The sequence below is a fragment of the Acomys russatus genome, chromosome 3, assembly GCF_903995435.1.
Source record: "Acomys russatus chromosome 3, mAcoRus1.1, whole genome shotgun sequence".
Taxonomy (NCBI): Eukaryota; Metazoa; Chordata; class Mammalia; order Rodentia; family Muridae; genus Acomys; species Acomys russatus.
This window is the reverse complement of record NC_067139.1, coordinates 72,005,755-72,127,650: the sequence shown is the minus strand read 5'-3', so window position 1 is coordinate 72,127,650 and position 121,896 is coordinate 72,005,755. Positions and strand designations below refer to the sequence as shown.

The 121,896-nt window shown below is 41.9% G+C and overlaps 1 protein-coding gene and 2 pseudogenes across 2 annotated transcripts; all 3 read right to left on the bottom strand.

Moving 5' to 3' along the window:
* Positions 1-1,392: 1,392 nt before the first annotated feature.
* Vcl (vinculin) lies at positions 1,393-92,489 on the bottom strand. 2 transcript variants are annotated; one of them, XM_051142824.1, is made up of 22 exons: positions 92,218-92,489; positions 62,791-62,861; positions 45,687-45,837; positions 44,933-45,041; positions 42,967-43,089; positions 40,254-40,414; positions 31,747-31,837; positions 30,871-31,018; positions 26,392-26,545; positions 25,403-25,578; positions 21,220-21,410; positions 19,391-19,590; positions 18,261-18,389; positions 15,649-15,798; positions 13,897-14,005; positions 12,505-12,807; positions 11,212-11,336; positions 9,105-9,290; positions 5,773-5,976; positions 3,665-3,868; positions 3,151-3,255; positions 1,393-1,644 (listed from the first exon to the last, which is right to left on the bottom strand). In XM_051142824.1, the coding sequence occupies exons 1-22, from the start codon at positions 92,383-92,385 to the stop codon at positions 1,498-1,500; spliced, it is 3,405 nt and encodes a 1,134-aa protein (XP_050998781.1). In that variant the 5' UTR covers positions 92,386-92,489; the 3' UTR covers positions 1,393-1,497. The 2 variants fall into 2 exon arrangements, with proteins under 2 accessions (XP_050998781.1, XP_050998776.1); XM_051142819.1 differs by lacking the exon at positions 5,773-5,976 and having other exon boundaries at positions 92,218-92,488.
* On the bottom strand, positions 23,167-23,618 carry LOC127186489 (60S ribosomal protein L36a-like; annotated as a pseudogene).
* Positions 55,604-56,912, bottom strand: LOC127186478 (26S proteasome regulatory subunit 10B-like; annotated as a pseudogene).
* Positions 92,490-121,896: the final 29,407 nt, after the last annotated feature.

The following is a 121,896-nucleotide window of genomic DNA, read 5'->3' as shown; positions in this document are numbered from 1 at the left end:
TTCATCTGGGCCTTGACCTCTGAAGGAAGGCATTCATGTGCTGCAAAATGCTTACACAGCAGGGATAAATGAAAAAACGAGGGACTTCACTTCTTTTGACTTTCCCTGATAGGAAGCGTGCCTTTCTGATAACTAGATACCATACTCACTCATTAGTCTTTAACTTGTGTTTAGGGAAGGATGAGAAGGGCTTGGTTGTAGTTGGTTAAAAGCCATTGAAAGCTTAATAGTTCCTACCGGGTTATCCTGAGCAGCACCAGAATTATAATCTGCAATGCTGTTCCCCCTACACAAGGAGGATCTTTCAGCCAGGACCTTTCCATTCAAGTGCCTTAGGAGCAAGCCCTAATTCTTAGGACCTAATTTTGAATGGACCTTTCAAAGTTACAAGCAAAGCCAAGTGTGGTGGTAGGACCTAAAGGACCTCATAGGTGACAAAGGTGGATCACTTGAACCCTGACGTTCAAGACTAGCCTGGACAGTATAAAGAGACCCGAAGTGGGGGGTGGAGGGATTACAGACAAGTATGTATCTATGTATCTTTAAAGTCTTGTTTAAGAAGCATATAGAGGAAGGCTGCCAAAGTCTAGGATGATTTGGTTAAAAAATGAATGCAGCATTTCAGCTCAGAAATTAAAAAAGAAAACAAGAGCTAACGAATGCATGCTAAAGCCTCAGCATAGACCTCTACTGGCAGTGACAAAGCATAGAAAACCTGGGAGTGGCCCCACTGGGAGGATGGGCAGGATCACACCCCAGCTACTCTGCGCCTCTAGTGGCAGAGAGCACCAGTGTGTTTGCAGGATGGTTACCTTGGCAACCAAGCAAGGCAGGATGTGAGGCAGGAAGTTTCCTTAACACATACTACTTGGGCATGGGTAAAGACAAAATAGTGATTTCCTCCCAACAGTGAAAGTTGGTTTTACATTGTGAGGAACTAGGATTACATGGGGGAGGGAGCAGAAAATGAATCCAGGCCACACAAGCAGGACCTCCCCCAAAGACCACCTTTTCCTGCAGCAAAAGATGCACAGCCCGGGGAAAGTAGACAGGGTCAGCAGCAACATGGAAAACCCAAAATAACTTTTAAAAGCACAGTTATTAACTGACTTGCCTCAGCTCTAAGGTCCTGAGGGCCTAAAGCGGGGAAAAGGACTTGGTGAGCCGTAAACAGGGAGATGTCCCCAGGACAGAGCATGGCTTCCGGCTAGTGTTCACTCTTATTCTGAGCTTACGTAAAATCCATGGGCTAGAGACCCAGTCCTCGTACTGGGAGACTGCACAAGAGTAACTGTGAGAGTACAGGGTTTACACGAGACATTTCCAAGTGTCCATGACAAGAGTGTAAATGTTTTCTACGTAACGAGGTCCCACTCCTTTCTGGTAGAGACCAGGGATTGGTTTTGTTCACTCCTGCAACTCTGAATGGCTTCTGGGATTCAGATGGTTCTCTGCTCTTGAGCAGAGGTTATGTACCAGCCAGGCTTGGCGAGGTGCCTACTGGTACCAGGGAGTCTTTCTGACCCAGCGCAGAGTAAATCCAGCATCTGTTCGAATTTTGATTGAAGCGGCTTCTGCTTCTCGCACAGTCTCCTTCACGGACTGCATGAGGTTCTGAGCGTTATGCACCAGCATCTCTGTGGCCTGCAAGAAAAGAGCCTTGTTACTGTAGTGCCTGGTGCAGTGCTGCCTTCCAGCAACCACGAAGCCAGATGTGCACTGCAGTCAACCCCACCTTCACTGGATACCACCCTTGCCTGCGTCACAGGTGGTTTAACTATACAAGCAGTGGCTGCACTGTGTCCTCTTATGGCTGACAGCGTGTACTCGTTCTTGGTTTTCAAAAGCGGTGTTCTTTTAGGGCCCCTGCTATTTCCTCTAATTGCGACACTTCTCTTCCAAGTAACTCAGGCTCCCCCTCCAGTGTCCTTCAGATCTTTGCCTTAGGGAACCTTCCTTACATTAAATCATACACCATAAACTCCTAGCATTCTTCACATGAAGTTATTATTTTCTTCTTAAAATCCATCATCACTAATCAACATGCTATATATTTTACCTAGAGTGTTTGGAGGGTGGGTTGTTTCGTTTTCTTAGTTAACAAACCAAGCCTCCACAACCTTATAAATGTAAGTACATTAATTTTCAAAACAAACCTGGAGGACATGGTTCTAGTTGGATGTCTACTCACATCCAGGCAACTGAATCATCCTTTAGGGCACTAATTCTAACTATCTGTAAATCACAGGTCTTTCGAGGCTTTAATGAAGGCTATAGGATTTCCCCAGAAAACAAATTGGTGAACCAATTGGGTCAAGACTGACCCTAGAAAGAAAATCAAGTATATTAGTGCTGCCCTTTTTTTGTTTCTGGTGTCACATAAACTTCAGAGGGCTCTAGGAGAAGAACCTACAGTCTAAATTCCTAACCTTGGTCTTCTTGTTATGTAAGGCCTCAGGCCTGAAAAGCTTGGAGCCTTGCCAACCAAACTCACACAATAAGAGTTGGGGTCCAATAAGACTTCTCATTTGTACCCTATGTTTTTTCTAGTCTACCACACTATTTCTCCCTTTTTTAATTTAATGAAACACACATAGTCCCAACATGCATTTTGATAAGATAATTAACTTCATGTGACTTAGGATGATTTCCAGTCTTATCCTTCCTTTCCCAACATTTCCCATCTTTAGGCAGGAGATATCCCACCAAGGAAAACAACTCAATACCAAGCTCCACTTGCACTATATAGAAGTTAGGGGTTTTGATGAAGTTCCCAAGGGAGGGAGATGAAAGCTGCTGGATTAAAATAATGTCAGTGTAAGCAGCAGTGGCGGGAACAAGAAGACTGTCCTCCATGTTTCCTCTACGGCGCCCCTAGTCTCTGTAGAGGTCAGAAGCAGTTGGTGAACTCCCTAATGGGGAGAGACTACCTCTCTCGTTTTAACTTTTAAACTAATGATGGGTCCTCTGTCGGTGATGCAACCAAGATGTGTCTCTACCCTAAGAAAATCAGGAGTGTGACTCAGAGTAGGGTCCACCAGAGGGGAAGTAAGAAAAGGGAGGGCTCCTGAATTCTCAATTCAGAGCTAAGTTTGGCCTAACAATGAAATTAAACAGCAAAGAAGCTTGGGCAGAGAACCCAACACATACCTGCTCAGATTCCTCATCACTGATGTTGGTCCGGCCCAGCATGGTAGCCTTCACTGTGGACAGGATTTTGAGCTGGGTGCTTATAGTTGGGATTCGCTCACACACCTAAAGAGAAAGTTTCATTTGATGTTTGTTGGCTGTCTTGTACACAAGTTCCTCAGAGGAAGACATACCTAACTCTATTCCCAATCAATGGCATGCAGATACTTAATAAAAGAGCAGCACACATATACTTGTTTTTATCTCTAGGGTCAGTCCTGACCCAATTGGTCCATAAACGAAAGCATTCAAATTCTACTAAACTAGAAAATAAAACTTTCAGTCTGTTTTTTCCAAATATCCACACACTGCCCTTGCTGCTTTCCCTTCTTGAGTGCCATCCCACCCCCTCTTTTTCCTCAGTCATGCTGCCTACTCAGGTGTGCCCTCTTCCCTTTCCTCTCCTGTTCCCACCCTCCCCCTCCCCGTTCTCCCTTACCTCCCCACACACAGAAAGCCTGTTTTCCCCAAGTACCTGTAAAAGATTGGTTCTAATCCGCTTATCTGTACACTGCTTGGCAACTTCCTTGGCCAGCCGAGTCACCTCATCAGAGGCCTTAGCAATATCCTTGGCACACTGAATGAGTGCCCGCTTGGTACCACTGCCCCCTCTTACCAGCCGAGACATCTCCGCCATCAGCAGAGCCATGCGCTTGGCTGCTGCAATGATATCATTGCCCTAGAGAGAAGCAAAGATACAGCATGAGCTCTGCCCACACACTGGCTGAGTTAAGGAAGCCTGCTGCTCTAGCAGCCCTCTGGAAGGCTAAGGAAATGAGGAAGAGTATTGTTTGGGGTGATAGAACGCACTGGAGAAACAGAAGAATGAGACAGGGCACTTGCCCCAGCACTCAGTGAGAATATCCTGAATGAAAACAAAGACGACCCAGATATTAGTCTGAAAGGGCAACGTGCGTGCCCCAGGCGCAGCACTGGACAAGCACTTGAGCATCTCCAGGTTAATTGTGTCAATAATATGGGGCCAAAGCCAAGGAGTCTGTCGCAGGCATTTTGATTTCTATAATAGGGGAAAAGCAGTGGAGGTGGCCATGGCCAGAGAGGGTGAGCACAGAAGAGGCTTTCCAGATGCTGGAAGCATCCTCTTCATCTTTGCTTTTGTAAACAGCAGCCAAGTACTTGTGCTACTTCACTAGACTAGCTAATGTTTTCAGCCCAAGTGAGAAAAACAGGAGAAATGGGTATTTTCTCATCTAAACTACTTTGCCCTCCCTCTACTGCCTCTTGAACTGTCAGCCTGAAAGAGCATACTGTTTTAATCATTCTACATTTTTTAAAGTTACAAATCAATTCTTCAGTCTCATCAGCTAAGTGAAGCTTCCAGTGAAGGCATGTTCACCTAGGAGGATGCTGAGGGAGGAACCAAATGAATAAGTAAACAGAAATAAAGTTGAATCAGGCTGTAAATAGAAGCCCCTTCTCTCATTAATGGCAGTTTATCTGATATTTGGCATTTGGTTAACTTAAAACCCACATGGATTATAATGAAATATTTAAGCAGTTTATTTTATGTCCTTAACAACCTAGAACTACAGCAGCTGCAGTGTTTAAAACTGCTTGAATGGCCAAGCCCCACTCTGTGCCCCTCATGCTTTTCAGTTTCTGTACGATGCAGTGAGGCGCACGCAAACCATGCCACGCAGGGTACTCTTGCAAGAGCTCCACACGCACCACGGAGTGGCTCATCACTGAGGCTAGAGAGAACACAGGTTTGGGAAAAGTCATGAGGAGAGACATATGTTAGATGACACACTCTGGACAGTCTTCCAGTGTAGACCTGAAGTAATTGAGGACTACATGACATGGGTTAGAAGACAGCACCATGCCAGGGTTAGTTACTACCCACCATCTTCAGACTCTTGCAACATGCCATCTTTAAATAGGCCAAAAAAAAAAATGTGATCACTTCTACACCTAGACTCTCCAAATGAATGTTAGTTCAGTAACCAAGGCACTGTCACCTAACTGATGGCCTTGAGCTTTCCCTGTGGCCACTTCCAACCCCTGAGTCACCTGAAAAGCAGTCAGTGAAGCCCCTTCCCTGTGGGCTCCCACGAAGGCCAGCATCTGCTATACAGCCAGGTGCAGGGCAGCAAGCAGTCCTCCCAGAGACTCTGCCGTATAAAGCTGCTGCTTCTCCTGATCAACTCTGCTGAGCCACCAGTGAGAGGCCAGCAAAGGTTGAGCCAAGCAAAGCTCAGTGCTCAAGCTAGGGGAACTTTTAGTGGTCCCCAATGGCTCCTGACCTAGAAGTCACTGAGAGAGCATCTACAGCTTCCCAAGGAATTTATAGTTCCGATAATGGCCACAAAATGGAAAGAAAATGAATCCTTGAAAAGTGACCCCATTCCTCTTTAGTCCCCAAACATAAATGCAGCTCAGTCAGGCATCAGCAAACCTATCAAACTTGTGAAGCCAGTACTAACAACAAGGTGCAGACAGACAGTTGCCCACCCTGCTCAGACTCACAGGACCCGCACAGATAAATGAGTGATGCAAGGTGTCAAGGCTGCACATGGCCGGATGCATTTGGAGCAGCCCCCAGCTGGGGGTACCGATCAGTACCTTACTAGACCACTTGGTAGCTTCCCGGTGCAAGGACTGAGCCGCGGCCAGAATGGGCTGGTTGACCGGCTGATTAGATGGTATTAACAGCAGCTCAGGTTCGTAATCGTCTTCCATGTCAGAGGGGAAAGGGAACCCAACAGCATCAGCCGCATCTGCCTCAGCTACAACTCCTATACCCACCTGAGCGGCTGGGGTACCAGGCTTTGTCGATGGTGAGGAGGGTGAGAAATAGGGATAGTGTTAGTAAGAACAACAGAACGTGGGAAATGGAGCTTCATTGCCTGGAATGGGAAAGAAAATGACGTGTTCTCCAGGAGCCATGTGAACCACGGTTCAAAGATAGGAATTCAGCCTCCAGCCTAAGTATCCTTGAGACAAATGAAATTTGCTCTAGAAAAAGGTTTCCAGAGAAGGCAGATGCTATATACATGCTGCTGAAGTTAAACATGACCAGAATCACATGTTTGGGGAGCCAAAAACCCATTACCTTTAAAAGGAGCAAAAGTGAGCACAGCCATATAAGATGTTCGAACAGGAAAACCGAACATCCTCCTAAATCATATACTGACCCTGGAACACACAGCTCTGCAGCTACCAGACACTTATTGGTTCCTCCAGGAATTCAAAGTTCCACATTAGAAATGGCATGCCAGAGGTAACAGACAGCTATGCAAGAATCAAACAAGAACACCAACATAATGGTGCATGAAGAGGACCACTCAGCTGGCTCATTGAATTCCTACAGCAGTGAAAACCCCACATCTCAGTCTGTCTTTGACCTTAAAAAGATCTTCCAGGACAAAGCTTCCACAATATCTTACTGTAGCAACTGAAAGTACCACCTTCTGAGCACAGCCAGACTCTCTCTTGTTGAAAACAGCTCTCACTCACCCCAAACTCAACTTACTAGTTCACAGATCAGGTAACACGTGGACTTGGCAACTAAATGAGGCTAAGCTCAGAGGAGTCCTCATATGAACCCAAAATGGTTGCTTATGAAAGAGGAGACTCCAAGAAGAGAAGAACGTGAATTTTATACCAAAGGTGGGAATTACAGGGAGTTGGGAAGATACAGAGGACAGATGCCAAAAACAAGCTGGAAAGGAAACAAAGGGAATTGCTTTAATGAAGCCAAGCCATTTATAAAAAGGCTGGTGAAGAAAGGTTGTTTATACCAAGAATCTGTAACCAGGCGAAATACATGTTTGTATGAAGTTTTATTTAAGGTTCCTAAAATTCTAACCGTACCAGTACATTTCTATAGCCTCAGTACTCCAGAGGCAGAGGCAAGAGGACCACATTGAAGACCAGTGAGTCATGAGACTGTCTCAAGAAATAGAAAAACTTCAAAACTAACAGTAGAAATTCTTGAAGCTAGAAAGATAGCTCAGTGGCTAAGAGCATCAACTACTCTTCTCCAGGACCTGGGTTCAATTCCCAGGTACCCCATGATGGTTCACAACCATCTGTAACTCCAGTTTGAAGGAGTCTGATACCTTCTTCTGGATTCCATGGGCATTGCACATATATGGTGCACAGACATACATGCTGGCAATAAAGTCTTAAAACAGAAAATAAAAATAAATCTGAAACAACAAATAAAAACTTTTATCCTAAACACAAAACCTACCTTAAAAAGGTAGCAATGAAGTTGGACAAGGGCCAGCAAGGGCTTAGATACCACCACCTAAACTGTCTCAACCAAGACTCCTCCCCGTGCCTCACAGAGAAGACCAGTTTTCTGCTGCCAAGGTTCACAGTGATAAGCTGCACAAAGACAGACTGACAGATACAAACATACTCCTTCTACACCCATGCATAGTTCGTATGTATGTATGTGTGCTTTGTACAACTCAAAAGCCAGCAAACTCATGACTTCAGACCTTTCTGGCCAGGACTTATGAACACAGTGAGAAGAACAGGGTAAAAATATAGGCCAATGCTGTCTGACCCTCTGAAGTTTCACCTTTATAGTCCACATATATTTTTCCAACATGTGCAGGTTTATTATAATTAATTTACATTTTCTATGAGGAAAATCAACCCTACTGTCACAGTAGGATTATGCTACATGACCCGGGGGGTGTTGGAAAGATACCATTATAAATAATTCTACAGGTCAGGTCTCTAGTCCTGGGAACCTAGGTTGCCAGCTAACAGTTCTGAACACTGGATTAAGAACCAAGACCATGGGCTGGAGAGATGGCTTGAAGGTTAAGAGCACTGGCTCTTCTTCTGAAAGTCCTGGGTTCAATTCCCAGCAACCACATGGTGGCTCATAACCAATTATAATAAGATCTGGTGCCCTGTTCTGGCCTGGCTCATACACAGGCAGAACACAGTATAAATAATAAATAAAATCTTTAAAAAAAAAAAAAAAAAGGCCAACAATCTGGATGTAATATAAATAAATTATAATAAAATTTTCGTAAGTTTGAGGCCAGCCTGGTGTACATATTGAGTTCCAGGATGGCCAGAGCTAAGAACAAGCCAAGGTCAATTTCTCAGTGCTCCCCCTACCACCAAGGGGAGGGGCAGACACAAGAGTAACTGCAGGCAGTGCCCCTGGAGAGCATACTCAGGTGAGGATGTAAAAGTAAGGGAACACAGTGGGAAGGAAGAGCTAGAGTTTGGCTTCATTAGAGACAGTTTAAAGCAAAGAGCCACACCTCGTGGCCAAATAAGCAACACAATTTTGCTCTAAGCAAGAAAAGCAAGCACTCATTTCAAGCATGAGACAGGATTATTCCATCCAAATTTTCACCCACATCATTAATATTTAGTCTTTTAGATTAGCTGAATTGAAGATAACCTGGAGCTTCCTTAAGTAAAGATGGAGCACGAGATGATTCTGAGAAAGGACAAAAGCACACTGCTTCTGAGCCACCAACCCACCTGCTGCTTAATACAAGAGTTGAAGGAAATGTCATGCATTTCATCTACCAAAACCCACAAAAGATACTGTCACAATTGAAGCTTTGCTCAGTTAGTAATGGAGCCCTGAAAAACATTCAATAACCCAATAGAGATAAGCAGTTTCTGAAAGGGCCACACAAGTCAGGAGTCAGAGCAGCTGACACTCTACGGACAAGGAGGGAAGAACTCTTTTCTTTAGGCACAGACATCCCAGCCTTTACTTTTGCCAGGGAGAAGCAAGCCATCAAATACTACAGACTTCTAAATCACTTGCAAAAAGAGCACACTGCCCGAAACATAGCACTAAGCAAGAAGGAAGGTGTGCACTTAGACGTCTTCCTGGGCTGTGGGCACGGCCCTCCATCCTTTCTGGAGAGACACACATTCCCAACAAGGGAGGGCTCAGTGCTTACCTTGCTAGACCATTTCCGAGCTTCATCATGGAGCTGCCTGGCAGCCATCATCATTGGCTGGTTGATCACCTCCCCAGCTTTCTGCTCAGGGAATTCTTCATCCTTCTCTTCTGGTGGTGGGGGCCTGGGTGGAGGGACTTCACCCTCAGGCAGAGGTGGTTTAGGAGGAGCCAGCTCATCAGTTAGCTACAAATGTGAATAAAGCAAGCTGTAAGTAAAGGCCTAGACAAAAACCCATCTAGAAAATCTCCCCACATAGACTCCATGTAAGAAGACCCACAACGAGCCATGAGAATCATCTGTGCAATCTCAATAAAAAAACTTTTTTTCCCTCTACTAGAAGCTAGCAGCTGTGTGTTGATCATGTCCCACAGGAGTCATCCAGAGCACTACCAGATCAACAGTTTCTTAAGCCAATCCCCAGAGAAGATGGAAGACCTGGTTCTGGTTCTAGTTGTCAAAGGGCAAATGAGAGGCGATAACTGGAACCTCAAGTTCTGTATCAGCCACGTGATTTCTATGACCCTAATTCTAAATGCCATGACTCAAAAAAGCCACTACCAGGAACATCACTCTCCTCTGGCTCTAACTATCAAGAGCCTCATTGGAAAGTGTGAAGAAATGTTGAAAACTGGGCAACCACCAACCCTACCTATGTGTAGTGACCCAATTTCGTCATTAGCCAACCTGACATCTTTTGACACTAAATAAGAAAACAAACCAAAGGAATATAATTATTGTCTTGATACGCTATTCTTCAGATCTATTTTATTTTATTTTTTCTGAGACACGGTTTCTCTGTGTAGCCTGCCTCTGCTTCCCTAAATGCTGGGATTACAGGTGTTTGCCACCACGCCTGACTAAATCAACATCTTTCTAGGCTGTTACTTGAAGTAAATATCTGCATAAGATCATTACTGTTTCTGTTTCTAAGATTTGTAACTACAAGATATTACCCAACTAGCTAATTCTTAAATCATAGGAAAATATATTTATGCCACTTGATAGGAAAGAATTATGAAAAGATTTGAGGGTCTAGAGAGATGGCTCAGCAGTTAAAAGCATTTGTTGCTCCTCCAGAAAACAGGGGTTCAAATCCCCAGCACCCACATGGCTATTCACAACCATCTATAACTCTGGTTCCAGGGGATCTAACACCATCTTCTGGGTGCATGCAAGTATTACAAAGCACTTGTATAAATAAAATAAAATAAAAAATCGTTTTAAAGATTTCAAATTACAGTTTAATTTAAAAGGAAAAAACACGCTTTTCTTGGTCTGAGGAGTCAGAGTACTTGCCATGCAAGCATGAAAGCATTCAAGTCAAGCACAGGCTAGCATGGTGGCACACACCTTTACTCCCAGCACTCAGGAGGTAGAGGCAGATAGATCTCGGTGAGTTCAAGGCCAGCCTGGTTGACAAAGTAAGTTTCAGAACAACCAGGGATATATCTCAAAAAACCAAAAACACCATCAACTCAGCATGGTAGTATGTGCTTGTAATCCCAGCACTGGGGAGACAGAGCAAGCAAATCTCTTGGGCTCACTGGCCAGCTAGCCTAGCCAAAATGGCAAGCCCTACATCCCAGTGGGAGATCCTGGCTCCAAAACTAAGCTGGATTGCTCCTGAGAGACAACACCTAAAGTTGACCTTGTTTCTCCACAAGCACATGCGCGCACGCGCGCGCACACACACACACACACACACACACACTACTTAAATAATTTTCAAAAGCAAGCACTACTTTTGTTACTAAGAAGAAAGGGGGAAAAGACAAGAACCTAAAAATTCTAACACTACAATCTCCCCCTTAGCAATTCTTACCACACATGTACAAATGATTTTACTACACACTATACCTCATCAGTTCATCCCAACTGCACTTACCTCCCTTCCATTCTCACAGACTGTCACAAGGGCTAAATCTCACATAAGTCCACACACAACTGCTGGGTTATGATGTCATTCATTAGGAATGGAAGTCAAGATCTGTCTCTAAATAATCACAAGCCACACAAGCCACCTGATAATGGAAGCTGTAAAAGCAGCTCTGCCCCTCACACAGGCTCAACCCCTTGCTGCTCAGCTCTTCCTGAGTTTACTTACTCGGAGCTGTTCAAGGTCTGGTGGAGGAGGCGGGAAGTCAGGTTCCTGGGGTTGGAAGGCTTCTCTGACCTTGGCCACAGCTCCCAGGATCCGATATCCTGAGTCCAGGAAGCTCTTTTGCAGACCTAAACACAAGACACCCTCACTTTCAGCTGGAAGGTCAGTGCCCGAAGCCCTGCCTGTCCAGCAGAAGAACTGGTTCCCATTAACAAGGCTGGATGTGAAACTGCCAGTAAGGACCATGGGCAGTGATGAGGGAAAGGGAAGTAGGACACGCCCTGAAGAAGTGTCACAGGCGGGAGAGGATGCCTTCTGACTGTACAAGCATTTGGAAGAATGCTGGGTGTGAATTCTAGGCTCAGGTGGTACTTATCGCTTCCCTTAGGATGAAGCAGTCATGAGATAGGTCTGCTGATTCTGAGCATGGGAGATGCCAGTTTCAGATTCGGTTTGTAACTCCCTGGGGTATATCTCTCCTTTCTCTGTACATCTGTGTCTGTGCTCTAGTTGGCGTTCAGTGTGTTAACCCTTATCTTGACCCTCTAAAATGAGAAACTCCCTTTAGAAGACCAAATATATCCATAGTGATATGGACTGGGAATTTGAGGAAGAGTCTGCCTAGATTCCCATTGATGAGATGGGAAATGTTGGTTTCCACAGAGGAAAGAATATACATCATTTGCAATCAATCAAGTGGCTGCAATTATTGTCTCCTTTAGTGGTGCTGAAACTATGATCAAAATGGAGCTGAAGAAAACTCAAATTCTTTCATGTACGCCCCAAGAGACCAAAGTTAGTTTAAAGCGCTCTAGATTTGACAAAAGCAACACTTGCTACAGAGAAAGGTCATTATAATATGCAAGACAAGTAGAAAAGAAGTCATACCAACTCACGAACTAAATGGTTGACAGATAGTTAATTAATTAGCTGGCATTTATTTTAAAGTTTCCAAAATTGTGACTATAAGCAAGGATAGGCTACCAGATAACATCAAGAAAGACACTGCTCCAGAGACTGCCAAGCCTGACAGGACTGAAGAAATGTCCACAGGAGACTAATACAACATCCTCAAACCAATGTCCAGTTTTCCTTTGGGTTTTTTGAGACGTAGCCTCATTCTATAACTTTGCCTGGCCTCGAACTAACAGTTATCCTCCTGCCTCGGCCTCTTAGGTGCTGAGACTACAGGAGAGAACACCAAACCAGGCCTTGGCCATCCCTTTCCTCCCCGATTTTGTATGTGCCAAGTTAGTCTTGCGGTTAGGATGAAAGACACAGTGCACTGCTGCTTACCAGGGTCAGAGATGTTTCCAGCCACAGCCTTGGCATCCATCACCATTGGGGAGATTGTTTTGCTCAATTCATCAGAGGCAGCTTTCACAGCCTCTCGGAACTTCGGATCCTCAGAGTTCTCTACCTCCCTCTTAGCAACCAGCAGGATCCGGTTGGCCCGACGAGCAATGCTGGTTGCTCCAGCGACCAGCATCTGAGGCTGAATATTGGCCATGGCTACCTTACACTTGTCCAGGTCTTTTTTAATTGCTTCTTCAGAAGCATCCAACAGAGATTTGGTATCAATAGCCTCGTCCACCAGCCCTGTCAGGAGAACAGAAATGGAAATGAATTTGCTTTAGAAGAACAAAGACTCTCAAACACTGTTGTCTGTTTGCATCTCATGAGAAAATATAACACTAAGAATTCTTCTCTCAGTTCAAAGCTCTTCCTACAAAATTGAAAGCTTTCAAGAGAACAAAATAGCTTCAAAAACAAAAACAAAAGCAGAAGTGTAAGCACAGTCCAGAAGGTCATCTGGACTCAGGATTTATACTGACCGTGGTCACTGGCTCTCTTGCATCCACCACAGACAACCAGACAGGCAAAGACATCAGGAGGAAACGGATTGAGTCTGAAACCGTCACCGCATCACCACCACAGTGTCTGCTAATAACATGCTCTCCCTTCCCGGCTCCCTCTCCGACATCTGTTGATTGTTGGCAGCTTGAAGTGTCTAAGCTGAGCCACAGAGAGGATTCCAGTAACCCTAACAGCCTGTTTCTTACTTCTGTTACCTCTCTTTAGACACCTCAGGAGCTCCGCTTTCATCTCTGGCTGCTACAGACCCCTGACGGAAGGTTCTACAGGGACAGCACAGAGCCTACACTCATTTCTCCCCTTCTGTCCCATCCCTCCACAGAGAACAGGGAAGATTCAGAGGCGCTTCTGCAGCCGTAGACACACAGGTGTCTCCTTTTTTTTTTTTTTTTTCTTCCCTAAGAACTATGTAGTTGATAAGTTGGAGGAAACTCTTGAGACAAGCTGGGTTAAATAGTAGCTATTGTGGCTCCTTGAAATGTGACCCCTCTGAAAATGACAGGGACACTTACTGTCCCCACAAACACCGCCTCCCAGCTTCTGAAACCAAACTCTAGCTGGGACTGGGCAAAGACAGTATTCAAAGAGAAGATAGGAGCTGTAACAATGAACATCACACCGGAGGGCGGTTCTAAAATAAAAGAGACTCAAACAGTCTCTTGTCCGACAAAGAAGCAAAGCTTGAATGAGAAGCCGCCACTGCTCAGCAGCCTAATCAGGACCCAACACACGGTCGAGCCCCTGACTGAACGGCCCTGCTTAAGGTCCTCACAATTCATGCATCAGACCAAAGGAATTTTGCAAAACTCGTACCTGTCATTTTTTCAACATTGTCAATCCACTGGTTTTTCATGGTCTCAAAATGTTCATAAGCAGCTTGATTACCAGGGTTCCTCAGCAAGATTCGAGCAGCTGAGATAACCTGTCAACGACAAAGCAATCTTCAAATACCAGGGCACCAGCACATTTCAAATACAAACCTACTGTAAAGCTTTTCTCCATTTTACCTATAGATGGCACCAGAAAACCAAAATTGGCAAGCCTCTTCAGGCTAAACAATACTAAGTTTGGTGCCATAACATACCCCCAACCCCCACCCCGCAAGTGGGCCCTTCACACAAAGGTTTAGATAGAATCACAGCCTGGTTTTAAGAAAAAAAGTAGGTGTCCGAGTAAATGAGCATTCGTTTACTATTTCAGAAAAAACGCAACAAATTGGCATATATTTAAGAGCTGATATCTCGATATCAATGCTTTCATCTTTAAAAAAAACAGAAGAAACTAAAAACTTAGTCAAGCAAGGTAGTTCAATCCTGTAATCCCAGCACCTGGGAACCTGAGGCAGGAGGTTAACAAGTTCAAAAACAGCCTGGGCAAAATAGTTTGTTTAACAACCGAACATGGCAGTGTAGTCCCTAACTGTCAGCACTCGGGAAGTGAAAACACACAGGATTTCAAATTTAATGCTAGCCTGGACTGTCAACATAGCAAGGCCTGTATCTCAGAGAGAGAGAATGAGAGGGGGAGAAGGAGAGAGCGAGGAGGGGAAGGAGGAGAGGGAGGAGGGGGGAGAAGGAGAAGGAGAAGGAGAGAGGGAGGAGAGGGGAAGGAGGAGATATATATATATAGAGAGAGAGAGAGAGGAGAGGGGGAAGGAGGAGAGGGAGAGAGGAAGGAGAGGAAGAGAAAGAAAGACACAAAAGGCTGCAGGTGGTAGGCACGCCTTTAATCCTAGCACTGGGGAGACAAGCAGGCAGATCTCTGTGTTCAAGACCAATTTGAACCAAAGTGAGTTCCAGGTCATCAGGGCTTCATAGCAAAAAAAAAAAAAAAAAAGAGTGAAACAAAACATTATTCAAATTTGATTTATGAATAATACTGATTAAAATACATGTTCACAATTAACCAAAGAATTACTCAATTTATTCTTTCAGAAAAAGATTACCTAAAATACTTGTTCAGTTGACAAACTGCTTTCACATTCATTACATACTGAATCTTTATAACAACCCCATGAAGGCGGGGTAGGTAACATCTGGTGACAATGTTTAGGAAGGAAGTGCTACTTACCGGGTAATGTATGTTTTTATTCCTCAAAACAATGCATTATGGGGGAATTCACTTCGTGGAATGAGAAAGCTAGGAGCCATTTGAGTCCAGATCTGTCTCTAAAGTCTTCATTCTTTCTAAGATGAGCTTTAAGTCCAGTTTTCTAAGATTTTGTTTTGTTTATTGTTTTGCTTCCAAAATAATACTGACCATTATTTAATAAGTCAAACAATGCAAAAATGTATAATGTTCAAAGTCCTCTACAATCCTATAGGTCACCAATTTTGAACCAATGAATATATAAATATGTATGTGGGTTCTATGTGTGTGACATATGCATATATGCTATTCATGTACATGCAAGCATTTGTATGTATGAGTGGGTACATATGTGAAGGTCCAAAGACCAACCTTGGTGTTGGTCCTTGTCTTCCAATTTGTCGGAGATCCTAACAAAGCATCTACAACTAATTTCATATATGATGATACTGAAATGAAGAGTGAGCAAAAGTTCACCTGGGGTGTGAGTTCTCGGGCTGTCTTCACTGATGCCTGAATGCCTTCTACTGTTGACTTATTGGCAGTACCAACAGCAGCTGCCTTCTCCGCTGTGGCTCCAAGCCTTCCTGAATGGTTTTCAAAGTTGGCTGCCCTCTCATCAAATACCTTGAGAAAAAAATAAAGACATCAAGAAAATTTACTTCAATACAATGAATCTAGAAGCCTGAGAAAAGCTCCTTTTCCAAAAAAAAAAAAAAAACAACAACAACAAAAAAAACCCACCAGGGTTTCTCTGTAACTTTGGCTGTCCTAGACTAGACCAGGGTGGCCTTGCAACTCACAGATCTGCCTGCCCCTGCCTCCCTGAATACTGGGATTAAAGGTGTGCGCCACCTCACCCATCTGAGAAAAGCTCCTTTTAATCTCATCCTGCACCTGCTCAAAGATGTTTAGAGATGACATCAAATCTTACTAATAAAACAGAAGTCAAATGGCAAATCTTGACCTTTATGTATCGCCTCAGAGGTTCAGCCTTAAGCATCATGTACACACATGAAGAGACATAGCCTTGAATCTTCCTTCAGACCTACTTTCCAAGAGCAAGCAGGACACACACAGGACTATATACTTTGCAACAAGTTCACTGAATGTGAAGACTAAATAATCCCTTTCCCCAAAGGCTTGTTCTCTTAGCTTGATAAAGAGACAAGCCCCTCCAGGCTCTACTGTGGGCAGCTGGGTGCATTACAAGCCCTGAGTATCCAAAGAACCCCTACCTAGCTCCAGCCTCCTCTCATGTATCCCATTACCATTAATGTTGTAGAAACTCTGCCTTTGACCGCAATGGGAAAAATGATAGCTGGTGCTCACACTAGACCTAACACAGGCAAGGATGGGTGATTTGATTAGTTCCAAATGCAAAAACATCTACTTGGCTGTTTAGTTGGCTCTCTGAATCCTAATATGTTAACGTTTCCTTCCCTCATGAATATCATGAGAGGCTGTGCATCACCAAAGAAACTATATAACTTAAAATGACAAAAGGCTTTCTATTTGTTTAAGTGACATTAGAATCGATAGCTGGCATTATATCTCTTTTTCACATCCTTCTGAGGGTATCACTTCCATATGTAATACCCAATTCTGATTCAAGTCAGACAATCTCCAAAGGTTTCCTAGTTCCACAGCAAGCTCCATTCTCAGTCCAATGTTCTACATCCACCATTTGACGTCTATGTGACCTTGACCTATCCTGACCTTTTGCTTTGATTCAGCTTCCTAGTTGGGCAGTGGTGGTTCACACCTTTAATCCACCTCTGGTATTTGTGAGTTCAAGGCCAGCCTGGTCTACAAAGCCAGTCCAGGAAAGCCAGGAGTACACAGAGAAACCGTGTCTGAAAAGGAAGAAAGAGACAGAGACAGAGAGGGAGGAGGAGGCGAAGAAGAGAAAGGAGGAGGAGAAGAGAAAGAGGAGGAGGAAGAGAAGACAAAAATCTGCATCTAAAGGGGTTCATGACCTAGTGGGAAACCCAGAAACAGGTACATACCCACTGAATGGTTTAACCAGAAGATCAGGCTTAGAACTTTCCCTCTTCCCCAATTCGTGGCTTAAGGAATAATTCAAACTTAACAGTGCTAAACAATCATTTAGGGAATGGAGAACAAGAATCAGAATTAAAACTTGGCAACATGATAGGATTCAAAATTATTTGTGATATAAAATTAATAAGCCTGGCTTATCTGCTGGTGTGAGGGAGAGGAAAAGACAGCAAAATCACAATTTCAAAGAGAAACTCAGCATATGCTGAGGAACCTATGAGGCATCTAGGATCTAGAAGGACAAGACAGGCAGATAGCTGAGGTTTAGGGGTCTGAATTTTAGATAAGAAAGTAGCAAATTGCCCTAGTGTAAGGAGACGTGAACTGAGCTACCTCCTAACCTAGGCCAAAAAGAGAAAGGTGAATCACTAGGAAGCAAGGACACATTTACCCAAAATGGCACATCTTGAGTGGCCCTCCAAACTTTTCTCCTCCACTATTAATTAATGGCTAGGAAAAGCACACACTTCCATCCTAAGTTCTTTCACATTCCTTCCAAGAGTTCCAGAAAAATCCTAACATTGTCCATACGGAACCAATTATGTGACTGACATTGCTTTGGGATACATTTATTATGTAATAAAAGCCACGCAATGTTTATTTACAAACCAGGCCTCTTCTCCCCTGAAGAGTGAGCTTGGCCGCACATCATCGGCCTGCTAGTCATTGTAATGACTCTGGCTTCACTCTGGGACACGGAGGAGTCCCCAGAAGGGTTTGCACAGAATTATTACATCAAATGAGTTTAAAGAAGACTGGTTCTGAGTCTAAAATGCCCTGCTCAGAAAGCTGGGCTGGAGTCATCCTCACCCCTCATCTCTTCCTGCCTGGAGTGATGCCAGTTTTTACCTTCTTTGCTTCTTGCTATGTAATGAAAAGCAATTCCACTTGCTTTAGTCTCCTGGGCAAGATAGGCTACAGCTTTCACTTAAAGACAGACATACTAGTACACTTGGTGGACTACAAAATTGCCCCTTTTACCCTTCCATCCTTCATCCACCAGCATCCTCTGTACTTCAAATACCTACCTCTTCCCTATTTGGTGCATCAGGAGGAGCAGTGGCTGCCACTGCCAAGAGCTTGATGGGAGTTGTAGTATCGCTGAAAACATCGGACACTTCTTGAGTCATAGCTTCCTGCATCTGGGCTTTAAGATCCTTAAAAATATAGTTACAGGTGAAAATGTATAGCAGCATCCACAAGGCTATAACGCCCTTACCTCACTGACACATTCGCTCTTTCTTTCATCCGTTTACTTTCAAACGATTTCTTGAGTATCAGTGTGCACGCAAGGACCCAGCTGTGAGCTATTCTCTAAGACATCAAAGGGGGCAGATATGATTCCTTTCTTGGTGGACACTATGAAATGATAGAACCACAGGGCTGAGCCCAAAGCAGGCTCTAAGGTGAGACGAGTTCCTCACCACTCCCAGTTCTAGCCAGGCTGGTGATGACTGTACTATTTGGAAGATTCAGTACCAAATTTCTAAATAGTTCATTATCTTAAAATAAATAAAAAAGTAGGAATAAGGTTTATAGAAAAATAACGCTAACCTCCAGGTGTATGTTTATAATCACTGCACTCAGAAGGCGATACCATGAAGACTGTCAATCAAGAGTTCAAGGCCAGCCTGGGCTACAGAGCAAAACACCCTATCTAAGTAAGTAAACACTGACTAACAGAAAATTCATATATGTGTAGAGCAAAATCATGAAAGCTCTCTTAATTAGATGGGAGTTAGAAAACCAGTGTCATTTGCTGCCACTTAGGCTTCTTCCTTATAAGCTCTGATTTCCTTATATACTTGTTTTATTTTTTCCTAAACCCAAGAATCTCAAGCCTCAGGCCAATGTGAAGCAGCTCAGTGACTAAAGTCCTTGCCATATGAGAGCCTGCATGTGAGCTCCAAAACCCACATTAAAAATGCTGGCACTGGAGAAGTGCTGACAGACAGATCCCTGGGGCTCACTGGCTGCCCAGCCCACCCTACACGGCAAGTTCCAGAACAATGAGATGCCCTGTCTCAAAACCTAAGGGTAGATGGTGCCTGACACCCGAGTTATCCTCTACCCACCACATGCATGCGCACACAACATGCAAGTCTCCTCTGTTCGTTATTTCTCAATACTTAGACATCAAAAATATGCCGAGGTCTACCTTTAAGGAGTCCTGAAGCTGGGACGCCAGCGCTCTCGCCTGAGGACTCTCGCCTTCCCCTCGGGCAGCCAGATCAGCCAGCTGAGCTGTTAGCTGGTCTACACGGTCACACTTGGCAAGAAGATCCTGGCGATAAGGCCCCATCATCACATTGGCCAGCCGATGCCCTTCAGCCACAAGTCCACGGATGGCAGCCTGGCCTAAGCCAAGAGAAAAGCACTCAAGTTTACACAGACCCAGGGCAGGCAACTGTGGTGCCACTCTAGTTTTTTTCATTGTTGTTGTTTGGTTTGGTGTTTTCATTTTGTTTTGTTTTTTGAATAGCATTTAATAGGGGTACAAGGTTTTCTGGCAAAATACAACTCCTTGGAAATACAGAAAAGTACAAAAAGCACACACTATACATTAACTCTTTTGGTGGGGAGGAATGCTGGGGTTGGACCCAGAGCCTCACGGTATCTAACAGACCTACCCAGGCCTACCTTCTACTTTTTGACTCCTGTTCTTCACAGTGAGCAGCTTCTATTTACTAAGTATCTTTTTAAAGCATGGTCTTGGGATGCAGTGTGTAACATGTGAAAAAATGGCAGACTACCTGCCCAACACACACATGTATCTTTCCGTTTGGTCCCTAGCACTATAAAAGCACTTAAAAAAAAAAAAAAAAAAAAACTAAAAAATGTAGGTTGCTTTTTAAAAATGATTTATTTATTTTTAGTTTATGTGCATTGTGTTTTGCCTGCATGTCTGTCTGTGTGAGAGTGTCAGATCTCCTGGATCTGGAGTTACAGGCAGTTGTGAGCTGTCATATGGGTGGGAATTGAACCTGGAACCTCTGGAAGAGCAGCCAGTGCTCTTAACCACTGAGCCATCTCTCCAGCCACGAGGTTATAGTTTATTATATTAGCCATAACTACCTTATTGCTTGCTGAGTATTACTGAATATTCACATTGCTTACGTACATTCTGATAGTAACTCCTTAGAAATGAATTAATATAAAGGAAAAAAAGATCTCCTAAAAATCACATTGCAGACCCAATGAGTATGAATCCTTTAACAGCACTGTGCATAAAACAACAAATTCAGAATGTTTGCATTATTTCATGCCAATACCCAGTTATGCGTCTGCCCAGTTCTCAAGCCCTTGCTTGCTCTGGCCATCACTAGTTTGTAAGCAGTCATCTTACCCATGAATGTAGGCAAGGAGAGCACATCTTTCTCTCTGCCTCAGCAGATGTGCTAAGCAATCATGAAACAAAATCACAAAAACCTACTCCTGAGTCTTCTTAAAATCAAACTCTCAGGATATAAAATTTTCAACTTTCAGCTAGGCTTTATAGTGTGCACCTTTAGTCTAGCACTTGGGCCAGAGGCAGATGGACCTCAGTTCAAAGCCAACCTGGTCTAGACAATAAGTTCTAGGATTGCTAGAGCTACATAGACACCATGTCTCAAACAAACAAAAACAATAACAAAGTTTAAACTTTTACAGGATGCTATGAGGATATTAAATGCCTTATATTTTCACTTTCAAAAAAAAAGCATATGTAGTTGGATACTCGATAAGGACTATAAAAATAGAAATACTACAGAATGAAAATATACATAGGATTGACAGCAATTAGTTTAAAGTTAAAATTAAGAAGCTCTTTCTGTCTGTACACAGCAAAATCATCTACTCTCATACTTCTCCAATAAATCACAGAGATTTTATTGGCCACATTTTAAATGGAACCATCTTGTAAAGTGTCTTCGCAGTGGCTGAAGAACCTTGTCAGCACCGTATTACTGATCACTAAGGACACATGGCACTGAGACCAGCCCTTACCAACTCCACGGTCATCTACTGTAGGATTATCAATCCACCGCTGCGCTTGCTCAATCTTGCCCTCGAGGTGGACAGCTGCCTTGGCAGGTCTGCTGTTGGCCACAGCCCTGTTGGTTTTGGTCTGCAGGTTCTGCAGGGCCGTCGCCACCTGTTTAGCCAAAGCTCGAGCCTCTGGGGAGTCTCCTTTCCCTCTAAAGAAGTAAAAACAACCATCCAGCTTTAATTTACATTGTATATACAATTTATGTTGAGATAATTCAACTGTTAATAACATGCTAATGAGAATGAAAATTTCTAATGATTATTAAATTGCTTAGAAATGAACGGTTTATTTAGCCTATAAATATGAAAATAATTTAAATTCACATTATTTCCTCCTAGTGTGAGTCAGTCTATACAATTATACCAGGCTATGTTAGCTGGGCTCGCTCACTCACCACTAGATTGTTTACACTCTCACGTGTAAAATCACAAGCTCCCCATGGAAGTAAGTGTGCCTAGTCAACCGCTTTAGTGGTAGACGCAGTATTAGTAATAACACAACTAGTAATGATGCTGTATTTGAGTCCTGAGTTTCCCAGGCATGCTATAAGCTCTAGCTCTCCCCTTTCAGCGTTTGCTCCTCACATCAACCCTATGAGGTAAAGAACAGTATTAACCAAACCCAGAACTGATGCACAATGCTGAATAAGGTCCCCTTATTTAATTCGATGGAATTGGGGTTCACATCTGGCCCTCTGAATCTTGAGGGCTCACTTCGTTTGCTTTTCTTGTTTTCAATGCAGTGTTTCTCTGTGTAGCCTTGGCTGACCTGGAACTCGCTCTCTAAACCGGGCTGGTCTCCAACTCACAGAAACCCGCCTGCCTCTGCCTCCCAAGTGCCAGGATTAAAGGTGTGCGCCACCACCCCACTTAGAATGCTCCCTTTAAACAGCACCTGTCCTACCGTAGGTCACTATCATATAACCCCTGTTCTCTGCCATAACGGACTGAACTGGGTGGTTTGCTACTCAGGACAACACACCTGCAGGCACAAATTACACTTAATTAGATTCTAGTGTTTCTCTAAGTACAGTGTGAATAAAAGTCACCTGGGGCTTTATTTTTAGATACAGTTAAATCCACCATCAAAAGAGACCCTGATAAACTGTGTCTAGGATGAGGTAAGGGTCCACATTTTAAACAAAATTTGCAGGTAATCCTTGGTCCATACTTCAAAGACATTTTCAAAGTCAACCAGTCTCAGAGGCTCCAGAGCTGGAAAACTATGTTAGGCCTGGGGCGTGGCAGGGCAAGCCAAAGGAAGAATCCCCAAGTAAAGTGAACAAAAAGAGGAGCAGACAGACAGGATCGATCCGGCTACTAAGGCGCTACAGGGGGACACGGGCCTTCTAGCCACTACTCGCCCTGGCCACAGGTCAAGCCTGGGTTCCATCAGATGCCTCGATATATTTTCAATAACCCTTCACTTTTTACTTGATCCTGTCTCTTGAAGCCAATGAACCTGAACAAGTGTATTGACACAGAAATTTAAAAACAACCACATTATGTCTCAAGAATAGAATCTGTCCCGAAACAACTAATTGCAAAGCCACAATTCTAATCAGTAAGAAACTGAGACCATGAGGCTGAGGGGATGGTGCAGCAGTTACGAGCACTTGCTGCCCTTTCAGGACTTGGCTTCCATTCCTAGCACCCACGTGGTGCTCACAGCCATCCGTGACTCCAGTTCCAGAGGTTCAACACCTTCTGATCTCTGCAAGCACCAAGTATGCATGTGGTACACAGACATACATGCAGACAAAGCTCCCGTGCAACATAAAGTAAATAACAATTTAAGTAAGAAAAAGAAAATAAAAAAGAATCTGGTCATTTTGTATCTTGAGATTACTCAGTCACAGAAAAGTACTTTTTTTTTTTTTTTTTAAATCAAAACTCATGATTTATTGTCTTCATAACAACATCAGCTTAGAACTGGATCACTTGGCCCTTTCTCGTCTTATCAAAATGCATGCATCTCTTAACAGCCAGCATTCTCTTGGATCTGCCGTTGGGCTCCACACACTCCAGTCTCAGCCCAATCCTTTGTAGTTTTAGCCTTTTTGCGCAAAATAGGCTTAGTCTGCCCACCATAACCACTCTGTTTCCTGTCATAATGCCACATTTCCTGGGCATATAAAGAATCCTTGCCCTTCCATGTACTATGTCACTTGTGGTGTTGGTGCTTGCCACATTTCTTGCAGAATGTCCAACGGGTCTTATGAACGCACCATGTTCTCGGGAGCATTACTGGCTCAGAAAGAAAGAGGGAAGGACAGCAATGGAAGTTTATAGGAGGTGTCTGGGTGCTTCCTCCCAGAAAAGTACTTTTATCTGCCTCATCTACAAAGATGAGACTATCTCACTGGGTGGTGGTGGCTCATGCTTTTAATCCTACCACGTGGGCGGCAGAAGAAAGCAGATCTCTGATTTCGAAGCCAACCTGGTCTACAGAATGTTCCAGGATAGACAAGGTTACCCAGAGAAACCGTGTGGTGGTGGTGAGGGTGGGGACGGAGGGCGTGGTTAAAGGAAATACCAACCCATCTGGCAGAATGGCTGATTTTACAAACATCTTCTTTTAAACTTTCTCTAACCTCCCTTCTTTATCTTGCCCTTACAAGGCAAGACAAAGGTGTTTACTATAGTGTTAACATGACTAGTCCTGCTGCCAGGCTCTGTACATATCTGTTTCTGTTACAGCCATAAGTATTATGGCGGCATTAGCAGCCACACATGAAGTTCCACTGTTATCACTGTTACTAGTAGTTATCTCTGTCCCCTGGGTAATGGATTGTGTTACATCCCAGGAATTCATAGTCTCTGTCTGCCTTTTTGCTTTCATAGCCAGCAATGCCCTCTTTGTCAGAGGATTTTAATGATTCTCTTATTTTGGGAGGATAAAAATAGGCATTTTCTCACAGAAGAACAGAAATAGAACATATAAGTTAAGTGGAAGAAGTGGAATTTCCCAGATATTTGACTTTGGTTATCCTTAGAAAACAGTGCTGCAGGACTGCAGTGGAAAAAGGAGACATTTCTTCTGTGTCATCATTCCCCACTGTAGCACTCCCGAGAGCACGCCGAGAGGCTCTGGCAGGGAGTGCAGCCACTCTAGCACACACTTGACCAAGATATGTCCCCCTCTAGCTATCAGAGAAGACCATCCTCCTGGACAGAGCAACTGCTCTAGAGAGAAACATACAGAGCTCTCCTCCCATCCCACTGTAGAATATTTTAGGAAATGGTGCTGATCTTGTTTGGCTTGGCTTGGTTTCTTCAAATAGGGTCTCACATATCCCAGGCTGGCCTCGAATTCATGATGGAAGTACGGGACAACTTGAATTTCTGATCTTCCTGTCCCTACCCCCTAATTTCTGGGATTATACACATCTTCCACCGGGCCTTGTTTTATGCAATGCTGGCTCTGCACAAGAACTCTACCAATTAAGCTATATTCCCAGCCCATGGTGCTCTCGTTACTGTCGTTTTAGAGAGAGCAATACATTTGTCAGAACAAAGGAATAACTCTTTTCCACATAATCAAAGTACGTACAATGAAAGCCTTTAGGAAAGAAAGCTATGGCAAAGATGTTATTATAGGAACCATCATCCAGGAAATGTAATTTAAGAATTCTTTATATAATTGCTACTCAAGAAATAACACTGCTAGGAAGGCAGAAAACACCTTCTTATGCTTCCTGTCTCACATAGACACACAGGAGTCTTTTCATAGCTAACGACAAAATTTTTTTCCTTGTCTCTAGGACAGACATGTAACAAACATAATATAGCAAGGAAAGCCTTAGTTTAGAAATGAGCTCTCACCAGGCTAAAGGTATTCATTTAAAACCATATGATCAGCAACAAATTACAATGGTCCAGTTACATCACTGATACACAGAGGTAACATCTGAAATAGCTATGTCACAAACCTATTTAGCCTACGGGGATCCAACATGCATTTAACATTCATTATGTCTAAGATAGGGCCCAAGGACCTGCATTTTGGGGATTAGCTATGCATTTAACCTGTGGGAATTCAACCCGACATACTCCCAGAGGAAAAGAAGAGAGGGAAAGCGAGTGAGCGGGAGGTGAAGTGAAGTGATACTAATGTGAGACTAAGAAATTAAGTACATACTGTCTTCGTAAATCTCCTAATTTAGAGGTCAGAGCAGCTATCTCTCCGAGGGAGCGAAGGATGTCATCTCTCTCCTTAGGATCATCACATAATTCTGCAATCTTCCGAGCTTCAGCCAAAGCCCCTCGAATCTGTTCTTCTCCTTCAGGTCCACCATTTGGATCCGCAAGCCAATTCTACACACCAAAGCAGACAAAGTAATCTCCCCACAAGCCACATTTAAACTCAACAGGGCTACCAGCGATGCCTCCAAAGTGCTCACCCAGCACACCGGCAATCGTTTTAGAGTAGTCATTCCAATTGTTCTACACAGGTTCTTAGGTCAGATCAAATCGCTCCATCGTTTCCTGTCTGGGTACTACCATGTCATATTCCCCCACTACCCCAAACACCGAGGCTCATACCTAGCCACACACTCTTACCCCTGAGCTATGTTACTCTATGCTCTTCTACACCATGTTGGTGTCCACTAGGAAACCACTGGGGTTTAAGCTCACTAACAGTGTTTGACTAACGCGTCAAGGCCCTGCATTTGATACCCAAACTGAAAGAAAAAAGATCAACAAAAACAACAAGGAATACAATATCTTCATAAGTTTTATCCCATCTTTGAATTAATCAGACTTTCCAAGTTTTTCAAGCATATACATATGTTAAATGCCCAAAGGATGTTTTGTACATTACAGAATCTGAAACTTCAATATCTAATATAGTAGTGAATTCTGAGAGGGAACAGCTTCAAAATCTAGGATTCTGTCCTACTCAGATCTTCTAACGTGTTGAAGTACTGAAAATTAAGACCTTTAGTTCAAAATATAGACAAACATGAATCTACACCTATAAAGGTGTGGGAGTCAGCCACCACTGAAGACCATCTGTCATCCACCCCCAGAGGACAAGAGCAAAGAACGGTGCAGGAAGAGGCGTGGGATATCAAGCACCCTTCTCTTACTCTTCTCCTTCCTGCCCCTCCTGGGAGCCATCCTTACCTGGGCAGCGTCAATCTTCTTTGCAATGCTCTGCTTTGAGTTTGTCATGGCTTCCAGCTTCCGAGCTGCATTTTCCACTTTTGCAGTGAGCACGTCGAGCCCCTGAGACACCTGCTGAGCCTTCTGCATGGCCACTGGCGAGGCTCCTTGTCCTCTACTCAGAATAACAGGTACGGTCATTACATCCTGTCAAATACTCAATAACAAACATTCCTTTACCCAGAAAGTGCAATTTTTATCAATATGTGCATCTTTCTCTGTTTCCCCAGTGCGCTCAGACAGCACAAGAGAACAGAACAAAGGAAACATCCAAACCAGCCACTTTCTCTTCTGCTGTCCAAAACACATGGTTTGGTTTGGTTTGGTTTGGTTTGGTTTTCTGAGACCAGATCTTATCCAACTGTAGCTGGCTCTGGATACCTCATCTCCCAGCTTCCTCTTCCCAAGTGCTAAAATTATAAGTGTGTACTGCCATCCCCAACGCATGGTAGCTTCAGGGAACTATTTAGCCACTTGGATGCCAGGCCAGCAAAATATGATAATTATTCTTGATTATATATAACCAAACATGAACTTTTGCTTTTGGGAAATTTTTCTGGAGATCTTACTGTGATAGAGGGCTTTGTTACTACAGTACTGTGTGCTTTAGAAATGAGTAATCCATTAGCCTGCCTTATTTATGGGGAACCATACATTGAAAGTATTTCAGAACATAGTGTACATAGTATGGGAGAGAATACCATATTGAAACCAATGAGATCTATGTTTCTAATTCTGGCCCCTTTGGAATTTTTTTCTAATGTTTAACTTTCTTGGGCTTCAGAGTTTGTTTGGTTTGGGGTTTTAGGTCTTTGTTGTTGTTGTTTTCTTTTGTTTGTTTGTTTAGACAAGGTCTGCCTATGTACCACGTGCTGGCCTGGAACTCACTATTTGGACGAGGCTGACCTCAAACTCTCTAATACCCACGTGTCTATGCCTCCCAAGAACTGCGATTAAAGGAGTGTGCCCCCACACCTCACAGCTTCTCTTTCTCACTTATAAACTTAACGTAACATAAATAAAAGATAAATAGCCCTGCTTAGTTGACAGAGTGACTGCGAGTATCAAGATAATACACTTGGGGGCTGGAGAGATGGCTCGAAGGTTAAGAGCACTGACTACTCTTCCAAAGGTCCTGAGTTCAATTCCCAGCAACCACATGGTAGCTCACAACCATCTATAATGAGATCTGGTGCCTTCTTCTGGTGTGCAGGTGTACATGAGGGCAGAACACTGTATACGTAATAAATATATACAACTTTTTTTAAAAAGATAATATACTTAGGAATACACTATTAGTTCACTATTAGACTGCTTGTCTATTAGACTACATAAAGGCTTTATCCCCAGCACTGGGAATGGGAAAATGGGATTGTAAAGATAATATATGTTGGGATGAAGTATAGCTCTCAGTTGCAGACAGCGTGCCTAAATTTGTGAGGTCAGGAGTTCAATCCCCAGGCCAGGAGTGGACAGGAAGGAAAGGAAAAAATGGGAAAGAAAGCAAACAGAGAATATACTTGAAAGCACTTTGAGAACACACGCTCATCAAGTCCTGATGCAACTAAGCTATCAGAGTATCTGAACCTAGTGATAATCTTAACATATGCCTCCCGATACCGTGCAACCTACCCAAGACAACACAGTTGGTGTTGAGGAACAAAATGAGCAGCACAGCACGTCCCAGTAAAGAGCAGTTTTTGCCTCGCTCAGAAACGGCATTCCACTACTGCAAAAAATGATGGCACTGAGTAGGGACTCCCTCCCTGGACAGACGTTCCAGGCCAGAAAGTAAGCCTTGCCACCCACCTTTTTACAAACTCGGGTTATTTTAAGCCACCTATAGTACTAATTGAATCACAGGTGTGGCAATGTCATCATTTTAAAGAATGGCATGATTGAATCTGAGCTTTCAACTTTAGGATAAACCTCAACTTGCTTAACAGTAAAATGGACCTATCATTACCTGTCTTTAAAACAAAATATTGTTGAGCTGGCATTCATTCTTATTTGATGTGTGAGTATTTTGTATATGTGTGCACTGTGTGCATGCAGTGCCTACAGAGGGCATCGAATCCTCTGAAACTAGAACCGCCTACAACTGTAAAGCGCTACGTGGGTGCGGGAAATGAACCCAGGTCCTCTGGAAGAGCAGCCAGTGCTCTTACCCACTGCCGTCTCTCCAGCCCCACATCTGTCTTTCCTGTGTGTATGTGTACATGTGCATGTTTGTACGCATGTGTATATGCCAGCGTATGGGTGTTGCTTGTCCGCTGTCATTCACCTTGTTTTATGAAACAGGTCTCTCACTAGTCTGGAACTTACTGATTAGGCTACGCTAGCTGGACAGTGAACTCCAGCATTGTGCCTGTCTCTACCTCAGTGGCACTGGAATTATAGACCCCAGAGTGCCATGTGATCTGATTTATTTTTACACAGATTCTAAGGATCTTCCCACTTGTTTGGCAAGTACTTTACCAACTGAACAATCTGCCCAAACCCTCTGCCCTCTTTCTAAAATCCATCTATACCAGCGCCGTAGGTAGTGAACTCCAGAAGCGTATGCCTGTCTATGAAAGGCATACATAAGCCTTCGTCTCATACTTGAGGCCTTCCTACAACCTGCAGGAGAATGGAAGACTGGGAAGCACTGCCCCTGGTTCCTTCAACTACAGTTATTAAACATGAGGAATATTTCTGATATACGCATCTAACTGTGAAAAGCTTAGAATGTATATGGGCCAAATTCAAACTAAGAAGTTTACTGAGTCTTCTGGGGATAAAAACATATTCTTAAAACCTAGAAGCCTGAATATCAACTTAAAGCAAAAGTGTTACTGTGTTTCAGCCACCAAATGTTAAGACTGCTGGGTACACTTATGAAGAGACAATGGGAAGATGGGTTTCTAATCTCTTGTCATGAAAGGCTAACGCAGCTCCAGTGTGAAGCAGGGCCAGTTACTACTGATCTTTGTTCTAGACTCTTCTCTCTTAACAAATTCATGGTCTCTCCCATACAACTGCCTCATTATTTTGTTTATATTCACAACTGTGCTTTTCAGAATCCCAAGTGAAAACTGCCTGCCACGCTGTGAAAGAGCTGCAGACCAAAGAGGCAGCAATGAAAAATTAGAAGAGCCAAGAATCTTGTCAAACTGTATTGGCATTTTCCCGAAAGGGAACAAAACTTCTTTTTGTCCCTTCTGCGAAATTCTTGCCAGGCTTGTAAAGGAAGGTTGCTCCTCAACAGGAAGCAGGCTCAGCGAGAGCCATGAGACTGCATCTAAGCTGCTCCCCTTCAGATACACACTCTGAAGGCCCTGGGGCGTCATGGCTACAACACACCTACAACTCCATAAAAAGGATGCCGAATATAGTACGGGGGTCTGTATTGTTTTAAGTAATCATGAATGGTTTCATAAGAATAAAAACTCGTTTTGATCCAAAACAAGGACTTTTGCAATCTACAGTTAGAAGTGAGCACTCTGAACCAAATGGAATGGTGCAGGATGCTGAGGTTTGCTTCTGTGCTCTGATGTATGCAGTATGCTCGCCACCCCAATGATCGGGGAGTGTCAGGACACTCTCAAAGCAAAATTAAACTTCATCTACACTAGGTATTTCAGCACACTTCAATCCTCTCAATGTCTGTAAGATATTCATTAACTCCATAGATGAATTTTTTTTTTTTAATCTACATTCTACTGAGTTTTTCCAATAGCAAACTAAGTGTGCTTATTTAGGGGTAGGAGGATCTAAAAACCAAGACCTGAGAAGAGTAAAAGGGGGCTGGAGAGATGGCTCAGCCATTAAAGGCTAGGCTCACGACCAAGTATGTAAGAGAAGAGTAAAAGGAATGTTAAATTCTAAGAGCCTGGAAGATAGCTTAGAGTATAGGTGTGCACACAAAAATAATAATAATAATAGAACATTACCAATTTTAAAGATAAATTTTAACACAAAATGAAAAAAACAGTATCTCAGGTAACTCAGGTTGGCCTTTAATTCAATGGGTAGCAGAGGATGATACTGGACTCCGACCCTCCTACCTCCACCTCCTGAGCTCTAGGATTCAGGGCATACATTCCTTGCCTGGTTAATGGGTGCTGGGTGCTACTAAGCAAGCAAGCTATCAGTTGGGTTACATCTCCAGCCCTGTTACTCTCTGATGTTTCAATCTACCCATCCATCTTTTATAAAAGATAATTAATTTGGTCAGACTTCAACTCTGCCTCGTATTCTTCATAAAACTCTAGCTAGAAAAGCTTTTTTTAAAAAATCAATTACATAATATGTTCTAACTTTATTAGGCTTTGAATGTCTTAAAGCTCTATTATTAGCAAAAGACAATTCAGTAAAATTGGCATGGACTTGCATTAGGAATCATCTTATTAGGAGTGAGCTGTTCACTACTGGATTGAGAAAGCAGAGGAACCTTACCTGGCTCGGAGGTCAGCTACTTGGTCAGTCATCTGTCCCAGCATCTTGCAGGTTCCTAGGATCTCCCTACGTTCTTTGCCTGCACAAAGTTCACCAACTTTCCCAGCTTCATCTAAGATCTGCCTGATGGCTTGCTCACCAGCGTCCCCTAAAACAGAGAGATATTCAATATCTACATTGTGGGCACATCAATTATTCAGAGAGGTTACTTTACAAGTCAGTTCATTCATGAACGAATAGATGACTTTAAAAGACAGGTGAACAGAAGGCAGTCCATCTGCTGGCTAACAGCCACACAGTGCCTCACAGCCATGAAGTGAGGTTTAACCATAGGCCCTGATGAAGAAGACTACTTGGCACCATACTTTCTCAGAGATATGAAGTGGCTCTGCCATAAGAATGTGGATGATGAGAAGAGAGTCTAATAACTCAGCTTCCATTGGGCTCAGCCTAAAATGGAATAAATATTAAATTAGAAAAATCATAATGCCAAGCTCAATAGCCTAGTAGGTCTCATCTCTATATAGTTAACTTCACTTTCCAATTCTTTCTGACATCAGTATGCAATCTGCCTAGCTAAGCACACTGCTGACATAAATGGTCGTCTGCCCAAATGCAACTAGCAAAAAAGAGCTTTTATTCAGAATAATAACCTTTCCGATTCAGGAAATGGGTAAAGCAGTAACTTTTCAAAGACTGCAGCTTTGCTTGGTTTATTTATTCATGATGAGAGATGCTAAGGTCTGTGGATGTTTCAGTTACTGGGAAATGTGATGGGATGCTACAGTTATCTCAGGATGATGGAAGGATTTCTTCCTTCCCTTCACCTGCTTGTATTTTAGCTATGTATTGTGCAGAAAAGAACAGCAAAGTTACCTGGGGAGGCACTGGGGTCACGGAGCCAACCTTTGGCCTGGTTCAGTTTGGAATCTATGGATGCCAGTGCTCTCTTCATGGCTTCAGTGTCCTTTGGAAGAGAAATGCCACAGTTACTGTCTGTTTTGTGTTACTGTCTCTCAGTTTTACAGAGAGGTAGTTACGGCACTAACACACAACAGCTCAGGTAGTTCTACAACAGCCTTAAGTAATCTCATCACACCACAATTGCTGTATCTGTCAAAATGCAACATCTTGCATGCAAATCTTCAGTTAATTCTATCCTGCCTCCTGGTGTCTCCATTGGGAAAATTTAAAAAAAAAAAAAAACTTTAAAAACTGCTCAAGCCAAACAATATGTAACGTTTTCAGCAGGAAGAAGCCCAGCTGCCCCATGCTTCATTACCAGCCTTTCCACTAGTCAGCATCCATCGGCAACGCCTTGCCAGAGCCCTCCCTGCTTTGGGCCAGCCTCATTAGTATGTGGTGCCACAAAGCACAGTTCTTTTATCTCTTGTTTTGGAATGCTCCACATACACTGGTTGATATTTCATTATATTTAATTAATCAAAAAAACTGGAGCTACTTGTTGGAAAAAGCAAATAGAAGGTGCTAATGTAACTGTTTTGTTTCAGTTTTCAAAGTTAACCACTAAAAGTTTTACAAGAAGAAAGCATACTGCTGGCCTTCCTGCTCTTCCTTACTTCCTTCTCATCCTTACAGTCCTCACCATCCCTAATAAAATAGATCCCAATGTACTGCTTATAATCAGGATTCATGATGAGAACATAAAACTAACATAGAATATTCTATATTAGAACCAGGATATGGCTAGAAAACAACCAATAAAGAAAAAAATTTTTTTATTATTATGTAGCTCTGGCTGGACAAAACTTGTTATGTTGACCAGGCTGGCTTTCCTGACATAAAAAAATTTCCTGACTAAAGGTCTGTGCCATGGCTCCCAGCTTAATTTTTAATATGTAAAAATGCCAAGAATAATAAAACAAATATCCATGTGCTAATCTTTAGAATAGGAAGATTGCGCTCGTTCTCTCTTTATCTATCTATCTATCTATCTATCTATCTATCTCTGTCTCCTCTCTTCTCTGTCTCTCAGTCCTGTCCTCCCTCCTCTCCCCAAGGGGTATAACTGTGTAGCCCTAGTTCCCTGGAACCAGGCTGACTTCACAGTGATCCGCCTGCCTCTGTATCTGCCTCACAAATTCTCAGATTAAAGGTATGTGCTGCTACAACTGACCCTAGACTGACTATCTCTTAAGTTTCTACAGGTGTTGTACCATGGAGCTTCCACAAGGGAGCGCCAAGCGCATCCCTACTTCCAATTCAAAGAGCCACCACTGTAACATAAGGAACAGGCAACATTCACAAGGCTTAAAATCAGAAGCAGCTGGACCCTGGTATTTTCAAAATACCTACTCAAATGATACACTCTCTGCTTTAGGATTAACTTCTCTCCCAACTAAGGAGATAAGAGAGTCCTCTCATCCTAACTATTCTCAGTGAACTAAGCTACTGGAGGGCAAGAGAGGGAGATAGCTACCAAGATCTAGGCCAAAGTCCACTTATAACCAGTAAAACAGGAGAGTAAATCTTTTGTTGATTTGATAATATAGTTTAAATCTGCTTCTCTGCCCCACCCACCATTCCCCTCACCCGGGAAGTAACACAGAGCTGAATTCCAAAGGAGAAGGGCCCAATTGGATATCTTCTTAAGGCTCTCGGTAACCGTAAGGAATCGGATAGCTTTCAGTGTTAACATAAGTTACAAGGTTTAGCAAGTTGTCTAGGTGTAGATTTCTTGGGGAAAATGTGCATACCTTAGAAAACAGGAATTGTGTTAATGTAAAATCTGAAACTCTGTTAATAAACATTTCAATAATACTCTTATTTTTGGTTGAGAAAACTAATAAGACACCTACATTTCCAAATCTAAATTCCAAAGAAAAGGACTTTTCAGAAAGTTAGGTGTGTTTCGGCAGTGTGTGTGTGTGTGTGTGTGTGTGTGTGTGTGTGTGTGTGTAAAAGCAGTAAAGGCTACTAGTTAGGAAGCTAGTTTTAATTGAATTTCCTGCATGGTAGATTCTGTTTTAGCCACTTTTCCCTTCAATTATTTCATTGAATCTCAAGATGAAATGTAATCATTTGATCTTAAGCTTGCTAACTCCAACCTCTTATTTTATAATCACATGAAACTTGACTTTTCTTTTTCTTTTCTCTTTTTTTCCAAAGAGAGTTACCAAATATGCCACAAGCCTACTGTAATAGTCAGCAGAGCTCCCTCCACCGTGTCAGTATGCACTTCTCAAAAGAGACGCTCCAGAAGGCAAACGACTGCATTTATTCTCCACGTCCCAAAATGGGCGGAAGCACAGTGGGAAAACAAGCTCTGCTCTATTCAGCATCCTCGAAAATCATTTCTTTTTCTCTAATAAGCTCAATGGCCCCTTCACTATGAAGAAAGATTATGATTCTCAGAAAGAGAGTAATTTTTTTTTTTAGTAGCCCTGACACCATCAGGAAATTAAAAGTAGCAGATGTTCATTTCCCCTACACTTAACCAATGGCAAATGTGGAATGAAGCTGCAAACTTCTAAGATGTATGTTTGTGCACTGTGTTCGTGTCTGGTGCCTGCAGAGGCCAGAAGAGGGCATCAGAGGTACAGACAGCTGTGAGCCATCATACGGGTGCTGGGAACTGAAGCCTGGGTCTTCTGGAAGAGCAGCCAGTGCTCTTAACCATTGAGGCTTCTCTCCAGCCCTGAAGCTGTGTTTTAAAAGCTGGAAATTTCAGTTTCTAATGTGGTTTGCTGTTATTATATTTTTATTTATTTACTATTTTTGTTTTTTCGAGACAGGGTTTCTCTTGTAGTCCTAGCTGTCCCAGACTCACTTTGTAGACCAGGCTGGCCTCAAATGCACAGAGATCTGTCTGCCTCCCAGGTGCTGGGATTAAAGGCATACGCCACCACGTCCAGCTGATTATTTATTATTTTGGGGAGGGAGTGAGAATGTGCCATGGCAAACATGTGATGGTCACAAGACAGTTTACTGGAGTCAACTCTGATAATGTGGGTCTCAGGGATCAAACTTGTATCATCAGGCTAGGTGACAGGGGCCTTTACCTGTCATTCCTCTGTGCCTCTTGTTTCAAAGCATGTAATTTAGACCGTTATAAAATTTATAACAATCATTTAAAAGACAGCCTTAAATTCTTTTTGGAGCAGAAGAGCTAACAATCATTTGAACACATTACAGTTTAGTCGTGGCTATTAAAAACAAAACTGTTTCTAGGGCCATATATTTTTGTCTCCAAAAAATCTTAAATGTATTTTTTAAAGGGCAGTATTTACTATGGAATCAGGAGAAATCCTGTCATGAGCAACAAAAGTACATTAACAGTAGACATGCTATAAACAGATTTCATAAGCACTAAGACCAGAAATCAGTTTGGAGATATAAATGTATATATGTGATAAAAATAATTACAATCTGTGGTAAGCCATACCATGTGTCACAAAGCTTGTCTTAAGTATTCAGAATAGGAAAGGGAATATTGCACCTTTATTCTTCTCCATAAAAATTCAAATTTTGGAAAAGAAAAAAGTCAACACAAATTCCTCTTGTGGTTTTTATTGCTGTAATTTGGGGTCTTTATTTATTTTGTTTTTGTTTTATTGAAACAATGGCTAACAAGTAGCCTAGGCTGGACTGGAATGCACTGTGTAGCCCAGGCTGGCCTCAAACCTAAGATCCTCCTACCCTTTGCCTCCAGAATGCTTGGAATTACAACTATTTGCTGCCATGCGAGGGCCATATTGTGCATGCGTGCGTGCGTGCGTGCGTGTGTGTGTGTGTGTGTGTGTGTGTGTGTGTGTGTGTGTGAGAGAGAGAGAGAGAGAGAGAGAGAGAGAGAGAATGCGTGCATGTGTGTGTGTTGCTGCTCAGGATCAAATCTTCAGTTCTAGCGGTCTCCCCCATATACTAAAGGTGGAGGGACATCCAAAACAAAAGCAAACAATGTATGTTTGTACCTTGCCAAGAGCTGAGAGACTCTTAAAATTTAATACATGTTCAGGCCTCACGACTTTGAGATTCTCTGTGTAGGTAATCAAGAGTAACTACAGTAGAAAAGTAGAGTCTAGCAGTCTAGAGGCAGAGGCCAGCCAGGACTACATAGAGATACCATCTCAAGTTGTTGTTGTTGTTGTTGTTGTTGTTGTTGTTGTTAATTTAAAAGAAAAGCAGAGTCCTACTATGCCGGTATTTTTAAGTTAATTTTTTAAAATTTATTTATTATATTTATAGTGCTCTGCCTGCATATATATCTGCACACCAGAAGAGAGCACCAGATCTCATTACAGATGGCTGTGATCCACCATGTGGTTGCTGGGAATTGAACTCAGGACCTTTGGAAGAGCAACCAGTGCTCTTAACCTCTGAGCCATCTCTCCAAGCCCTTTAGTTAAAATTTTAAATATGGGAACTACTGCCCAACCATCTTTTCTCTCTTCTACTAACACTTATCTCTCCATTCCACTTTATTTCTGATCACATTTCTATACGCACCATTGCAATATTTTCAACAAAGATGTTTCAGGAAAAGATAGGTGGACCAATGAGAAAGGTGCCTGGTCCTAAGACTTTAGACCTTCTCTAACCTCCTTTCTCCTCTCTGAACGAAGGCTTCACTACCCGAGCTCCTGTGAGCACACTCCCAGACGGACCTGCTGAAGACGACCTAGAGCAGATGGGAAACATCAACTCTTCTAGCATTCGACAATTTCCTCCTTGAGAGGTAAACCAAACCACAAATGCCTGAGTTTACTAGTTAGCCAACTTTCTATAAATTTCTTACTCTTTCGATGATTAAAACAAAACCTGAGAACACTCAAAAAATGTTTTAAGCTTATAGAAAACCTGATCTTTTTAAAATAATCAAAACTTAATTTGACCGAGTGGTCTGCAGTGAGGGTGGTTACAGAACAGCACAATCTAGCCAGTATTTCTTTCTGTGTTGAAGAGTACAGTAATCCCATGGGGAAGAAACCCTAGTCAGTCACGACTGCCCATCACCAGCCTCGGCCCCAGCCGGAGCACACTCACCTCAGTAACCAATTGTGAATCACAACACCTAATGACTCCACATCAAAAGCTCCCTCTGTAATGCCCAAGAAATTTGAGCAATGAAATGCTTTTATTTTTCCCAACTCCCAACATGTATCAAGATACAAGTAATTGGAATAAAAAATTTAAGAGACTAAGTATAGAGTTCTACATTTGCAGAGTAGAGTAAGAGTTGCATTTAACTCAGGTTGTTGTTTTTTTTTTTAAGATTTATTAATTATGATACAGTATGCATCAGATCTCATTATAGATGGTTGTGAGCCACCTTGTGGGTGCTGGGAATTGAACTCAGGACCTCTGGAAGAGCAGCCAGTGCTCCTAACCGCTGAGCCATCAGCCCCCAACTCAGGTTCTTTTGATTCACAATGTTGTCCCAGGGAAAATGCTTTACCAATCACAGTAGTGACTGTTGCCCGAAGGGATGGTTCTTACTTTGTTTGTTTGTTTGTTTCAAGACAGAGTGTCTCTGTGTAGCCTTGGCTGTACCAGACTCACTTTGTAGACCAGGCTGGCCTCGAACTCATAGTGATACTCCTGCCTCTGCCTCCCAAGTGCTGGGATTAAAGGCATGCACCACCGCGTCCAGCCAAGTGTTTAAAGTCACTGTTAAAGGTGTGAACCTGAAAATAGAACGCGGGTATAACAGGTATACTGCTCAGCTAGGCATTGCCTTGTCAAAACCTGAACTTATTCAGAAGACACATTTACCAAGAATTCGTTCCACTTACTTTCTCCCCCACTTTCCTAGAGGAACCTTCACTTTCCAGGAGAATACTGCACCAGTGGGGAAGCATGAAACAAGCACGGGAGACAACGTTAATCACTCACTGGCAGGGTGAGAGGTGGTGACAGACACTGCACTGAACAGAATGGAAACCGGGAGGACAAGAGAGGAGCAGGATCTGGGTAATTTACTGCTCACAGGTCAGGAGAGAGAGGTTTGGAATCCTACTTCTTAAAAAATATTTAAATATATATATAAAAATAATTTTTTAAAGCCAATACCGTAGTTACTAGTGCCCACTCCTTTTTCTAAATATTCCTTAACTACTGAAGAGTTTACACATCGGGTTAGGAGAAGGTAAAGCAGGAAGGCAGCAGGGCGGGGAGTGACTCTCATGTGCATTTCTTTACATTATTTTAAATTTTGAACCTCGTTAAGTGTATAACAAAATATGGGACAGCTACAAGATAGCTGGTGAGGAGCAGGTCTACCTCCCTTGTCCAGACTCTGGGGCTGAAAACCAAGCTCACAAGGTTTTGTTTGCTGTTTTGTTTTGGTGGGCTTTTTTTGTTTGTTTATTTTTTTTCTAGGCAGAGTTTCTCTGTGTAACAGCCCTGGCTGTGCTGGACTCCCTTTGTAGACCAGGCTGGCCTCGAACTCACAGAGATCCGCCTGCTTCTGCCTCCCTGAGTGCTGGGATTACAGGCGTGTGCTTGTTTTTTAAGAAGCATTTCTTGAAGGCAGTTGTCCAAAATAAATTCAATAACATGTATTCACTAAATGAGAGATTACTTTTCCCTCCAAAATAGAGAAGTGTTTATGATTAAATGCCTGCTCTTCCTTTCCAATTTTTCATCTGCTAGAAGCAAAGGAAAGAGCTTTGGTTAGGGAAACATGAAACCACTGAATTATGGCTGATTCACAGCCTAGGCAATGGAACATGCAGAAAGAAAGCCACCAACTCAAGCTAAGAAAAAAGGAAAACCACTCTTCTTTACTTCTTGAACTCTTAGACTTTGCTAGTGTAAGCAGGACAACTCTCTAGCTTACCCCACTGCGGGGAAACCCTCAACAATACATCTCCAAAAGCAAAATGTCAAGGCCCACAGAGATGACTTAGGAGAGCAGAAACGGCATCACCTCAAATCGTCTTTCCCAAGAGCTGGGTCCACAGGTAACTGACCTAGCCACTTCAGGAAATGTGTCCTTCTAGTAAGGTCAGTGGGGACGAGTGAGCAAAACATATTCTTAAGGGCCTTGCTCGAGGAGATAAAAGCACCTACCAAATACAAAGAGCCTGATATGCCACAGCAATCTTTTCTCTTTTGTCCCACCCACCCAAAATACCAATCAGTAAGAGCCAAAGTCAATCTGCTCAACACAGCCCAGAATTCCACATTAAGTCATATCCTGACACGTATCCGAGCACAGTGTTACACACCGGCACACGAAGAAAGACACGGCACACGGCACGAGAAAACCTCACAGACATGCTTTTTCTCTTGTTAAGCGAAAAAGGAACTGAAGGGCAAGAGAAAGCTTACCTTCTAAGCTCGGGAAAAAGGGTAAAACGAACAAGAGAACAACAACAAAAAGAAGATGCACAAAGACGTCATTGGGAAGTAAAGTTATCAAGCAAAAGCAAAATTAAATCAAACATCAAAGATTCAAGATGATTTTATCATAAAAACTTAAAATACAATTTTAGAGCCCGTTAGAGAACATACTTTCAATGAGGAAACACCTCTGTAAATAGATCTATAGCTAAAAGTAAACTAATAATGCATAATTAAATTAGCTTTCTGAGCACAGGAGGCCTGGACATATCAGGCCCCAGATCTGACCTTACCTTCTATGTGGTCCTACAGGAAAAGCAGCTCTAATGAGTACTCAACAGAAGCCAAATGTAAAATCATTGTCTGTCAACAGCCAGTTGGATGACCATGGGATGACATTTGGGTCATACATGGGAAAGCTAGACCCTGGGGACGGATGCTCTCCCCACTGCCTGCATCCTGGCCCTCTTAAACCAAAATGTCTTGGCTTCCCCAGACCTCAAAGTGCTGCCATTGCATAGAAAAAAGTAGACCAGAGTGGCAACAACCCCAAACCACTACCAATGGGCTCTAAAAGAAGTCAATATTAATGGATTCTCTTTGGAGTCTAAGGAGTTTCTAGAGAAAGCAAAGGAACCGGTAAACTAACCGGCAAATTCAAAGAGCAATATTTTAATCACACTTTCCTCAGGAGAAAACAGGGTGATCAGGTAACACATCTAAAAACCCTGTGAGTCTCCTCTGTGCACTGATCTTAACAAAAGGCTGGCTAAGGACAAGGCTTCCATAAAGCACATAACTATAGACATATTCCCTGTTTTTCTTAAGTCACTAGGCTCCCACCCAGGGAAGTATAATACCCCAAGTCCTTACCAGCCCAGCCAATGAGAACTGAGTCTGAGGGAAAGCTACATATCTCAGCCTTCAACTAAAATGTATCCTATATCTCTACTCAGTCCACCTTGGAACAAGGGAAATGTACCATGGTGACAGGCAGCCCCTAAGACAGGTAACAATCTAAGCCTCCCAGGAGCACAGAACCTGCACCTGCCCGTTATTCCTCCGCTACTGAGACTTACCTTGCTGGCCCAGGCATCTTCATCCCAAGAAGTGAGTTGTAACACACGAATGATCTCATTAATCTCAGCACTCATCTTCTCTACAGTAAAATTCCGATTTTTCAGAGCTTCTTCTATTCCTTGGTTTTTTGAGTTTTTGGTTGTAACAAAAATCTTCATAGCTATAAAAATAAACAAAAGATTAGAATTTTATCTTTTAAAAAATGATGTGGACCCACCGTCTAGGTGGGTCTCAGGCAGTCAGAGCCATTTGATCGTGTTGCTTAATAATATTCACAGGTGATGTCCCATACTTTGGACATGTATTTTGATCCTCTAGTGTCTTAAAAATAATATATAAAATAAATACTGCAGATCTGATAATAAAGTTCTGGTATTGGCCACTTTCATTGTAAATCAAATTCAAAGTACAAAGAAAGTACCACACATCATTAAGGAACTAATTTATCACATAACACAGATAATCTACAATCACAAAGAACTTAATATCCTTCTCAGCCATTATCACCCTGAGCACAGCATGGCCTCTCGCCACTGCAAGCCTAATGGACAGAATAGAGAACACCACTAAAACTGTGAGGAGCCTGCTGCCTCCACTGCCACAGTAGGCCCAAAGAAGTCAGGATGTTTTCCAGGAGTTCTCTCAGTGTACACCAGTGACTTTTCTTTCTTTCTTTCTTAAAGCAAAGTATCTTTTTTTTTTACACCTTTTTTTATTAATTAATTCTACATCTCAATAGTTACCCCACCCCTGTATTCTCCCTCCCTCCCTCCCTTCCGCTTTCCCCCTACTCCTCTCCCCTATGGCTGTGACTGAGGGGGACCTCCTCCCCTGTATATGCTCATAGGGTATCAAGTCTCTTCTTGGTAAAGCAAGGTATCTTTAATCTCAGCAGTCAGGAGGCAGGGACAAGCAGATCTCTGTGAGTTCAAGGCCAGCCTGGTCTACATAATAAGTTTCAGGACAGCTAGAGCTACATAAAGAGAGGCCATGTAGAAAGAAAGAAAAGAAAGAAAGAAAGAAAGAAAGAAAGAAAGAAAGAAAGAAAGAAAGAAAGAAAGAAAGAAAGAAAGAAAGAAAGAAAGAAGTAAATAAATTATTTATGTATATGAATATGTAATTGTATGCCAAGAGTGTGCAAGTACCCACAGAGACCAGAAGAAGGCATTGGAGCCCCTGTACCTGAAGGTTCTGGAGCGTGACAATGACATACTTTATAGAAATTTAAATACAGCTTTCTTCTGAGAATTAAACTGAATATCCCACAACTTGACTAAGGTACAGGCATAAGCAATGAGGTACTAGAAGATACTGACACTTACTAAACGCAAATTCCTTTGGCAGTTAAGAAAGCAGAGAGAAAGAAAATGCACAATGATGACTATGAGTTAGGGTTAGGGTTAGGGGTTAGGGTTAGGGTTAGGGGTTAGGGTTAGGGTTAGGGTTAGGGGTTAGGGTTAGGGTTAGGGTTAGCGGTTAGTGTTAGGGGTTAGGGGTTAGAGGTTAGGGTTAGGGTTAGGGTTGGGGTTGGGGTTAGGGCTGGGTTGGGGTTGGGGTTAGGGTTGGGGTTGGGGTTGGGGTTAGGGTTAGCGGTTAGGGTTGGGGTTAGGGTTGGGGTTAGGGTTAGGGGTTAGGAGTTAAGGTTAGGGTTAGGGGTTAGGGGTTAGGGTTGGGGTTGGGGTTAGGGGTTAAGGTTAGGGTTAGGGGTTAGGGTTAGGGTTAGGGTTGAGGTTAGGGTTAGGGGTTAAGGTTAGGGTTAGGGTTAGGGTTGGGGTTAGGGTTAGGGTTAGGGGTTAGGGGTTAAGGTTAGGGTTAGGGGTTAGGGTTAGGGTTAGGGTTGGGGTTAGGGGTAAGGTTAGGGTTAGGGTTAGGGGTTAGGGTTGAGGTTGGGGTTAGGGTTGGGGTTGGGGTTAGGGTTAGGGGTTAGCGGTTAGGGGTTAGGGGTTAGGGTTAGGTTGGGTTAGGGTTAGGTGTTAGGGTTAGGGGTTAGCGGTTAGGGGTTAGGGTTGGGGTTGGGGTTAGGGTTGGGTTAGGGGTTAGCGGTTAGGGTTAGGGTTGGGGTTAGGGTTAGGGTTGGGTTAGGGTTGGGGTTAGGGTTGAGGTTAGGGGTTAGGGTTAAGGTTAGGGTTAGGGTTGGTGTTGGGGTTAGGGTTAGGGTTAGGGGTTAGGGGTTAAGGTTAGGGTTAGGGGTTAGGGTTAGGGTTAGGGTTGGGTTGGGGTTAGGTTAGAGGTTAGGGTTGGGTTGGGGTTAGGGTTAGGGGTTAGGGGTTAGGGTTAGAGTTAGGGGTTAGGGTTAGGGTTGGGGTTAGGGTTGGGGTTAGGGTTAAGGTTAGGGGTTAGGGGTTAGGGTTGGGGTTGGGGTTAGGGTTAGGGGTTAAGGTTAGGGGTTGGGGTTAGGGTTGGGGTTAGGGTTAGGAGTAGGTTAGGGGTTAGGGTTAGGGTTAGGGCTAGGTTAGGGGTAGAGGTAGGGTTAGGTTAGGTTAGGGTTAGGGTTAGGTTAGGGGTTAGGGGTTAGGTTAGGGTTGGGGTTAGGGGTTAGGGTTAGGGTTAATGGGGTCTTAGCCTTCACTGCCACCCACATGTGAACATGTAACTGTCACGTCTCATCCTCACCCAGTCTAAAGGATTTATACCAAAACAGCAAAGGAGAATGGCTGTCTGCGTTAGAACAGCTAATTCGCCTCACCATATAAAAAAAAAACTGGGAAGTACCTGAAATGAGAACAGGAAGCAGCTCTTTGACGGTGTTCATTGAGTTCACCAGCATCACCCGGTGTTCCTGGTGAGTCAGCTCCTGCTGCCTCTCATCAATCATTTTGGCCATCTTAGTCATTCCTGGGGCACAAGAAGAAAATATGCAGGATGAGTCGTAAGACAAACCAGAATCTGGCCTTTTCAGCCTGCGTCCATTGTGAGTCACTACAAGACTCCAACCTGTTTAAAGACAGACATTGTAACAATACTAGCATTTATGTAATGTTATGGTTTTCAGTGAAGGTCATTTATTAAAGGAAAATCCTAAATGCAATTATTTTCATATTGTATGCAGACAGGTTTCATATAGTGTGCCTGGGTATTGTGCTGTGCTATGCAAGAGTCTCAGGGAAGTAATTCTAAGAACAACAGTGGGTTGGGTGTTTTTTGGGTTTTGTTTTTGTTTTTTTAAACATTCATTTATTCTGTATACCGGGGATACATGTGTGCCGTGGTGCAGCTGTGCAGAGGTCAGAAGATAACTTGCCAGAGTTGCTTCTCTCCTTCTGCCATGTTGGTTCTAGGGATGGGGCTCGGGCCACCATGCTTGACAGCAGGCACCTTTACCTGCTGAGCCTTCTGTTTTTATCCTTAACTTGGTAATATTTTTTGAATTTTTCAAATTAATCCAAAAAAGCATAAACTACTCTTAGAGTTAGAATCAAAATAGAAATATTATAAAAGGCACAGCCTTTTAAGCATCTGATGTTTTGGAATAAATCAGTTGGTACGTTGTTTACTTTGGTTATTATTCAAAAGTGGTATATTCATTCATTCATTCATACATGTGTGTGAGGATGCACATGTGTGCCACAGTACGTTTGTAGGGGGTCAATGGATAAAGTTCAGGGGGGCATTCTCTCCTTCTCTCATGTGGCTCCTGGGATGGAACTCAGGGCGACAGGCTTGCTCCAAGTGTCTTTATCATCTCACTGGCTAGCTTGATGACTTTTGTTTCGGCTTTGATTTTCAACTTACCCTTAGGATTTCACAAGGAATTTATAGATCATCAAGACCAAGGAGAGGCAGCACAGTGGCTACTTCTGCTTCTGCACATGAGGTAAACATACACCTTTTCCCAGTATTACAAGAATAAGAATGCAGGTCTTGGGGAGCTGGGGTGTACCCCAGTGGAAGAGCACTTGTCTGACAGGCACTGAGGCTGGGTTAATCTCTACCAGGCCATCCTCCAGCACACCTCCACAGCCATGAAATGGCTTTTCATTTCCAGGTGATCCTCAACTCGGAAAATGTGGTAAGTTCAAAGAACAACTACACTGGACCCTCAGAGAGACAATGTTAAAGAAGCATCAACATTTCAATTAAAAAATAACACAGGACAATAAATATCAAGTTAAACACCACTTACGCCTCTTCATTAATCGTATTTATACTTTATGGACTCCCGATGTCACATTAAATGCTGGCATCTATATATTTTGAACATTCAATACTCAGATGCCTACATAATCACTTCAAAATGAGATTTAACCACAATAGCTCTTCTCTCCTTTGAGGTCTGACTATATTGCTGCAGCCTTGGGCTACAGCCTAAGTCCATAATAGTAGGCAGCTAATTAGCAAGTTAAGAAGTCATGGAGAGCTACGGGCCAGCTGGCAGACAGTAAGGCACGCTGTGTAATGGGGAATGGGAGGTCAGGTTTGGGGGCGGCCTCAGCATTACAGCAGTAGAAAAGCATTTCCTACATTCCACAATCACTGGCTTAATGTTCTTGACAGGGCTGGGATTTGTGGAAAGTAGATAGCAGACTTCAGAGATAGCAACCTACCCTCAACCCCATTCCCCGAAAAGCCCAATGCAGCATCCCCTATCTTCTGCAAGTAAGAGAAGGGGGACCTTTCCTCTTGAATCAACACAGTCAGTTCACAACGACTTTTAATATAAAGTTTGGTTTTGGCTCACCTGGCCCAAGATTCTTTGTGTAAGTGACCAAATCTTCCATAGTCTCCACTACCTCTGCCACTGTAAGATATTCCAAAATTCCTTTGCAAACTCTAATAATTTTACGAACCTGAAAACACATATTGAAGGACTCAGTTAAATTAGTTAATAGTACATAGAAAATGGCACTAGAGATATGTAGCTTTTTAATATTTTAGCTTTTTTTTTTTTTTTTTTTTAATCATCCAATATTCCATTATCTTTTTTTAGGTTGGTTTCTTTTTTGTTTTTGTTTTGGGGTGTGTTGGTTTGGTTTGGTTTGGTTTTTTGGTTTTTGTTCGTTTGTTTGTTTTTTGTTTTTTAGACAGGGTTTTACTGTGTAGTCCTGGCTGTCCTGGAATTCACTATGTACACCAGGCTGGCCTTGAACTCACAGAGATTCACCTGCCTCTGCCTCCCAAGTACTGGGACTAAAGGCGTGCACCACCATGCCTGACTTCCATTATTACCTTTAAAATTAGGCTTTCTGGGCTGGAGAGATGACTCAGAGGTCAAGAACACATCATGTTCCTCCAGAGGACCTTAGTGCTTGGCATCCATGTCAGGTGGCTCACAACTACCTACAACTCCAACACTAGGGATCTGATGACCTCTTCTGATTTCCATGGGCATCTCTCTCTCTCTCTCTCTCTCTCTCTCTCTCTCTCTCTCTCTCTCTCTCTCTCACTCACTAAGCTTTTGTCTGAGAGATCTTTATGGGCCTCAGATTGCCTACCTCAGCCTCATCAAAGGTAAGGAGTAGGTCTGACGTGCCAGAGAGGATTCCCCTAGAGCCATCGATGAGGTAATCCCGCGCAGGAACTGAATATGGGTCTGACTGAAGCATCTGGGCTGCTTGAACAAGTTTGGTGCAAGCATTCTCAACCCTATAAAGATGAAAATGGGTTAACTCCTTAGCAAAAGGAAATGTAAGATCACCATACACAAACACAAAAAAAAAATGTGTGCATGCAAAGGTTTTTTTTCTATATGGTAAATGGTAAAAGCCAATTTATAACAGAACTTGGGCTTTTAACACTTAAAATCTGTAGCTGATGGCAGCACATGTGTTCATTCACTGGGTATACTAGGCTTGTAGATAACTTGTTTTTTGTTATTTCTTGGCAACAAAAACTGGGAGTATATTTGACACCTTTACTTTAGGTGGCCACATCTCTGTAACTCCTCTGTTGGAGCTCTTTTGTTGCCTTCCTCCTTTCCATCTCACGGCAGACATTAAACAAAGAACTGAAAAACATCATAAGTACTGTCAGACTTACCATCTAGAAATAAGCATTCAAGTATTATGCAGGGATTTTGGGGGTTTTTTGTTTGACTTGGGTTTGTTTGTTTGTTTGTTTGTTTGTTTTTTGAGACAGGGTCTCACTATGTGGCCCCAGGTGGCCTGGAACTTAGAACGCAGACCAGACTCACCTGGAACTCAAGAGATTCATCTGTCTCTGCCTTCAAGTGCTATGCTTTAATAATAAGACAATGCAAAGTATTGAATAAGGGGAACAAGAAAAGAACGAAATAATGCACAAATGTTTTACTCATCTTGCCAAGTGGATTGGGGCCAAGCAACTCTCTAAGACTATGTTGTTGGGCTAGAGAGATGGCTCAGAGGTTAAGAACACTGGCTGCCCTTGCAGAGGTCCAGAGTTCAATTCCCAGCAACTACATGTTGGCTCACAACCATCTATACTGAGATCTGGTGTCCTCTTCTGACACACAAGTGTACATGTAGGCAGAACACTATACATAAATAAATACATATTTTAAAAAACTGTGTTGTTAGTTAAAAGATCAATGGAGGGCTAGAGAGATGGCTCAGAGGTTAAGAGCACTGGCTGTTCTTCCAAAGGTTCTGAGTTCAATTCTCAGCACTCACATGATGGCTCACAACCATCTATAATGAGATCTGGTGCCTCTTCTGGCCTGCATGCAGAGTACTGTATGCATAATAAATAAATAAATGAATCTTTAAAAAAAAAATAGATCAATGGCATTAACAACTGAACCAACAATTAAACAGCTTAATACTAATACAGTTTCATATAAACCACAAATTCAGCCAAAGATTTGGTGGTCGAGCTGAGGAGAACTCATTTGACAGAGGAACTCAGAATGCATAAATCAAGTATACTCCTCGACCCTACTTACTCTGATATATTCACCCATTCATGCATTCAATTACTCATTCATGGAAAGATTGCATGGTCTCCTCTAATCTCATTTCAACAGACCACCATTTTCACTTAGTAACTTAGAGATAAGGAACAACTTACTTCACAATAATTTGCTAATATCACACATTCTCATTTGAAAAAAACAAAAAATGTATATCATATGTAAAAACACTATTCATAGCATTATTTTGTGGAGCAAATGAAACAATACAAAAATTTCAACAAGTATAAAGCAACATTACATTGCTAATAGGAAAAATTAAACCAATATGAGAATTTCAACTACATAAAAGAATTGGCCTATGAAAGATGTAAAAAGTATTATTATAACTCAAAAAGCATACATTACTAAGCTAAGAAATAAACACTGGTTCCATAAGGCAGTACCCAATACTACTAGTGAGAAGCGAAGTCCTACTGTGCACGTCCCCAACCTCAAATCCCCTACCCACTCATCTACGCTCCGTCCGTCCCCAGCTTTTCTACTCTTTTCTATAGCTCACTATGTACTTCAGGCTAGCCTGAATTCACTGTGTAGCCCTGGTTGGATTTGAACTTGTGCTCCTCCAGCCTCCACCTTCCAAGTAGTGCTAGATACAAGCACACACCACTGTATCTGATTTGATGTGGCCGTTGACCAGTGTTAATAAGCACAGGCCTGGAGCTGGAGACATGGCTCAGCAGTCAAAAGCGCATGTCTTGAAGACCCAAGATTGGTTCCCAGCACCTACATCGGGTACCTATAATTCCACACCTACCTATAATTCCCCTCCAAGGGTTATATACCCTCTTCTGACCTCCAAGGGAACCAGGCACACACATGGGACACATACATACATGCAAGCAAAACACACACACACACACACACACACACACACACACAAAATAAATCAAAAAGTAATTTTAAGGCTACATAAAGAACTACTTCATCAGCTCCATAATTTACAATTTATTAGCCTACTACAATGAACTACCTTGAAAACTCGTTATACGAGTGTATCTGCCAGATGCTCAGCAAAGGTGTGGGTGCTGTAATTTTAATATGCTCCCATAGTGCCATTTGCAGAAGTTATATGAACTCACATTTTCACCATAACGGATAAGAGAGAAGAAATAGTATTTACATTGTTGACAATAAACAAATATATGTAAAAAATTAAAATAAATACACTAAAAGTTAAAGAGAAAGAAGAAGACAACTATACTAAGGAAATCACAGTGAAGTTGCTTAAAACTCATAACAACACTTTGGTTGGGTTTTTTTTGTTGTTTATTTGTTTGTTTGTTTGTGTTTTGGGGGGCAGGGGTCGGGGGTCTGTAGACCAGGCTGGCTTCAAACTCATAGACCCTCCTGCCTCCATTTCCCAAGTGCTGGGGTTAAAGATGGACCTCTGCCCAGCAACAACTTTGAAATATTTAAATGAGGGGGTTAGGGCGATGACTTCACTAAAGTGCTTGCCATTCAAGCATGCATGAGGAAAAGCTCAGATCCCTATAACCCATATAAGCCCAGGTACAGTGGTGGACATCTCTAACCCCAGCACTAGGGAAGCAGACACAGACCCCTGGATCCCACTGGCCAGCCAACCTAACAGAATCAGGAAGCTCCAAGCTGAAAGAGACCCTTTCTAAAAAAAGAAAAGAAAAGAAAAAGAAAGAAAGAAAGACTGCTGGGTGTGATAGCATACGTCTTTAATCCCAGCTGGGTCTAAATGGCAAATCCAAGACCAGCTAGCTAGAACTATATAAGACTCTGCCTCAAAAATAATTAATTAATAAATAAATAAGGTGAGTGGGCTGGTGAGATCGCTTATTGGTATTAAGTCCCTTAATACCAAACTAGAAGCCACTCAGTGGAAGGAGAGAACCAACTCTCCAAAGCTGTCCTTTGGTCTCCACATGTGTGCCATGGCACTCATTCCCACACACAAAAATAATAAACTGTGTTAGATAAGATATTTAAATGAAAACTCATATATGTTGAAGAGAACGATTTCAAAGGTAGTATAGGAACAGCCAGTCATTCACTGGAGACCACTAGCCATGACTGCTTACATGGCCTTGCCTCTACCTCAGGAATGTGTCCCCCACCTGCTGTTTGATTAGCCTCCCCTTTTTGTGCTGTTTTAAATGTCTGTTCCTTCAGGCAACCATCACTTGTCTTCCAAATCTACAGGTGTTTTAAGTTCCCATAGAATTTATCACATTTTCTCAGTTTTCTCTAATACTGTAAATTAAGCACAGCAAAATAAAAATCTCATTCACCTGAACAATTAATGGGTTCACAGAGTGTAACGCCTGACAAAAAGTAAATGCTCAGTAACTATTTGATGAAAACATTTTTACCAAGTAAAGGAAACATAAGATCATCTGAGCCAAGGAAATCAATAACTATTTATTTTATTTGCATTTGCTTTTGTTTTCCCCAGACAAGGTTTCTCTGTATAGCCTTGGCTGTCCTAGACTCATTTTGTAGACCAGGCTGGCCTCGAACTCACAGCGATCTGCCTGCCTCTGCCTCCTGAGTGCTGGGATTACAGGCGAGCGGTACTGCACCTAGCTTTGAGCTACATTTATTGAGACAGGGTTTTGTCTTGGACTTCATGTAGCCCAGGCTGACCTGGAACTCATGACTCTCCAGTCTCAGCCTCCCCTACGACGGGCATGCAGGCACACATCACCATGCCTAGCAGGAAATCACCAAATAGTCCCAAAGTTGATTTTACTCCCAGGGAACCTGATCCTTGATGAAATTATACAAAATAAGCTCGGGCATCACAGAATGCAATTCCTGAGCTACATCTATTCACAAAGATATAGTTACTATACATGATTTTCAAACTTGAAAAATGACTTCTTAAATGTTAGGAATAACTTATGGAGAGAAAACCTGGTGGGATGGGAAAACGAAATGGGAAAGATTTGCCAAGAATCAAATTGACTGTCCACTAATGGTTCTCTTGTGTGATAAAATGATAGGCAGAACAGACACTGCGTCATTTTTTACTACCGTAAGATTATCCAGTCGGTACATTAAAATTTAATGGCATTCATAAAAGCCAAACAAATCCCACTATGATTAACCAGCTATCAGAAACAGGAGGAGCCCATCATCTCAGTGGAATATGTGATTTTTTTTTTTTTATTTAAGCATTTTGTCTGCCTGGCCTCTTAACATGATCTTCTACTCTGAAATAGAAACCTAAATTCTAGGGAATAACTAGAAATAGGATCAGTTTCCTAAATAATCTTATAACCTGACTATGTCCTAATACTACTCCTTTAAATCAATCAATCAACTTGTGCAAGTTGAGGCTTCCCTGCCTTTGAGTCTTCAACTGCAAGGACCAATGCTTGTGATTTAGATCAATGGAACCAATGAGAGGTTCATGGGATTCTTTTTTTTCTCTCTCTCCAAATACAGTATTCTGCCTGCATGTGTGCCTACAGGCCAGAAGAGAGCACCAAAGCTCATTATAGATGGTTCTGAGCCACGTGGTTGCGGGGAACTTAATTCAGGACCTTCGGAAGAACAACCAGTGCTTTCAACCTCTGGCCATCTCTCCAGCGCCCCCACCGAATTCCTTACATACTCACTCATAGCTAAATCCATCCTTCCCAGGATTTAACCGCATGTAAAATAATGGAAGTTTCTAAGTTTCTCACTTGGTGACTTTATCTCTTTTTTTTTTTTTTTTTTTTTTTTTTTTTTGGTTTTTCGAGACAGGGTTTCTCTGTGTAGCCTTGGCCATCATGGATTCGCTTTGTAGACCAGGCTGGCCTCGAACTCACAGCGATCCGCCTGCCTCTGCCTCCCGAGTGCTGGGATTAAAGGCGTGCGCCACCACGCCCGGCTTGGTGACTTTATCTCTAATCAGCTGGTTTAAGCTTTAAAAAAAAATTTTTCTAATGCATGCTGGGTATCAGGCATGTATGTTATCACTCAACCATGCAGCACCAGTCACAAAGACCTCTTCACGGGATCTCTGAGTTCCTTTTCAAGTAAGTCTCTCCTTCCTTAGCCTCCAGAGGGCTGGGATTATAGGGTGGCACAGGCCTGGCTTCCAACTTTATTTTAAAACAACAGAAATAGACTCACTTATGTGTAGCATCCCAATAATAGCTAATATGCTTTGCATCCTGGAGTTGCCATTTTGAAAGGTCAAGGATCCTCAGCCATTAGTCATCTAGAAACCCGAGTGAAGGCCACAGGCACAGCAGCAGTTTTTAGAAGGGAGTAGGGAACACAGAGTGCAGAAAGAACCATACTTTAGTCCAAGTAGCAAGTGCACAGCCCAACTCACCCTATCATATGCTGCATAATAATGCCAAAACATGTTGTTCCAAGCCTGTGCTTAACTGCAAGACCTTACGGTCCTCGTCCATAAAATCCATAAAGCACTCATTTCGCTGTCCCATCTCTTAGGGTATAACACAATACAGAGAAGCTTTTTAAAGATTTGTTTTAATTATGTATATACGAGAGGGGTGTCTACAGGGCTGGAGCTGTGGGTGATTATGAACTGCCTGACGTGATTTGTACTGGAACTCTGGTCCTCTAGAAGAACAAGCACCACACACTCTTAACCTTGAGCCATATCTCTAGCCCCTTCTCATTCTCAGCAAGGCCAAACTACTTCTGTACACCCAAAATGAAAAGTTTTGTCACTTAGACCACAAGAAAGCTAAGGAGTAAGGTGGTGGTGGTGGTTTTTAATTCATTTAGGAGTATGTGACTGCATCTAGGCGAGTGACTGTCACGTGTATATGGTTACCTACAGAGACCAGAAGCAGGTGTCACAGTGCTTAAAGCTGGGGTTACAAGGCAGTTGTGAGCACCCTGACATTGTTGCTGAGAACTGAATTTGGGCCCTCTGGAAGAGCAGCAAGCATTGTCTGTCTGTCTGACTCTCTCCCTCTCCCCCTCCCTTCCCTCCCCCACCTCCCTCCCTCCCTCTCTCCCCGACCTCGACACACACACTCATTTCTTTTATTTCAGATGAGATCAACTAACCATGCAGACAGTTTTGACTTCCCCAAGAGGTAAGCCAGACATGATAGTGCACGCCTGTAATCCCAGTACTGGGTAGACAGAGGCAGGCAGATCTCTGTGAATTTGAGGACAGCCTAGTCAACAAAGTGGGTCCAGGACAGCCAAGTCCACACAGTGAAACCCTCTCTTGAACACCCCCCCAAAAGAGATAACAAAAGAGGAAGCAGCATTCTGGGAATGGGAGTATTATAAGCATTCCAGCCATGCAGGCTGCGTGCCCAAGTTGTTGTTAACAACTAACCTGAAATCATCTGAGTCACACCTTTGACTCCTTAACATATCATGTTTTCTCCCCCACTTCCTTTTTTCCTTGCTCCACCCCTTTTCAAATCTGGCATCAGTGCACAGAAGAGATTCTAAACCTTGCAAAGTTCCATGAAGAACTCTGTGACCCACAAATCACAGACTCCTATGGTCCTTTTTGGTCTCAAGTCAGAATTAGAGACAGAGTGAACATACAAGCACATGTGTTTTACAATTACCTTTAGTTCTCAAATGTATGCTGATGCCATTGTGATGTGAAAATTATTTTTAAACATTACTAAACTCATTTTGTCTTCTTGTTCTAATATATTCCTTTAATTAACTAATAAAGTCTCACTATTACTATTTGAAGGTCCTTCTAAAGAAAAAAGTTGATAGTTACTGTTCTACAGCATAATGTAATCAATGATGTAGGTGTTTAAATGCCTAAACACAAAATAAAATGGGGCAGATATAATGAGGGAATACTTTTACTTAAAAAAAAAAAACTACCAATAACCATCATGTGGAGTTAAAAAAAAGAACAGCATCTAGAGTCACATGGCTAACATATGGCAGCAATTCAAAAAAGGGTGATAAATAACATCACTAACAGAATTTAGAACCTAGGAGAACCACAAGCTTTAAAAACCAGGATAACAGAATCACTTAGAAAGATAAATAGCTTACACCTAAAACTAAGTAGAAAATTAGAACAAGAGACTTTAACATATTTCAATCACTGAGAGTTCCAATAGACAAACAGTAAGTAAACCTATGAGTTGGACCCCAGTACACAAAAAGAAAATGTAATAATAATAATAATAATAATAATAATAATAATAATAATAATAATAATAACAATGAGTAATCAAGACTTCCCATTAGGCCAGTAGACACAAAAAGCTTTAGACATGCTTTACCAAATTTTCAACAGCAAATAGTCTTTGTCTTATGTAAACCATTTAAAGAACTCAGAAAAAGAATTTTTGTGAAAATAAAATAACCTTGCTATAGAGCTGGACAAGAAAAGAACAAGAAAATTATAGAGTAAGCTTCTTCTTGAACAAAAAGTGAAGACCTTTTAAAATGTCAGCTACTTAGGGCTAGGGACATGGCTGAGCTGGTAGATGCTTACAACCCACTCAGTGGATGTAGAAAACCAATTCTTGCAGGGCAGCTAACCTCTCATCTCCATACACATACACACACACAATGAAATAAATGTAAAAAAAAATGAAATATCTGGTAATTAAATCAGATATGATGGCACAAGTAGAGAGACTGAGGTTAGCCAGGGTCACATGGGGAGATTCTACCTTACTATAGGGGTGGGGCACACCATCCTAATTCAATTTGGCACTGCTGTTTGGTTTGTTGAGGAGATCTTACTGTGTAGCCTATGTAGCTCAGGACAGCCTCAAACTAGCAATCAGCCTGCCCCAAACCTACTGAGTGGCCATGACTCCCATCTGATGCTTTCTAAATCACAAGCAAATACAATTTATCCCCATCTCCAAAAAAAAGGAAGGATGGTTCATTATCAGAAAATTTACAGTCACATGCCAGACTAAAGACTATCATAATACAGTAAAAGATAAAAACTGTGTGATTGTCACTGAAAAAATATTTTTAAAAATAATAGCTTATTTTTACTTACTTTGTGTGTTTTGCAGTCACAGAGGCTAGAAGCACAATTCATCAGGAGAATGACTGTCTAACATAAGAAAGACCCTGGGTTTGTTCCCTGGCACAATAAAATAAGTCTCACCATGAACAGAAAACATAGATTCAAGGAGGGGAAATAGCCAAGTTTTTAAAGTAATTGGGTTTATTTGAAGAAAACAATTTAAAAAAAAAAAAAAAAAAAGACCGAGAAGCTGTGGCAGAAGCTGTCCATCACCAATCATGGACGCCGCCCAGCAACTGGTCTACTATCAGGAAGCATCCTCCCAGAGAGAAGAGCCCGGCTCAGCACCAGCCCTGAGTTAGGGCCTTCTGCACTCAGTTACTGAGCTGCCTCTCAAACAGAATGAAGTGGATTAAATAACAACCAGTCCACACGCGGAATTTAACAAACGGAGCTGCTCCGTGGGGTTCTTTTGGCTCTACTATGGAAAGAACAGTAAAGATTTTAAACAAGTCCAGGCAAAGCAAATGTATAACCTTTAAACTTTGAAAATGAATTTAATTGAGACTAGACGTATAACTGGAGAAATCAAGGTAGTAATTAAAGGAACGCATGCACCTGGCTGTTGTAGTGTTTTTATTTGCTTTTTGCTTTGTTTGTGTACTTATTCCATATGTGTGTGTGCGTGTTTAAGTGACTGAGTGTGTATGTGCACATCGGAAAGCCAGAGGCCATGGTCTGAGTGTATTCCTCAATCAGATTTGAATAGACAGGCTAGCCAACCAGTGCTCTCTGGTAGCCGCTCTACCCCGACCTCAGTGTTGGGGCTACAGATACACACCACTGTACCCAGCCTTGTATGGGGGTACAAGGTCCTAATGCTTACACAGCAGGTACTTTCCCCAATGAGTTATCCTGGGAAAAAGCTGAGGCAGTCAACAGTCTATACATCTATGAGATGAATGAGTCACTTAGTCAACAGTACTTGTGATCCTTAAATCTTAATAGCTTAGTACTTCAACTCTTTACAGTTTGAAAATTATAGGACAAACAAGCCAAGGGGATGGCTTAGTGCAATGCAGTACTTGCTGTGCAAGCCTGACAGCCCGGGCTATGTGAACTCAGCATAAGAGCTAGAAGAAGTGCAGCTTGTATCTATCCAAAGAATCACCCCAAAGCTCATAAGAGCAGCAGAAACAAAAGGAGACCCTGCCTCAAGTCCTGAAAGTTAGCCTCCAAGCTCACACCCACACATATACCATATACAGACAAAAATAATAAATAAAAGAAAAAGAATTATTAAGTCAGTGAAATAAATACATCACAAATTACATCTGTTTTGGTTGGTTGGTTGGTTGGTTTTTCGAGACACGGTTTCTCTGTGTAGTCCTGGCTGTCCTGGACTCACTTTGTAGACCAGGCTGGCCTCAAACTCACAGAGATCTGCCTGCCTCTGCCTCCTGAGTGTTGGGATTAAAGGCATGCGCCACCACTGCCCGTCTTGTACTCTTCTTTCTTTCTTTCTTTCTTTTTTTTTTGAAACACTTAGGAAAAGAATAAATTGCTATCTTCTAAAAGTAGTGCACAACTTTAGTCCCTAAACTCAGGAGCCAGAAGCTGAATTTAAATTTAAAGCCAGCCTAGTTTACATAGTTACGTGCCAGTTCCTAGCCAGCCAGGGCTACACAGTAAGACCTTGTCTCTCAAAACAGAACAAGTTAGTACTGTCTGAAGGTGAGTAGTGAGTCCACTACCTTCTGGAAAGTCAGACTATAGAATGCACATACCCTTGGAAACCATGAAATCTGTAATAAGGAAAGTAATGAGGTGATATTGAGTGAGTCAGTTTATCAAAGATTAGTGTTTTTATCTATAAAATGGGTTTATTATTGGTGGTACCTACCTGCAATCTCAAGATCAGGGCTTTAGGCCAGTTTCAATATATCTAATCTTGCTTGTTCATTTGGTAAATCAATATGTATTTTTCTGTCTAATCTTCCTGGACGCAGCAAAGCAGGATCCGGCGTATCTGGTCTGTTTGTAGCCATGATCATTTTAACTCTATGCAGAGAGTATCAAATCCATCCATTTGATTTAGCAACTCCATTAAAGTTCTCCAAATCTCTCTGTCAGCTGATGTACCCTCAGAAAACCAACGCCCACCAACAGCATCTATTTCATCCATAAAATGATGCATGGCAGGTGGTCCCCAGCATAGTTCAACATTTCTCCAATCAAACGAGCACTTTCGCCAATGTACTTGTCTACAGTAGAACTGGATACGACCTTTAGGAAGTTGCAGTCCAGCTGGCTGGCAACAACAGCTCATGCCAAGAGTGTTTTCCCAGTGCCTGGTGGTCCATATAGCAAACAGCCTGGAATAATTCTGGATTTGTAAGAGGTAATTCTATTACCTCTCTTAATTCCTGAATCTGTTCTGTCAGCCCTCCAGTCTGACTTCCGGGATCCTCATGAGACGTGTTGTAAACCAACAGATCCACCTCTCTTGGCAAATACCTCAGTGTGGTCATGTCCAAAGCAATTCTCGCTCATAGCTTCAGCTTACTTTTATCAAGCTGCCTATGACAACGTGCGACCTAACTTGGTCCATTTTTTGCTTTAACAACGAATTTTTCTTCTGTTGACTGTTTAAGCACTTCACCCACAATCTGCCCAACACTCTGTAGTGCATTCAGATCACTGAGACTTCTCACAGTGCTTGGTAACTTCATCTAACTGTCCCCTGAGCTCCTTAAAACGGCCGTCAATCTCCCTGTGCTCCAGCAGCTTCCTGCGGGAGTCCTGAAGCGCCTTATCTCTAGGGTCTGCCATGATGAGAAGCCGCCGTTCATAGAGAGCTTATTTTAAATGGGCAGAATCTTAACATTGGCATTCTCAGAAATAAATGATGTGTTAGTTAAGGTTTCTATTGCAGTAACAAGACACCATGACCAAAAGCAAGTTGGGGAGGAAAGGGCCCATTTGGCTTGCACTTCCATATTGCTGTTCATCACTTAAGGAAGCCAGAACAGGAACTCAAACAGGGCAGGATCCTGAAGGCAGGAGCTAATGCAGAGGTCATGGAGGGGTGCTGCTTACTGGCTTGCTCCACATGGCTTGCTCAGCCTGCTTTCTTACAGAATCCAGGACCTCCAGCCCAAGGATGGCACTGCCCATCAAACACTAAGAAAATGCCTTACGGCTGGGTCTTATGGAGGCATTTACTCAACTAAGGTTCCTCTTCTCTGACGACTCAAGTTTGTGTGTCAAGTTGACACAAGAGTAGCCAGCATATGTGGTAATATATGTATATACATCCCAGTAATATATATGTGAGCTTCCTGGGTCCTCTGAGTTCTTTTCACTCTTTTAAATATTCTGTAGACAATGGAAATACAAGTAACAGACATCTAATATTTTGCTTGCTCATATTGGGTATATAAACTAGACCATATTTAGCCAATCAATCTATTTAGAACTCATCTGCAAATTAATAAATGACTCTGCTTACTACTGAAAAGACTCAGCTTCACAAAGTATTTTTAAAGAAGCCAGTCCCAAACAGCAGTACACAGCCATGTTGGATACAGCAAGTCCAAAGTGGAGCTATTTAAATCAGAGTGCTTGCTCTAGGTCAAAAATGCAGTGAAGCAGCTGGCAGACATGAATGATTAGCTCACAAAACTTGATCCTCAAGAAGAGACAAAAGTCTTCTTACACAGCAATGGAAAGGATCACAAAAGTCACAAGTTTAAAAACAAAACAAAACAAGCAAACAAAAGCACCCTGAAACATCAGAAGTACACAGTAGCCCCAGGCAATTTTTTAAAATGATTCTAAAAAAATAAAAATTAAAATCAATAATTCTATCCACTTTAACCAACAAGTGGATTTAAAAATAGAAATTACAAGACAGTTTTGTTTGGGTGCTCAAGAGTGAAAGAAAATAAAAGCTAAATATAAATGCTGGAATATAAAACAAAGCACTATTTTCCTTAGGCCAAAACGACCTGAATTAGATCTAACTATGTTTTAATCCCTTTATTATGTATTCTTTGTACAATAATATAAACTATGTTAAAATCTTACAGGTATGTGCCAAAGTTATGCTTAACTAATAGAGCTTAAGGATGAAAACAAGGTGATTCCTCGGGGAAACTGGCTGAATGAATGGAGCACAGCACACTCTCTCTCATAGCACTCTTAGAACACTGCTTTATTCAGCAGGCCTAGACATCCCAATGGTTCAAAAGCAATCCGAGCTGGCAAATCAACTGAAGCTTTGACAGTTACCAGCAGGCTGTTGAGAGGTAACACAGACACAGGACCGCAAGCAATGGCTGAGAACACTTGGGCACCAAGCAGCCTCAGACAGGGTCCAAGAGCCGCTTTGCTTACTGTTTCTGTTCCACTGCACAAATACAAAGGAGCTTCCCACTCGGGAGGCAGGGGCAGGTAGATCTCTGTGTGGGGCCAGCCTGATCTACATAACAAGTTCCAGGACAGCCAGGGGTACACAGTGAAACCCTGTCTGAGGGGGGGAAAAACTAAAAAAGAATGCGGTTCCACTGTATACTATACGTGGACATTTTTCTCCCAAGAAAAATTCAGACAATTCATCAGAAACATCTCTCAACTGAGAGGAATCAACCTCAACCAAGTCCACAGGGACAGAAAATGAAGCTGGCCAGTTTGACACACAACTTACTCTCCTTCATTTTAGCACTGGTACCAATTATCCATTAGAATCTGGCTATGGACCTTATTGAAAAAAACACTTTCCTGCTGTCATCCTGGGGCTCAAAAATTACAAAGCTGCTTTCCTTCCAGCTCCAAATTCCCTAGCCAGGCTCTCAAGGACCTTGCACCCTGGGCTGAAACTGCCTCACCAGGCTGTTTGCTGCCACGCCCCATTAGCAGTCCTCTCCTCATGGGCCACCATGACTTAGACCCAGCACTTACTCCATCCCTCCTTTACTACCCTCTCCTCCCTCAACTCTCCCAAGTCTCACACTGTACACGACACCTCCTTCTACAATTCACGCCTACACTGACATTCTTTTTATAAAACCCGTTCGTATCACAGCTCCTGATCTTGAAAGCTCTCAAAATATCTTCACTTTTTGTTTCTCTTTGATACACAGAAAAAGAAACCTGTAATCCAAGTAACTGCTCAGGAAGCTGAGGCAGAAGGATCTTGAATTTGAAGCCAGATGAGGTGCATGTGAGACTGTTGTTTGAAAAGAAAAACAAAAAGACAGCTCATATATATGACATATCTCACCATGCCCCATGTGTGTGTCTGGAACTATGTGCAATTCCCAGGCAAAATAGCTGTAACTCCACTCATTCCTCTTCCAGTAAGGTGGTGGTGGTAGTAATAATAATAATAATAATAATAATAATAATAATAATAACAACAACAACAACAACAACAATAACAACAACAGAAGCAAAATAGTATCTTGCACTTCAGTGAAACTATAAGAAGAAAACCAACAACAAAAACAGTAAGCAGGGAGGAGAGTGATATGCAACTAAATAATTTCTTTTCCTAATTACACTTGCTCCTACATCTTGGCTGGTTTCAATTTATTTTAATTTTTTTCCTTAATATTCTGCATCTGGGTGTTTTGTCTGAATGTATGTCTGTGTACTACATGCATGCACTGCCTGGTGCCTGTGGGGCAAGAAGAGGCTCTAATCCCTTGGACTGTAGTTACAGATGGTTGTGAGCTACCATGTGGGTGCTGGGAACCAAAGCCAGCTCCTTTCAAGAACAGCCACTATACACTACGTGCAGTAAACTTCAAACCCCTACCCAGATCTAGCCAATGGACAGAATATTCTCCACAGTTGAGTGGAGAGTGGGGTGTGACTTTCCCACGAACTCTGGTGCCCCATATTTGACCACATCCCCTGGATGGGGAGACCTGGTGGCACTCAGGGGAAGGATAGCAGGCTACCAAGACGAGACTTGATACCCTATGAGCATATACAGGGGGAGGAGGTCCCCCTCAGTCACAGTCAGAAGGGAGGGGAATAAGGGGAAAATGGGAAGGAGGGAGGAATGGGAGAATACAAGGGATGGGATAACCATTGAGATGTAATAAGAATAAATTAATAAAATAAAATTTAAAAATTAAAAAAAAAAAAAGAACAGCCACTATTGTGGTTAATGTAAAGGTCTGGCCTATTAAAGGCTTATTATTAGGCTTAATTACTGCAGTGGTATTTTCTAACCCGCTATCAATCAATAAAGACACAGGCATCTGTTATATTTTAAAATAGCCTTGGTTCACCCAGGGAAGGACAGGCATTAATCCCCTAAACTACCTCCCACATCTCTCTGCCCCCATCCCACGCCATCAGCTTCTAATAATTTCTACAGAGTTACCTTCCATCCATAATCCCAAATACTTGCTAAGGTTCTTCATCTGGGCCAAATCCTCCAACCACACCAGCCACATGCTTCTCTTCCACCTAAGCCATGGCTGTGGTCTCCTTTCTTCTCCTCTTCCTCTCTCCTCCCTCTCCCAAGATCCTCTTCCAGTCTCTGACTGCTTCCCTTCCCAAGATCCTCTTTGTCTATCCTAAGCCTGCAAACCTTAGCTACACCTGTCCCATTGCCTGCCCAGGTGTAGCAGCTTTTTATTGGTCAAATAAGAATAAGTTTTTAGGCAAGATTACAAACATTTGGGGTATGTGAGTCTGCTCACTTGGGCAGCAACCAGACCAACCCTCAACAAGCCACTGCTTTTACCTGGTAAGCCATCTCTTCAACCCCCAATATTTTTTAAAGTATTGATAAATTTTGTAGTTTATTACTATTATTAAGCTACTTATAATACCCTTCACAGGAGATTTTTCACTAAATACTGGTAAGAACTGCTATTCTATGTAGTAATGAGCATGCTAGACAAATAGAAGGCGATAAATAATTAACCAATGAGTGTGTCCAGGCCATTAATCAATCAATTACATATAAATATTAATTAATGCTCAGCTGGCTGATGAAGATTGATGAAAATAAAAATGTAAAAAGAGAATGAAAGAACTGTCATGCCTGCAGACAATCTAAAGGACAAATCACTTCTCAAGAAGTGAGTCTAATATTTTAATAGCACATCATGGCTACTGCTCTCCTAAAGTTTATGAGGATCAAGATAGCTCCTATGGCAACTGTCAAGCAGTGTAGCTATGATTCAAGTCTTGGGGAAACTTAGTGAATTGTGAACTCATTTTCCAGTGCAGCCAGAGACCAGATCACTTGTTCCATGCACAAAAAAGAAAGCCTTCCTGTATCATGCAAAGCTTGCTTTGTATTAAAATACAGAACTCACCATATAGACCAGGCTGGCCCCAAACTTAGAAATATCTACCTGCCTCTGCCTCCTGGTGCTCAGATTAAAGTTTGCCACTATATCCAGAAAGTCTCTCAGTGGTGATTACAATTTAAACTCAGGTTGAATATTCCAAATCTAAAATGTTTGACACCAGAAATTGTTCTGATTTTAAGCGGTTTTTTGGAGGGAGGGATCTTTTTTTTTTTTACTAGAAATTTTCAACCTGTGTGTCACTTTTGATTAGTATCAAGCCCACTTTTCAATATTCCCTGAATAACCAGTCAGACAAGTCAGCCTGTGATTTGATTTTGAGACCGACCCCAAATCCTAAAATGGCGTTATCTTTCCTTGAAAGCTCTTAAAATATATACAAGATGGTTCAAGTATGAACCTCCCCAGAGGCCAAGAATCTTCTATGTTCTGTAGACTTGGCTCCTTACATTCTAGAAAGTGAACCGGACAGTAAATTTCTACACCGTATTTCCTTCCTTGTGCTGCCTGAGAAGCAGTCACTACTGAGATCCGTGACCGCAGACTTCAGAGGAAGCGTAGGTCAGTAATGCCCTGGAAACATCCAAACATCAACCAAATAACCCCAAAGAATGTCCTACTCAACAGTTCCAAGGATGTAATTAATTGCTTCCATCTGTTTCCCTCTGTCCCTTTCCTTCAAAACCAAGCCATCTATTTTCTGCTTCCTTACACCCTAAAGAAAAGCAAGAGAAAGATAACTACTGTGTTTCAAATTGTGGAGCATTTACTTGCCTCCAGAGCTGACAAGCATGCTCATCTTGTTTGGGCTTTAAGCTACAGTAAATGTTCAGTGTAGTTAATGAAGTGATACACTTTTAAACAAACTGCTCAGTTCACTGTACCACACTGGGTTTCCTGTGTTCCAATGGAGACCAAGGTTTTAGCTTCATGGTACAATACAGGTTCAAACCTCTGGGCTTCAGGATCTGATTAACCTTACGTGAGTAACTGTTTCTCTGAGGTATACACAGTGATGACTTTTTAATTCTATTACTCCTTCCATATTTATTGGCTCAGATGTTCCGCATCAAATAGATCAAATAGGGCTATGAAGCTAGTCTGAAATAAAGTTTATACAAGAACAGGAAAAAAGCTTATTTTTCATTTCTAATTGGCTACCCTAGTTACCACCAAGAGTCATCTATGGAAAACAAACAAACAAACAAACAGAGGGATTCTCTTTTGGGGGGATTTATTTTATTTTTGACCTCCACATATTCATGAATGCATATGTGCACACACGCGCGCGCGTGCACACACACACACACCAAAAGTAGTTCTTGGAATTAATTTACCTTGTCCTTCTAACAAGATTCCATTTAGTAACAAATTGTTTAGTTACTCACTTAATAAATGCTGGTGGCATATCTCTCTTCAAAATCTGGTCCTCAGTGGTCTGTACAGTCTCTTTCCCGACCTACAAGAGGAAGGCATGAGTCAAACATAAATTCTCAGACTATTATCCTTTACTTAAGCATGTTTGAAACATATTTAAGCCTGGATTACACAGAGTACAACTCAGAACAGGAGCAACAATCAAAAACTCTCCATAATCTAGTTTCAAAAGAAAATTTTTGGATTTTGAATTATTAAGATCACTCAAGCCAGGCATGGTGGTATTGTCGCCCCAATACTTAGGAGAGAGAAGCAGGGGGTCAGGAGTTCAGGGTCATCCTTACCTACGCAGTAAGGTGGAGCCCAGCCTAGGAGGCGTGAGAACTTGCCTCAAAGGGAGGAAAAAAGAATTGTTCCCATAACATATTTTCACAATATAATTAGAAAACAACGTGAAGTCACAACACAGTGCTGTTATCATTTCTCCAGAGTGAAGGCATCATTGAGAATAATGATAAAACAGAAAACCTGTTGAAAATACAGATGCAGCCAGGCCTGGTGGCATACGCCTTTAATCTTTTAATCCCAGCACTTGGGAGGCAGAGGCGGGCAGTTCTCTGTGAGTTCTCTGGCCTACAAAGAGAGTCCAGGCCAACCAAGGCTACACAGAGAAACCCTGTCTCGAAAAAACAAAAAACACAAACAAAAAGAAAGAAAGAAAATACAGATGCATATGCTATACTGAAAAAAATCTCTATATGGTCACACAAAGGATACAACTTAAGCAGACTAAAATGAATATACAAAATAGGATACACAAAATATAAATGTTGGGGGGGGGAGAGACTGAAAGAAATATCTGATGAAATTCTGACTCTGATACTAGAAATCAAACAATAAAACACGCAACTTTAGTAGTAGCACACATAGATACACATATATATGTAAACCTGAAAGTAACATGCTTCTCTATAATTACAGAACAACTTAAAAAGAAATAATATACACTTTTGAATGCCAACAACATAATAGACCATAACACACTCTGCAAGTAGCAATATAAACTTGCACATTCTCTTTGGAAAGGCACTTGCTTCTGTCTGTTATGAAACATAAAAAGTGTCACAACTAAAAATTCCAAACTGAGAGACTAGACCTTTCATGTTCTATCACCAAACATGATCACCACTATGTTATCCATAACAGTCAAAGTACTTTTAAAATAACTTACCTAACAAAAACAGTTAAGCAAATTAAGACTCGTTTTTAGTTCAAGCAAAGCCAATATGGTTATAAAGACTCAGTGCTGTGGGAAAATGTTTCTGACCTTATATTTCACTTAAAGAACTATAGCTAGAGGTGATAGCTCAAACCTACAATCTCAACAGTCAGTAAGCAAAAGCAGCAGGGTGACAAGCATACAATCTGGGGTACATAGTGAGCTCCACGCCAGTCTAAAATCACAAAACCAGTCTGGAGCTATAGCTCAGTGTTACAGTAGCCTGACACATAGAAGGCCTTCAATTCAATTCCCAGCTCAGAAAAAAAAATTAATAATTTATAAAATATACTTTTTGGATATGCCAGGTATGCTGGCTCACACGTATGACTTCAGCATTTAGGAGTCTGAGACTCAGCATAGATTTAAAACCAACCTGGGCTACACACTGAGCTCTAGGAAAGCTCTAGGAAAGTTTCAGAGTGAAACTTTATCTAAAAAACCAAAAACACATGATGCATAAAAACAAAAATAGAACTAGAGAGATAGATAGCTTAGTTGGCACTTGCCATGAACACACGAGAACCAGAGTCTGAGTCCTAGAACCCATGTGAACAGACCAGGCACAGGCTGGCAATCCTAGAGCTGGGAAGGGAGGCAAGCCACTAGTCTAGACCAACTGGCAACTTCCAACCCCAGTGAAAGATCCTGTATCAAAAAATAAAGTGGACAGCTCCGTGAGAACACCACCTAACGTGACCTCTGGCCTCCACATGCACACGCACCTGCAGGTACATGAACCTGCGTGCACACACATCACACATAATAACTAATCACAAAAAAGTCAAAATATTAAGTCATACTAACTAGATTACATAAATACCTGTATGTGTATTATACCTCAAATTATATACTTCCTTATTCTCTTCAAAAATAACTCCTGTGCAAAGGTTAGATGTCCGTTATTATCACACTGCATCCTAATTATCAAATATGACAAAGAGGTAGACTACCTTAGCAAAAGCTTGAGAAACAACTGCAAGAGGTGACACTGTGAGCAGTGAGACTCACCCACTGTGTCAGCATAAATCTCTTTATGTAGGCCCAGACACAAACCACTTCACAGCAAAGAAACGGAACCTGTCTTAAGCCCGGGTTAGGGAGCATGTGAACCCTACTTAGCCATTTAACTTCTGATTTGGGTTTAAAGAAAAAAGTGAGCAATAAAATCCCTAAATGCACAATAAGCCAGCTAAAGAAAAAGCTACAATAAACTATTCTTAGTGAATACAAGCCATGCATAAATTACTAAAGACAGGGCTTTTTCTATCGAGTTAATAGCTCAGAAAGAGCAACAGTGCTGTATAAGAGCCAGGGCTTCCACAGACAATAGACTGTCTGTAGCATAATAAAAGCCTTTCAAATCAGCAGCCACTTTAAGAGTTTCTCAGATAAAATATGACAGAATATTTCCAGATGTATTGTTCGCTATGTTTGCCAGCTGAAACCAGCCATTCACAAAGCTGTGGGCCATGATTTCATGAAGTAAAGGACGAAGTTCAGGCATGAAGTCACTGGTTCCACTAAGTATAATGGACTTAAAGGAATATTCACAGTTAAGGCTCATGGAGATTCTTTTAAGGTGCACATAGGGAACAGGGAGATGGAGAAAGAGAAAACAAAGGAGGAAGGAGAAAAGGGTGTGCCCCTCTTCAATCTCCTCTGGGAAAGTGAGGGTTAGCGTCAGGGTCACAGAACCACATGGCAGACTCTGCTCCAGGTGCTAAAGATGAACTCTACTACATTCTAGTCAGGTTAGACAGAGAGTCACAAGGACACAAAAGGAGCTGGAGATGTGGATGAGGATGGGGATGTAGATTGCTTGCCTAACATGCGGGAACCTTGGGTTGATCCTTAGCACTGCATAACCCAGGAGTGGTGGTACACTCAGGAGGCAGAAGCATGGTACGCAGATACACACACACACACACACACACACGCACGCACGCACGCACGCACGCAAAACACTCATATACAAAATAAATTTTTTTTAAAAAGTAAAAATAGACAAAACAGTTTGTTCTAAAATAATATTAGAGCTGAAACTTTGAAGCCAAGGAGAAAACTCTGAACCTGCAGATCTGGGCCTAGTTTGCCATGATACTCAGGAGACCACAGCAGGAAGACGGCAAGTTCTGGACCACTTTGAATAATAACCTAGTAAGACCCTGTGTCGAAAGCATAACCCCATTCTTTCTATAAACTATTGCAGACTCCCATCAGTTAAGACAGTAGCTGGTTATCTAGTGCCCTTCTTGTTTGCTTTGTTGTATTTTCATTTATAAAACATGAGTACTAGCCGGGCGAGGTAGCACATATCTTTTCCCAGCACTCAAGGAGGCAGAGGCACGTGGATCGCTGTGAGTTCAAAGCCAGGCTGGTCTACAAAGTGAGTCCAGGACAGTTAAGGCGACACAGAGAAAATTAGTCGGGGGGGGGGGGGGGGGGGGGGGGGGGGGACGGGACACATGAGTACTATAGAAACTATCTCTGTCTCCATGGTCATAGGGAGACTGAAGGAAATGTCTTTCCTGACATCTCTTGCTTAGTGGCTTCAAAACCCAAAGTTCTGTCTTTGGTTTGCCTAGAAAGGCTTTATCAATTGTTCACCAATCAGGAGCTATCATTATGGTCCATTACACCCTTAGAAACTGGCTTCTTTGGACACCTGGACTGTATGATACTTATGTAACGGAACGCTGAACTGTCAGAAGCACAACAGAGGATGAAAGCCCTTCAACAGACCTGCAGGCCTATCTGTCCTTTCTAGACCATTTCCTTAGCCTGTCCTTCCAATTCAGCAAAACAGGTACACAAACACACCTGACTGAGCCCTTTCCTGTGCTCATCTTTCTGGCTGATCTATGTGATCCTTTTGTTCTCTGCCTACCACGCTAAGTTCCAGGTCCAGCTCTGTCTCTTGTGAAGGGGTCATTTGGTAAAGGCATAAAGAAACGATGAGGTCACAGAAAGAGTCGGGAGACAAGCTCCATTTTAGAAGATTAATGTTCAGTGTTACAAGTTCAACTTTAGGAAATTTATTATTCCCAATAGGTCAGTAATGTGCCTCACACCTGTGCAGCACTATGTCACCAAAACACCTGGCCTGTTAAGCCCTTTAAAGGCTGATACATGATAGAATTTTGTGCCTCATTTGTTGTTCCAGATTAGCTAATAAACAGCTGTGACCTCAGATAAGTTATTTAATTACTTTTCCTTTAATTGCTTCTTCCATCACTGTGACCTAAGTGCCTTAAGGGCAGAAAAATATCTCAGTGATTAAGAGCACTGTCTGCTCATCCAAAAGACCAAAGTTCACATTCTAATCATCTTTGTCAACAATTTCACAACCACCCATGACTCTAACTCCAGAAGATCCAATTCCTTCTTCTGGCATCTGGCACACACACACACATCATCATCATCATCATCATCACAACAACAACAACAACAAATAGCTTTTAATTTTTAGCAAGAGGGGCTGCAGAGATGGCTCAGAGGTTAAGACTGCGCTTCCAGAGGTCCTGAGTTCAATTCCCAGCAACCACATGGTGGCTCACAGCCATCTATAATGTGATCTGATGCCCTCTTCCAGCATGCAGGTGTACATGGAGACAGAGCACTGTATACATAATAAATAAATAAATATATTTAAAATGGAGCAAGAAATTTTATAAATTTTTATTCACTCTTAATTTATTAATAACAGAAAATATCGAAGTGAATGAATTATTTTGGACTACAATGTAATTAACAAAATATTTCATGATAAATTAGAGCAATATTATTATAATTCTTACATATAAAAGCAAATACACAAAAATTCGCTACAGAAAAAAAAGTTTCAAGATCTTGAGAGATAGCTCAAGTATAAATTTGCTGTTCTTCAGCCGGGCATGGTGGCACGCGCCTTTAATCCCAGCACTCGGGAGGCAGAGGCAGGCAGATCACTGTGAGTTTGAGGCCAGCCTGGTCTACAGAGTGAGTCTAGGACAGCCAGGGCTACACAGAGAAACCCTGTCTCGGAAAAACAACAACAACAACAACAAAAATTTGCTGTTCTTCCAGAGGACCTGAGTTCAATCCCCAGCATGCATGTCTGGCAGCTCACAACCACTTGTAACTCCAGATCTAGGGCTTCCAACACCCGTGACCAGCACACCTGCACTTGTGTGCACTTAAAACCACACACAGACAAAAACATACTATTGAAAATAATCTTTAAAATTTAAATGCAGAGAAAATACTAACAAATGGTTCTTAATTGCATACAGTTCCCAGCAAGTTGTCTGGTCACTATTTTAAATCAGAATTATCTAACTTTATAGTAAGTACTCACTATCACCTCCAAATTTCAACTCTATTGCTCTGTAGTATCTAGATTTATTCACTGCTGGCCATTGCTCTTAAGACCTAATTTATATTCAATCCAATAATCAAACGTTTCCTGCCAACAATGTGTCACCTAGGTGGTAGGAAGAGAAAAAGAAGCAACCCATCCTTGACCATATAAACTGAAATACTGCAAGTGACTGAGAAACAGGCCTTGAGGAGGCTTCAGGGGACTTGGCAAGAAGCCATGTTTCTTCTGAAGACTCTCACTTTGTTTTGTAGTTAATTTAAATATCTTTTGTTCGATATGTAACTTTCAGATCAGAAATTCTACATAAGAAGGCTTTTGTCTTCTGCTATTGTTATTATGACTCTTTTCATCACATCCTATTCAAGTGCAGAAATGTAGAATGATTGGTTTCTTTCCAGGGAAAAGGGGATGAGGGTGGGTGGTGTGGAACTAGCCAAGTCACTACCTAGACTAAAAAATATGTTAATAGATGTCTCCCTTAGCTACACTAAATGTAAGAAGATGGAGAGGATTTGTATTACCAATTTGTACAGCATAAATGGTAACTATAGGGCTTTACGAAAGGTGGCAGGCACGGTATGGGTGCTGTATCCCTCAGAATCTTTAAGGAGGCAGGAGGACTGTGAGACAGGAATCCAGCCTGTACTATACAGGAAGACCATATTTAGGCAATATGTTCTCTTTCTTTCTGTCTTTCTGTCTGTCAATACAAAGTCTCACTATGTCACTCTGGCTGACCTAGACCTCACTTACATAGATTAGGGTGGCCTAGAGACCAGGGTGACTGTGATATCACAAAGATCCCCCAGCCTCTATGTTTGTGGGACAAACGATGTGCACCGTCATACTCAGCTAAACAATAGGATCTCCCCCCCCCCCCCCCCCCCCGCCCTAGTTTTTCAAGACAGGGTTTCTTTGTGCAACAGTCCTGGCTATCCTGGACTTGATTTGTATACCACAGCAATCCACCTGACTTGGGCATAAGCTACTACTTTAGCTAACATCAGCCTTTTTTGAGACAGGGTTTCTCGGTGTATCCCTGGCTATCCTGGAGCTCACTCTGTAGACCATGTTGGTCTCAAACCCACAGATTATTGCAGGAATTAAAGGCATGAGCCACCACTGCCTGGCAATAACATCAGTCTTTATTGGCACTGTTAGCCTGAGCAACCCATTACACAGAAAAGTCATTGTGATGTACACATGTGCCCAATGCCAGTCGCAGGACGGTCGAAAATAATGCGTGTGACCTACGATCAGCACTGTTCTTCTACAATGAAGACATATTTGCATTTCATTCACTGATAACCTTTGTCTATCATTCATAACTGGCCAGCCCATCCGGGGCTTAAAAGTCTTACATCCAGAAAAACTAGGACTCTAGTCCACTCTCTTTCCAACTTAGTCATTCATTGAATCAAGCACTTCCTAGATGGTAAGACTGTGTACATCACCACAGGAAACAAGTTAAGTGAATCCACCCATATCCTCCTTAGACAAGACAAATGCTTAAGCAAAACTGTGTGCTCGACTAGGGTCACATGCAGGTTTCCATGACTTATTAAAATGGTACAAAGAAAAAGGAGCTCTATGAAGGCCAACTGAACATTCTCCAGGAGAAATAGAATGTGAAGTGAAGGAAAAACTATGTTAAAAAGAGGACTTTCCAGTCACTGGGGTATCATACATGAAAGCACGGCCAGGTTAGAAAGCCCAGATCTATGTGGCAGGAACACGGAATGCTGGGGAGAGAAGAAATGTGGAAGGGTTAGGAAAGTATAGACGGAGCCATATCATAAAAAGCTCAGTGTGTGATACTATGGGCTGAAATAGCAGCTAAGCAATGGGAAATTAATAGGTTCAGTAAAGGACACTGTTAGGTTTGACTTCAAACACGAAAGGTGAGGGTGAGAGGAGCGCACCTGGGAAGTTCTCCAACAAATAAGTTACTTAACATGCAATATGCCTAGTATTACACTGGTGAAGAAAACACACATGGCCGCAGATCTCAGGAACCTAGTCTTGGTGAAAGATGACAGACAAACTTAATCAGCAGCAGTATGGATGGAGAGAAGACCGCAGATGAAAAGATGTGTCCCCGGAACATTCACTCCATGTGCAGGATGGAAAAGAAATCTAGGATGAATTTCTTGCTCCAGGATCAAGGGTCCAAGTCAACAGGAACAGAGAAAACGCCAGAGCTTGGCTGCTTAACGAGCAATTCACTTACCTAGGCTGGGGAAAAGGTTTAAAAGTAACAGTGAGGGGCATGGCCAATAAATGAAGTCAAAACCCAACAATACTAGCAGATTACACTTGCTTAAAGACTAGGTTAGTAAGGATAGGTGTGGTGACTCATACCTGTAATCCCAGAACTCAAAAAGCCAAAGCAGGAAAACTGCTGAATGTCCAAGGCTAGTCTGAGTCTCAGAGTTAAGATTCAGTTTCAAAAAAAAAAATTTTTTTTTTAAGCCCCCATGGGAAGGAGGGGAGGGAAGCAATATTCTGATTCATCCATCTATCCTACTATGAAATGCCCACCAGAGTATGAAACAATGAGGAAATTTTCACATTAACAAGTAATTCAAATCTGTAGGCTTCCTTGAAAATTAGGAAAACCTGACTATGTTATGTTGTATTTCCACATGACAATAAACTAGAGGTGTACTAACTTGTTAGGGCCTACACTGTTTTAAATTTACCACAGTCCTCATAACTCCTTAGTGTCCTATAGCTGTCCCAATCCACTCACTAACCACTTGGCTGTGCATGATCCCTAACTTTATCAAACAAGATTTCATTTTAATCAGTATAGTGCATTAGGCTAGCTCCCTAATAGCATGGGCTTTAGTCAAAATTTCTATTGCACTAATGATGAAGCATTCTATTGTCTCCCAATTATGTATGTATCTACACAGGAAAAAAATTTGGATAGAGAAAGGCACATCATGGAAACCAGAATGGCAGATGACTTTTATTTTCTTGTTCATCCTTTTCTGTACATTCTAGATTGGGGTGGGGGCGGATGAGTATGTATTGCCTTTAAAATCAGGAAAGTCCAGTGCTATCCAGGCATGATGGCACATGCCTATAATCTCAGCACCTGGGAGGATAGGACATGAGGACTGTAAGTGGAAGGCCAGCCTGGCATACACAGAGAGTTCAAGGCTACACAGAGAGCTTGAGGCTAGCGCGGCACACACAGTGATACTTTGTCTTTAAAAAAAGAAAGAAAGAAAGAACGAAGGAAAGAAAAGAAATCCATACTTTATCAACAATACCTTTGGTACAAAACAATTTATAAAATATGAGGAACTACTAGTGCTGAAAGTTTCCACTTTGAACAAGTTTCAATAAACTAACGTGTATGTACACAAAGAACACACTCATGTGAGCCCAACAGCAGAGGAATCATGTTAATGGCGAGTTCTAATGTCAAACAAGCTCATCCAACACCTCAGTTTCCTGGAGCTCAAGTTCAGCTGCCTTGGCAGCAGCTGTTCGCTCTGACCCAACAACTGAGACTGAGTGCACTAGTTCAGGCTGGATACACGTTAGCAGAACAGCCTGGGTCACTAGAACCCTGCCTAAGAAGACACTGTCAACAGGCTCCAGAGGGCAGAGACTTCCTTCCACGTGCAAACACTTCATCCTCTCTCTCGACTCACAATTCTCCCACAGGCTTTACAACCACTTACAGCTGCCTTCTGGAGGCCACCAAATAAATTAACAGGAAAGCAGACCACAAGTGCAAGCTAGTATCTTCCTCACCACCCACTTTCTTGCCAATTCCCTCAAAGAAACAGAAGCTAGGCCCCTTCTACTTCACGGATTGGGAATTGTGAGGCGAAAAAGGATATAGCAGTCTATTCCAGATCTTAGGAATGAAGTTCTGGGACTGGAACTGGAGCTTGGTGGTGGAGGACATGCCTAACGCGCCCAAGGCTGCACATTCAATTCCCAGAAGAAAAGAAGGGACCGGATGAGGGAACGAGGGGAGGGGAGGGGAGGGGAGGGGAGGGGGTTTGGTTTCTGGTATTAAAAAGATTACTTAAAGGGAAACTCCACAGCATCTCCAATGGTTATAATTAAGTAATCATCGAATACTCCTAAGTACTGATGAGGAAGGAAAGATCTTTGAATGACCTGAGTGCTATCTTTAATATATGTTTCAAGTAGAGTGCAAATTCCTTAGGGAAGTTGTGACTTCAGGTCTAAGAATGGCTTTTCCCTCACAGCCATGACACAGTGACTCATATAAAGTAAGAGCTCAGAAAAGAACCGCTCACTGAAACAGGGAAAATAACTAAAGCAAGTAGCCAAGCCTGTTAGTATTTAATTCTACTAACTTCATATCTGCCCACACTTACTCTTTAATTCCTCTACTCCTCCTAACTTATATACAACTAAGAAAACCTTTCTTTTACTTTCATTTCTTCTTCAATATAGCTAGAAACTCTATAACTGTATTAAGATGAGCAGCTAGGATCCCATATGCCACTAAAAAAATATGAGAATAGAAAAGCTAAATAGTACTGGAAGAAATTTGTTAGACATCACCACCTGTTGTGTCTTACGCATGACTAAGGACAGGAAGTATTTATTATGTGTGAGTGTGGCGTCAGGGCCTGATGCCTTAAATTAGCCCAGAAGCCCCACCAAAATCCACAGTCTCCATCTCCCTCACTGCTGCCCTCTAATAAAACCTACTTTTCTCAAAAGATTCTTCCATAAAAATTTAAAACGTGGGGGTCTTTTTCTGCTTTAACAGCTAGAATCACAAACACATTTTTCCTTAATAGTTCTATTTCACAAAAAATGCAGGATTTAAATGACAGTGTAGCCTTTGTAGATAAGCCTAGACCTGTCGCTACCACCAAAACATCTTTCCATTTGTAGGTGAATTTTGAAACAATCTATTTCCATGTTAGAAAGGCTTTGTCCTACTCCCATCTGGAAGGTACTGTGGGGTGCAGAAGAATCTGGCTTTGGAGTGAGGCAGTTGAGCCTCACTTTGCTGTGTTTTCTCGTTCTTTGTCTTGGGCTTGTCCTTAAGCCTCAGTCTCTGTATCAATAAAGGGAAAAGTAAACTCTCTCTGGGGGTAAGTGAGGTAAAGCACATATAAATTACCAGGAATATAGGCCTGTGGGTAACAGATGCCACTGTTTAGTCCCTGTGTCTTTCTCTCCACCCTTAAAGTACTCATTGGTGACTTCAGGATTTTTTTTCCTTAAAAGTGTGTGTGTGTGTGTGTGTGTGTGTGTGTGTGTGTGTGTGTACTGGCTATGTTGGTAAGGCTAGCAATCATATTTGTGGCTATTGTTCTGCCCCGACCTCTTTACTGCCAGGGTTACAAGACATGCACAAAAATATAAATAAATAAAACTGTCAGGCAGTGGTGGCGCATGTCTTTAGTCCCAGTACCTGGGAAGCAGAGAGAGGTGGATCCCTGAGGTCAAGTCCAGCCTGGTCTACAGAGCAAGTTCTAGGATGGCCAGGACTCACAGAGAAACCTTGTCTTGGAAAAAAAAACAAATAAACAAATAAATAAACAAACAAATAAATTTAATATAGCATGTGCTTTAAGTCAGAACAACTTATTACTTCATTAAATCCTTATAACAGCTATAGAAGGTACCACATATTTTCTCCCTTTTTTAGGGGATTAATTGATTTACCTAAAGAGTTATTCAGAGTGCGGTGTTCATTTATACAGATCCACGCTCTAATCCTAACTGGAAGAAACCCCAGGAGAAGAGAAGCTGCTCTCTGTTATTATCTCTCTTTAAATAACTAAGTGGCGTTCGATAGTGTGCCTGAATTTATTTTTCATGATCCTATAGTCCTATAAAAATCTATGGCATGGCAAGAACAGGAAAACTTAAAGATAATGATGAGTAAATAGGAGGTAGGATCCAGATACAGGCTAACTAGTAGACAATGTCCTGGTTTCTTTCCTGTCAGCTGCACGGTTTCCATAGGCAAGATCAGTCAGGCTCATCTGGGCTTGGTCCCCTGAACTGTTACTCACCTAGGAAATATCAACTGAATAGAGGATAAGGGTCCCTGGGATCCACATAAAAGCTGGTAGCAGCAGCATATGTCTTGGAGAGAGAGAGAGAGAGAGAGAGAGAGAGAGAGAGAGAGAGAGAGAGAGAGAGATGAACCAGGACTAAACTACAATGTAGACATTTTTTTTCCCCTTTTAATTAATTACTGGTGCCAAAATCTGAAATAGTAACCCAGTGGCAAAAGTCTATAAATGTCTTTATTAATGCTAAGAGCCATTCCACTTGCTAATTGCAGATTATTCAGAGTCCTTTTACAATATAATAATTGAATTCAGCTCCAGGCCATAATAAACACTCTGACCCATTAAATCGGGGCCAAAAGCAACATTTCACTATTTCTTTGTTAGTGGACAAACAGTACTCAAGCCTCAATTTCTCATAAACAGCCAGAGCTCAAAATTTTACTCTATAAAATATGGGAATCAAATAACAAGGCTGCTAATTAAAGTGCCCAGAAAAGAGACTTTCAGGATATCTACACTAAATAAACAACTAAATAAAGCTGCACCTTTAAAGCTTTCCTCTGTGTTTTATTTTGTTTAACTGGGGGGGGGGGGGCACAGGGGGGGGGCTCCAAAAGACAGCTTTGAGGAGTAGAACTGCTTTCTCCTTCCACCTTAATGCAGGAATTGAACTGATATCATCAGGCTTGTACAACAAAAACTTTTACCCACTGAGCCATCTTACCCACCCTCTTCTAGATATTTTTTTCCCAACAAATGTAAACACAATTCAGTGTAACTCCAAACAGGCTGAGCACAGACTTGGTTGTAAACATGTTGAAAAGTGAAATAAGAGAACAGCGCTGTACCTCCAGACCAAACTAGCCAAGATGTACTGACAGAAAAAAGCTACAAGCCACCCCCAGCAACTTGCGTTTTGTGACTTCTACAGACTAATTCATCCTCACTCCTCATATGACGTTAACATAGCACTGAGCTAGCCAAGAGGAAGACTTGTAGTAATATTAAGCTTGTTTCCTTTGCTTGCAGTAAAAATGTCAATACCACAATCTAGATATCGAACATTTGTCAGAGATAACTGAACCATTAGGATGGTCCAACCCTACTATCTTGCATGACTATTCCCTGCTGGGGAAAATGAAGACTGAATTAGGAATAAATGAGAGAATTAGCAGTCCATTAGTTTACTGTTTAAAAGAGAGACGACTCTGCCACTAAGTGCTCTCTGGCTGCTCTTTCAGGACCCAGATTCATTACCCAACACCCACTGGGTGGCTCACAACCATCTGAAACTCCATGCAGCTCCAGGGGATCCGACATCTCCTCTGGCCTTCTCCGACACAGTGCAAGCATAGAATACACAGACATATATACAAAGTCTCATTGCAGTCTAGACTTCACAAAGGAGCCACAAGGTAAAGCAGCACTGTTCTGATGTTGGCTACTCCTCTGCCAACTGTTCATTATGTCTAGGAATGTGTTTTTTTGTTCTTAAAATGAGGCCATTGCATTAGAACCTCTCTGAGTCTATTTACAAGTCTTTAAACCTACTTTGTGGTTGGACATGGGTTTTTGGTGGTGGTGGTGGTGGTTGTTTTTGGGGTGGGGGGTATGTGTTTGCTTGTTTGTTTAGGATGACAGTAAATATTTTAAACTTTGTGAGCCATATGATCTCTGTCACAGTTTTTCAACTGTCATTTTTAAGTGTGAAGGCAGCCAGACAAAAATCTGTAAATTAGCAGGCATGGCTATATTCAAATTTTGCTTTTCCTTTATAGGCACTGAAATTCAAATTTTTTACCATTTTATGTGTCATGAAATATTCTTTTTTTTTTCCCCAAAAAGATTTAAACTGTAAATACTAAGCTGGAGTTGCAGGACTGTTTTTAATATCCATAGATTATGTAACCCAAAAATCTATCAAGAGATGAACAAAGAAGCTAAATGTGGTAGACTATATGTATATAAATAAATATATAAAACAGGCCAGGTGTGGCAGCACACACTTGTAATCTCAGAACTCAGGGAGGCAGAGGCAGGCGTATCTCTGAGTTTGAGACAAGCCTGGTCTGCAAAGTGAGTCCAGGACAGCCAAGGGTACACAGAGAGACCCTGTTTTGAAAATAAATAAATAAATCAGAAGATTCAGTGGTGTAAAGGTGCTTGCTACCAAGCCTGATGACGAGAACCCCATGGTAGAAAAAAAACTGACGCTACAGAGATGTCCTCTGATCTCTACATACATGAGTGTATACAGGCTCACATGCACACACATACCCACATACACAATGTAATTTAAAAAATTTCCCAGCACTCAGGAGGCAGAGGCAAGTGGATCGCTGTGAGTTCAAAGCCAGTCTGGACTACAAAGAAAATCTAGGACAGCCAAGGCTACACAGAGAAACCCTGTCTCAAAAAAAGGGGGGGGGGGGGAGGGAATATATTTTAATATGCATACTATATATTCACAACAAAATATAAGTCAGTCTTCAAAATGAACAAAATTCTAACACTTGCCAAAAAAGAGACCTGAAGATGCCAAGCTGGTGAAATAAGCCACATCCTTAGCCCACAAAGCATAAATACTGTAGGCTAGGGATGTAGCCTGTAGGTAGAATACTTGCCCAGAATGCACATAAAGCCCTAGATTCAATCCATAGCACTGCAAAAAATAAAATAAGACAATATTGCATAATTCCAAAACTAGTCAAACTCACTAAGAGAAAAAATAATGGTATGAGCCAGTAGCTGGGAAGGAGCTAGGCGGCTGCAGCTGGGAGAAGCATGCTATGGCAATGGCTATCCAACAACGGGACAGCACTCGGGAGGCAGAGGCAGGCAGATAGCTGTGAGTCTGAGACCAGCCTGGTCTAAAAAATGAGTCCAAGGCTACACAGGGAAACCCTATCTCATCAAACAAAACAAAACAAAAAGAGGAGCTGAGCAGTGGTGGTTCATGTCTTTAATCCAAACAATTGGGAGGCAGAGGCAGCCACATCTCTGAGCTTGAGAACCAGCCTGGTCAGCAGTGATTTAGATCCAGAACAGCCAGGGCCACACAGAGAAGCCCTGCCTCGAAAAAATAGAAGAAGAAAAAGAAAGAAAGAAGAAAAAACTGGAAAAAAAAATATTAAGCCAGGCCCATTCTTGCAATCTTATCTACTTGGAAAGCTAAAAGGATTATTTGAATCTAGGAGTTTAAGACCAGTTGAGCAACATAGCAAAACCCCATCTCAAAAACAGAAGGAAGGGAGGAGGAAATAAATGGTTAGTATAAATGGGTACAGCTCCGTAGTACAGCCTTTGCTTAGCAGGTATAAAACCCTGGATTTAATTCCCTACCCACCCACCTCCAAAAAATAAATAAGTAAATAAAGATTATCTTTAATCATGGAAAACTGGAAATCAAAGATTCAGCTACCTAAAGCTGTGATATTTTTCCCACAGTTGGTAAAACTGTATATTCTACAACATATGGAATTCTACTGAAAGCTTTCATTGGCATTTTGCCTTGTTGAATACAAGCTGGAGCTATGCTTAGGCTTTTTTTTTTTTTTAAATCAACAGTCTTTTCACTAGAATAATATTTAAAATGTGACTTAAAATCATGGGAAAGAATATTAGTGATAAAATCTAATATGTTTTGTGCACTTAACTATGTTTCAAAAATTGTTCTAAATATTTTTATGAACTCATTTAATACAGCATTGTGAGATACACATTGCCTTTATTTTACAAAAGAGGAACTAGAAACTAAATAATTTCTCCAATGGTACCTATCAGCAAATAGCCAATGGTGGGGAGGGTTAAGGCTTATTTTACTTTTCATTATGTGTATCTGGGGTTACATATGTCAGGGCAGGTGCCTAGAGAGTCCAGAAGACAGTGACAGGTCTCCTAAGGCTGGAGTTACAGGAGCTGTGAGCTGCCAATATAGGTGATGGGAACCAAACTATGGTCCTTGCAAGAGCAGTAAACAGCCACTGAGCCATCTCCCCAGTGCCAACAGTGGGTTTTAAACCCAAGGTGTTTAACTCTTAAACATTAGACCCTACTGTCCTCCCTTCCCCAAGAATATTGTTATGATTCTACATTGATTTACCTGGTATCTACATCTAAAGTCTGATTGCGGTATTTGCTATTGGTTAACATACTAGATGCATTCTGCCATGGTTTACCTTTCTGTTTATTTGAAGGGATCAAAATTCATAGAGAAATCCAAATCCATGTCTTATTTTTATTTATACCTACATATTCTCTATAAACCTATGATGAGCCAATGCAAGACTATCTCCATATGCACACTGAGATTGTGTCTGGGATTTATTCAACATGAATTGGATGGCTGCACCGCATGCAATGATCTCTACATCTTAACTGTCTTAGCATTGTTCACAATACCCAACAATGCACACAGCTACAGTTTAGTAAGTAATGTTAATATTAGGGAAGGGTTATAGAATGGGAAGTTTAAGCACCGTTTGTATAGTTTTCTGTAAAAATCCATTAGCCTACTTAATCCATCTTTATGTTACTGAAACAGGGTCTTAATACATAACACTGGCCGGCCTGGAACTAGAGATACTTTTGTCTCTACCTCCAGAGGACTGGAATGAAAGATGAGCACCACCATGCCCAGCTTCTCCCAACTCCTTATTTTAACTATATGAATAAAAACATATTTTCCACCTGGTAAACAATGAGTAATCTAGGGTGGGAACTGAAAGAAGGCTGAAAACATTGGGAAGATAGATAATAAAGGACCATCAATCTTCAACTCTAAGAACAGGCATGCCATTTTTCTTTATTTACAGAAAGCTTACTTGTAGGAATAATTTAGGCTTAGTTTAAGAAAAGTAATGACTTTAACCTGGATAGTGGCCAGCTGTACTAAGAACTGCAGCAAATGTAGTCACTTTCCTCTTAAAAGTCACTCAACCGGAAATGTTATCGGTGGGATGTTCTCTCAGGGCCAATGACTCTATATTCTGCAGCCCAATGAGTCACAAAATACAGCTAGGTCTAATTTTCAGCTTTCACTCTCTATGCACACACACACATGGAGCCCACACTCACATCAATCCAAGGAAAAAGCTTGACTTCTCATAGAACTGACAACAGGTTTTTGGACTCAGAAGTCCAAAATATGTATCCAGTAGGTCTTAGTTAGGGTTTTACTGCTGTGAAGAGACACCATGATTAAGGCAACTCTTACAAAGGAAAATAATTAACTGGAGCTGGCTTACAGTTTCAAGGTTTAGTCCATTATTGTAATGGCGGGAAACACAGCGATATGTAATCAGATGTGTAGGTGCTGGGGAAGGAGCTGAGGGTTCTACATCTTAATCCACAGGTAGCAGGAGACTGTGAGCCTCACTGAGCATAGTTTGAGCATAGGAGACCTCAAAACCCACCTCCACAGTAACACACTTCCTCCAATGAGGCCACACCTCCTAACACACCTCTACTGGCCAAGCATTAAAATACATGAGTCTATTGGGAGCCATTACTATTCAAAACACCACACAGTTTAATATTAATCCTTTTCTCTCTGTGGCCTCACAGACATTTGGAATAGAAGACAGGACAAGAAAGCCACCAAGTCTTCCAATAAAGGCAAGAGACCGAAAGCTATCCTCACCAAAATGAACTAACCTGAGACCATAAATACCAAATATCAGAGAACAACACACTTACGGAGGGACTACCAAGTCCTTGTACCCAAGGAACCAACAATCTAAAGGGAGATGACACACCCAAGAGAGGTGGGGAAGCAGAAGAAGGAAAAACGTCAGCCAAATCAATCCTCCAGGACTGGTGGCATAGCTTATGAAGCAGTTTTACCAAGGGAAAGAAGCCAATGAACCTTCCATTTCCTATGTGTAGTTATATAAGTCCCCCTTCACCCAGTACCTGGTCATCTTCACATCATCTCTCCATGTAATACACACATTTAAACAAATTTAATCAATGAGTCTTTGATAGTGTGTCCTGAAAACAGTGTCAATATAGAGGGTCTCTCAGGATCTAGCTGCTGATTTTGAAGTTCTTTCATCCTGCAACTACCAGAAGAGCAGCCAGGTAACTACAGCCTAGCTTCCTCAACAGCATATGGAAGATAAAGTCTCAAAGGGGTTCTAAGTGATTGGCTTGCCTCTCTTTTCTTTGTGATTTTTATTTTAAAGAGTTAGTGTCTCTACGTAGCTCTGGCTGGCTTAGAACCTTCTGTATAGACTAGACCTCCCATGGACTGGAATTAAAGATGCCCATCACTACAGCTGGCTCTCTTTGCAAATTTATAGACAGGATAGTGCATTGGAGGTGGTTCTTGGTTTCATTTGCACTTTTCATTTAATGGTAAAATATTATAAAAATGAGGTAAAATATATATGTGCACACATATGTATGTGTGTGTTATATTACATACTTTAAAAAAAAACACAAAATTATTTGGAATAGACAGAAAGCCTGAAAAACGGTACAAAACACTGATAAATGTATAGATCTGCTAAATTTTCTTTTCTTTTCTTTTTTTTGGGGTGTGTGTGTGTTACAAGGAAGTTTATTATGGGAAAGGCATGACAGAGACAGACAGACAGTATAGGAGAGCATATGAGAGAAGAGAATACAAAATGGGAAGGGAGACAGACAGAATCAGAGGGACAGACAGAGGGACAGGCAGAGGAAAGAGAGGTATCTGCTAAATTTTAAATAGTGAACCAGGAATGGTGGAGTATTCCTGTAATTCCAGCAGTCAGAGTGGCAGAGTCAAGAGGATTTTAAGTTTCAGGACACCCTGGGCTACATAGTAAAATCCTGTCTCCTCTACCTGAAAAATGTAATTTGTAACAAGAAAAATTAAGTGTCCTGGCATACAAATGTGCTCCCTGAACTTAGGAGGTAGAAATAGAGGGGCCCAGTTCAAGGTCATCAAGTTAGAGACTAGCTCAAGCTGTGTGTGACTAAGGCAGGAAGAAAGGTCTTGAGTTCAAGTCCAGCCTGGGCTACATAGCCAGTTCAAGGATGGCTAAGCCACACAACAAAACAATGTTTAAAAACAAACAAACAACAACAAAAATGGGGAGTAGGAGTCAAAGAGACATTTGCTTTCTTCCTCTGGTCCTACACATACCCACATAGGAAGGCTTAAAGTAACATCAGGGATCCTGAACAAAGCTTTATTCTTTTTGGTTCCTCCCTCCTTTGGTTTTTCGAGACAGGTTTTTCTCTGTGTAATAGCCCTGGTTGCCCTTGACTTACTTTGTAGGCCAGGCTGGCCCTGAACTCACAGAGACCCGCCTGCCTCAGCCTCCCGGGTGATGGGACCAGGGGCTAACACAGCTTTACTCTAAAGAGAACCTACAGACGTAAGATCAGCTCCTCTCTGATACCTCCTATTTAAAGACTGCTAGTTCTTTTGGTAGCATCCAAATGCTGATTTTAGCTCCTGAAATGCAAGAGAAATTGGTATGGAAGGACTTCTCTTTAAAAGCTTTCATTTGTCTTTCTACTTCCTGTCTGATAGGCTTGTTAAAATCTTGAATTATAGAATACTGAGCAATATAAGTTGAGATAAAGTGTTTTTAATTATACAGGTGGAGGGGCGGAGAGAAAAAAATTGACTGTCATGACGACATAAGGTTTAATACAAAAAAAAAAGTTGGACTTGAATCAGCCAGAAACAAAACAGCGGCAGATCAACTTGAAATCTTTGTCTCCTGCCATATGGTTCAAGGAAATACAGCTCTTTAATGCGGAATTCATGACTCATACTATGAGGCTGCACTGTAACCAGCAGGGCTCCAAATAATAGAGGAACACCTGGTCTAAATCCTTAGATTTTTTTTAAAGGCACTCCCAAAAAGAGAATGCAAAATCCCATGCCTCTTCCAGATAGGAGGCAGAGTCTTGAGCTATGAATTTACTAAGTGGCCTGCATAGCTGAAATGACTCAGAAACAGAGAAACCACAACTCAAAATAGCCTGAACACTTTTGTTATCTCAAACAATGGGCAGTTAGCCACCACTCCTCCCTTAGTACAAATGTGACCTGTATTAGCCAAAGACCATTATAGATTTGGTGAGGCTTCAAATTTGGCTATGCCACATGTTTGAACGCTAGAGACTGGAAGTACCAATAGTACATTGATTCCTAATGTTATATACACTAAAACGAATCCTATGCAGATTCATTTAAATTTAAAATTTTGTACTGTAAGTTTAAGACCAGACAGACATAGCCCTAAACACTATGGGAGAAGACAAACACCTAACTAAAATGAGCACTTCACCCGAGCCACTAGACTGCAGTAAATCGATGGTGTGGAAATTCCCATTCCCCCTTCCCAGAAGGTGCACATTACCAGGGACCTGTTAGAAAATGTTTTGTTTTTAACGTATGTACTCTTTCCCCCCGCCCCTTACAGCTGAAGGAGTAGTGCATGTGGCAGTCAGAAAATACCTTGTAGGAGTCAGTTCTCTTCTTCTACCGTGTAGGCTCCAAGGATCAAAATGGTAGGGTCTGGCAACAGGGACAGGTTGTCAGGTTTGGTAACAAGCACCTTTACTTGCTAAACTATCTTGCTGGCCTTCAGTTTTTAAATGACTACCTCTCAGCATATAGGTATGTATACATATGTGTATACACACACATCTTAGACACATATAAATGAGCAGTAGTTAAATAAACATAAAATAAATGAGCTGCTCTGTTTTAATTTTTAGGCTTATTTTATATATAGGAGTGTTCTGGCTACATGTATGTATGTATGTATGTGCCACATGTGTGCTTATTACTCATTGAGGTCAGAAGAGGGTGTTAGTTCCCTGGAACTGGAATTGTGAATGACTGTGAACCACAATATGGGTGCTGGAAACCAAACCCAAGTCTCCTCAAGTGCAGAGAGTACTCTGATCACTGAGCCATCTCTCCAGCCCCTGGGCTGCTGCATTTCTAAGCCAACTGACAAGAAGTATTGTATTAATATTCGAGCGAACCCTTATTTCCAAAGAGGTAGCTTCCCTAATGCCACCCTTTCTTTATAAACAATAATGGTGGTAGGGAGGGGCCAAACCAAAGCTACTATTGTTGACTCTTGCTGTGCCTATTTAGAATACATCAATGCTATTTTTATAACATCTAACTTCCTACTTTGTAGATATAAACAAACATTTACGTTTGGGCTCCATTAAAATTACAAAGATAGTTGCAGAAATATACACAATTTCCAGAAACCTTCTGTTCTATCAGATGCATGAGTGTTAATGTTACTAAAATAAAGTTCACATCTGTCCCGTTCTTAAGCATCTTTTGATCTGGAGCAAAGTTTTACAAAGGAAACATCATAATCTCCCAAAGAATATATACATTTATTTATTTCAAATACTAATTAGTTCTAAAGGGCTTCAAGCTAAGCGATCATGTCTCTGTTTCACAGATAAAAGTATTTAGAGGCTAATCTGCACCTACTCTTTATTTCCTGAGGAAGAAAGGGAAGGGAAGAAGAAAGGGAAGGGAGACAAGCCGTGAGTCTGAGGTGTGACTGTAAAACAGCAACCCATATCACTTCACTCTCTATACAGACCTGTCATGACAGCCACGCCAAAGCCAGGCTCTGCAAACACCGCTGCCAGGCTGCCAAGCCCAGAACAAATGGAAACTTGTAACTAACAGCATTCTTGTTGCTTCTAGTTCCAGGTGGAACTTTTCCACTGATACTTAACAACTCTGATCTAAGCGGATGAGGAACAGTGGCAGGATACGTCCAGAGAATCTGGAGTAAGGGAGCAAGGCTCTGAGTCCAGGCTAACCAGCCGAAGGAAAGCTACTGAATTTCTCTAGAGTTTCTTTATCTCTAAAACAAGGGCCTCACATAACATCTCCCCACAGCACTGTTGCAGGATCACCAACATGAGAGATTTCCTAGGCCCCAGAGAGATGGCTCAGTGGGTAAAATGCTTTCTGTGCAAATGTGAAGAACTGATCTCAGATCCCCAATATTCACATATAAAGTCGTACACAGAAGTGTCCACTTATAACCCTAGCACTGGAGAGTAAAGACAGGTAGATCTCTAGGGCTCACTGGTGAGCCAGTCTAGCTGACCCTGTAAGCTCCTGCTCAATGAGAGACTCTCACAAGAAATAAGGTGGAAAAGCAGTTGAGAACGGCATGCTAACCTCGAGCCTCCACTCATGCACACACAGGCAAGAACACAACACATGTACAAAAAGGCTTAAACACACGCACATATATATAAACACATACACGCACCAAACATACAAAAAATACAAAGCACTTCATGAGATTATAAATGGTTATACATATGTCCTTATTTGCTTTATTAGAGAGAGGTTCTGCTATTTTTAAAATTAGAAACTACAAAAACATATCAAGAAAGAGATCACCCACAGGCCTACCACTCAGATGTTGCTTCTGCTTGAACTGAGATAAATCTAACACCAACCAAAAGAAACGAAGTTCAGCTGTTAATACAGATAACTGCAAGTGACAAAATTAACTACTGATCTTTTTTAAAGAGCAAAGCAGGCTTTCCCATCTATCCACTCAAACAGAGGACAGTACTACTGTTTGTCCCAGCACTGGTCCCAAGAACTTAAAATCTATATGTGAGGCACATAAAAGTTAAGGCCACAACCCCTCCTCCAATAATAAATATTTCATGAGCCCAAGAAATAGTTACAACACATGACATCAGATGCAACAGGAGATAAAGTATCTGAAGCCCCATTGATAAAACTGGCATGGCTGTAGAGAAAAGAAAAGGAAATTTACATGTGGCTCTGTGAGATAGGCAGCCGAGGCTTCTGTCTTTTCCACACTGCTTACTAGGTCCGACCCTTCTTAGAACTTGTGTCCCTCCTTTTTATTCCTCCCCTGCCTTCCCTTTGCTGCCTCTTCTCCTTTGCTTTACTGATGCACTGAATTGCTTTTTGTGTTTAAAATGGTTTCCATACAATGGACTATTATTTAGCAGCAGCAGCAACAGTAACAACACCACAAAGAAAGAAAGAAAGAAGAGAGAGGAAGGAAAAGAATAAAGTTCTGAGATACTATGCAAAGTGGAAAAAAAAAAAAAAAAAAAACAGACACAAAAGCCACAACCTGTATGATTCCATTTATACGAAATGTCTAGAAGAGGCAAATCCAGGAGCTGGGAAAGCAAAGAGGGCATGGAGGTAAAAGGTTAAAAGAAAGAATGAGTGATGCAAATGGGTATGTGATTTCCTTTTGAGTAATCAAAATTGTTCTAAAAGGAGGTAAATGGGAGTGTGGGAGAGAAGGAAAGATTATAAGAGAGGTTAATATGATCAAATACATGCACATATAAACCCATTATTATGTATAATATATGCTAATAGAAATCTTATGTAAGTTGTCCTAAAATTGTAACAATAGTTATACAACAATATTACAAAAAGCAATTAATTGCACACCTTAAATGAGCAAACTGTATAGTATGGAAATCATACCTCAATAAAACTGTTTAAAAACATGGTCTTATTCAGAACCCTGGGCAGCAGGAAGGCATAGCCAGGCATGGTAGTGTACACCATCAACTGAAGCACTTAGGAGGCAAAGGCAAAAAGATCAGGAGTTCAAGTCCAACCAGAGATACACAGAAACATCTAGCTCATCTAATCTAGAACTCCACAGTGAATCCCTGTCTTAAAAAAAAAAAAAAAATTTAAGTGGACAGTAGGAGATACCTCCATGGTTAAAGCACTAGCTGTACACGTAAGAGAATCAGTAATTCAGACCCACAGAACTCATATAAATGCTAGGTGGGCGTGGCAGCCTGCCTGCAATTTCAGCATTGGAAAACAGGAGACAGGTGTTCCTCCAAAAAGCAGACTGGCTAAACACTAGCCGGATCAGCAAACTCTGGGTTTGTTTGAGTGACTCAATGAGTAAGGTGGGCAAACAATTTCAAATAATTCCCAACATGAATCTTGGACTACCACATGCAAAGCCACATATACCCAAACAGTGTAACACACACATGAAACATGCATGTGCATGCACACACACACACACACACACACAGAGGAAATGGAGAAAGACAGAAACATCTTTGTTAAGTTACCTATCAATACTTTCAGGGATCATTTCTATAGTTCATTAAAATTTCCAATCAGCCAGGCTTGGTGGCTCACACCTTTGGTCTAGGCACTTGGCAGGCAGAGGCAAACAGATCTCTGTGAATTCAAAGTCAGACTGGTCTACAGAGAGAGTTCCAGGACAAAAGGCTACACAGAGAAACCCTGTGTTGAAAAACCAAAGATGATAGATAGATAGATAGATAGATAGATAGATAGATAGATAGATAGAAAGAAAGAATTCCCAACCAACCTCCTCCTTAAGTGTGGCACAAAAATAACAACTCAGGGGTTAGAGAGCTGGCTCAGCAGTTAAGAACACTGGCTGTTTTCCTAGAGGACCCAGATCAAGTCCCAGCACCCATGGCAGCTCAACACTGTAACCCCAGTTCCAGGAGATCTGACACCCTCACACCTACATGCAGGCAAAACACCAATGCACATGAAATAAAAATAAAATAAATCATTGAGGGGGGGCGTGCCTGTGAACAGGTACTAAAACTACAGTTTAACCTAGTGGTGGTGCACACCTTTAATCCCAGAACTCAGGAGGCAAAGACAGGCAGATCTCTGAGTTTGAGGCCAGTCTGATCTACAGAGTGAGTTCCAGGACAGCCAGGGTTATACAGAGAAACCTGTCTCAAAGTAAAACAAAGCAAAGCAAAAACAAACAAAACACAAACAACAAAAACTCCAGTTGCTAGCTATACAGTGACAAAACTACTATGCTTCAGACTACTGTATAGCTGGACATGGTGGCACACACCTTTAATCCCAGCGGGCATTGAGGAAGGAGTGGCAGGCAGAGCTCTTTGAGTTCTAGACCAGCCAGGTCTCCATATAAGACCTTATACAATAAAATAAAATAAATAAAATAAAATAAAAAAGCAAATACAAAAACTAGGAATTCCAAATCCAAATGACTCCTACTCCCCCAAAAGCAATTCAAATTGGAACCTGATTTTCAGATGCTTGAAAACTCTGCACCTTTGCTCGGGTGGTTGCCTCCATTTGTAAGGCATTTATTATTACAAGTTTAAATGTTCCAATCCTCTGTCTTAGATGATCAGCTCGCTGTTTATAACTCCCACAAAGCCTTCTTCAATCCAGTCCTCACTTCCTGAATGCCACCTCTGACTTTCAATCTATTATCACTTATCTGCTCAGCATCATTCTTTAACATTCAAATAGAAATTCAATAAATTTCTGTTTTATAAGTGAATAACCATGTCCAACAGTGAGGATTTTATCTTCCTCCAATAAACTGGAAATGAGCAAAGTCATTTAGACACCAGCTTCTTAAACTGTGGGTCATGATCTCGCAGGGTCACATACCCAGAATGTGGGAAGGATAATATATGCACCAATAAGAGGTTCCTGAACCCACAATAACCAAGAGTTCATTCAAACCAAACACATAATAGATTGGAATTGCTTCTGGCCATGCCTACCCACGCTGCACGGAGCAACTTCATCATAGCTTTGGTTCTGAACATATAACTCGCACACTTGGCCTTACCCGAAACACCTCCACTCAGACTCAGAACTAATATTACTTAAGAACTGCAGTGTCTTTACCGTGTGCACAAGGCTTTTCTTACACTTCTAGAAGTATTATGGTTTAGTTAGAGAAAGCAAAGACCTCTAATATTTTCTTACCATCAGTCCCAAGCATGTGAGTATCAAATTAATATGTCCTTAAATTGTATCATACTTAGATTTTTTATTTTATTTGTTTTTTTATTTTTTGACTGGTTGGTTGTTTTTCCAAGACAGGCTTTCTCTCTGTAACCCTGGCTGTCCTGGAACACACTTTGTTGACCAGGCTGGCCTCGAACTCACAGAGATCCATCTGCCTCTGTCTCCTGAGTACTGGGATTAAAGGCATGCACTACCACCTCCATCTGGCAGATGTTTAATTTTTTTTTTTTTTTAATGCTATCTAAGTTGCATAAAAAAAGAAAACCATTCCATGGAATTTTGGCTTGAGACTAGGACAGGATTTCCAACAATCTCCGAAATGACCCTTCTACATAGTTCTGCCACTTTGCACTACATATTTATGTAACAGAGTTCTCAGAACTGCCGATTATAAGGTCAAAATACACATCAATTCTGCAAAGCACTGAAGATGCTCTGTATCGATAAAGTATCAACTATTTAGCCAAGATTTAATTCTTTAGAGGTAAATAAACAAGCACATCTGCCTCATTATACTAGGCAAATTTATTTGCATCTTTTATTAATGGTAAAATTCTATCTATAGTAAAGAAATGTTTTAAAGTAAATTTATGATTTATTAGTCATGGATTGTTTTATGTCTGTTTTATGTATCTATATACCTATGGTTGAGTAAAAAATTCTCAGACCAAAAGGAGTCACAAGTAGAAAAAGCTTAAGAAGCCTTGACTTAGACCACAAATGGTATACCAACTAGCTGGGCTCAAGGAATGCCCATTTCACTCAAGAGATATAATTTATTGACCAAAAGAAGACTAATCTGGCATACATATGTAAATAATCTGACAGAAATCCCCAGAGAGAATCCCTGGAATAAGGAGGATATAACTTCCCAAAGTAACTTCCAAGAAACACTCTGATCATAAGGATTCCAAAGTATTTGCTCAAAACTTAGTTTCATTATTTTATAAAAACAGCGTAAGTTTTGCAAGGCCAGAGTTCTACTACCCAATTATTATTATTTTTCTACTACTTTCACAGTTAGTTCTTTTCTACTTTTCCTGCAGCATCTGAAGGCTAGGCCTTCATTTCAAGGCCTACAAGCCCTCTAGTCCATCTCTGCACACAGTGCCTCTTCCTTTAACCTCTATTTATTGAGCCATTTATGTGTCAATGCTGAGGACAGGAACTGGGAGCGGAAAAGAAAAAAAAAAGTTTTCGAATTAAGTTGTGTTTTCCAGACAGGAATTAGGACCGTGAGATGTGTATAGGATCCATACATGTAAGAAAAATAGTAGGCATTAAGAATTCAAAACACGGGGCTGGAGAGATGGCTCAGAGGTTAAGAGCACTGACTGTTCTTCCACAGGTCCTGAGTTCAATTCCCAGCAACCATATGGTGGCTCACAACCATCTATAGTGAGATCTGGTGCCCTCTTCTGGCCTGCAGATGTACATGCAGGCAGAGTACTGTATACATAATAATAAATAAATAAATAAATCTTTTTTTTAAAAAAAGAATTCAAAACACAGCCAGTCATGGTGGTGCAGCCTTTAATCCCAGCACTCACTCAGAAGGCAGAGGCAGGCGGATCTTTGTGAGTTCGAAGCCAGTCTGGTCTACAAGGGGAGTCAGCCAAGGCTACATAGAGAAACCCTGTCTTGGGGGGGGGGGGGGGAAGAGAGAGAGAGAGAGAGATCTGATTTCAAGGCCAGACTGGTCTACAGAGTAAGTTCCAGGACACCCAGCTACAAAGAAACCCTGTCACAAAAAACAAAACACAGCCGGGCGGTGGTGGCATGCACCTTTAATCCCAGCACTCGGGAGGCAGAGGCAGGCGGATCACTGTAAATTCGAGGCCAGCCTGGTCTACAAAGTTAGTCCAGGCTACACAGAGAAACCCTGTCTCAAAAAACAAAAAACAACAACAAAACAAAAAACAAAAAAAACAACAACAACAACAAAAAGAATTCAAAACAATGGATGGGTCCTCTGCCAATATGCTCTTCCTCACACACCATTCTCCCCCTCCCTGCTGCCCAATCTGTGCTTCTTGTTGGCTAAGGCCTTCCATTAAACTACCCATATGCCATTTCACCTTAGATCTGCCCTTGCTTCTTTTGTGCGTCTCAGGACTATGGCCATGATAGCCACCTAGGGAGCTACCCCTGGAGAGCCTGGGTCTGGCGACTGTCGTGCACACCCTGAGAGCCACTGAGTTATTACAGTGCTCTGTAGACAACACCCATTCAGTGCTTATTAATTCATGGCATGAAAGCTCAAAAATAACTTTTCTCTAAATAGCCTAACCAGATATCAACCAACCCCTTGATTACACTAGCTGTGTTCCAAGTGCAACATGTGGTTTTATGATTTCATTTCCTCAAGTACTACATGGAAGGACACCACTACCTTGTCTCTTTACACTGTTTCCCATTTGTTGAGAAACCGGAGGCCTGGAACGCAGCCACGTCAGGCAGCAATACATCAGAATGCACTCGGGTCTGAGATTAAAATTAGTTACAAAGAGAACAAGAACGAGATAGACAATCTGAATGAATACAGCTCCTACTCAATAGTTTCTAACTTAATCTGTACAGAACAGGAATTTTAGTCTGAGATCAGTCCGTCCCACGTCCCGCCCCCCCCCCCCCCCCCCCCACCACCCTAGCTACTAGTCTCCTGAAATGCTTGAGACAATCCCGGGGCCCCTGAAGGCCCAGGAAGACGTTAAGTGCACTAAAGTCCTGTAATCAGACAAATACCACAAGCCCCACCTGACTGACAATTACCTATCAACTATCTTGCTTGACGTGCCGTTTCCGCGGCTCAGTTCGGAAGCTGGGTGAACTTTTCCCTGAGTTGTCTTCACAGGCAACTGCAGTCTGAGTCACACCCTGCCTAGAGCAAGTGTGACATTCGCAAGGGAACAGTCTCCGTATCTCTTTTCCCATCTCAGAAGTGGGGCTGCACCTCAGTTATTACAACTGTGGGCTACAAAGATCAATGGGGAGCCCGTGGCGGCAGGAAAGTGTGGCTCTGCAAAGGACGCCCCAGCCTTCCCTCAGGCGGGGGATGCAGATCCCAGATTCCACAGGCCTCTCTAGCAGCAGCTCCATCTTGCTTCCTGCCAGAAGGAGGGACAGAGGAAGAGGCCCCCCGAATCTGGAAAGGCCCCAGTGGAAGAAAGCCATTTGACAGCTGGTAAAGCTGGGTAGAAAGCTTCATGGGAGGAATAAAATGAATGACTACAGGGTCAGGCAGGGAAAAAAGCTCGGCTCCTGGTTAGGAATTACTGCATAAAGGTGTTAGAGTGCCGGAGGTGTGAGCAAAATGCCCCGGAGGGAAGGAGGCGGCCGCAGAGAGAAGAGGAAACCAAGTAGTTGGGAGAAAGGAGCAGGCACCAGGAACCCTGGGGAGGACTGGGCAGGTGGGTCTCAGGGGACAGAAGTATTAGAAAGGCAAGCAGCCGGGTGCAAATAAGAATCCTTGGAAAGAAAGGCAGGGAGTCCGTAAGAGAACCCACCCACAGGCTGCATAGGAGAGGCCTAAAAAGGAGCTGAAGCAAGGTAGTCAACGCGAGGGACGCGAGCCTGCCCAGGGGAGGGACCGCAAGACAATCTAACAACTCGCATTTCTTGGAAGCCTACTACGGGCATACACACGCTAGGCGCTTTACAACTAAAACCTCAATGACTCTTCTCAACACAGCCCCAAGGCAGGAGGAGTTCTGATGACTGGCCCCATTTTATAGATGAGAAACTGAGGCTCCCAACAGGCTCAGGGGCTTGCTCAAGGTCACAGCATACAGAAATCTGCATTCGGAACCCCGGCACCTGCCCTGGAGCCTACCCCCAAACAGAGCCACAGGCAAGGTAGCCCGAGAATTCAAGCAGGGAGGCGGACCGGGACCCTGGGGACGTCTCCCGCCCGCGCTCCAGTCCCAGGCCCGGCGCGCTCACCCGGACGAGGTTGCTGACGGCCGCTTGCACGGCAGCCACGGGCGCGGTGAGGTCAGGAATGGCTTTGCCGTCCACCTCGCCCTCCTCGTGCATAATCACCAGGTGCGAGATCTGCTGCGCCACCGGCTCCAGGATGCTCTCGATCGTGCGCGTGTGAAACACCGGCATCGCGGCGGCTAGCGGGGCGGCGAACCGCGGGGGGACGGAAAACTGGGATCTGCGGGGCACGGAGCCGGCGGCGAGAGGACTGGCTCGGAGCAGCGACTGGAGTCCGGGCTTCCCCCGGCGTACCCAGCCCCACGGGTGCCCCACCCTCTCACGTCGCCGCGCCCAATGGCAGCGCCGCTCAGACCCAGACTGTGGCTTCTATTGGTCTTCCGTCGATAAGCTCCGCCCCCCAGAGGCCGCACCGCCAGAGTCCAGCACCGCCCCCATTCCCAAGGGAGGGGCCTGGGATTGGGGCTGCGCCGCAGGGATCGCGACCGGATTCCCGAACCCTCTCGCGGGCCGCTCCTTATAAGGGCATGGTGGGAGCGGAGCGTGCGGCTCTAGTCGACTGGCCCCGCCCCCAAGGGCCACCTCCCGCCTCTGAGTGGCGAAGCTCCGCCCCCCGCAGGATCACCTCAGCGGGGCGGGATCTCCTCACCTCAGGCTGCGTGGGAAGTCGGCGGAGATCCCAGCCACCCGCGGGTGTCCCCGCAGGGTGCTCAACTTTTCACTTCACCGGATGCAGTCAGAACTCTGCTCTGTCTCCTCCCAGTTATTCACAAGGACGTAAAAGATCCAGACAACAACAGCAACAAAAAAAAAAAAAACCCACACCAAGAAACGTGAGTGCCCATTAATTTACACGGAGGACTCCCACCGCCCTCAGTTATTCATGGTTAAGTTTGGCGTGGCACTTTCTAGACCTCTGTGCGTGTTCACTTGCAAGTATGTATTATCTTTTTTTTTTTTTTTTTTTTTTTTAAGCAGGAAAGTTTTCGTAGACCTAGAGATTTAATGAAAATTAGCTGGTAGTCTTTCACCCTAGGTAGATAGATAGAGGTCTGCCACTTTCTGGGCTGGTATTCCATTCCTGTAAATCAGCTTAGGTTTGGTTCTGTTGGTAAAGTGTTTGCCTAGCATTACCCGAAGGTTTGATTCCCAGCACTACACAAAATCAGACATGATCAATCGGCCTGTATACCAGCATTAGGGAGGTGGATCCCTAGTTCAAGGTCATGCTCAGCTATAGAGAAGGTTTGAGGCCAGCCTGGGCTACATTAGGTGGGGAGTTGTCCTTTTGTGGCTTCTGATGAGCAACTATCTGTAGTTACAGCAGCACTCCAGAAGCAAGGTTAGGTGGATCATTTCAGAAAGGAGTTCCTGGCCAGTCTGGGAAATATGACAAGACCTCCATTTAAAAAAAAAAAAAAAAAGGTGAAGTGAAAATGCAAAAATGTGTATGTCTTTACAAGTCGTTAAGTAGGGCCAAATTGCCCAATCCCCTTACCACATTTAAAACATCTGCATGTCTTCCTAACCTCAAATTCTCTTGCCCAAGCTTCCTCATTCTGAGAGGAAACACTTTCGTTAATGCCTTTAAGTAAAAGATCCTCAAGTCAAAGAAAATTATTTCTCAGGATCTCACATTTCACAGAAGACCAAGCCACGTGTTGTCTTGCCCAGCTTTTCAAGCTATTTTTGTGTAGCAGTATATACCACGTTTCTGCTATGTACGTTGCCAACTCTTGAGCCTTCTCCTGAGATGGGGATGAGCTCGGTTGGTAGAGAGTACTTGCCTACCATTCAAAGCTTTGGGTCAATCCTTAGTATCACATGAACAACGGCATGGTGTTGGGGCACACCTACAGTCTTGGCACCCAGAAAACAGAAGCAAGAGGATCAGAAGTTAAAGGTCATCCTCTGCTACCAAGCAAGTTTGATGCCCGCCTGGGCTACATTGAGACCCTGTCTCAAAAAAACAAAACAAACAAAAGCACCTTAATAAATAACAGAGAAGTTTGGGGAAATCTGTAAGAAGGCACAGAGGCTCATCCACACTGCAGGAGGCTCTGTCCCACTCTCTACAGGAGGAGCTGTTTTCTATCTACCCTTTGATGAGAACTCCCTGGGCCATTCCACTTCAGACCTCTTCCTGGAGTCTCTCAGTTCATCACTGTATTCTACTTGTTACTTAGTGACCTGTGTCCTGGATAGAGGGATAGCTTTGGTTAACTACAAGCCTTCCCAGACCCTTCCACTCTGCTAGCTTACAGCTCTTCTGGTAGCTGCTAGGAAGAAAGAATCCAAGGCAGGCATTTCCCGTTTCCCATAAGCCTCCTTCCTTAAGCCCACAGCAAATGAACAATCTTCAAGGGTATTTTTAAAAATCTCCTGAGACACATTGAATAATTTACCCGCACTGACTCCATCATCAAATATGCTGGGACACTGCTGTGCTTCATCCATAGTACACACCGAACTTTGACCAAGGTAGAAAAGATAGCAGTGATGACTGCGCCAAAGCAGGGACATGGAGACTGGGCAGGGCCAAAGGGACAGGGGCACCAGCAACTGAAAACCTACTCAACATTCATGGTAGAATTCTCAATTGTCACACTAGAATTCTTTTCTACCTGACAGACTAGAAGATGAAATTTAAAAGCAAGACAGCCAGTACTGACATGAAGTGATTCTGAGTTCAGGAACCTGTGCAACTGCACTGTTCACATACCAAATAGTCAATAGTGAGCCTGGTGGTGGTGGTGGCACACACCTTTAAATCCCAGCATTCTGGGGGCAGAAGCCAAGAGATCTCTATGAGTTCAAAGCCAGCCTTGTCTACAGAACGAGTTCCAGGACCGCCAAGTCTACACAGAGAAACCCTGTCTCAAACAAACAAACAAACCAAAAACTCAGTAGCTCTCCAGAAATACCCTCTCCTTATAGAAATTCATCAAAACTAAGGTAAAGGGGCTACATCGATAGCTAAATGATTAAAGGCACAAGCTGCTCTTCCAGAGGATCCTGCACCCACCTGGCAGCTCATAGTCATCCATAATTCCAGTTCCAAAGGCTCCACTGCCCACTTCTGGTTTCTGTAGGCACTGTGTGCAAGTGGTATACTGCATGCAAGTTGTATTCATACAAGAAAAACATATACATAAAACAATAAAATAAAAATAAATTTAAAAAACACTAATGTTTAAAAAGTTTGTTCAAAACCAGGCATGATGGCACATGCCTTTAATCCCAGTTCTCGAGGAGGTGGAGGCAGGCAACTCTGTGTGAGTTCAAGACCAGCATGATCTACAAAGCAAATTTGGGACAGCCAAGGGTTCACAGAGAAACCCTGTCTTGAAAAACCAAAACAAGGCCGGGCATGGTGACACACCCCTTTAATCTCAGCTCTTGAGGAGGCAGAGGCAGGCAGACCACTGTGAGTTCGAGGCCAGCCTGGTCTACAAAGGGAGTCTAGGACAGCCAAGGCTACACAGAGACACCCTGTCTCACAAAAACAAAAAAGAAAAAGAAAAGAAAAACCAAAACAAACAAAAAGTTTGTCCAGTTCTACCACATGCTGTAGTTGTTTGAATGAGAAAGCACCCTCCATAGGCTCATATATTTGAATAATTAGTCTCCAGTTGATGGAACTGTTTGGGAAGGATTAAGAGGTGTGGCCTTGCTGGAGGAGATGTGTGTGTCACTGAGGGTGGGCTTTGAGGTTTCAAAAGTTTATGCCATTGCCATTATTGCTCTCTGTCTGTCTGTCTCTCTCTCTCTCTTTCTCTCTCACTCTCACTCTCTGTGTCTGTATGTATCTCTCTCTCTCTCTCTCTCTCTCTCTCTCTCTCTCTCTCTCTCCCTCCCTCCCTCCCTCCCTCCCTCCCTCTCTGTGTCTGTATGTATGTATATATGTCTGTCTGTCTCTCTCTCTCTCTGTTTCTCCTTGTGAATCAGATGTAAGCATTCAGCTACTGCTTCAGTGCCATGCCTGCCTACTGCCATGCTCCCCACCATGACAATCATGGACCCTCTGGAACCATAAGCTCCCAAGTAAATTTTTTTCCTGCTACCTTGACCATGTGTTTTGTCACAGCAGCTAAAAAAAAAAAAAAATAAGGAACTAAGACAGAGGCCAAAGGTGTTTTCTTTACATGTTGCTTTGTATGAGGAATAGTAATAGGTGGATGATAAAACTGAACATATTTTTCTTTAAAAAAATAATTTATGTATATGGTGGGGGAAGAGATACAAAAATTTATTCTAGCCACAGCAAACATGTAAAAATGCCAAAGTCAACTCTCTCCTTCTACCATGTGAATCCCAGGGATTGAACTCTGGTCATCAACCTTGGTGTCAAGTGTGCTTACCAGCTGAGCCATCTTGCTAGCCAGTGTACATTTTTTCTATAAACTCTAGTGGTCCCCCATTCTGCTGATGGAATACTTCTGAGCAGTTCAACATGTTCCTTTTCTCTGGATATTTCCTACAAGTTGGCAGTAGAATTCAGAGGTTTGAATATGTATTATTCTTGCCTATAACTTGTCATCCTTGCCTCCAATTTTGCAATATAAAACTACTCGTTATTGGCCATATTAAGCTCCTAAGATAGCATTCTGCACAGTCCTTTGCTCCCCTTCATCTTCACCCATATCCACTACTGCTCTCCCCACATTCACATGCATTCTCTACCGTCGTCCTTGATACTTGTTAATACATGTTGACACCGATGCCTTCCAGAGTCTGGGTCCCGACCAACCTTGCTACCTTCTACTTCCCAAACTAGACGTACCATACTGACAGGTAAAAAAGCACAAAGGACAAAAACTCAGAATCAGATCACTGGTGTTCAAACTATAATCCTAGCTTTACAGACCAAGATACAGAGCTCCTAAGTGGCTTTTCCTCTCTCTGAAGTAAAAATGAAATAATGTATAACCTTTATAGGCTTTATGTAAGAATCAGTGAAAGAATTTATGTAGAGAGTCCAGAAGGGCAGAGGATAAGCCTCGGTTGGCAGAGTGCTTGCCTAGCATACATGAGACCCTGAGTTTGACCTAGAATAACATGTAATCCAAGCATGGTAGCTCATGTCTGTAATCCCAGAACTATGGAGATGGCAGTAGAAGGATTAAAAGTTCAAGGTCATCTATTACAACATAGTGAGTTCAAGGCTAGCCTGGGCCATGTAAGACCTTGTCTAAAAACAAACAGCAAAAAGTCCAGGAAAAGAGAGCTATTGTTATTACTGGAGCAATGACAAATAAACATATTCACACTCCAAAAATTTCTGGTAGATTGTTACTTTGGGAGTTTTGCCTTGACTTTTCCACCTTTCTATTTTTATATAAATCTTGTGAATTAGGGTAAACAAAGTTCTAAGATACCTTCCATCCCCAAGAATAAAGCAATTTCCTTAGCTGGTCCTAGAGACTGTGTGCTGCTCACATTCCAAGCTTGAGATCAACAAAGACCATGCTGCTCACATTGCAGGTAGGAAATCACCATCCACTCTGGATAAGAAAGAATCTGTGGGGCAGTGGGATGAGTAATGCTTGGTTAGGCAGGCTATAGAGCAGACATTCCAGCATGAGCAAGTCTGAAGGCGAGCCATATTCCAGGTCAGTGCTTAACTTAGACTGAAGTGAATGTTCACTCAACTCAAAGATAAAGATGTGAAAGTAAATTTCCATAAGATTATAAGCTTCAGACATTAAAGACTGTGTGGCATCTGCTCTTACTTGTGGCTAGCTCAACGTGCTCTTCACTATATAATTAGTCTGAAGACCACTAATAACAGAGAACATTATAAGACATGTTAAATTTTATCACTTTTAAGTTATAAATAATTAGGAAAGTTTCTGATGGCAATAATTATATACTTCTTTATGGCACAAGAATTGCTCTGTTCTTTGAAGTCCATAGCAATTCTGAGGTAGATGGAGAGCAGGAAGTGTAACCCTCTTTCGTACACACATTGAGAAATTGAGACACATCAACTATCAATTGTGAATACAGTTTGTGGAAATTTTGGTCAAGGCTGCAGTTCTGTATTTAGTCAAGACATTCAGTTTCTCTCTGAGGTTTTGTACTTAGCTTGTGATTAGATTTTGGGCTGTTCTTTGGTAACTTTGTATCCAAGGCTTTATACTTAAATGCTCTCAATATAATACTCTAATATAGTTTGTGAATAAATGAATCAGCATACAGTTTAACACAAACACATGCATACATACTGACTGCAGTTCCCATGTTACCTCAGATGAACCTCATTTCTCTATTGAGACCACCCCACCTTACCAGACCTTTCCACACAGGTCCTCTTTTTTTTTTCTCTTCCAAATGTTGACTCATACAGTATGCCGCACCCTCCATCCCCACCCCAAACCACAAACTTCCCTCATCACTTTGAAAACAATGTGACTTTTTCTATTCTTGACCATTTTTTTTTTTAGCCCAACACAGGGTTTCTCTGTGTAGCTATGACTGTCCTGGACTCACTTGTAGACCAAGCTGGCCTCGAACTCAAAGCTATCTGCCAGCCTCTGCCTCCAAGTGCTGGGATTAAAGGTGTGCACCACCATACCCAGCTTCTTGACCATTTTTTTATTAGATTTGCATTTGAGTCATTTTCAATTTTATATATTTTACAATTTTCATACCTTTTCATTGTACTTCAGTCTTTTTTTAAGATTAATTTGTGTGTGTGTGTGTGTGTGTGTACCTGTGTGTGTTATGTGAAGGTAAGTTACCCCGTCACTCAGAAGAGATGGTTAGCTCCCCTGGAGCTGAAGTTACAGAAGGTTGTAAGCCTCTGGACTTGGGTGTTGGGAACCAAACTGTTGTTATCTTGAAACTGAAAGAGCAGTCCGTGCTCTTAGCCTCTGAGTCTTCTCCCCAGCCTCTGTACTTCAATATTATGAACACTATGCATGAGAACACTATAAAGAAGACTATTAACACAATATAAAAATCCAGTTCAAAGAGCCAACTGCTATTGACATTTTAGTATATTCTCTTTTAATAGTTTTTTTGTTCATATGTATGTCTGTGCTCATATTTTTATTTTACATATTTTTCAGTGAAATGATTTACATACCATAAAATCTAGCCCTTAAGTATATAATGTTCAGCTGGGCATGGTGGCACACGCCTTTAATCCCAGCACTCAGGAGGCAGAGGCAGGTGGATCGCTGTGAGTTTGAGGCCAGCCTAGTCTACAAAGTGAGTCTAGGACAGCCAAGGCTACGCAGAGAAACACTGTCTCGAAAAACCAGAAGAAAAAGAATATAATGTTCAATTTTCATTCTTAATGTCTTCATCTTAACATTATTGTATGAAGAACATATGTCAATAATATTGACTGGGTTTTTAAAACAATGTGTAGGGGTTTTTGTTTCTTTGCTTTCTGAGACAGAAACTCATGTAAAACAGGTTGGCCACAACATCAATATATAGTTGAGGATGAATTTCTTTTCTTTTCTTTTTCATGGTTTTTTAGGCAGGTTTCTCTGTATAACAGAGGCTTGGCTGTTCTGAATTTGCTTTTTAGACAGGCTGGAGTCGAACTCAGAGAGCTCTGTCTGCCTCTGCCTCCCAAGTGTTGGGATTAAAGGATTGTTGCCACCATGCCTGCAAAGCTTGCAATTTCTTTTTTTGTTTATTAATTTTTAAAAATTTATTTAATTATCTACGTACTTTTGGACATTTTATTGTATCTAGTCTTTTACTGTTCTTTAAAATATTTTTAAGTTTGCCTTAATGGTTAAGAGTATTGGTTGCTCTTGCGGAGGACCCAGGTTCAATTCCCAACACCTACATGGTGGCTTACAACCATCTGTAAATCCAATTCTAGAATCTGATGCCTTTTTCTGACCTCCACAAGAACTAGGCACACATCTGGTACATAGACATATATGTAGGAAAACACCCATACACGTTTTTAATGTAAGTTTTTATTTTTAAAGGCTTAGCAGTGTTATTTAACACATTTATTGTTATTGTGAGAGGGACAAACTGCATTGGCTGTCTTCTCAGCAGGAATTCTCTGTTTGATCTTTACCTCATGGAATCCAGTATTGTTTAGAAGTGTATTAGTTGTTTACTTCTGAGTATAAATCAGTCCTGAACATGAATCCTTTACAGCTTTCATGGCTTATGTAGTTCAGCAAATGGGTTGGCTGGGTTGTTCTGAGCTTGTCATGAGACTGCAGAGTTAAATAGTAGCTGTCTATCACCAATGACACAGCTCCACACCACACAGGCAAATGCCTGGGTTCTTTTCAGAGTCCTCTACCTAGGCAAAACTGAGATTTGTGGCTTTGACAGAGAAATGGATTTCAGAGCAAGGCAAATATAAAAAATAGAAATGGAGGTGCTGCAAGAGAGAGCAGTGCACACCTAAAGGACGGGTGTGGACTTTTCTGTGAGAGCTGCAATAAGGTTTTCGTACAATGGGTATATATGCGATTTTAGGAGGCCCTTAAGTTACATCTCTAGCATTGATAATAAACCACTGTTTCTCTTGAAAAACTTTTTAAGGAATTTTTTGAAATGATGTGTATGTGTGTTTGTTTGTGTGGGTATGTGCATCCTGGGCATGCAGGTGTTGTTGGAGGCTGGAGAACTTCAGGTCCCCTGTAACTGGCTAGAGGTTGTGAGCCTCCTAGTGTGGGTGGGTGTTGGCAACTGAATGCAGGTCCTTTGAAAGAGTAATAAGACCTATTGAGCCATTTCACCAGCAACCCTACCACCACCTTTCCTTTTGAGACAAGGTGTCACTATTTGCCAGTTGGCCTGGAACTTGCTATGTACAGCAGGCTGGCCTTGAACACACAGGGATCTTACGGCTTCTGTCTCACAAGTGCTGGGATTAAAGGCATGCATTACGAAACCTGGCCCAAAATATTTACTTATTCATATTCTATGCACATATGAATTTTATCAGGATTTATATATGTGCAGCGTGCCTTTAGAGGCCAGAAGGGTCCAGTAGAAGTGGGTGAGAGCTGTGAGCTGCCATGTAGGTGCTGGGACTGAACCCACTTCCTCTGCGAGAGCTGAAATCTCTCTCAGCCCCGATCCACCTCTCTCATTCCTCTTTTTAACACTGCCAATTCATACATAAAGAGTTTTTCTTAGTAAACAATGAATTTTTCTTAGTAAACAAAGTTGTAACACAGATTTATGAGGGACATCTCATAAACAGAGAAGATGAGTGGTGAGAACATAAAATTATATGTCATATTAACTCTAAGAAAGCACAATTATTGTCCTTGACATCCTTAATTAAAGATGTCTTGAGAATACATTATTTGTCCCTAAGTAAGCACAATTTGTTTATTGTCTTAGACAAGATGTCTTTTGAAAAATATGCATTTAGCCAGGCAGTGGTGGTGCATGCCTTTTATCCCAGCACCCAGGAGGCACAGGCAAGCAGATCTCTATGAGTTCGAGGCCACCCTGGTCTACAAAGTGAGTCCAGGACAGCCAAGACTACAAAGAAAAACCCTGTCTCAAAAACAAAAACAAGGGGCCGGGCGTGGTGGCGCACGCCTTTAATCCGAGCACTTGGGAGGCAGAGGCAGGCGGATCGCTGTGAGTTCGAGGCCAGCCTGGTCTACAAAGTGAGTCCAGGATGGCCAAGGCTACACAGAGAAACTCTGTCTCAAAAAACAAAAACAAAAACAAACAACAACAACAACAAAACAGAAAATTACAACCAAAAAAAAAAAAAAAAAAAGAAAGAAAGAAAAGAAAATTATGTGTTGACTCAGTGGCTAGTAGGTCCTTATCAGTGGAGGCTGAAGTCTTCTGCCTTTCTCAACAGAAGGTCAAGGCCCTCTCCCAGCCTTTTCTCACCTTAGTGCTGTAATTCTTTCTCTTTCTACCCTGCCTCAGAGTAATCTTCAGTGCATTTCCACTTACCTGGACTAGGAAGACTAAGAGAGCTGAAAGCTTGAACAAATGGAAACTTTCTCTATTTCTTTTTTTTAAGATTTGTTTTTTATTACTCTGAATTATGTATAAATATGTGCATATAAGTACAGGTACCCACAGAGGCTTTGGCCTGGAGCTAGAGATACAAGCAGTTGTGAGCCACCTGTTGTGGTTGCTGGGAATCGAACTCTGGTTCTCTGAAGGGGCAGCTCTTAACCATTGATCCACCTCTTCGGCCCCTACTCTGAAGCACAGGCACTTGCAGCAAGCTGGGTTTATTATATGGGGCTCAGAAGGGCAAAACTCTGTACTGATCAAGAGCTAGACGGATGTTCCTAGAAAAACACTGCAAGCCTGAGTCATGCATAGGTCTGCCCTAAATTCCAAAAGAAGAAACATAGACTGTATTCCTTGATGGAAAAGTATTTTCACACCATAAGTAGAGTGTTTTGAGCTGAGCAAGCTGGTACATGCCTATAATTCTAGCACTCAGAGAGACAGAGGCAGGTGGATCTCTTTGAGTTCGAGGCCAGCCTGGTCTACAAAGAAAGTCCAGGACAGCCAAGGCTACACAGAGAAACCCTGTCTCAAAAAAAAAAAAAGTATTTCAGAAATGCAACTTATAGGAAAAGGCAAATATGATTTAAAAAGGGGGGGAGGAGTGAGTGAATTAATGTATGTAAACACACTACTAGATATCCATGCAAATTTTTTCTTTCTTCTTCTGCAGAACCTGGCAAAGTATACTGTTACTCAGGTTCCTCTGTCAGCAGGGTAGCCAAGCAACAAATTCTGCCTAATTAAGCTAAGACCAAAGCTAAGCTTTGGCTCTCCTAGTACAGGTACTTGCTGCTTCCTGGTGCACAGGAACAGAGCTTCAGGTGTCTTCTTTCCCTTCAGTGTATGGTATTAGAATGGACAGCATCTGGATCTCTGAGTTCGAGGCCAGCCTGGTCTACAGAGTGAGTTTCAGGACAATCAGGGCTACATATAGAAACTCTGTTTTGAAAAAAACCAAAACAAAATAAGTATAGCTGGCCGTGGTGGTGCACACCTTTAATCCCAGCAATTGGGAGTCAGAGGCAGGTGGATCACTGTGAGTTCAAGGCCAAACTGGTCTACAAAGCAAGTCCACGACAGCCAGGGCTACACAGAGAAACCCTGTCTCAAAAAAAAAAAATAATATGTAGATAGATAGATGGATGGATAGATAGGTAGATAGATGGATGGATAGATACATGGATGATAGAGATAGGTTAAAGAAGAAGCTCTCCATTTAGCATTTGTAATGGAATGCCTAGGGTTTAGAGAAATACCATAAGGAACTTAAACTTGAAGGCAGAGAAGGAGAGATTTTTCATCTGCTGGGGCAGGAGGCATGGGACTAGGCAGTGGAAAGGGAGTAAATGGAAACAAAATATAATCACTCATGCATTAATAAATAAATGAAAACAAAATCAAAATGTCAACCAACTCTGACAAAAATTGATCCTCCATGCCTTGTAGTATCAAATATTTAGCCAAAAATTATTTTTATGTAAAATTAATAAGTATCCATCTCATGAGCATGCACATCTGCTTCCAATTTTATGTATATCAGAGCATTGTCTTTTTGATGGCTAGTTTTATATAAGTTTGACACAAACTAGAGTCACTCAGAAAAGAGAACCTCAACTGAGAAAATGTCCCCATCAAAATTGATCTGTACACAACCCTGTGGAGCTTGTTTTGTTTTGTTTGGTGTTTTGAGATAGGGTTTCTCTGTGTAGCTGTGGCTGCCCTGTACTTGCTTTGTAGACCAGGCTAGCCTCGAATTCACAATGCAGGGATTAAAGGCAAGCACCACCACCATCCTGCTGTGGAGAATTTTCTTGACTGATGACTGATGTAGGAGGAACCAGCCCACTGTAGGCACTGCTACCCCTGGGCTGGTTGTCCTGGGTGCTATAAGAAAGTAGTCTGAGCCAGGTGGTGATGGCACATGCCTTTAATCCCAGAACTTGGGAAGCAGAGACAGGCAAATCTCTGTGAGTTTGAGGCCAGCCAGGTCTACAAAGTGAATCCAGGACAGTCAAAGCTTTCCAGAGAAACCTTGTCTCAAAAAACAAAACAAAACAAAAAAATTAGTCTGAGCAAGCCATAAGGAGCAAGCCAGTAAGCAGTGTTTCCCCCATGGCCTCTGCTTCAGTTCCTGCCTCCTAGTTCCTACCTTGAGTTCCTGCTTTGAGTTCCTGCCCTGCCTTCTTTCAATGATGGACTGTGATGCAGAAGTGTAAGAAAAATAAACCTGTCCTCCCCAAGGTACTAATGGTCATGGTGTTGTACCACAGCAATGGAAACTCCAACTGAGACGGTCTTACAGTACATTTATTTATTACCAGTAAATGTTTGTATTGGTATACCTATTTTAATATACCTATATATTGAGAGAAATGGGGACTTGAATAGAAAAAGTTTAAGAAACCCTGGAGATACACATAGATACATTAGAAATGAGAGATGGGGAGGAAAGTAAGTCCTCTGATCTGTGGTTATGCTTTCAGCTGTTTTAGTTACTCAAAGCCAACTATAGTCCAAGGTATTAAGTAGGAAATTCCAGAAATAATTTACAAGTTTGAAGCTGTGTGCTCTTCTGAGAAGTATGAAAAAATTCTATCTTCCCGCTCTGCCTGCAACATGACTCACTCTTTGTCCACAATATCCATACTGTAAATGATATCCATCCATTACTCACTAAGTCATTTCAGTTATCAAATCAACCATCACATTGCTTGTTTCCAAATAACCTTTAACACACAGAAGTAGTCATACTGGGGCTGGAGAAATGGCTCAGTGGTTAGGAGCACTGACTCCTCTTCGAGAGGTCCTGAGTTCAATTCCCAGCAACCGCATGGTGGCTCACAATGGTCTATAATGTGATCTGATGCCCTCTTCTGGCCTGCAGGGATACAAGCAGGCAGAACAGTATATACATAATAAATAAATAAATAAATAAATAAATAAATAAATAAATCTTTAAAAAAATGTAGTCATACTGGTAATTCAGATATGCCAAAGAAAACTGTAACATACTACCTATAGAAAGGCAAAGTTCTGGCTGGGTGGTGGTGGTGCATGCCTTTAATCCCAGCACTCGGGAGGCAGAGGCAGGTGGATCTCTGTACATCCGAGGCCAGCCTGGTCTACAAAGCGAGTCCAGGACAGTCATGGCTACACAGAGAAACCCTGTCTCAAAAACAAACAAACAGACAGACAAAGGCAAAGTTCTGATTTAACAAGAAAAAATTAGCCAGGCAAAGGTAGCACACACCTTTAATCCCAGCACTCAAGAGGCAGAGGCAGATAGATCTCTGCATTCGCGGCCAGCCTGGTCTACTACAGAGTGAGTTCCAGGACAGCCAAGGTTACACAGAGACACCCTGTCTCAAGGAAAAGAAAGAATGCCTTTATGAACCAGTGATATGTCTCTGCAGGTATAAAGGTCCTTGAAGTGCAAGCCTTGGATGGAGTTTAATACCTGAAACTCATATGGTAGAAGCAGAAAATCAATTCTACAAAGCTGTCCTCTGACATCCACAGATATTGTGGAGTAGGCATCTCGCAGCTCCTTCCTGCAGTGTCTTCTATAGCGTTCCTGCAGTGTCTTTCTTCTATAGCGTTCCTGCAGTGTCTTCTATAGTGTTCCTGCAGTGTCGTCTTCTATAGCGTTCCTGCAGTGTCTTTCCAAGCGTTCTTTGTTCTCAGTTTACTGAATTCAATTTTACAGGGATTAAGTGTGTTTTAGATATAAATGGCATCTAACTGTTGTTTAGCTCTCTAAAACTTCTGCTAAGGCATAAATTTTATCAGATTTGTAGCTTTTGTTTGTTTGTTTGTTTGGTTGTTGGTTGGTTGGTTGGTTGGTTGGTTTTTTGAGACCAGAGATATGCCTGCTTTTGCAAGCCAAGTGCTTGCATTAAAGGCATGTGCTACCATTGTCCTTATCTCAGGATTTGTGAGACTATTGTGTAAACTTTCTGATCCTCAAGATTTATAAGCATATTGCGTATGATTAAAACTCTATAAAATCTGTAACAAAACTGTTAATTTAGTAACCCTGGAATTGATAGTTAAAATTCTAAATGTGGGGAGTAAGGGGAAAATGGGAGGAAGGAAGGAATGGGAGGATACAAGGGATGGGATAACCATTAAGATGTAATGTGAATAAATCAATAAAAAAAAAATAAAACAAAGAAAAAAATTTTAATGTAGGTAATCTTAAAGGAAACATGTAGCTTGCAGCCATCTTAGCTACTGTCACCCCCATCCAGATGGAGGCAGCTACATGGCTGATAGCCATCTTTGCTAGGGTTGGAAAATATGACCTTTGCCATGTGACTTCATTCCCATCCTTATTAAAGGTGACCACATGGTCAACTGAGCCAACTGAGGAAAAACAACTCCTCCTAGCTATGAAGCCCAAACCAGATGATTCCTCCACTGTTTTTGATCAGGCTAACAAGCCTCTCCCTTATCAGCCTCAACCCTCCCCAGCCTCTTCTGTCTCCTTTTCTCTCTCTTCACCAATAGGCCACACAAATCAATTCTCTTTCAACCCACTGGCAGCCCTTAGTCCTCCTCCTCCTCACTCTGGCTCTGCCATGGGCCCCCTTTACCTCCTTTAACCTGGCCTAGACAGGCCACGATTTCCCTCTGTAAGAGGTTGCCAGGGTGGACAGTTTGGTCGGGGTACATGTCCCCTTTTCATTAACTGAACTCTCAAATAGAAAGAAGATTGGAGTCCTACACTAATCCTCCCACCATTATTAAAGAATTCCAGTATATTACTCAGTCTTACAACCCCACCTTCCATGACTTTTATATGGTTCTCACCAACAGGCTTCTCTCCAAGGAGTACAGGCAAGTCTGGGACCAAGCTAGAGCATGTGCACAAGCTCTCAGAACAAAAGATTTATTTGCCCCAGAGGGACAAAGGACAGGATAAGGGACAGTAAAATATAGGCGCTAGAGAACAAGAGAGAAGGGGAAAGGAACAAGTGCGGGGGGAAGGGTATTTGTCCTGGAAGACAAAGGGCTAGCCTCTGAGTAGAAAGGAGACAAAATGGCCCATAGGAAAATGGCAATTTATAAAGATTGTTGAGAGGGGGGGAAATGTAGGAGTGATATAGGAATAACAGGGATAAGAGGGTAGGTTAATGAATCTATTCTTTAACGATAGAGCTATTGTTATTTTCAAGGGTTTTTTTTTTTTTCTGGTTTTTTTGAGACAGGTTTTCTCTGTATAGACTTGGCTATTCTGGACTTGCTTTGTAGACCAGGCTGGCCTCACCACCTGTCTCTGTCTCCTGAATGCTGGAATTACAGGCATGCACGGCTGGCAGCAGTTCTCAAGTATTTTTACATTTATATGGAATATTATATATTGATACAAAATTAAGATTATTTTGATACATTAGTATAGATTATTATATAATGATAGAAGTTTTAATTTATTTTGATACAATATGTGTAAATGTTTCTGCTCTTTTATAAGGTCGTGGACATATACAATTCATTTATAAATGTAAGGTTTACTTCCAGTTTTTCTAAAAACTGTTATTACAAACTGTTTAAGATAATTAGCAAAAAAAAAAAGATAATTAGCAATACAAATTAATAATTAGTCACTCAAACTCATAGTCGTGTCAGATACCAGTCTAGTTTATCACAGAGATGTACATCCTAGGTTGAAAAGGTAGTAAATAGCTAGAAACAAGCAATGTTTGCTTATTCAAATAAGATAGATAGATAGATAGATAGATAGATAGATAGATAGATAGATAGATGGCCATTCTTTAAAAAAACCTCAAAAACCTACAGAATATGGCATTTAAAGATGTTTTTATTAATTTAAGGCTTTCTGGCCATGAGACATGTCAGCTCCTGGCAGTCCCCCCATTTGACTTGAAAGAAGATGATAAGCATCGAAGAAGCTCATTTAAGAGATGGCTTCAAAAGTGGTAAGGCCACTGGACAAAGAATGTCCCTACTCAGCTGCAGACTGAATGCTGTCTGAAATGGGAAAAACTTAGATGCAAGCTAAGTTGACTGCCAAGTCCTTCATAATTCCTGCCTCACTAGTATGTCTGTCAGATACATTGGGCCAGAAGGCTAAAGATGGATGCTCCAATCTTATAGAGAAATGATGGGTGATGTCCAGGCAGCCAGCTGTCTGTCAGTTCTTTATTGTGGAAGCTGCTTGCCTGTCCTTCCTAAGTGAAAATGTAATATTATTTCCTTCTCAAGTTTCTTATGGGATTGAAGACTAAATAGTTATAGTTTTACAATAAAGATTAAGTTGTTTAAGATTTAAGAAGAGGTTTTAGGTCCAAGAAGATAGTTTTAGATTGGTAAAACCAATCTAAATAAAATGTGATTTAGGTTAAGAACTCTGAACGCACTAAGATAGGATAGAAAATAGAATGTTTTCTCCTAAGTTGTCAAATACATATGCCCTGAACATTGTTAATGTAAACCTTACATAATAGCTTTCATAACTGTGATTATTGTATATAGTTTATTACTAAAGGAAAAGGAATGCTGAGTGGTGGTGGTGCGTGTCTTTAACCCCAGCACTCGGGAGACAAAGGCAGGCAGATCTCTGTGAGTTTGAGGCTAGCCTGGTCTACAGAGCAAGATCCAGTACAGCCAGAGCTACATAGAGAAACCCTGTCTTGAAAAAACAAAAAAGAAAAAAGAAAAAAAAAAAAAGGAAAAGAATAGGAGCCTTTTTTGGACTTAAAGAGGAAAATGTTGACCGAATACCTATGTAGTGCATGGATGCAACACCTGTCTAAAAACAAATCTGATGGCCCTTAGATTAGGCAGGAAATAGGAGATAGGACATCCAGCAGGAAGAAAGGATTCTGAGATAGAACCAGGTGCTATAGCTTCTTCTGCCAAGAAGCAAGAAGGACAGACATATTGTACCTGAGCACAAGTAACCAGCCACATGGAAAAATGTAGACTACTATAAATGATTTTTTATTTATCATCACCACTATTATTATTATTATTATTATTATTATTATTATTATTATTATTATTATTATTATTATTATTTTGGTTTTTCAAGACAGGGTTTCTCTGTGTAGCCTTGGCTGTCCTGAACTCACTTTGTAGACCAGGCTGGCCTCAAACTCAGAGACTTGCCTGCTTCTGCCTCCCAAGTGCTGGGATTACAGGCGTAAGTCACTATGCCTGGCTTTTAAAGGGGATATTAAGTTATGAGATAGTCAGAGAAGAACTTAGCCACATGGCCTAGGTATTTGTATTATATAAATGAGTCTCATGAGTCATTATTTTGGGAGCTTGGGGACAGGAGGAAAAACACCCATAACAAAAGGTAAAGGTAAAGGGAGAAAACGTGTGTGAGGATGAGGCATTTGATTTTAACTGGTCTTGTTAATTAGGTGAGCCAAAGGGGGCTTTAACTGGTCATGTTAATAGGTGAACCAAAGGGGGCTTTAACTGGTCATGTTAATAAGTGAGCCAAAGGGGGCTTTAACTGGTCATGTTAATAGGTGAGCCAAAGGGGGCTTTAACTGGTCATGTTAATAGGTGAGCCAAAGGGGGCTTTGGTTGCAGTACTTCTGTGCTTCTATATCTGGACCTTGGTAATCAGCTTCAGGAAGGAGAAGTAGCCAAATAGGAAAATAAACCTTGGTGGCTAGCTTTAGGAATGTAATCTAATGATTTTTTAGCAAGGCAAAGGAAATAGGGGAAGGGCAAGGCCTGCCAGAACCATGCTTGCCATTCTCAGGCTGGCTAAACTCCCTCAGTCCCCAGTGAAGAACCCTTTCCAGGTTCCATTACAGGGTTTTGTTTGTTTTAACATTGATTTTTATTTTATGTGCATGGTGTTTTGCCTACATGTGTTTCTGTGTGAGGGTGTCAGATCATGGAGTTGAAGACAGGTGTGAGCTGCTAGGACTAAACCATTTTTCCAGCCCCCACCCCCACCCCCACCACAGGGTTAATAGTGGCACAGCACGACAAATGAGCAGTTAGGGTCCTACCCGTTCTCACAGTCCTGGGTAGAAACAGTGGTGTCGGCAGTGGAGCGGCAAGACTGACTACTTCCCTAGATATTACCATCAGGTGTCATCTAAGTTCATGGAGAGTCTCCAATGGGCGGCTCAGACCATCCTCATCCTTCAGGGGCCCAACAGGCCCGCGGGCTACCATGGTACTGCATTGAGGGTTAGATCTACTAACAGCAGAGAGAGGTGGCCTTTGCCTCTTTCTCAGGGAAGAGTGTTGCTTATATGTTCACCAGTCAGGTATAATAAAAGATAGGATCCAACAACTCCAGATGGATCTCCAAAAATGTAAGAATGCCTCTGGTTGATGGATCATTGACAGTCCAGTATGTATTTGGATACTTTTCTTAGCCTTTTTTTTTTTTCTCTTCTTTTTCCTAATCCTGCTAATTGTACCTACTACCTACTAATAAATTTTCACTCTAGATTTCTTCAACAGCAGATTTCTAAGAAGACTTTTAATCAGATGCTATTACAGGCCAGATGGTAGCAGTGCATGTCTTTACACACACACACACACACACACACACACACACACACACACACACACACACACACATTTTTAAAAGATAGTACTACTAGCCAGGCATGGTGGCAAACGCCTTTAATCCCAGCACTTGGGAAGCAGAGGCAGGCGGATTGCTGTGAGTTCAAGACCAGCCTGGTCTACAAAGCAAGTCTAGAATAGTCAAGGCTACACAGAGAAAGCCTGTCTCAAAAAAAATAAATAAACAAAATATTAAAAATTCAAGCAAATATATGAATCAATCACTTTTAAACATTAGCAGCAGTAATAGTACATGACAGTGATCTCTCAGACAAGAGAGTAAGTGAGGTAAGCTTTATTAATGTATTGATTTAAAGGACAGTTCAAGGAGAAAGAACCCAGAGTCCAAATCTCTGCTGTGAGAAGTTTCTGGGAGAAGCAGGAGGTTGACAAGACTGAACTTCACAATTAAAGAGTCTCAGAAAAGACAAAAGTCATAGGAGGAAAAACTCTGGAGATTATCAGAGGATTGACTTGAGGTCTTTAATGCAACTACCCAAAGGTGGAGAAAGAACCACTTCTGTTTGGGTGGTGGTAGCACACTCAGGAGTCAAAAGCAGGTGGATCTCTGAGTTCGAGGACAACCTGGTCTACAGAGTGAGTTCCAGGACAGCCAAGGAATTTGCTATAAAGAGAAATCCTGTCTCAGAAAATCAAATACTGCTGCTGCTGCTGCTGCTGATGATGATGATGATGATGATAATTTTTTTTAAGAAGAAAAGGCCTAATATGGTGGCACACATCTTTAATCCCAGTGCTTGGGAGGCAGAGGCAGTGAGTTTAAAGCCATACTGATTTTAATACCAAGATACAAACTAATTAGGGGTACACTCTAAGACTGTTTCCCCGAAAAGAAAGGCAAGCTAGATGTATTACTGTAATATTAGTGCTCAAGAGGTAGAGGCGCCAGGTACGGTGGCACAAACCTTTAATCCCAGCACTCAGGAGGCAGTGGCAGGCGGATCTCTGAGTTTGAGGCCAGCCTGGTCTACAAAGTGAGTCCAGGATAGCCAAGGCTACACAGAGAAACCCTGTCTCAAAAAATCAAAAACCCAAAAAAGAAATAAAAAAAAATAGGTAGAGGCAATGGAATCCCCACTAATTTAAGACCAACCTGGCCTAGCCTACAAATTTGTTCCAAGATGGTCAAACCTAATATTAAGAACCTATCTCAAAAAAAAAAAAAAAAAAAAGAAAGAAAGAAAAAATTCAAAATTAAAACTTTAAGACATAGAGAAAGGTGAAAAATCATGTCAGTAGTAGTCATGCATGGTAAGAAATGTTAAGTCTTTCAGACAGAAAAAAAATACACACACACACACACACACACACACACACACACACACACACACACACAGGAATTAAAAATACTACAACCAGACCAGAGAGATGGCTCAGTGACGAAGAGCACTGGCTGCTGTTGCAGAGGAGCTGGGTTTGATTCTCAGCACCCATGTGGTATCTCACAAAGCTATGTAACTCTGGTTCCACGGGATCAGGTGCTCTTTTCTGGCCTCTGCAGACACACGTGTGGTGCACAGATAGATATACATTCAGACAAAACACCCATGCCCATGAAGTTTAAAAATAAAAAGTAAACACTAAAAAAAAATAATAAAATAAATAAATAATTTTTTTTTTTTAAGTAAGCACTAGCCGGGCGTGGTGGTGCACGCCTTTAATCCTAGCACTCGGGAGGCAGAGGCAGGTGGATCGCTGTGAGTTCGAGGCCAGCCTGGTCTACAAAGTGAGTCCAGGATGGCCTACACAGAGAAACCCTGTCTCAGGGAAAAAAAAAAAAAGTAAGCACTATAATTGAGCTAGAAATGATCATAATGAGTGAGTTAACCCAGAAGCAGAAAGACTCAAATGGTATATACTCACTTATATCTGCATACTAGCCCAAGGGGCATGTCCCACGAAAGCCTTCACTTACCAGGAAACTGGGACAGAGGGGAGGACATCCTATTGGGACTCTAGATGAGAGAAGCAGGGGAGAATAGCAAAATAGAAGGATCCAGAGGGTCCTAGAAACCTACAAGTAGAACATTATGATAGGCAGATTTGGGCCCAGGTGGCCCTCTCAAACTAAGGCACCAGCCAAGGAAGATACAGGCAGTAAACTTTAAACCCCTACCCAGATCTATCCAATGGTCAGAACATTCTCCACAATTGAGCGGAGAGTGGGATATGACTTTCTCATGTAATCTGGTGCCTCACATTTGACCATGTCCCCTGGAGGGGGAGACCTGGTGGCTCTCAGAGGAAGGACAGCAGGTTACCAAGAAGATATTTGATACCCTATGAGCATATACAGGGGGAGGTAATCCCCCTCAGGAACAATCATAGGGTAGGGGAATAATGGGAAAATGGGAGGGAGGGAAGAATGGGAGGATACAAGGGATGAGATAACCATTGAGATGTAACAAGAATAAATTAATAAAAAGAGAATTTTTTTAAAAAGTAAGCACTATAAAATGGAGCTGGAGCATGTGTTTTTCTTCCAGATGACCTGAGTTTGGTTCCCAGCACCCATGCTGGACGGCTCACAGGCATCTATGATTTCAGTTCCAGTAGATCCAATCCTATTAAACAGGGTCTGGAGAGACCTCAGCAATTAAGAGCGCTGCTTTTGTTGCAGAGGACCCAGGTTTAGTTCCCAGCTCCCATGTGGTGGCTCAGAACCATCTGTAACTCCAGTTCCGGGATATCCAGACACTTTTCTGACCTCATTGGACATTGCGTGTATGTGGAGCATTCATACACATAAATGCTTGTTTATAGTATTAATATTATATGCAGGGTATTGCTGTGATAGGCCTGCCCATGTTGTGTGGAGGAGTGTGGACTCTGGGACTTTGGGTTATGAAAGCAGTGGAATGTTTTTAAGTGGGGCTTAATGGGCCGTACTAGTAGAAACATGGAGGACAGTGGTGCTGAGGGTGATTTGAACTGAGGTGCCTGGCTCAGGAGGCTTCAGGGGAGAAGTTTAGTATGTTGCCTAGAGTTCATTCTTTGGTATTTGGTAAAGAATGTGGCTGCTTTGGGGTGGTTTGTATGCACTTGGCCCATGGGAAGTGGCACTGTTAGGAGGTGTGGCCTTACTGGAGGAGGTGTGGCCTTGTTAGAGGAAGTGTGTCACTGTGGAGGCAGGGCTTTGAGGTCTGGCCAGTGTGAATTTCCTCCCGGCTGCCTACCATGACAATAATGGGCTAAACCTCCGAATCTGTAAACCAGCCCCAATTAAATGTTTTCCTTTATAGAGTTGCCATGGCCATGGTGTCTCTTCACGGCAATAGAAACCCTAAGACAGCGGCTAAGCCTGATGGCCTAAGTTTACCTCTGTAACTCACATAGTGGAAGGACAGAGCAAACTCCCAAAGGTTATCCTCTGATCGCCACAGGTCAGCATACTGCATATGTACACACAGAGAAAGAAGGAGACAGAGAAATAATAAAAACTAAAGAACCCTATAAATAGTAAATATAAGGAACTAATAAAATGTGTAAGCTAATAAAAATGAAGTTTCCTTACATTACAAAAAAGTTGGAGGTCAACAATGGATGGCCTTAACTCAGTTGCTCAATCATCAAAGAGTCTAGATCTCAGCCTGCCAAACTGGACCTTTTGTCCTTATGTTTGTTGCCTCAAAAAGCCTGCTACGAAGTCTGGCATAGTCCCCTCAGGAAGTAGAGGCCCATGGATCTCTGTGAGTTCAAGGCCAGCCTGGTCTATATAGAGAGTTTCAGGACAACCTGGGATAGGCAGAGAGAACCTGTCTTAAAAGGGTGGGACAGGAGGTTACTATGTTTTATGTGATTTATCCCCAGAAAAACTGATATTGACATTTATAGTGGTATTAAGAGATCCTAGAGCCTTTAAGACGTGGGACATAGTGGAGGAGGTTGGTCCTGGCTTCCCTTGTGAAGACAGTAATGCAAATTGTAAGGAATGGGTTTATCTTTAAAATTTTTCTACTCATGTACCAGTGAGGACTGTGCGTAAATATAATATTTGTGTAACTACCACTGAGTAAATGGGTTTAGAAAGAATGATACATTTGAATTTCATCAGAAGGAAAAAGAAATATACTATTATGTGATTTGAGGCTAACTAAAAAAAGTCTCATTAACATAAACAAATTGTAGTTATTAGGCTAAGAAACTAAGGAAAAAACCAAAGGTAGAAAATTCTACATTGAGCTCTGCATTACCTCATTAGCAATCAAGTCTCACTATGTTTTTATGTTTCTTCTATTGCTTCTGTCAACACATACACTCATTCGGGGATATATTTGAGGGAATTCATCTCCCTGGGTGTCTCTTGAATTACAGTAATATTATTTTCTCTAACCGTCTCCCCCTTTACCAAATAGCAAGGCTATGACCCAGAACTAGCCACTCATCATATCCTACCTCCTCAGTAACAGTCAGCCATTCAGGAGGACACATGTAACACTAGCAGAGCCAATCAGAATCCCTCCCTGAAAGTTATGTAGTGGTACTAACAGAGATGAATTTTCTGTTGGAAGTGGTAAGTTTGAAGGATTTGACATTGGAAGTATTAGAGCCGTTTTCTCCAGAAGTTGGTCTGGAGTATAAAATAAAATAAAGTAAAATAAACCAAAGCATTGAGAGACGCAGTACACAGAGAAAGAAGATATTTAATCCATTGTTTGAGCCTCTGAATCTAGTGAGGATTAAAGCCAGAGTCTGCCCTGAGCCACTCAAATATAGGAACCAATAAAGTCCCTTTGGATTTCTCTAAGTTAAGTTAGTATTCTGACATATGTAATTGAAAGATATCTGCTAATGTACATTGCTCATCTCAAGCATAAGAGAAGGTAGAGAAGTATACTAACGGGCACATACCTGATTAGAAGAAAGAAGAAGGCTTTAAAACCACTTAAGGAAGAGGCACATTTGCTTCCTGTGATTAACAACCACAGTGTATACCCTCTTTCCTCTGATATCCATCAAGATTTTTCTCTGCTTTTCCTTTTGTGAGTGTGTGGTGGTAGGGCCTGGGACATGCTAAGCAAGTATTCTACCACAGAGCCCACACCTAGTTTTTACCTAGGATCTAGTTTTGAAAGTGAAATAGTATTATCATTTGGGGTGCTGTGGATAATTAATTGTATTTTCTAAGAGAGTTCTCATTTCTTTTCCAGTATATGATCTACACAGACCTCACTTTACAAAAAAATTTATTTTTATTTTATTATAATCAAAGTATTTTAGAGTCTCCAATCCAGTAGTTTTTTTTAACAAAAGTTGATGAAAGAATATAAAACATGTAGCAAACTTCTAAAATGTAACTTTTTTTTCTTTAAAGATTTGGTGTTTTTAGTTTGTGGTTTTTTTTTTTCTTCTTCTGATTTTTGTTCATTTGTTTGTTTTGTTTTGTTTCAGTTTTGGTTTTTGGTTTTTCAAGAAAGGGTTCTTGAAAGTGTACCTCTGGCTGTCCTTGAACTCACTCTGTACACCAGGTTGGTCTCAAATGCACAAAGACCTGCCTGCCTCTGCCTCCCAAGCACTGGGATTAAAGGTGTATGCCACCAAGCCAGGAGTGGCAAGGGAAAAAAAGGTGTGCACCGCTGCCGCTGCCGCCGCCACCACCACCCCCCTGGCTGCTTTTTACTTTTAACTGTGTGTATGTGTGTATGTGAATACATGTGCTCCTGGAGGTGAGAAAAGGACTAGGATCCCCAGAGCTGGACTTACAGGATGTGTAAGCTATCTGACATGGGTGCTGGGACCTGAGTGACAGTCCTCACAACGGACCAGCAAGAGCTCATAACCACTAGGCCGTCTCTCTAGCCCTTTGCAAGTTACTTTTCTAAGCAAGCTCCTTTTGCACACTCTTTATGTGCTCAAAAAGTGAAGTAATTTTGAGAAGTGGGTAAAAGATAATATCAACTGCAGGCCTGTTGTGAAATAATAATTTCACTCAGGTAACACAAATGACTAAACCTTACTAGCCTAGAACTACAAATTTTAGCCATATTTCCACTAATACTAAAGCAAATTATCAGTGCTGGTTCCTTTGTTTACCAAAAATCTCCCATTAGCACAACCTGATGGGAAGACTGTCTTTCCATTGCCAGAAACATAATACTGCTGTTCTAGCCTCTCAGACACCCTCCCTGGGTCACTACATACAGGTGTCTTCCCCCAGTTCTTCCCATTTTGATTCAGGGCTCTAATACCAAGAAACATTCTTTCTCCCCTTAGCTACTCTGCTCTATATGCTCAGGTCTTAGAAATGAAATCAACTTGTACCAAAATGCCAAGTGTGGGGCAAAGATAATCTCACAGATTCCAAGGATAGGAGTTGCAACTCAGCTTTACAAGAAACAGAACAGGGGACAGGAGCTCGGCAGTTAACACCACTTGCTGCTTTTCCAGAGGACTGAGAGGCCAGGTTTGATTCCCATGACCCCCATGTAGGCTCACAGCCATCTGTGACTCCAGTTACAGGGTGTCTGATGCCATCTTCTGGCCTTCCCTGGCACCAGGCACACACATGGTGCACAAACATACATGTAGGCAAAACACTCATACACATAAAATAAACAAAACGAAAACAATTAGGAATGGTCAAGCACTAAGACAGATAATTCCTGTTTTGCCATTTTCCACTGAGGGTTCTTGGCCTGTGGACCCTGTTCCAATCTCCAGTAATTTGGTTTTCTTACCTTTTCATCTAGAGCAGCAGGTCTCAACCTGTGGGTTAAGACCCATTTGGGGTCACATATCAGATATCCTGCATAGCATGTATTTACATTCTGATTCATAACAATAGCAAAACTACAGTTATGAAGTATCAACAAAAATAATTTTATGGTGGGGAGGGGGTCACCACAACATGAGAAATTGTATTAAAGGGTCTCAGCGTTAGGAAGGTTGAGAGCCCCTGATCTATAACTTTAAGCATGACTGTCCCAGCTAACAAGGCGTCTTCCTCATTTTATTAGTTGTGTTGACTACTACATTTCTTATTCATCTTTTCCCACTCCTTTTCTCAGGAAGGGTCTCAGGATGTAGCCCAAGCTGACCTCAAACTTGAAGTCCCCATGCCTGAGCCCCCTTGAGGGTTAGCATCACACCAAGCTTGAAACCATCTTTTTTTTCTTTTGTTTTGTTGTTTTTGATAAAGGGTGTCTTTTGCAAACTAGACTTGTATCCAGCTAACAGTGTAGCTGAGACTGTCCTTGGACTCCTGATGCTCCTGCTCCCATTTCCCAAGTGCTGGGATTAGAGGTGGAATGTGCTTGAAACCATCTTGAATCTGATTTCAGAGAACCCAGACGAACATTTCTAGCATCAATAGATTGTAAATTACTTAGTCTTTTTTTAAAGATTTATTTATTTATTATTTATATGGTAATCTGCCCACATATGAACCAGCATGCCAGAAGAGAATACCAGATCTCATTGTAGATGGTTGTGAGCCACCTTGCTGGTGCTGGGAATCGAACTCGGGAGCTTTGGAAGAATAGATGGTGCTCTTAACCTCTGAGCCATCTCGCCAACCCAAATTACTTAGTCTTAAAAAAAATGAAGGAACCGGGTGTGGTGACACAAACTTTCAATCCAAGCATTGGCAGGTAGGTGCAGGTGGATCTCTGTGAATTAAGGCCAGGGTTGCATAAAGAAACCTTGTCCCAAAACAAAAACAAACAAACTTCTCTTTTAAGCAGGCAGGAACTACTTGTAATTTGTTTGTTTGTTTGTTTGTTTGTTCATTTGTTTTTAGAGACAGGGTTTCTCTGCGTAGCCTTGACTGTCCTGGACTCACTTTGTAGACCGGACTGGCCTCAGACTCAGAGATCTGCCTAATTGCCTCCCGAGTGCTGAGATTAAAGGTGTGCACGTCTGCTGCCCGGCTACTTGTAACTTTCTAATGACAATTTATTCTACTTTAACAATCTTAAGGTCCCAACCTTATTTAAACCCTGAGAACAATAATGCCTTTTATTAATTTGTACTTTACTGGGTAGGAAACTACATTTTAAAGAATTAGGGAATTTATCCAAAATTACTACACTAATAGCTCACCCAGATTGTGGCATGTACCTGTAATCCCAGCACTCAGGAGGCGGAGACAGGCGGATCTCTGTGTTTTCAAGGCCAGCCTGTTTTACAAAGAGAGTCCAGGACACCCAACGCTACACAGAGAGACCCTGTCTTGAAAAACAAACAAATCAAATTAGCTAACAAGCTTGAATCATCCCGGTACTTTCAGAAATCCTACCAAAAATCCAGTTTGCTTTGGCTGTTAATGTAGGAAGGATATGACTAGTCCTGGGTGAGGACGACTGGGCGCCCCGCTCAGCAAGATGCTCAGCTTCTTTTTCCATCAGTCTCATGACATCTCTATTCTACTTGGCTTCTCCACATCGTATCGCTGGAATCTTCCAAGCATAGTGCCCAAATTTCTTTCTTTCTTTCTTTCTTTTTTTGTTTTGTTTTGTTTTGTTTTGTTTTTTGTTTTTCAAGACAGGGTTTCTCTGTGTAGCCATGGCTATCCTAGACTCCCTTTGTAGACCAGGCTGGCCTCGAGCTCACAGAGATCCACCTGCCTCTGCCTCCCTAGTGCTGGGATTAAAGACGTGTGGCACCACACCCAGTTGCTTTGCCAAATTTCTTAACTGACAGTTTCTGAAGTGCTCAAAGGTGCAAAAGCCAAAATGGTCAAGTAAAGCTTAGTTCTGTAAGTGGCACAGCATCCTTTCTCTGTATTCTGTTGGTAAGACACAACAAAGCAAAAACAGGGAAATGCTTAAGCATATGAAAATATATAAGATCTCACGCACCCAATCATCTAGCTCCAGAAATTGTGGGGCGTTTTATCACTCATTATAACATGCTCAAGCCTCTGACTTGATACCAAACACTTTGAGAAAATTGAAAGGGCAATGATTAGTCATTTTTAAAAATGAGTCAGAGGATCAGAGTCTGTCTGGGAGAGGATTACACAAAAGGATGAGTAACAGGAGAAATATCAGCAATGAGGCCATTTTTGGAAAATAGCTACCACACTTTACAACTAATTTACCTGTCCCTTGCCAGAAATATGTATTAAATAACATCTTTATTCATTCTTTCCTCCGTCTATTCATCTATTCACTATTGAGGATTGACCCTAGGGCCTTGTACCTGTCAGGCAAGTACTCTATCAACTATAGCCCCAAACCCAGGGAATAATCTTTAAAAGCTAAGTATGAGCCAAACAAAATGGTTCAAAGCTTTTAAATTTTGTTTTAATTTGGGGTTTTTATTCCACATGTTGTTATTTAAAGTAGAGTTTAAGCTAACCCTTTCTTGAACCCTACGCTCCCAGTTAGACCCTGGAAGCTCTTTGCTTCCTAATAAGCTTTTCCTTCTTTCGTTTGTTTGTTTTGCTTTGTTTCTTTGTGTAGCTCTGGCTTGCTCTGTAGACCAGACTGGGCTCAACTCACAGAGATCCACCTGCCTCTGTAAAGGCATCTACTGCCACCAGTCAGCCCCAAGACAGGGTCTTGTGTAGCCCTGGTTGTCCTAGAAATGGCTGAAAACCAAGCTAACCCTGAACTCTCAAAAATCCTCTTCCCTTTGCCTCCTGAGTGTTGGGATTCCAGGTGTGAGCCATCTTAACCAGACTAAAAGTATTTTTAGAGATGTGCTTATGGCCAGACATTGTAGCACACACTTGTAATCCCAGAACTCTCCACGTGGAAGAAGAAAGATCAAAAGTTCAAGACCAGCCTCAGCTACATAGTGAATTCTATACTAGCATGGGCTACACGAGACCCTGCCTCAAACCAAACAAAAAAGAGAGAGATGTATCTCTGATCCCAGCACTCAGGAGGCAGAGGCAGGTAGATCTCTGTGACTTCAAGGCCAGCCTGGTCTAGATAGTGAGCTCAGACCAGCCAGGACTCTACGGTGGATCAAGAGAGAGAGGCACTACTATGTCTCCTTTTTATCAGAGCAATGTACAACTTTGAAGTTGTTTGGTTGGTTTTTTGGTTTTTGTTTTGTTTTTTGAGGCAGGGTCTCTCTGTCTTAGATGTCCTGTACTAACTCTGTAGACCAGGCTGGCCTTGAACTCACAGTAATCCGCCTGCCTCTGCCTCTCGAGTGCTGGGATTAAAGGCTGTGACACCACGCCTGGCTTTCAAAGTTGTTTCTTGTTGAGGACAGAGTAGGTGTTTGTTTCTTTTTTAAACTGAATCTTGCTCTTGGTTTCCAGATTGTAACCTATTTCCTAGATTCTAACACTTCTTGCCCTGAGGCCTGGAGAGATGGCTCAGTGGTTAAGAGCACTGGTTGTTCTCCTAAAGGTCTTGAGTTCAATTCCCAGCCACCACATGGTGGCTCACAACCATCTGTAATGTGATCTGGTGACCTCTTCTGGCCTGCTGGCATACATGCAGGCAGGATATTGAATAAGTAATAAATAAATCTTAAAAACAAAAACAAAAATAAACAATTCTTGTCCTGAACAAAAGGAACCTTTTTCTAGGCACACACACACATTTGTTGAGGTTTTTTAAAAAAATCTGTTTCCTAGGGGGAAATAATCAAAATGTAATCTGAATAAATTATTTATTTATTTATTTATTATTATTTTGAATAAATTATTTAAACTTTTAAAATTTAAGTTTAAAAAATCTGTTTCCTGAGATAGGCGTGGTGGTGCATGCCTGTAATCCCAGCACTTGGGAGGGAGAGGTAGGTGGATCGCTGTGAGTTCGAAGCCACCCTGGTCTACAAAGTGAGTCCAGGACAACTAAGGCTACACAGAGAAACCCTGTCTCAAAAAACCAAGAAGGAAGAAGAAGAAGAAAAAGAAGAAGAAGAAGAAGAAGAAGAAGAAGAAGAAGAAGAAGAAGAAGAAGAAGAAGAAGAAGAAGAAGAAATCTATTTCCTCATTCTAACCTTGCCATAACCAACTACCTCCCCTCACTTATTAAAGTGTTCTTGAAGATGTTTTTAAGTTCCTAGATTTAAATAACTGGTGAAAATAATTAAATGGACTTTGAACATGCACCTTCACCGTCATGAACTATAAAATTTTAGGAGCTCGTCCAGATATAATTTACATGCTATAAAATTACACATCTGAAATATACTGTA

Coding starts and splice junctions, on each gene's coding strand:
- Vcl (XM_051142824.1), bottom strand. CDS start 92,385: ATGCCGGTGTTTCACACGCGCACGATCGAGAGCATCCTGGAGCCGGTG. Junction 62,862..92,217: donor CCGTCAGCAACCTCGTCCGG/GTGAGCGCGCCG, acceptor TTCCTCTTGTAG/GTCGGGAAAGAGACTGTACA. Junction 25,579..26,391: donor AGAAGATTGACGCTGCCCAG/GTAAGGATGGCT, acceptor TTTGGTGTGTAG/AATTGGCTTGCGGATCCAAA.